Raw genomic sequence first — 144179 nt, forward strand, 5'->3', positions numbered from 1 at the left:
GGCTGAGTTCGATTGTTTTCCAGACCACGAGCTGCAGGACGGAGGGGCGAGGAAACGAGGACGCATTAATTTGAGTATTGAGAAGCACCCCTGGACTTGGAAGGACACAGTCTCGGTAGGATGCAGTCTTCCATTTGAGAAGCACCTGCATTCTGATTGGCTGCATGTACTTGAGCCATTCACAAACGTCAACACTGCGTAACCACAGACGCAAACGATCTCGCTATATTTATGTGCAGAGTTCATATTTCGTAGTTAGCTTCCTGGACTTTTTAACCTCTTATTTTGTTAAAATTATTAACATTTGACCACAGCTGTATCTATATCTCATTTCCTTCAGCTTCTTTTTTCTTTGTACCACTGCAAAATATTTTTCATTTCACATTTAAATGATTAAAATAATTTTAGTGACGTTTCATTAAGGTTAAATCTGTGACAAACTCTGTGTTCTTCAGGTGTGTCTGATGATCATGGTGAAAGAGAGTCAGTGTTTGTGAAGGATGGAGATTCAGTCACTCTAAACTCTGATCTTACTGAAATAAAGGATGATGATGTGATTTGGTGGAAGTTTGGATATGAAAACATTTTAATAGCTGAAATCAATAAACGGTTCGACAGATTCACTGTATATGATGATGTTCTTGATGGGAGATTCAAAGACAAACTGAAACTGGACAATCAAACTGGATCTCTGACCATCACAGACATCAGAACTGAACATACTGGATATTTTAAAAGAAGGCTTAACTTTGTGAGCAAGAGATTCCTTCTTTTTGTTCAAGGTGAGTTAAATACGTGTTTCCCCTGTTTTATTTAATAAGCACAAAGATTCGATTATTATTCCAAACACCAAAAATGTATATGTAATTTCAAATTCAAATTACGATCGCTGTCTCTGTTTGTTCTTTGTGTGTTTGGTGATACAGATGAAAAATCAGCGAAGGAGGGAGATTCGGTCACTCTGGACTCTGGTTTTACTGAGTTGGTGGAGGATGAATTTATTCAGTGGGTTTTTATCCCTGAAAACAAAGATGCTATAGTAGTGGCTGATTCTTTCACTGTATATAAAGATGCTGCTGGTGGGAGATTCAGAGACAGCATAAAGGTGGACCAAAAAACCGGATCTCTGACCATTACAAACATCAGACCTGAACATGCTGGTAGTTATGGACTAATTACCACAAGTGTGTTCAAGAGTTTCAGTCTTATTGTCTCTGGTGAGTTAAAAATCATTTTCACATCTTTTATTTACTTTAAATTAGATCTAAAGAAGTATCTTATTTAGATGTCGTTTTATCCTTAAAATGGTCAAATCCGGATTTATTTTTAACTCACTGCCTATCAGTTAATGGAGACATTAACGTTTATTCACTGAGCTGATCTCAGTTTGATGTTTTTATTCCTCAGGCCCTGCGAAGGTTTGATCCGATTGGTTCTCTCTGCTCTGGTGGGCGTGGCTTCTGTCATTCTGGTTTATGACATCAGAGAAGAGCTGAACAAGATCAAGCACATATTCACACATCGGAAAACTAAATGATGATGTCTTTTCTCATAACTATTTCAATCATTTATCAATTTTCGTTTATTTTTAATTGCTTTATATGTTCTTCTGCTAGTATCGATGTTCATTTGTCGGTGGCTCATTTCCAACCTAGAAGTTGATTTTGAGAACAAAAAGCAACAAATTCTCACATTAAATGCAAGTGTTTGTTTTTCAATCTCACACCGTGTTTGAGAGCAAGACAATTATATTGTATTAAAAACGCGAAGATCGCAAATAAAAAGTCTGTTTTAATTACAAAAATAAAGTAATTAATAGCAAAACTCTTTGCAGTGTGAGTACAATTTTTTCTTTTTCTTGCTTTCTTTAGGCTTTCTTGGCCATGTTCCTTTGATCCTAATATTCCTAATATAAAAATTTATAATTAGAGATCAACCAATATATCCTACTCAGTAAAGTCTTGTCCAGAAGACATCTTTTCAACGTCTTTGTCACAAAAGTCGTATGATGAAAAGATGTCCACTGAGGAGCCAGAATTAAAGTTATGACGTCTTTTTTGACGTCTTGTAAATGTCCAATATAGACATTCATGAAATCTCCATAGGTAAAAACAACAACAACAAAAAAACAACCACGGATCGATCCATACACAGCAAAATCCCCGGTTTTAAATGAACACCTCTCAGTGTACATATGTGTCCACACTACAGGGTGTTAAAAGTAACACTGATGCAGTGTTAAAGTTAAAATGAGATAGTTATTAATTAAGTGATGATTGACAATTAGTAAAAATTGGGATATCGCTAGAGAGCCTTATCAGCTTCGAGTGAACTAAAACAAGCCAATGGAATTGGCGTGCGATATTTGCATAATGCGCACCGCCTCCGACAGGTGTATATAAATAAGAAGCAGATGCAATCGCACTCTGTCTTTCGCTTCGGAGCCAACAGTTGGTGTCCAGCTTCAGACTTCACAAGAGTGAAACTAAACAGCCTTGGAGATTCAGCGTCTGTTTGTGTTGGCGTTAAAGCACAACAGCGAGGTCGCGAGCTTCCCGGGGAGGCTGAGCTGCGATTTGGGCCGGTTCCTCCCGGTGTGTTCGGGGAGTGGTGTACCTGAACACATCGCGTCACAACCCTGTGTGCTTCAGCACGAGAGAGCTGACTCTTCCCCTTCTAAAAGAGCTTCACAGACAGACACTGCGTCTTTTTCAAGACGTCATTCTGTCCGTGAGTTTCTGGAGGCGGTCGTTTCCTATCCTCAATGACAGCCACAATCACTTTCTCTCATGTCTGCTTAGCGTGCTGAGACTGTGTTTGTGGGTGGTTCATATTCTCTTATGAGAATATGCCCACGTCGGGACTCATGCACCTTTAATGAGGTTGAGTCCCCTCACTTATTCCCCGATCTAGTTATTTGTCTGAATAAGAAGAATAATACTTTGGTTAATAAGCCTGGGTGACCAGAGGATCAAAGTGGGGTTATACCCGCCGAGCCATTCTCCGTGGGCCCCCCACTCCTCTAGTGCATCGCAAACATGTTGTGACTATGTCCGTGGGTGGTTCATGTTTAGTAAAACATGGCCACGTCGGCGCCCAGTGCGCCGTGTGTCGTCCAGTTGGACGGCCACGTTCACTGTCCAACATGGCTGGTTGCTTCTGCTTGGATTGCTGGTCCTTCTCATGAGGGAATTAGCGTCTTAGTCGGAGCTCCAGCAGAGGATCAGATGTCGACTGCTACATTGGAGAGAGTATTGTTGGGCTCTGAAAATGAAGATGATGCTGAGCATCCCACAGTCGTGATGTGCTCATGCTGAATCAGATTCAGACTTGACAACCATGCTTTCCCGGGCCCCTGGGGGCGATGTGTGACGCGCACTCACCTTGCCCCGCCCCCTGTGCCCGGACGTGCATGGAAAAACTTGGCAGTTTTGTGGCCTCTTTGGTGTTAAATATGGAGCGCCAAGGGGGCCATTATCTGCATTACAAGTTTTCTCTCTCACTACCCTTTAGGGGGGTAGTTCTGAGTCAGGGTTGAGCTACGCATGATGCAGGTCATAGCGCAGGCCTCTGGCCAGACAATTTCCACCATGGTGGTCCGGAAACACCCCTGGCTAGTCTTGCTGGGATGTGTCATCGTCAAGTACACTTTCTCGATGTGCTCATCTCTCAAGCTGACCTAAAACTCAGCCCGCTCTCCCCGCAGCCAACCCAGTTGGTTAACAGGAGGCGGTCCTGGGGATATGGTGATCTGCAGCTGAAGGAAACAGTTCTTTCCCCGGAGGAGGGCCGGGTGGAGAATTCTGATCTGTTCCGCCGCTGGCTCTCCGGAGTCCAGCGGTACCCACGAATAGAACTGTTGTCTGATCCTCCAGGTCCCAAGAGGGTGTGGCTGGTAGTGTGCAAGGCCCTGCCTTGCCACTCTCAGCCCTCTCTCACTTCACCAGCAGGTTCCAGTGTGGTGGTTCAGGCAGCACCCCATGTGCCGTCTCCCATACGCACTGCTGCCTCGCAGAGTCTGACCACACTCCGGGCCGCTCCCATGCCGTCCGAGTTGGGTCCCCGTACTCTGCCTCGCTGCCCCACCCCCGGTGCGTCTGTGGTGCCTTTGGTCCCGCTGGCTCAGTGTCTGGAAGCGTGGATAGCGCTCCCCAGCCTGTCCAGCTGGCTCATTTGTACCATCAGACTCGGCTATGCGATTCAGTTCGCCCGGCGTCCCCCGGTTTTCAGGGGTGTCCACTACACTCAGGTGTCACTGGACAACGCACCTGTTCTCCGGGCGGAGATTGCTGTCCTCCTGGCGAAGGATGCAATCGAGCCGGTCCCTCCAGCCGATATGAAGTTGGGGTTTTACAGCCCCCTACTTCATTGTACCAAAAAGGGCGGTGGGCTATGGGCAATCCTGGATCTGTGCGTCTTGAACCGGTACCTTCCCAAGTTGCCGTTCAAGATGCGCAGAAGCGCATTTTCGAATGCGTCCGTCCCTGGGATTGGTTTGCAGCGATCGACCTGAAGGACGTGTACTTTCATGTCTCGATTCTGCCTCGCCACAGACCCTTCCTACGGTTTGCGTTCGAGGGTCGGGCATGTCAGTACAAAGTCCTACCCTTCGGGCTGGCCCTGTAACCCCATGTCTTTACGAAGATTGCGAAGGCGGCCATTGTTCCCCTCAAGGAACAAGGCGTTCGTATTCTCAGCTACCTCGACGACTGGTTGATCCTGGCCAGCTCGCGAGCGCAGTTGTGCGAACACAGGGATATGGTTTTAGCTCACCTCAGCCGGTTGGGGCTTCGGGTCAACTGGGACAAGAGCAAACTCTCCCCAGGGCAGAGGATCTCTTATCTCGGTATCGAGCTAGACTCGGTCGCCCATTGGTGTTGACCTGCCTGAGTACGCTCAGTCGCAGGACAGCGGCTCCACTGAAACTATTTCAGAGGCTCCTGGGGCATATGGCATCTGCAGCCGCGGTAACGCTGCTCGGATTGCTCCATATGCGACCGCTTCAACACTGGCTTCGCGGCCGGGTCCCGAGATGGGCGTGGCAGTGCGGTACGCTCCGTGTTCCCGTGACACCGAGCTGCCGACGCACTCTCATCCGGTGGTCGGACCCCTTGTTCCTGCGGGCCGGAGTGCCCCTGGAACAGGTGTCCAGGCACGCTGTGGTCTCCACAGATGCCTCCGCCACCGGATGGGGGGCCACGTACAACGGGCATGCAGTGTCGGGTCTATGGACGGGGCCTCAACTGCATTGGCATATCAATTGCCTGGAGTTGCGAAAGAAAAAAAAAACAGAAAAAAAAAAACAGTACGTCTTGCACTGGGCCGCTTCAAGGAGCTGCTGTCAGACAAGCACATACTGGTCAGCTCGGACAGCACTGCAGCCGTTGCGTACATCAACCATCAAGATGGTCTACGCTCCCGTCGCATGTCGCAACTCGCCCGCCATCTCTTGTTGTGGAGTCAGAAGCATCTGAGGTCCCTTCGGGCCACTCATGTCCCAGGTGTGCTCAACTGTGCAGCCGATGAGCTGTCACGGCAGCCTCCACTTGCGGGCGAGTGGCGGCTCCACCCCCAGGCGGTTCAGCTGATTTGGCAGCATTTCGGCGAGGCCCAGGTAGACCTGTTTGCCTCCCCAGAAACTGCCCACTGCCAGTGGTTTTATTCCCTGACCGGTGGCACGCTCGGCACAGATGCCTTGGCACACAGCTGGCCCCCGGGTCTGCGCAAATATGCGTTTCCCCCCGTGAGCCTTCTCGCATAACTATAACTAAAAAATAGAAGATTCCTCTGAGGAAGGACCTCCTGACTCAGAGACGGGGCACCCTGTGGCACCCGCGTCCCGATCTGTGGAACCTCCACGTGTGGTCCCTGGACGGGATGCGGAGGTTCTGAGTGATCTCCCGCAAGCGGTCGTAGACACCATCACTTCCGCTAGAGCTCCTTCCACTAGGAGTCTCTATGCGCTGAAGTGGAACCTGTTCGTCGAATGGTGCGCCTCTCGCCGAGAGGACCCCCGATTATGTTCGGTCGGATCCGTGCTTCCTTCCTGCACGAGTGAAGGCTGTCTCCCTCCACCCTGAAGGTGTATGTTGCCGCTATCGCCGCACATCACCACGCAGTTGAGGGTAAGTCCCTGGGGAAACACGATCTGATCATTAGGTTCCTGAGGGGGGCGAGGAGACTGAATCCTCCTCGCCCTTCCTCCGTACCCTCTTGGGATCTGACCCTGGTTCTCACAGCTCTCCGGGGTCATCCCTTTGAGCCTTTGCAATCAGTCGACCTGAAACTAATGTCTCTCAAGACGGTTCTTCTGGTTGCATTGGCTTCCCTGAAGAGGGTAGGGGATCTGCATGCATTTTCGGTCGACGAAGCGTGCCTAGAATTCGGGCCCGGTGATTCTCACGTCATCCTGAGACCCCGGCCTGGATACGTGCCCAAGGTTCCTACCACTCCCTTCAGAGATCAGGTAGTGAACCTGCAAGCGCTGCCCTCGGTGGAGGCAGACCCAGCCCTAGCTTTGCTCTGTCCCGTCCGCGCTCTGCGGAGGCCAGCAGAAGGGAAAGGCTGTCTCCAAGCAGAGGATGGCCCACTGGATAGTGGATGCCATCGCCTTGGCGTACGAATCCCAGGGCGTGCCTTGCTCGCTCGGGTTGAGAGCCCACTCCACCAGAGGGGTGGCCTCCTCCTGGGCGCTGGCTCATGGCGCCTCGCTGACAGATATCTGTAGAGCTGCGGGCTGGGCGACACCTAACACGTTCGCTAGGTTTTATAGCCTACGTGTAGAGCCGGTATCTTCACGTGTACTCGCATCCCCTAGTCGGTAGACGTGTTGTACTTTCAGTCGTGTTCCCCGCTTGGCGAACCCTGTCGAGTTCCTCCGCCTCCCCCTTCGGCTCGGACATTGCAGAGTGTCTGATGCCAGGCCTACATCCGTCGCTGACGCTGTCTGTTGGCTGGGGCCCATATGTCGTGACTCCTCTACGTGAGCGGTCCCATATGTGTAATTATCCACGGTTTAAAACTCCCTACGGCGAGTCCGTGTCTTTCCCTTAGCAGAGCCAGCTCTGCTGTCACCTGTCAGATGAGTCTCCCCCTACCCAGGTGGAGCCATCCCAGGGACTCCATATGCGTACTGCCCCCCGGGCCAGTCCATATGTGTGTTTTCCACGTAAACTCCTCCCCCATTGGGTAGGTAGTGGCCTCCGCAGCGTCCCCTACGGGTTCGCTTCCCCAGTGTAGTCTAGTTTACTTAGTGGGTATGTCGGAACAGCAGTAGACTCTCTCGGTGTAAGCTAGCCCCCTTCACCGTCCAGCCGGTGCTATGGGCGGCTGAGCTTGCGCTGGGCACTGGAAGGGGTTTCGTAACTGTGGCGCTTTAGTTGGGATCCCAATTCGTCGGTCACTACTGACGTACGTCGAACGTGACCGACTGAAAGGGAACGTCTCGGTTACGTATGTAACCCTCGTTCCCTGAAGGAGGGAACGGAGACGTACATCCCGTCGCCACAGTTTCTGTACCCTCGCTGTTGTGCGGACACCAGTTGTCTCCTCAGCGAAAAACAGAGTGCGATTGCATCTGCTTCCTATTTATATACACCTGTCGGAGGCGGTGCACATTATGCAAATATCGCACGGCAATTCCATTGGCTTGTTTTAGTTCACTCGAAGCTGATAGTGCTCTCTAGCGATATCCCAATTCGTCGGTCACTACTGACGTACGTCTCCGTTCCCTCCTTCAGGGAACGAGGGTTACATACGTAACCGAAACGTTCAGTACATGGAAATGACATACAGTGAGTTTCAAACTCCATTGTGTCCTCCTACTTATATAAATCTCATTTGTTTAAACGACCTTCGAGGAACAGGCGAATCTCAACATAACACTGACTGTTACGTAACTGTCGGGATCATTAATATGTACGCCCCCAATATTTGCATATGCCAGCCCATGTTCAATGCATTACACAAGCGCAGCCAGTAACGTCTGGATCTGTGCACAGACTAGGTAAGCAAGCAAGAACAATAGCACAAAATGGCAGATGGAGCAATTATAACTGACATGATCCATGATATCATGATATTTTTAGTGATATTTGTAAATTGTCTTTTTAAATGTTTCGTTAGCATGTTGCTAATGTACTGTTAAATGTGGTTAAAGTTACCGTCATTTCTTACTGTATTCATGGAGACAAGAGCTGTCACTATTTTCATTTTTAAACACTTGCAGTCTGTATAATTCATAAACATAACTTCAAACTCATTCAGAATTAAATGTAAACATCAAAATAAATACTATACTTATACAATTAGACATGTTGCATGATGAACACTTTGTAAAGATCCATTTTGAGGATTATATTTGCAGTGTGAACTTTGTTTATGGTGTTTAAGGCAAGCGCGAACTCTTGGGGTGTGGAACACATGATGCATTGCTGTGTCCGTTATCACATAATTCCCACTTTTGGACACTTTTGCTTTAATGGACATTATAACACTGCAAAATCAAGCTGTTATATTCATATATTTATTGTTCAACATTCCCAATTTTTCTCATGCATGTCCTTAATTCAGTTCCATATGTTGGTAATAATTCAGTGTTTATAAGCCTTTCAAAGAATTTTAACCCAAACTGACTGGGTTTCTAGAGAGCAAAGTTTTTGTGAAAAAGTGGAAGACTTTAACACAAAGTGTGTAAAATTAACTGTAAAAAGGATTTGATGATCACTAGTGATAGTATTTTATTCTGTGTTGCCATCATTCAGGTTGGATTTCAGCTTTAATGTACGTTTTTTTTTAAACAAAGCAGCTGAAATTGCCATAGAAACTAGTGGACTGCAGCTGCGTTCCATTCGACAGGGTCCCTACGCAGTGTTCACTGCTCCCTACTCCCTGAGCACGGTCAAAGTCCCTTTAATGCCTGGCTCACACTACAGGAGTTTTAAAATCCTGTCCAATTGTAAAATCTGGTTGCAGCACACACTTCAGGAGAATCTTTGCAGATTTTCTTCCCTCAAATCTTAAACATGCTCACACTACAAGATTTGAAATTCGTGGAGCATCACACACTACAAAATGTTATTAAGATTATCTGCCAGAGGAAGCACGTCACGTGATCTACGCAGCAGATCAAAAGCGGATGTAAACAAAATGGATACGGAAACACGGAGACTTGCTGTAGCAATAATAATCGTTTGTTGTGAGAAAAAAACACAAAAGCGGAAGAATAAACGAGTGTGGATGAAAAAATGGTTGAGGAGATGGGCTCAACATGGATTGTCAGTTCTTCAACGAAAAATTTACCTTTTATTACTATCGTAGTGTGCTAGAATGTTTACCGTTATAATATTGCCTGCCTACTGTAGTTCAAAAGCGCTAGTGTCACCTTTTACATTGTAGATTCCTTGATCTTGGTTTCGCGGTCGCCATTTCGAAATGTCTGTCACTTCCGTTGCGTCGTATACTTGTTTCCTATTGGCTATTGTGACAGTACTGATGTTATTACAATCTTGCTCATCCCGATAAATATCAAACATGTTTGATATGATCGGGGTGAGCCCGATTTGCGTGAGATCAGATCGGGAGGTGCAAAATTTTATCTGTGAAAGTCTCACATTACCAGATAATCTGCGCCAAACATCGGAACCGATTGAGGTCGTGGACAAGGTTTTTTCTCAGATTCTCGGGAGGGAAAAATCAGGCATAAATCGGCCTAAAACTCCTGTAGTGTGAGCCAGGCATAAGACAAGTCATTTCACTCGGCGGCCATCTTTGAAACACCTCTCGGGCATCCTGGGCATCATGCAATCTCTTTGAATGGGGAAACATCAAATTCGCCAAAACTGTTCGCAAACCTTACGATTAAATTTCATATTTGAAATCACCAATGAAATCTAACAACAACCGGCTCATAAATTTAGTTTCTAAACGCTCGAATCATGACAAAAAAAAAAATATTTTCAGGCTTGATCAAGCTAATGCGCATGCGCTCTTCGGAGGCGCGCGTCTGACTGATGACTTTACCAGTCGGCGATTGGCTCTTATTTAGAAGGAGGGACTTATTCCTCCATATTGCGCGTTATACTTTCTCCCATTCAAAACAATACGAGTGACACGTCTTGTGTTATTCTATAGTATTTGGCATGGTATATCAGTTGAAGTGGACTTCGCTGACAATAATCGTTCATTTGGAACGCCCTGCAAACGTCATCAAAGAAAGTCAACAACAGTGTCGCTTAGATTGATAACATAAATAAATAAATAGATATTTTAATTTACTTTCGAATTTAATTTGAAGCTGTAGCTGTCATGCCATATGAAAATAAATAATAAATAATTATTGGTTAACTGTATAAATGTAGTCTTAATCCATGGTCTTGTGCGCTTTCTTGCACGCGCAGCCGCATAAACACTCCTGAGGTAATGTTAAATAAAATAAATGATAGAGCCTTAGCTGCTTTTCAACACTTTTAGTTTGTCATGTCTATTCATACAATAAAATATACAAATGTAACACTCATTGCCATAACCATTCATGCTTTCATTCATATAAAATGTATGAACTCAAAACCAGAGAGCTGTTAAACTCTTTCAGTGGCTCTTTTTTATTTTATTTATTTTTATTTTATTTTTTTATTATGCAATGAAGAACAAGTACAAATATAGCTGCGAGCAGCGATGGCGGGCCCAAGCCCGGTGGCACCGCCACCCCGGTGGCTTCAGGGCAACTGTGCACAGCGGGCAATAGGCACTTAAAACGGTTAAACATCAAAGGACTATGTCAAATTCACTCCACATTTACTGCACTACAAGGTGCCGCTATAGAGCCCCTCCTCCCTGCCCATTTTCAAAGGATTACATGTGCCAAGTTTTAACATTATTCTGATGAATTTTGAAGCAAATCAGGTAAAAATAAGAGGGTGATCTCAATGTATGCTGAAAGTGACACATTTTCTGCTTCCAGTTGGTGGCGCTATGACTTTGAATCACAATAGTCAAATCCATGTGATCAGCCTTGTACAACGAAGACTAAGCCAAAGTTTCATCAAAATCAATTAATGTATGCAGAAGTTATAACACTTTGTTTCCTTTTCTTGCCATAAATTCGTTGCTTCGCCACGGCCAAACCGTTTGAGATATCCAAAATCCGTTTGCAATTAAACAACTTCAATGTGTTAGCAACAAGTTAAAAAAAGCTTGGTGTAAATTGAATAAACCCTGTAGGAGTAGTAGTATAAAATTCATAGCCTGTTTTTTTCAAAAAATTAACATTCAAACCAAAATAGCTGACTTCGTGTTGGTCGGAGCTAATGAATGTAAATTAGAAAATTGTCCGGCTTTATGAGAATAATGTTTGTACCGTGTTTGGTGACTGTAGGAAAAACTAACCCCACTTTTGTCAAAAGGTGGCGCTACTGAGCCCCTCCACCACGCCCATTTCTATGGCTTTGTCCATGTCTACTGGTTTGACAATATTGATGTGTGTGTCGAGTTTCATGCAATTTGAAGCATGTTAAGAGCCTCAAAAACACTCAAGAATATTATTACAGTTTGACCTGTTGCCATGGCAACAATATTTCAAATATCAAAAATCCTGTCATAGGTCTACATCTGCTGTGTATTGACATTACACTGATGAAGTTTGAAGCAAATCAGGTAAAAATAAGAGGGTGATCTCAAAGCATTTTAAAAGTGATACACTTCTTGCTGCCATTTGGTGGCGCTATAACTTTGACTCACAATAGTTACATCCATGTGATCAGACTACTACAACCAACACACTCCTGAAGTTTCATAAACATCAATCAATGTATGCAGAAGTTATAACACATTTCCTGTTTCCCTTTTCTCGCCATAAATTCGTTGCCTCGCCACGGCCAAACCGTTTGAGATATCCAAAATCCGTTTGCAATTAAACAACTTCAATGTGTTCGCAACAAGTTAAAAAAAGCTTGGTGTAAATTGGATAAACCCTGTAGGAGTAGTAGTATAAAATTCATAGCCTGTTTTTTCAAAAATTAACATTCAAACCAAAATAGCTGACTTCCTGTTGGTCGAGCTAATGAATGTAAATTAGAAAATTGTCCGGCTTGATGAGAATAATATGTGCACCGATTTTGGTGACTGTAGGAAAAACTAACCCCCCCACTTTTGTCAAAAGGTGGCGCTACTGAGCCCCTCCACCACGCCCATTTCTATGGCTTTGTCCATGTCTACTGGTTGACAATATTGATGTGTGTGTCGAGTTTCATGCAATTTGAAGCATGTTAAGAGCCTCAAAAACACTCAAGAATATTATTACAGTTTGACCTGTTGCCATGGCAACAATATTTCAAATATCAAAAATCCTGTCATAGGTCTACATCTGCTGTGTATTGACATTACACTGATGAAGTTTGAAGCAAATCAGGTAAAAATAAGAGGGTGATCTCAAAACATTTCAAAAAGTGATACACTTCCTGCTGCCAGTTGGTGGCGCTATAACTTTGACTCACAATAGTCACATCCATGTGATCAGACTCCTATAACGAACACACTCGTGAAGTTTCATAAAGATCAATATATGTATTAAGACGTTATAACACATTTCCTGTTTCCTTTTTCTCGCCATAAATTCGTTGCCTCGCCACGGCCAAACCGTTCGAGATATCAAAAATCCCCTGGCAATTTTTAATCATCAGTGTCTTGACTTCATGCTGACCGAGTTTGGTGGTGATCGGATTAATCGTCTAGGAGGAGTATATCAAATTCCAGAGCATGCGTTTTTCAAACAACCCTTAATAGCTGACTTCCTGTTGGCGTGGCGATTAACTTAGAGCGCGAAAGTTGTTCGGCCCGATGAGGTCTATATGTGTACCGAGTTTCATACTAATACGTGCAAGCATGTTTAATATATGGACCAAATTTTCTGACTTTTTTCAAGGGGGCGCTGTCGAGCCCCTGCCACGCCCGGGTACCAGCCTCTCCGGCGTCCTAATGGCCGCGGATTCCAATGTGTGTGCCAATTTTCAAGAGTTTTTGAGCATGTTAAGGCCCCCAAAAAGCCCCGGAAGACGGAAAAAAAAATAAAAAAAAAATAATAATAAATATAGCTGCGAGCAGCGATGGCGGGCCCAAGCCCGGTGGCACCGCCACCCCGGTGGCTTCAGGGCAACTGTGCACAGCGGGCAATAGGCACTTAAACGGTTAAACATCAAAGGACTATGTCAAATTCACTCCACATTTACTGCACTACAAGGTGCCGCTATAGAGCCCCTCCTCCCTGCCCATTTTCAAAGGATTACATGTGCCAAGTTTTAACATTATTCTGATGAATTTTGAAGCAAATCAGGTAAAAATAAGAGGGTGATCTCAATGTATGCTGAAAGTGACACATTTTCTGCTTCCAGTTGGTGGCGCTATGACTTTGAATCACAATACTCAAATCCATGTGATCAGCCTTGTACAACGAAGACTAAGCCAAAGTTTCATCAAAATCAATTAATGTATGCAGAAGTTATAACACTTTGTTTCCCTTTTCTTGCCATAAATTCGTTGCCTCGCCACGGCCAAACCGTTTGAGATATCCAAAATCCGTTTGCAATTAAACAACTTCAATGTGTTCGCAACAAGTTAAAAAAAGCTTGGTGTAAATTGGATAAACCCTGTAGGAGTAGTAGTATAAAATTCATAGCCTGTTTTTTCAAAAAATTAACATTCAAACCAAAATAGCTGACTTCCTGTTGGTCGGAGCTAATGAATGTAAATTAGAAAATTGTCCGGCTTGATGAGAATAATATGTGTACCGAGTTTGGTTACTGTAGGAAAAACTAAAACCCCAACTTTTGTAAAAAGGTGGCGCTACTGAGCCCCTCCACCACGACCATTTCTATGGCTTTGTCCATGTCTACTGGTTGACAATATTGATGTGTGTGTCGAGTTTCATGCAATTTGAAGCATGTTAAGAGCCTCAAAAACACTCAAGAATATTATTACAGTTTGACCTGTTGCCATGGCAACAATATTTCAAATATCAAAAATCCTGTCATAGGTCTACATCTGCTGTGTATTGACATTACACTGATGAAGTTTGAAGCAAATCAGGTAAAAATAAGAGGGTGATCTCAAAGCATTTTAAAAGTGATACACTTCTTGCTGCCATTTGGTGGCGCTATAACTTTGACTCACAATAGTTACATCCATGTGATCAGACTACTACAACCAACACACTCCTGAAGTTTCATAAACATCAATCAATGTATGCAGAAGTTATAACACATTTCCTGTTTCCCTTTTCTAAAAAAAAATAATAATAATCCTTAGAAGAACAAGAGGGCCCTGCGCGAATTTTCGCTTGGGCCCTAATAATCCTTAGAAGAACAAGAGGGCCCTGCGCGAATTTTCGCTTGGGCCCTAATAATCCTTAGAAGAACAAGAGGGCCCTGCGCGAATTTTCGCTTGGGCCCTAATTACAAAGAACAAAGGACAATGAGGCTTACAAACAATACTCCAAAAGCAAACTATGCTAGCTTACAAGATTTACACCATGAAAGAGTCTTACATGCAATAGAATTATTAGTGTTTTTTAACGAGTTTACATACATATCAAAATCTTTCCTGAAAATAAAAAAGTAGGGAGTTTTCTTTAAAAAAATTACATTTATGAATGTAAAATTTAGCACAATAAAGCAATAAATTAATAATGAGAAGGGTCTAAATTCAAAGAATAACCAAAAAACAAAATTTTTGGGGTTATACAAAAGTTTGGATATAAATATTTTTTAACAAAATTTGAAAAATCAATCCAGAAGACTTTACAGTAAGTACAGTCCCAAAACAAGTGATTAATCGTTTCTTCATACTGAAGGCAAAAAGAGCAATTGGGTGAAATACTGTTATTAAATTTAGCAAGTTTATGATTTATCGGATAACAATTATGATTCATTTTAATAGAGACTTCAACAACTTTATAAGATGAGGAAATTTGAGATCTATTAATAATTGAACGAATGTCTTTGTTTGACATGGTATTGAGAAGACTTTGGTCAACAAATAGGTTAGTGTTGTCAAAAAGAGGAGAGTCTAAAGAACCTTTAGTGCCAGACTTTACTAAAGGTATAATACAATCAGGAATTGCACAAAACACAATGGCATATTCTCTTGGGGGGACTGGAGAGAATTCTTGCATAAATTGTTCATAAGTAAAAAGAACGCCACGATCATCTAAAAGTTGACTGATCTTGAATGAACTTGATCTTTATTTTTTTTAAAAAAAAGCGTTGTGTCATCAGCTAGTTGGCTTATTAATACTGACCGGTTTGCCACAGAGATACCTTTCAAATTACTATTCTGAATGTGGATGGCTAAGAGTTGCATAGGAAGCAGAAAAAGATAAGGCGAGATAGGGCAGCCTTGACGAATGCCTCTCTCTATATTGAACCTATGAGTAGTATCATGTTGTAATGTAATTGAAGCATTGGCATTATTATACAAAGTTTGAATTGCATTAATAAAATTTGGGCCAAAACCAAAAATATTCAAGGACTTAAGAATAAAAGGAAATTCTATGGAATCAAAAACTGTCATCCAAGATCAAATCTGAGTAATCTAAAATATCAAGAACAAGTCTAATATTGTTTAAAATAAGTCTGTCTGTCATAAAGCCCGATTGACATTCATCTATTATATCATCTAGAACACATTTAATCTTTTTAGCAAAAATTATGGCTAAAATTTTATAGTCATTATTCAGAAGACTTATAGGTCGCCAATTTTCCAATTGAGAGTGGTCTTTTTGAGGTTTAGGGATCAAATTTTTAATACCCTGATTCATAGACGGTGGGAGAATACCCTTTTTAAGACTTTCTAAATAAACATTGAAGAGAAACGGTGAAAGATGATTTGAGATTTTTTGTGGTCAAACCATCATTTCCTGGAGATTTATTAAGTTTTGAATTGTCAATGGCCTCAGAAATATCTTGAATTTGAATAGTCACATAAATTCTTTCTAATATCATTAATTTTAGGTATAAGGTCCGTATAAAGGGAGTTAAAGAATACGTCCAAATTCTGTTGGGAGTATCTAGAACGATAAAGGTCTTTATAAAACTCTTCACAATAATTAGAAATGTCTTTATAATTGTTTATAACCACACCATTTACCTTAAGACTACTTATAGAGTTTAGATGACTTCGCTGTTTCTCTAATCTAAAAAAATAGCTGGAATTACGTTCTCCCTCCTCTAACCACCTCCTTCTTGCGCGAACAAAAGCACCCTTTGCTTTTCAAATATACAAGTTATCTAATGAGTTCTGAAGTTCAACTAATTCTGATTTCTGGTCAACAGATACAACAAAAGGAGAGCAGGAGGCTTTGACTAAAAATAATCTAATATTATATTTTAGCAGCTCCCAATTAGAACCAAAATTATCTTCGGCTTGAGCTTTGTTAAGAAAAAAAGTAATCCTAGATATGACAGATCGAAAACAATTTCCCAATCCTCTAATAAAGCAGAGTTAAGTTTCCAGTATGAAGTATACATTTTTGAGTAGAAGAAGGGCTATCGAAAGATAGAATGATAGATTTATGGTCAGACAAAGGAGAAGGCAATATTTCAACTCTATTGACAAAATTGGATAAAGAGTCCGATATTAACCAAAAATCAATTCTTGATCTAAGTTAACCAGAATTGTTAGATCAAGTAAACTGTAAAGCATGAGGATGTTTTTCTCTCCAAATGTCAATTAAGCCAAATCGAGAGATCAAGCCCCAAAGGCCTGATGAGCTATCAGACAGTCTAGATGATGATCTATCCAAATTATGATTTAAAGTTTGATTAAAGTCTCCACCCAAAAGAATAAACACATTAGGATATTTACATTTAAAATACTCTAAATGTGTTTCTATTGAATTAAATAATTTGAGGTTATTTTTTTGTGGAATTAAATCCATAAATGTTACCCAGGACAAAGAAAATGTTACGGCTGGTGGTGTAGAGATGAGGCTGATAACAGATTTCCACAAACATATAAGACTTTAATATAAACAAAGGCAGAGTACACCAAACTAGCATCTGACAACAACGAGAACGGACAAGGAGTGAATGGGAACACAGGGTATAAATACAGATGACTAACAAAGGGAGCTAAACAAGGTGATGGGATGATTAACAAGACACAGGTGGATCAAATGAACTAATCAACAGAACGGGGAAACTAGGTCACAGGGGAAGACAAACATGGGGCTCTGTAACAGAAAAGATCATTTAAACTAATCAATAAAAAAAAGAAAATGGCCTTCAGGGTCAGGTATTGTTTCTATTATCTTACCCCTAAAATTGTGCTTCAAAGTTAAAACACCTGCTGATAAATTTGAACCAAATGAAGAAAATAACTCATCACCCCACTGTGATTTCCAAAACTTAACATCACTAAAATTTGCATGCGACTCTTTGCATTGTATTTGACAATTTGTATTGCATAAAACAAAAATGCGATTTCGCATATAAAAAAATAGCTTAACATTTAACATCATTACACAACCCTCTTGCGTTAGCTGAGCAAATAGAAAAATTTTCTAAACATTGGACAATGACACCAGAACTGTATCAAAAAGTGAATCAACCCATAAGATCCTATAATAATAATAAAAAAAACCTCTTGTAAACAAAACAAGATTGGGACCTTCCAAGAAAAAAAAACTAATTACAAAATATAAATAATCACTAATAATAATAATAATAACAACAACAGATAATACAAATAAAATGAAAAAAAAAAACAAAAAAACAATAATTATAAAAATCAAAAAAGTATATATAAAATAATAATAAATAAAAAAATAAAAAAAACGACCAATGTACCTCAAAGTACAATGTACATTCTAATCTCCGACTTTTAAATTAGTATTTTGTAGGTAAAAAACTGTCATATTCTTAGGTCAAAAAATGCAAAACGCGATAAAAAAAAAAGCAGACCAAAACGGCAAACCAACTCAAGTTCAAATTCCCTCGGTGACCTCAATGTCCTGTAGAACACGTTCTTTACCATCAATGTACGCCTTTGGACCAACAAAGTAAGGGCGGCGACCTTGTTGCCGAGCTTTCTCAACCAAAGTTTGTTGCGCTGCTCTCGATCTTCGGGGGACAAATCTTCTGCGAACCGCGTCACAAAAGTGACACATTGTGAATTGTAGAATAATCCCTCGAGGTTTTTGACCGGAGGACTGCACTTTCTCGCTCCTTACTTTCCCCAAACGGTGTACCACATCGATCCTGAGCTTTGCCAGCAGAGGTTGGGATGACAGCCTCACAAATGTCCAATACTTTCTCTCTGATGTTTTCTCCTGGTTGTTCAGGCAAACCGTAAAGGCACAGATTCCACCTCCTCTGGTATCTGGAGAGATCCTGTACTTTGTTTTCCAGCTCAACGATTCTTTTATCCGCAGTTGTGACCCATTCAACTCGCTCCACTTTTCCTTTCACATCCTTTATTTCTTCTGTCAGAAATTCAACTAATATTTTCACTTCCTCGATGCCTTTATCAAGGATTTCAGCTCTTTCATTAATGTCGGACTTGAGAGACGTTATAATTACCGTGGCTAAAGGAGACTGCAGGTCATCTTCGCCATCAGCATCATCATTCCTGCCTCTTTTGTGCATTGGTTCCTTCAACAGAGTTTCAGGTAGTGGAACGAGTGCACCTGAGTTTGATTCAAAGTCCACCGTAACACAAGCACCGAGACTTAAAGATGAATCCATCGATTTAGATTTGCGTTTTTTATCTTAGATTTGCGTTCTCCTGAACGTTCAGTCACGGCACTGACAAGAAAGATTAAAATAACGATGGACAAAGAGCTGTGTTAACGGTCTCTCATTATACCAAGATGCTGTTAAGATCTTCTTTCTCCTGTAAGAAAAGAATAAAAAAGTAAAAAGAGAGAAATTAACAATGTTGTTTGCAATTACAGAAACTCAGACTTTAGAGGTCAAAATCAGACTCGATCTGTCACCCATCACTGAATTAGATTCTGTTAAAAAGTTTTATTTGTCATTTGGATGATTTTGTAGTGCAGGTAAAATCAAACACTGATCTTACGGTCTGATGTACAGTCAGTATCTTACCTGTGCTTTGTTCTCGTTTTTCTCCTTATCTGCATTGAAAAATAATCACATATGCACACAATTAAACACTTAGAGCTAATGTACATCCATAGGCTAGTGTACTAACTAGTTGCCATATCAACAATGTATAGAAAAAAATAGTGCTGAAATGTATTGATGAAACAAGACCAATAATTTATACTAGACATGTGAAATTAATATAGATATTATCTGAATTACCTGACTGACTGAGAATGCATCTATCATTAAACACATTTCTTACCACCATACTTATTTAAACTTCATATGAAATACATGAAAAAAACACAAAACACAAAAACACCATTTGGACTTCAACATAGAACACTGTTATTGATGACCTAGGAATGTCACAACTGACCAATCAGAATCAAGTATTCAGATATCTGTTTGCATAAACACATTTCCTTCCCTCTCATTACAGTATCTGTAGGGGATACTTGCCATTTTTCGATCTCCTGCGGTGATAGTAAATCACACCAACAGCTGCTGAAAACACCAGCAGAACAACAGCAACACATATTCCTGCTACAGCAGCTGAAGTCTGACCTAAATCAGGAATGATGGAGACAGTCATTAGTGTGAGTGAATCTGACAGTGTGTTTACACCATTTTAAATGAATATATTCTCTCCATAGATACTTTTATATGTCCAAATTGGAGATGTGAAAGCCTCATTTCTCTGTTATAACACAGGGACTATTCCATACTGGAACAATTCATGAAATATGAGTATATTACCAAATTATTTTTCCAAAGGAGAATAAGAAATGAACATCCCCAGTTTTATAAGCACACTGTATGGAAGATCCTGTATGAGGTTGGCCTCCAGAAATTAGAGATAGCTTTTCACTGCCTGTGACCTTATTTACATTCAATCATTTAACAGATGCTTTTATCCAAAGCAACTTACAAATGAGGAGAACAATAGAAGCAATCAAGACGGCAACAGTAAGTACTATTATAGTCTAGCATTAGAGTACAACTGTTGTATTTTGTCTCTGTCATCGTGACCTTTTAATTAGTTTGCAAAGCCGGCATGTTTCTGTTTACCTTTCCAGTACCGTATAACAATGGTTTGTTGAACGAAACCTATGGAGGGAGGATGTAATGTGCTTCCCAAGGATACAGCGTTTTACTTTATTTATCTTTTTTCTATTATAAACAGCAGGTGTTTAGGATAAAGGCAAACGTTATCTATAGATTTATAAATGTAATATTGTGTGTTCAAATTAACTACAGTCATTAGTCATGTAGTCATTTAGGTAAACCATTGTGTAAAGTAAAGTTGTAAGTTGTATGCAGTGCATTTATAAATTCAGTAGCATGGGCAGAAGCATGTTAAATGCGTAGAACTAACTTGTGACGTGAATCCGCCTTTTGGGGGACTTGTGGCCTAATGGTTAGAGTGTCGGACTTGTAACCTGAAGGTCGTGGGTTCATAAAATGTAGGTGGGGGAGAGGAAAAAACAGCGCTTGTGGTTTCCAGTCTCAGTACTGGCAGAAAATGTAGGTGGGGGAGTGAATAAACAGTGCTCTTTTCCACTCTCATTACCCACAACTGATGTGCCTTTAAGCAAGACACCTAACCCCCAATCACTCCCCGGATGCCGCAGCAAGAATAGCTGCCCACTGCTCACAGTCTGTGTTTGTTCAATACTCACTGCTGTATGTGTGTGTGTGCGTGTGCACTTGGATGGGTGAAATGCGGAACACAAATTCTGAGTATGGGACACTATACTAAGCTACATGTCACATTACTTCCACTTTCACTTTCAAATTGAAAGAAATGTTATATAATCAAGAAAAAAGGAAGGAAGAAAACATACTCAAGTCAAACTTCTGCTTCTCCATATGGGGTTCTTCATTGACTTCTTCATTGACTTCAACTTCAACAGACTGAGAAGCTGGAAAACACAAACCAATAAAGAATAAATAAATACACAGAACCACAAGAATTGATTGAGTTTGTATAGCTGCATGAAAAACTTTTAAAAACAGGGAACATTCTGCAATGCCACTGTTTAGTTGCATACAGTTCAACAGAACTTGTGATCATCTTTTCTTCCATTTTGTGATGTATAACAAGAAATAAAAGACCAGATAATAAAAGGTACACTATGTAAACTTTTTGTTCAAAATGAACACAATTAAAATAAGTCAATTCCTCATCAGTCCTTCTTCCAAAACATGTTTTTGACTTGCACTGATTTACATGGTCACTGTAATAGTTTATATTTTAGGTCTGACAGGATGGTCTTCAAGGTGAACACTCTAAAAATGCTGGGTTATTTGAACTCAAATTATCAAACCCACATGTCTGGTGTGGGTTTAGTCAAAGTCCCCTTAAGACAAGTCATTTCACTCGATGGCCATCTTTGAAACGCCTCATGGACATTCAAGTGCAGCTTCTGTCTCTTTGAATGGGGAAACATCAAATTCTCCAAAGCTGTTTGCCAAGCTTTCGATTCAATATCATATTTGAAATCACCAATGAAATCTCATAACACTTGTCTCATACATTGTGTTTCTAAACGCTCGAATCATGAAAAAAAAAAAAAAAAAAAAAAACTGTGTTTTTCAGGCTGGATCAAGCTAATGCGCACACGCAGTCCTAAATGTGCATCTCGTGCCTGACTGTTTCTATAGGAACCGGAGCTTCTAACGGCTGCTGCAGTGATGCGATGATTATATCAATCAGCGATTGGCTCTTATTTAGAAGGCGGGACTTACTTATTCCACCATATTGCACATTGTACTCCCATTCAAAACAATACGAGTGACAGTCTTTGGTTTAGTATAGGTTAGCTGTCACATCAAGCGAGAAAGGTTGACATGGAGCAGCTAAATCTCCAACCTCTGGTCTGGAGAATCACCCATTTGAAACACACGTCGAACAGAGGAGAGTCTGCAGGCAAAAAGACAACCTGACAAAGCTCGTAATAAAACAAGAATCAACATTAGCTTTTCAGAGATAAGAATTGAGGGATCTGAAATGCTGTAAAGGTTATGCAGAGTTGCTGTTTTTATTAACCCTTAAAGACTGAGACAGCTACCTGTGGCTAAAAATAACTATTGTTCTTGGTTGATAGTTTCAACCAATCTAAGACGTAAGACGTAAATAAGTCAAATAAGTTTTTCACAGTGACCTTGACAATGTTTATTTACTTCCTAAAGTTTTTTGGGACACTTCTACATTGTCAATAAATAAAAAAAACACCAATTCTTCACTGAAAATCACTTATAATAATAATAAAATAAATGGCTATAACTTGCTTAGGGATTGTTAAATGTAGACTAAATTACAGCTGGAAATCTAGAACATCCAAATGTAACTTTCTAATGGAAAAACAAAATCCAAACTTAAAGAGGTTCTGTTTGAGTTCACAGTAAATAAACGGTGAACGGACTTATGAATATGATAATTAGCCCCGCCTCCACTGCACAAGCTCAGACAGATCCACTCGGTCAACTTACTGAGGTAAACGCTGCACAATGGTTTCACTGGGGGACTTTAATTCTGGTAAATTCGTCCATTCTCACTTCTCCTGAAACTGACTGAGCAGAGCCAGGTCACACCATATCTACACCAGACACAACCTTTATCACTAAAAACTGTCTACTCTGAACTACGTCAGAAATATATGGGGGAATCCATTTACTGTCGGGAATTTAAGGTAAATAACATTGAGTGACTTACCCATGACGATCAAATTGAATGTTTTGATGGTGTCATCATTGGTGCTGCTGATTTTTTGGGTGATTTTTGTGCTGTCACACTTTCGGTTTCTGTTTAAGCTTTGCCTTTTGCCTGAACTTTCACTTCTGATGAGCTCTGCTTCATAACGTCCAGAGTGTTTAGGTCTGATGTTTGTGATGGTCAGAGATCCAGTCTCATAGTCCACCTCCAGTCTGTCTCTGAATCTCCTGCCTTCACCATCATATAAGCAGCTTGTATTGGTATGTCCATTGATTAGAGCCATGCGAGTGTTTTCAAAGTACCACAGGATCTTGTCATGTTGTCTTTTGGTAATATCAGTGTTTAGAGTGACTGAATCTCCCTCCATCACCGACACTGTCACCACATCATCACCAAACACACCTGAAGACACAAAGAAACAGTTACTAACAATATAAAACCTGAGATCAGCCACATTGTTGAGACCAGCGAATGAGGAAAACAATATAAAATAATAAACTGCCCTATCTAAATACAAGAGGTTAGGATTGGAGATGACTTATAGATGACTATATCCAGTCTCTACTAATGATCTCATGAGTTGAATCATAGATGAGGAAAACATATACAAATTGCAGGGCTGGGGGTCTTCCAGGACTGGGGAAAAAATCCCATTAGCTCTGAATAAAATTAAGAGAACAGAAAGTCCCCACACACTTGTGTGGGTTAGCAAGGACATTTTGAGAAATGGTATGGTATTTGGGGTAAAAAGCGCCCCTGATTTTGGGGCAAAAGGCACAATAATTAACATGATAATACATAGTTTGCTGACTTTTCCATTTGTTGATATGACATGTTTAGATTCAGGAAATATCATATATCAAATTGGGTATCCATCTATAATACCCATATTTATAATGAAACAATCATATTTAAAAATATTATATTAATCATATAGCCTAATAAAATATCATTTATTGTTATTACTACAAATCTATAATAAATATTATGGGATCTACTTCAGTCCTTTCAGAATCTTTATTTTTTAAAGTAATTTTGTTTCTGTATTTTTTAAATATATTTTTATATTAACATAGGCCTATATTTATTGAACAAAAATTAATTATTTTATTTAGTAAATAGTACAAACTTTGCTAAAGTGATTCTTTTGACGAGTATAAACCTAGACATTAGCTAAAATAATATGTTTTTAATAAAGTATTTGCATGAATATGTGTGCGTATCAAAAAAATATAATTATATATAAATCAAAAAGGTCTTACCATTGACGTGCAAAAGGAACAGAGTGAGCACAAGACAGCTTCCCATTGTATACTGATTCCCCCGTTGATTTATTTTAGTAATTCAGTCTCTCTTCCTATCTGACACAAAAATGCCTTCAATGCCTTGTTATTATTTAGTATAATACAAACACGTATTTATTTAAATGAAATAGTGTGTAATCGTATGTCTTAGAACATCGCATAGCTTAGCCTACTGATAATGAAAATGAAAGCGCATACTTACAATGTGTTATAGACCTTATGCAGCCCCGCCCCTCTTTAGCGCTGCGCTCGTTGTCTTTTGACTTCCGGTTTGTATTTCCACAGCGATCTTACCGTGCGTTCACACCGCCGGCGGCGAGAGCGTCAACATTGGCCTTGGCCGCCCTGCCAACAACGCTGTGCTGTTCGTTCAAACCGCCGCCGACGGGAGGGTCAAAGCAGAGCCAAAGTAATTGACAAGTCGCGTCAACCAATCGGAAGCCTCTCAAGCGAGGACCTCTACATTCTAATTGGTTGCCGCCGAACCGCGTCATAGCTCATTACCATAAAGTTAACCTGATTTCAACTCTCCTCGCCGCTCTCACAGTCCAAGACGCGCCGCGCCGCTCTCGCCGGAGCTCGCCGCCGGCTCTCATTGAAAATGAATGACTAGCGTCACTTTGACGCTCTCGCCGCCGGCGGTGTGAACACACAGTTACGTATTTATTAACTGCTCGTTTTAAAATCTTCCCGGTCTACTGAGATTTGTTAAGACATATGCTTTAAACATAACAATGCTCATGATAACTTTCATTAACTCTACAACATGTTAATCTACGTCACCAGCTAATTATTCTTCAACAGAGATGCCATAGAAATATATAGGGCTACCACAAAAACGTAAGTTCAAAGACAAATAGTTGGCGGCGCGCTTGTCTGGTCACACTCAGCACATCAGCAAGACCACGTGGTTGTAAGGAAAAAGGCTATTTTTTTTTCGAAATAGGCGATACTTTTGTTCCTTAAGGGATTTTCCATCAGCTGATGTAGCTTAAACCCCCACTTTAAGGGCGGTGTGAAGTAAATTAGCGTCTAATATATCTCAACATGTTTGTTATGAAGTAATTTTCTTATTGAATTATCGCATCTGAGTTTAACAGACGCAAAGAGCCGTAGGCTATACAGTGAAAATGAGTATATGCACATATCCGACAGATACTATTAACCTAATGTTTTAGTCTAAGTAGAACATGGGGAAGAATATTTTCCTCTGTGGTGTTTAATAAAAGAAACCAAAGGAATATTTTTCTCACAGATATAGCTTCAACTGAGTTCCATTCAGCTATCTTTACCGTTGGTGTAGCCTATACAAGACACAGCGTCTTTCAATAAAAGGCTTGGTAATGTCGCATTTAAACAGACCTGCATTCTAAGGAGTTTAAAGATCTGTCCTAACATGAATATAGCGGGTGCGCAGTCTGACTCACTCCACACAAAGCTCATTTTCCATTGAAATGAAGTGAAGCACTGATTCAGGGGGAAAGCATCAAATAAGACATTTCTTTTTGTGTGCTTTCGTGGACAATACAGTGTAGATTGACAGGCAAGCTTTTGGGTAGAGAAAGAGGAACAGAAAGAAAAGGACCCTTAAGTCGTGATTTGAATCCAGGTTACTATATGTCAGTGCTTACCACTATCAGAGATTTACTTTCACTATCATTTCAACATTTGGAAAGGAAAAAGAAACAGAAAACCCCAGTAAATTCAATGCAAACAAAATCCTCAAAAAAAAAAAAAAAACATCAAACTTTCCCACAACCTGTGAAGCAAAATAAAATGACCCCCAATCAAAATAAATAACCAAAACCACAATCCACAAACAAACAAAACAAAATACAGTAAACCCTCTCAGCAGATCAACCCTTGTTGGTTATAAGGGAATTTAAAACAGACAATTAAAGATAACAACAGCTTCACACAATTCTCAAGAACAACAAAATACCAAATTAAAGAAAATTCAATTAAATCAATGAAATAGAAAAAAAAAAAAAAACACACATTGATCTTAAAACACACACATGCATGTTCACTCACAAATACTCATCCCAAACACATACTCACACAAACACCCTCAATATGAACGATCCACCGATACTGCCTGGATCACACCTGAAATGCGTTGATGTGGTTGAACACCCTCAGGCCCACACCCAGAGTTAGAGGAGATTAAACCTTCCACAGGTTAAGGTCGTTTACTATTGGCTCAGGGCTTGACCCACATCAAATAGTTCTTGTGACACAATCAACACACAGCCTGTGTACCATGCCGGAGGAAAATGGAAGTAAAGGGACACTTCCGCCCACCCTTCCATCCACTCACACAGAACGGAAAACCCACCAAAGGGGATCACCCCATTTCGCACGTATTGTGGATATTGCGTAATATTGTGGTCACAGAGCTCTTTCAGGGAAGAGGGGTCAGATCCTGTTGGGGGAGAATTCACACACACTTCATTATCTCACTTCTGTCAGTCTGTTTTCAGACATCTCCGGCATTATAAAGTACTTGGTGAAAATGGTTCATGCTGTCGTTTTGTTCTGCTTGTGTTTGTGCAAACTAGCTGGTAAGTAATTCATGTGTTTTGTATTGCGTATTGCATGCTTTAGTTTTTATACAGAGTAATAACATTGAGATAAATTTGCTTTCAGATATAGGCCTATTGGATTTAATTTTTAAGTAGGCCTATATTAGGGTACAACAGGGCTAAAGGCGCCTTTTTACTCTAAACCACTAGATGGCACAAAAACTTGCCGCAGCACTTTCCTAAAAATCCGCTTTTTAAAATGCACGTGCAAATTTGTCTGATCCTTGGTGCGATCGCGGGCAGCAACGCAAATTTGAATCTGAGGTAGTTTTTTTTTACATGGTTTTCGACATGATTAGATTCAGATAGCAAATATCAGATATCAAACTGGGTATCCATCTTAGAGATAATACCCATATTTAATGAAACAATCATAATCATATCATAATAAAATTTAACGAGTTCGTTTGCCCATATAATCTTTAGGATATTAGGTTAGCTAATTTGGCTTGCTGTCCACTGAGGAGGGGCTCGATGAAGCATCTTCAACTCGAGCTCTGATACACCCCCCAGTGAATAAATATAGGATGTGATTACATAGGGCAAGGTACCTGAAATGAAGGTGGAGTTTGGGGAGGTGGAGGGATGCTGAAACAGCTGAGACTGAAGAGAGGTAAGCAGCTGCTTATATACTCTGGCTGTTGATTGGAAGATTAGATGGGCTCGCTCCTCCCTAAATTACGTTTAGGAACTTCACATAATTTATTGTTACTACAGTAAATCTATATTAAATATTATGGGATCTCCTTCAATGCTTTCAAAATTTCACTTTTTAAAGTAATTTTGTTTCCGTATTTTTAAAATATATTTTTATATTAACATAGGCCTATTTTAAAGGGGTGGTTCATTGCGATTTCACGTTTTTAACTTTAGTTAGTGTGTAATGTTGCTGCTTGAGCATAAACAGTATCTGCACAGTTAAAACACTTAAAGTTCAATGCAAACGGAGATTTGTCTTTTAAAGTTATGGCAGTTTAATGCCTACAAAAATGACCGATTTGGACTACAACGAGCTTCTTCCCGGGTTGGTGACATCATAAACCCTGCAAAACACGCCCCCGGGAACACGCAACAAAGTGGGAGAGGCCAACCCATTAGAATCTGTGATATTTTCTACACTGGATGCAGCGCTGAAGACAGCTTCCAGAATCTACACGAGTTCAATGCTGGATTTACACAAAGGCTTTTACTGAAAGATAAAGCAATTCCCACTTTAAAAGCAGAAGCTGCTGTTTATCGCCCCAAACTGTAAGTACGTTTTATTGTTTGCACATGTCTTTTAAACGTATACATACGTTAGTTCTGTTGCTATTTTTGGGACATAAATTAACAAGGACCAACTCATTTTTGCTAGCCAGTTAGTTGAATTCTACAAACACCAACAAACGTCCATGTTCATAGACAAACAGATGTTCATGCTATAAATTAAACGCTACCTTTACAAAAATGCGACTACTCAGTCATGTATTTGGCTACAGTAAAGCTTTAATCAGGATAAAACTGTATATTGAAAGCTAACAAACAGCAGTGACAGCATCTAAACACTGACACAAATACTAAATGAAATAGCATTCATAAACGTCCTTTAAAAGCCGTGATTGCGATTGACCCTCTTCATCTGGGTCTGATTCGGGCTCTATTTGATACATGATGCCATTATTTACATTTCCACTGAAGCACACGTAATAACGAATGGAATCGCGATACACTGGGCCAGCTAACCAATCAGAGCACATTGCGTATTTCTGAGAGAGTGGCTTCATAGAAACAAGAAGTCAAACGAGCCGTTCATATGACAGTGGAAACAGAGGTGTAGAATAAAGGTAAAATATATGAAAAATACAGCGTTTTCAAAAAAACATGTAAGACGTTAAACTGTGCCCCAAAAACACAATCAAGCCTAGAAAAAAAAAACACTGAACCACCCCTTTAATGACAGTATATTTATTGAACAAAAATAATTATTTTATTTATAAAAATAAACAGAAAATAGTATGATTCTTTCCAAGTATTAACCTAGATATTATTAGAACATGTTATTTTAGCTAAAGTATTTGTATCAATACTGTGTGGTGTAAAAGCTCCCCCTCATCACCTCATACATTTATAAGATTTTTAAATGAAATTAACCACTTTTATGATTTATTTTCACACAAAGTCCACTGCTTTATCAATGTCCAATACAAACATATATATATATTTCCTGAAGTCATACACTTTGAGAGTAGTTTCTTAAGGTTTCCTTCAACTTTTCCCATTTTTACCTTTTATGTTCGCGAGCATGTATTGTGGATATTGTATAATATTGTGGTCACAGAGCTCTTTCAGTGAAGAGGAGTCAGATCCTGTTGGGGGAGGATTCAAAGAAACTTGATTATGCCTCACTTCTGTCGTCTCAAAGCAGTCTGTTTTTTTCCGGCATTATAAAGTACTCGGTGAAAATGGTTCATGTAGTCATTTTGTTCTGCTTGTGTTTGTACAAACTAGCTGGTAAGTAAATAAATGTGTTTTGTATTGCTGATTTAGTTTTTATACAGAGTGAGACACATTTGCTTTCAGATATTCTGGAATTTTTATTATATTACTTCAAATTCTGGTGTGGATTCAGAACTGTCATCACAGATAACTTGAGAGACAATTTCAGATTCCTTCAGCTTTTCACATTTTTACTTTTTATGTTCATTTATTTGTCTTTTTTATTCAGCTTCTTTCCTGCGCTGCTGTTTTGTGTTCTTCATTTCAATTTTACATACTGTAATTACATATACAAACATCCTACTAAAGTAAACCAACATAATGTTATTTGGGACCTTAAATCTGATAGACTCTGTTTTTCAGATGTATTTGGTGAAGATGCAGTGAAGTCAGTGTCAGTGAAGGAGGGAGATTCAGTCACTCTAAACACAAATCTTACTGAAATAATGGATGATGATGTGATTCAGTGGATATATGGAACTAATAACACTTTAATAGCTGAAATCAGTGTACTGGAGGACAGCATGACTGTATATGATGATGTTCTTGATGGGAGATTCAGAGACAGACTGAAACTGGACAATCAAACTGGATCTCTGACCATCACAAACACCACATTGAAACATGATGGATATTATAAACTAAAGATCAACAGTGCGAGAAAGAGATTCAGTCTTACTGTCTACAGTGTTCTGCCTGTTCCTGTCATCAGCAGTAACTCTTCACAATGTTCTTCATCATCATCTTCATCATGTTCATTGGTGTGTTCAGCTGTGAATGTGAGTCATGTGACTCTCTCCTGGTACAAAGGAAACAGTTTATTGTCCAGCATCAGTGTGTCTGATCTCAGCATCAGTCTCTCTCTACCTCTGGAGGTGGAATATCAGGATAAAAACACCTACAGCTGTGTGCTGAACAATCCCATCAGCAACCAGACTCAACATCTGGACATCACTCACCTCTGTCACACATGTGCAGGTACGGCAGTGCTGATATTAGTTGATGAAAATGTGGTGAATTATTAAGTGCAAATTCATGGTGTTGAACAATTCTTGACCAGAACTAAATATATAGTGTAGTAGATGAGAAGACAGGCAAAGATATGGATCTAAATGCAAGGACTGAATAAAATGTATAAAACTGAGAGACAGAACAAAAACAAGGACATGGGGAACAGAAACAAAACAGTGAAAATGCAACACAAACTCCTGCCAAACATGCATAAAAACAACTTTTACAAATCCATTGCAATTTTTTATTGAAAGTATAACCTATCAACTGTAATTATCTAATCATCTAATACCATTAAATATTAAGTGTTTCTATAATATGTATTCTTTTTATCAATTTTCAGGGCTTGTTTTGTTTATATGGATGGGTCAGTTAAACAGAGACTATTAACTACTATTATTTATTTAAATTATACAAATACCTCATTAAGACGTCTACAAATGTGTAAAACTCATCAGAAATCAGGTAATAGACAGACAATTGTTCAATGATTCGCCATTGGGGGGCGATCTCAGTGACTCCGCATGATTCCTGGGTTCACAGAGATCGCCCCCAGCGGTGAACCAGCGAAGTTTCGAAACGTTTCGAAGTAGTTAAGCCTCGTTTACTGAAATCACGTGACTTTGGCAGTTTAAAACACGTTCCGAAACCACTGATTCCAAACAATATATTCGACGTTTTCGAAGCTTCATGAAGCAGTGTGTACTACCACCAAACTGCAAAGAAAAAGCTGCGGTTTTGAAAATACCAGTGTTCATGTGGACAGGGCCAGAGCCTTAAAGGGACAGTTCACCCAACAATGAAAAACGTGTCATCATTTACTCACCCTTATGTTGTTCCTACGGAGCCCCGCACATGGCATGCAAGAAATAAAATTAAATTGTGCGCACAATTTACTATTTTGTTCCCTCGATTTATAAATCATGCGCATATTTTATAAATCGAGGGAATGAATTAGTAAATCGTGCGCACGATTTAGCCTACTATTTTTTTTCCTGCATGTCATGTCCGGGACTCCGTATGCTCCAAACCTCTGAGTTTAGAAGAACATTGGTACAGTTGGTAGCAATTGACTAGTATTTTTTTCCTACTATGGAAGTCATTTGCTACTGTCAACCGTCTGGTTACCAGCATTCTTCAAAATATATTATTTTTACATCAATAGATGAGACTAATGATCATCTCTCTGTATTTTCACAGGCTCTGTATCTCTGATAGTGCTGATCTCTGCTTCTGCTGCTGCTGGATTTCTGTTGGCTGTCACTGCAGTTGGGATATTTTACATGTGCCGAAAATGTAGGACAATTGATCAAAAAGGTGAGTGCTTGGCAATTATCTTTGTCAGCACACTTTACTCATTTCATTCAAGCAAACAGATTCTGCATTTCTCAAACTGCATCAAAACAAAGACATAAATGCTAACTTATATTAATTTAATGGTAAAATACCTCAATTATACAATCGTTTAATTTTTTAAAAGAAACCCTAAACTTACCCATCATTGGGGTTTAAACAGATCTTATGAAAGAGTGAGATGGTAGAATTGCTACCAGATGGGATGTTCTCGTTTTTTAAGTTTCGTCATAAGCTGTATGACACATTCGTCACACATTGGCAGTAAAAAATATAATTACTACATGAAAATTGTTACATATAGCCTCTTCAATGCTTTAATTTTGTCAGCCCTAATAATAACATATGCCTATATGTGAAAAACTAGATCTAGTTAAGATTGAATTGTTGTTGTCTAACACATCTATTATTATTGTTGAAACAGTTCACGCTCCTGAAAAAGAGATCACTTATGCTGAGCCGATGTTCAGCACAAGAAACGCACATATAATGGTAAGACAATTTATTTTTAAGTTGTTGTTCATCTCTGTATCAGTTTAGCATCAAATGTATGTATGCTTATGCAGCATGTCGATACATAGAAACACAATAGCACATTATCAGATATAAAAGCCATGAGATCAACGTCCAATGCATGAAACTCTGACTCATATCCCATAATATATTAGCAGAATAACGGGTCAACAGGTGCATTTACAGGATATTAGTTCATATCAGCATGAGCGGCTGATGCAATGTTTTCTTCTTCCGCTGATAATATTACTGTGAAAAAATTGTATCTCTAGAGGCACAACATCTGTTCCAGCTGTACCTTATTTTCCACTAAAAGGTTGGCAGTATGCACCTTTTAGGGGTAGAAAAGGTACAAATAAGTGCTGCCCCAGTCACAAAAGCCTGCACCTCTAAATTCTTGCACATTTTTACTGTCCTGTGCTGAATTTCACAAAAGCATTATTATAGAGGCCATTTACATTAGGCCAGTGCCAAATCTGATCACTGTTACAAGAAAAAAACATGATCACTGAATCTCAAATCTATCATTGGTAACATTTTATTCTAAATATATATATTTTATGATTATTTATGTATGTTTTCTACAGATTGTTAACGAGGAAGATCAAGTAGAGTATGCCCAAATCACCATGAGAGGATAAAATATCTCCAGATCTGAACCTCCTGTTACAACCTTCCTCCAGGTTCTTTACAACTTGTGGATGAGATTTGGGATTGTTATTATCCTGTGAAAATGATCCTGACAGGTCTAAAATATGAACACTTATTTTGTACTGCTAAAGGAAGCATGTATATGTTAAATTATAGAGGACCCAAAATTGAGCCTTGAGGAACGCCAGAAGAAATTACAAAATGCTTTAATTATTTTAACAAGAAATAGTAGAGATTGGTCAGTAGTTACTGATCACAGAAGAATCAAGATTACTTTACTTTAACAATTGCAGTGACATTAATCTGCAGGTAGAATCAGAACTGGGGAACTCTACTGTATATATTGTGCACCAAGTTTTAAACTAAATCACAAACACAGAACTGGTCTAATACACGCACACTAATCACATGGGTACAGGGAAGTAAAAGTGGCTGAATATTAGTAGGGAAATTTCTAATTTCTGATTCAAAGCGAAGTGTACGATAGCTTACACCGAACCTCTGTCTAGTGAAGGGGAAGATACTTGTGTTTGCCTGTTGAACGAGAGTCTTGAGAAGTCTCTGAATCCATTCAATGGCTGAAGTTGCAAGCTCTTGTGATGTTATTCTTGTATTCTTGACTCTGTTGTGGTTGAGAGAGTCCTCTCTCCTGAGCACATGGTTGGTTGTTCATTGGGACTTCCTGGCTTCAGTGGGACTGAGGACTGCAAACCAGAGATGAAGATGCAGAGACTGCCAGGAGTGAAGAGAGAGAAATGTGTGATGGTTGGCATTTCAGTGATGGTGAATTCAGGGTTGAGTGAAGTCAAACTCCAATGTTGTTAGTATGACTCTTTATGATTGAGAGAGTCATTGCTCACATGGCTCTATGTTGAGGCCCTGGCAGACACAGGCACACCAGCAACAACCAGAAGATGCAGCAGAAGAGAGGGAGGAACTTGTGTGGATGCTTTATAAAGTCTGGGAAAGTCACACCTCTCAAGTTTGGCTTGACCAATGAGAAAGGCTGAATTTTCTAAGCGGGAGAATTCTCCGTTGGAGTAATGATTAGAATGGCTCTGATTAATATAACAAACACACACTGCCAAATTTTTTATAGTTCTAAGAATTTAGACATGCTTCTTTTGTCACATTCTGTTTTTCACCTACTATATAGTGTGGAAGTATGTGATTTTTGACGTAGCCAAAATGCTCACAAAGTGTATACTCTTCTCATGTAGCCAAATTGTAATGTAATATTGTGTCATATTTATTAAAAATACAACTGATTAAAGAAATACAGACCCAGTTTATTGGTATGTAAATAGTACAGGCATATGTTGAACTTTATTCTTTACTTCAAGCTTCTGTATAATGCATTATGAAAGTATTTTAATGGGGTAATTATGCCTTGTTATGCATCTCATAATGCATTGTATGATCGCATGAATTATTGTAACTAAATTTACAATATGCATTATCTTTAGAAAATGTAATGCATTAAAACACACTCACACACATGACCGCGTCTCTACAGGAAGCAGTTCTTGCTTCCTGTACTTTATTTTACTCTCTGTCTTTATTTCTCTGTTTCAAATCAGCAAACCTCCACAGCAGAATCTAGCCAAGGTTGAACACTCCTAATAAAACACTGAAGTAAACATATGATTTAGTAGAGGTCAGCGCTTGATATGTAGAAAATGGTCAGATTTTGTCACTGACAGCTCAGTTTGTGAGTCACATTGAGCTGCTGATGTGGTCGGAATCATTTACAGCTGAGAAAAAAAAACTGAGGTGTGACCTGTTGGGAGGAAAAACAGCTTGTTTATATGTGCTATATTTGTTGTGGTTGTTGTCTGTTTGTTAGTGCATCTCTGAGGTGTGAATAATGTGGGGGTTTCATTCCTCCTCATATGACGCTCACAGTCTACATAAAAACCGCTTCACTGCTGAACTGTGAACACATTAATAAAGTACAAAATGTGTTAAAGAAAAAGCGTGTGCTTTCTCTTAGACTGTGAATGTCAAACTGTGAAAATATCATGTGTCAATATTATATGCTTATGCATCTCTCCATGACCACATACAGATCAGCAGTTCAGTGTTATGAGAAGTCAGTTATTTATAAGAAGAGCCTCTTGAGATCACACCTTCTTTAAATAAAGCTCTTTTTTCTCTCAGTGTCTGGGAGTCATTTAAAAAATAAATAAAATGTATTATTTACTGTTGCACACAGTCATGCTGATGTTAAATTATTACTATTACTTATTTATTTGTTTGTTTTGGTATTAACTAATTAAAAAGTAGTTACTTTTTTATAAATGTAATGCATCCTTGATGAATAAAAGTATTAATTTCTCTCTTTTTTTAAATCTTACCACAAATGTTTGAATGGTCACATGGTTTCCATAAAAATGTGTGCTCTCAATTGATTAAAAAAAAAAAAGAACTTGATTAATAACAATTATTTTCTGTGATTAATTGCAATTAAAAACACTTACGTTTTTAATATATTTTATAATGTAATAATTTCACAGTTAATCTCCAAAGTAAAACAACATAAAGAAACAACATGACGACAGTATATTGTAAATGTTTAATGGCATCTTTTTATGAATGAAGGCCAGTATCACTGATACTAATAGCCTACAGCTACTGATGTCTCTATGAAATAGATTTCCCCCCAATTATATTAAACATGAATTATATTCAACATTACAGTGTAATTGAAAGCTATTTCACTTTTTAAACCTATTAGGCTTCAAAAACATAACAACTTATATTGTAAGTGAATTTAGAACAATTCACTTAAACTTAATAATAAATGTCATATTTACCTACATTTACATTTACGCTTTTTTTCCAAAAAGACTCGCAAATGAGAATAGTAGAAGCAATTAAATCAACATGATGAGTGCATCAATACACAAGTGCGGTGTCAAGTTCTAGTTTCTGTTATTAACTTTAATGACAGACGGCATTAGTGGTTGCTGTCACTTTAAGAGCTGATCTGCACTGACGCAGATCTTTCTCATAGCTCAATTACATTCGTTTCAAGACTTTATTTAACTCATTCAAGGCTGCTCTTATGAGGATACTGGACAAAACGGATATTTTTGGCATTATTGTGCGTGTTATTATTCAGAACTCGATTCTGGCACGCCGCCCATGCGCACATTGGCGCGCAACTTTCTGTGCGTGATGTGTGTGACAGGACATTCACAGACATGTTTGGTTTAAAAAAAAAAAAAAATGGTTTAAAAGCATTCGCATGACTAAGAGCGTGATCATATATTGTAATGCTAGCCAAAGGATGACAGAAAAAACATAAGCTGCATTAATTGCATTAATATTTTTAATGCGTTAAACTGGAAAGATATATATATTCCCTCGCAAAGTTACGATCGTTCCCTTACTGTGAGCTCGGACAAATACTTCCCTTTAATGTCCCGCTGGCTGGCAGTAGTGTTTCAGTTTGTAACATACGTTAATAATGCACACAAATAATGCGCAGCTCTTAGAGTTTGAACTTGTTGGACTCAAATATAAAGAAATACAGTCAGTGCTTAATGTCAAGCAGTTCAGTTGGCAATATATTCACAGATTCGAGCACAGATTCGAGATTCTATGAGCAGGCGGCGGAGATACACGTCTGAAGGGACCGTCTGAAAAGTGCAAAAGCCAAAACCCTCAAAATACTCAATAACTTCACTGTAACACACTGTACTGTCACCAAATTTAGTTCATACATCACTGCTCTTCTGCTGGTTGTACTGGAACACTTCGTTTGATTAAAAAAAAAAAAAAGCATAACTTTTATGATTATTAAATAAAATCAATAACTTCACTGTTATTAGTAAAAATAAAATTGTAAAAAATAAATTGTAATGCCATCATATCCAGTAAGCATTTATCATGCAAAAGCTGTTGTATGTAAGCTGCATATCAACATCATTTGTGTAAAGAAGGTGCTAAAGTTTATGTGCTACTTGCCAAACTAAGTGTTGTAGTACCTAACCAGCAGGAGAGCAGTGATGTATGAACTAAATTTGGTGACAGTACAGTGTGTTACTGTGAAGTTATTGAGTATTTTTCATAATATAAAATGAGAAAAGGGTTTTGGGTTTTGCACTTTTCAGACGGTCCCTTCAGATTTGTATTTAAGTCCAACAAGTTCAAACTCTAAGAGCTGCGCATTATTTGTGTGCATTATTAACGTATGTTACTAACTGAAACACTACTGCCAGCAAGCGGGACATTAAAGAGGAAGTGTTTGTCCGAGCGCACAGCAAGGGAACGATTAAAACTTTGCGAGGGAACGCAAAGTTTCTCGGGGGAACAAAAAAGTTTTGCGAGGGAAGGCAAAATTTTTGGGGAAAAAAAAAAAAAAAAAAAAAAAAATATAAAATTTTTCCCACCAGCACTTAAAATTTCCTTCCTTCCTAATTTTTTCCACCACCACATCCCTTAAGGGGCTCCGCAGATTTCAAATTAAAAGCAAGAGATGAAAAAAAAAAAAAAAAAAAAAAAAAAAACCTATCAATTAGAGAAAGGTCAGATAAAATCTGGTATAACACCCAACATTTCTGTCCTCCTCACTTCTGAAATGATGGCTACGCCCTGATTTGTGATAATATGTTTGTATTAAATTATAAAAAGAAAAATGAATTTTCTGAATAAAATACATTTCACTCAATTATTATTAAACATTTAAATAAATTATTAATGATAAAAGGTTGTTAATCTATTGAATTTAGTTGATTAGACAAGTTTTATAGAAATTTTAATGACCAAAACAAACAAATAGTTTCAAGTTTGTTATAATAACCCACAGAGAACATGTCTGGAAGACGTCTTTTCAGTGTCTTTGTCACAAAAGTCACACATTGAAAAGATGTCCACTGAGGAGAATGAAAGTTTTTGTGGACATATTTTTAACATCATTTAAGGTCTCATTTAGACAATTTATACTGTTTCTTGAACAAATAAACACTCTCAGGATGCATTCAATTAAACCTCATGTTTATTTCAATGTAATTTCCATTTGTAATTGCAAAGGAACTCACAGACAGTGTGTGTTTGTCCAAATAACATCAAAATAAAAGAAACTTCATTCATACATACCTTAAGACAATTTAGCATCTGTAATTCACACATCTTTGGATTGTGAGAGAAAGACTTTCTGTCTCAGCTGAGACTCAAACCAGAGACCTTCTTGTTGTGAGGAGACAGTGTTTCCACTGAGACACTTGTGCTGCCCTTACACTGACATAAAATACACATACTGGCAGAATAATTATTTAAAAAATAAAAATTAAATTAAGTCAAAATTCAATAAAAATACCCATTTTCAACAAATTGAATACTTAAATTTTTCTAATTAGCAGACCATGACCCTTAAATTTAATCAAATAAAACATTACATCCCACTATTAACAACAGCACCATCTAGTGTCCAAAATAAGACTCTTGAACAATAATAGCTTTATCAGGTACACTTGCTAGTAGCAGATTGAACCCCTTTTTGCCTTCAGAACTGCCTTAATTCTTCATGGCAGAGATTCATGGCTGCTGGAAACATTCCTCAGAGATTTTGCTCCATATTGTCATGAGAGCATCAAGCAGTTGCTGCAGATTTGTCGGCTGCACATCCATTACATGAATCTCCCTTTCCATCAAATCCCAAAGTTGCTCGGATTGAGATCTGGTGACTGTATAGGCCATTTGAGTATAGTGAACTCACTGTCATGTTCAAGAAACCAGTTTGAGGTGATTTGAGCATTTAAACGTGGCTCAAAGCATGGCAAGAAAACATCTCCACACCATTACACCAGCAGCAGCCTGAACCGTTGATACAAGGCAGGACGGATCCATACTTTCATGTTCTTTATGCTGTTAGAAGATTTCAGAATTCAAGTACCTATAAATGTATGTATAGTATTGTTCTAGTTAAATTTGGTACATTATTAAGGTCAAAATGATATTGTACTTAACAGCTCCTTTTATCAGTCCATTCAAATGTTTCACAATATACATTATATTTAACTTAAATTAATAAATGCGTTTTTTTAGGGGGTTAAACAGCGTACAAAATGCGCAACAAAGGGGCTTCCTTGATTGTCTCATTAAGATGACGCAGAAGTGCGTTCCAAATGACGAGGTTTTTTGACCTCTACACCCTTCATCCCTTCGAAGCTCTCACTCCAGAGGGTAAACCCATCCACCTCCAGTGGATCCATGTTACAGTTTTTCAGCATCCCTCTACCACCCTCTTTCCTCACTCGCCTGGTTACTTTCCTAACCAGAAATATGTGGGGAGTCCTCTGGGTTCAGGCCAAATACTGCGCTCAGAGCCCTGTCCTCAGACAGCACGCCAAATATGCATACTATTACGCATTCTAATTACTAAGAACTTGTGAAACTCTGTTGTTTTTGTGTTTCATAGGTCAAATATGACTGACAACTCATCACTAAACACACCATTAGATTTGGATCAGTAATCCACTCATGCAGCAGAAACTTGTTCATTTTCATGACTTCCTCTGATAAGAAAAAATATCACAGTTCAGTAATGTTTTATTGCAAGTGTTTTCAGACCTTTTATGGGTTGCTATCATGTTTTTTTTTCTTTACTTTTTTTTTCAGCGAATCAATGAAGAAAATGTTTCTCAAATCATTTTAGTTTTGTTTGTGTTTGTGTTGTCTAGGGTGTGAGTTTTAAATGTGTTTTTATGCACTTCAGTTATTTCCATTTTGCTACATTTATACATATTATACCAGACTGAATCAACACATGTTAGTCCTTCAAATGTAGGAGAAGTGCTAGAAATACAGCCCTCATCTCCAGGCGATTATATGCCATATTAGATGTGGCCTACACAGAGACTGTGAGCTGGGCAGCCATCCAAGACTGAATCCCAGCATGTGAGAGAGGCATCCGTCATGATAGTCTTGCGACAGCAACAGGCACCAAGTGTGGGACCTCTGGAAACTCAGGGTTCTTCCACAGAGAAAAAGTACGAAGCATCTCTCTATGACTCGCAGAGGTTTGCCAGAAAATGAAGCCCCTGTTCTAGAAATTTGAAATCAGTCTCATATCTGGAGTCCTGGGGCCTCATTTATAAAGCGTGCATACGCACAGATTTGATCTTAGAGTGTGCATACATTTAAATCCATATCCTGGCCTAACCTGATTCCATGCACCGCCGATTCCACACATACAAATCGTCTTGGGTTACAGATGTAACCCTGGTTCCCTGAGTAGGGAACGAGACGCTGCATGGTAAACGCATTGGGAACCTTCTGCGTGATGTCGTCACTGAAGCAGTCATGTATCTAACCAATCGCGTAGCGAGACGTCAGAGACGGGTGACGTCACAGACCAGGAAACTATAAAGCATACCCGGATACAGAGCACGCTAGCTTCTGGATAAGTCTGAAACAAGTGCTCGCAAGTATGCAGGGGGTACGGCAAGAGACGCAGCGTCTCGTTCCCTACTCAGGGACGTTCCCTTCCGTGGCAACTATCGACGCTGCGTGGTAACGCATTGGGAATGCTATCCCAACTGTGCCGTAGCGGCAAATACTTGCCAAGTTATCTTGACAGGACTGATGACCCCGGAGTGGAGCCGACATCAAGGTTATAAAACCTCACAAATGTGTGCTGGCATGACCAACCAGCTGCATCACAGATGTCACTGATGGAGACACCCGACATCAAAGCTTTTGATGCCGCCATACCCCTGGTAGAATGGGCGCGAACATTTAAAGGAGAAGGCTGTCCGTCCACTTCATATGCAAGTGTGATGGCCTCGACCACCCACTTGCTCATCCTCTGCTTGGATGCCGGGCCCCCCTTCTTAGGGGACCCCAGAGGTGCTGGATGGGTAAGGGAGTACCAGAGCGGGTACTGGGTTGATTCTCCCGAAGCAAAGAGGTCGACTTCTGCACGACCGAAATTTTTCCACAGGAGATCCACCACTTCTGGGTGGAGTCTCCACTCCCCGGGCCTCGGGCCCTGCCTCGACAGGGCTTCCGCTCCCATATTTTGGCGCCCCGGGATGTAAGCTGTTCTCAGCAAGGATCTGACGGGTCAAGTAATAAAGTTGGCGAGACCGCAAACCCCCCTGATGGTTTATATAGGCGACCACTGCAGTGTTGTCCGTACGGACCAGCACGTGATGACCTCTCAGGTCTGGGAGAAAGTGTTTTAATGCCAAGAACACCGCCATCATCTCCAGCTGATTTATGTGCCAGGAGAGCTGATGGACCTCCCATAAGCCCTGAGCTGGGCGACCACTCATGATCGCCCCCCAGCCCGTGAGAGAAGCATCTGTCGTAAGCATTATGCGACGACCAGAGGTCCCCAGCACGGGTCCCTGGGACAGAAACCAGGGATCTTTCCACATGACCAGAGCACGAAGGCATCGTCGTGAGACTTTGATCATGTGAAAAGGATTTCCCCTCGGGGAGAATCCCCTGGTTCTGAGCCACCATTGTAAGGTTCTCATGTGCAGGAGGCCAAAAGGTATCACGTTGGACGCAGCTGCCATCAGACCCAACAGCCTCTGGAACTGTTTTACAGTGAGTGACTGGCCTAACTTCACCCCTTTCACGGCCGTTAGAATGGCACTCACCCAGTACACCCAGATAAGTGATAGTCTGAGCCGGAACTAGCACACTCTTTTTGGCGTTGAGCCTCAACCCAAGCCTTTCCATGTGAAGCAGAACAACATCTCGATGCTAGACTGCCAGTTGCTCTGACTGAGCTATAATCAACCAATCGTCGATGTAATTCAGTACGCGGATGCCCTGAAGCCTCAGCGGGGCCAGTGCCGCATCCACACACTTCGTGAATGTGCGGGGTGATAATGATAGGCCAAACGGAAGAACCCTGTATTGGTAAGCTTCGCCCCCGAAAGCAAACCTGAGGAACTTCCTGTGAGAAGGATGGATGGACACATGAAAGTATGCATCTTTCAGGTCTATCGCCATAAACCAGTCCTCGGACCTGATCTGTGGGGCAATCTGTTTGAGTGTAAGCATCTTGAACTTGAGCTTCTGGATTGAGCGATTTAACATGCGTAAATCTATTATAGGACGCAGTCCTCCATCCTTCTTTGGAACAATGAAGTAGCGGCTGTAGAAGCCTGACAGCTTGCTGGGAGGAGGGACCCTTTCTATAGCTCCTTTTTTTGAGTGTCATAACCTCTTGTTCCATAACCAGAGACTGCTCGGGGGTCACCACTGTGGGAAGGACCCTGTTGAATCTGGGCGGGCGAGACCTGAACTGTATTCTGTAACCCTTTTCTATCATGAGCAGTACCCATTTCGATATATTTGGAAGGAGTTTCCATTCTGCCAAAAAATCTACTAAGGGAACCAGTCTCTCGAGACCGGCCTCTGGTGTTTTTTGAGCACTTGACTCGATGCACTGATGCGACGCGCCGGCAGATGACAACCGAATCAAGTGACCGGCCCTCCTCGAAGGGTCGGCGGGGACCACCGTGCCCTGACGCAAACTGGGTGGCAGGGTTGACGGACTGATCCCCTGAGGGTGCCGAAGGGGAGCGGGGTTTAGATGTAATTTTCCCCGGCTTCCTTCGGAGGGGGCCACCCTCATTGGAAGGGGCCACCCACCCTTGGAAGGCTTCTTCTGAGCGGACCGGCCCGATCCCCAAGCCTTTTGCGGGGGAGCGTGGGCGGCCACGCTCACTTTTTGTTGCGCATAACCGTGCCGTCTCAGCCCTATTATATTGCTATATACAGATGTTTGTGGGCTGTATACAAGGTGTTGCATGGGCCTCCTCCACGACCTCGACACCTCAGTGTGGAGGTCCGTGAAGAAAGGCAAACCCCGACGCTGGGGTAGCGACCGAGTGGGCAGAAAGCGCTCATCCAACTTGCTCTTAGGTCTAGACTCTGCCCGCTCTGCTGGCCAGTCGATTTTTAATTTGGCAACAGCCCTGGTCACTACCTCCAGGAGCTCCTCATATGCTGGGGAAGAGGATGGCGGGTCCTCTTCCCCAGTCTCGACGCTCACCACATCAACCTCCTCGGAGGAAGAGAGATGAAGCGCCGGTGCCTCTCTCTGGGGGGAAGAAACCACTACGCGTGCTTCAGACGCCCGAGAAGAGGCACTGGGGCTGGCGGGTAAAGGGCGAGATAAGGCTGGGCCCGTCTCAATCCCCTCCGCCAGCTCCATTTGCGAACCCCACGACAAAATCCGGCGCTGCACCTCAGCAGCAGCAGGACCCGACCCGTGAGGAACGCTCGCCGAGGCACCCTCCTCGAAGAGTGCCTGGCGAGATCTCAACACTCTGAGGGTGAACACTCTCAACACCCTCAAGAGCTGCCTGGGCATGCTCGGCCCCCAGACAAACGACACACGTCATGTGTGTCCCCGTCCGGGATGTATCTAGGACAGGGTTGCACACATTTCCTGTATCGTTTCTCTTCCGCCATTATTAGTGTCTTAATGATGTTTTATTAACAAAATTCGGGAGGAGCAACGTTCAAATAATCTGACTAATCATCACGTCATCTCGGCCAGCTGTCAGCAATCAGTAATCAACATATCTACCCAATCAGCACGAGTGAAAGCATATATATAAGACATGGTCGACTCACCTATATTCCTCGACAGTTTGACAGCATCTGACCCGCCCTAAGTTCCCACCATGTCCGAAATTAATCTCTTTGTGTCCGATGAAGAATCTTTCGTCCTCTAGGAATCTTTGTCACAATCCTCTGGCCTTACTAGGAGCAATTAAGTTACACCGCCGCCGAACAAACGGGTCCCCGCATGCCAAGACGCCGAGGCCGACTCTCATCACTGCGGTTGAAACATCCGCGATCTCCTTCCGTTTATTCCTAGTCCTGCCCATTCTATCATTCCTGCCATAAAGAAATGGACAACAAGGCAGTCGAGCACCAAGCTCGAGTCTCGGGCAATGCCGCCTCTTCCCGCGAAGGAACGGGCCTTGTTCCAGCATCAGGCCGCCGCAGCAGGCCTTCAGCAAGTGAGCCGCGCCGCAGCGCAGATTCAATCCCAGCCAGCTCGGACTTTCCTCCCCATCGACTCAACCCCGTAAAAGCACAGTTAAAATCCTTCTCGTTTTCCGTCCCTGAATTAATTTCCACATTATGACATCTGTATAAATGCTGATCGGGGAAATTCACGTTTTAAACTGTTTCTGTAAAGTTTGCCGTTCTAATTAATGTGCCGCTTGTGGTTTAAACACTCAATCAGTTGTATATGCTCGTAGCCTATGACGTTAAGATTGCACGCACGGTCGCATAGATTCATTGAAACACAGAACTTATTGTTAGAATATGTATTTCTGTTTCGAAGTATAACTACAGCTTCACTATTGGAGACGCAGAGACTGGTAGGACAAATTCTTTTCAAATCGTTATTTTGATGCATTTAAATAAATCTTACCGTTCCCTTTTCGTCTGTATCCGTTTTATAGCGAGCAGAAATCTGTAAGTAACTTAACAAACCATAGACAGATAACCAATGAATAAACTAATTACATTACAGTTTGGAAAGTATGGAATTGAGTAATTTCCAGGTCTGGATGGAAAATATAATAAATATAAATAAACAATATTAAACAAGCAGCATGTCCATGGTTAAATGTCAGTGATTGTTGAAAACAATTAAATAAATTCAAGGTGCACGTTATTATGCAAAGCTCTGTCTTTTAACTGTTGCTGGTTTGAGTCACATTTGTAAAAGAACAAGGATCATCCAAATCATATTGTACTTCGTTTGATGTTGAATGATCATCAAACAGCAATGATAGTACAACAAGTGTCATTTACAGTATCAAACCATTGTGTCAGAGGTGAATATGCAGGTTTAAAGGATTTCAGGCTGCTTCTGAGAAAATAAGAATATGTAAAATGTTTAATAATCTATCTCTCGGCCCTGCACTTTCGCTGAGCTCAGGTTTCCAATCGCCCCGGATAAACGATGGGTCCAGCCACGTCCATTGAATTTCTGGGATTTAACTTGAATACAGTTCATTTCCAGGCATAAGGAATCAATAGGACATTTATGTTCGCTTCCACCTTCCTAAACAGTCCAAACTGTTCTAAACAGGAATTACTATCTTCGCTCAGCTAATTAAACTTCATGATGCCGGTAATTCCACAAGGCCAGTCTTTCATCTTACATCCTCACTCTTGTATCTTCAATTCATGTGCTAGAAACAAGCGTCAGGCCACAGCAGCAGCAAGCCTGGGTCGTGCCCCAGATTCCCCACTTTCCTCCTCCATCCGCTTGGCCACACACCGCGGCTTTCACCGGCGCCGCACACCATCCAACAATGCCTGCCCCTCTTGGCGAATGCCTTCCCTCCTAACGTGAGGATGCCTCTACTAGCGGAGCAAGCTCAGCCGTCTCAGCCATTTCATCCCAACATCTCTCATCCTACCTCTCTTTTGTCTTTGGTCTACAGTGTCAGCTACGGACCTTAGCGTGAGGCTGCCTCCGCTATCACCGCAGGCCTAGACGTCCTATTTTCCCCAGCTTCCCTCTTTTTCTAACCACCCTGTTCCTTCCCAGGCTCCAGCGGCCAACCCGAGCAAGAGGCTGCCTCTGCTAACGGTGCAGGCCCGGACAGCCCAATTTCCCTTTCTCAGTTTCCCTCTTTTCTAATCTCCTCAACCCTCCCCTGGCTCCACGGGCCGACCCGAGCGTGAGGCTGCCTCCGCTATCGGCACAGGCCTAGACGTCCTACTTTCCCTTCCTTCCTTTTCTAACCACCCTGTTCCTTCCCAGGCTCTAGGGGCAAACCCGAGCGTGAAGCTGCCTCCGCTAACGGTGTAGGCCTAGATGCCGCAATTTCCCTTTCTCAGTTTCCCTCTTTTCTAACCTCCTCATCCCTCCCCTGGCTCCAGGGGCCGACCGAGCGTGAGGCTGCCTCCGCTAACGGCTTCGGTCCCGGCCTTTCTTCCTCCTTGCTCTGTCCCACAAGCAAACGCAGTTCACCCTGTCTACTACACTGATGCCCATCCCACCAAATGCTACAGCCCTGGAACCAAACCATGTTGCCAACAACATCAGATCCTCTTAGAAATTCAAGCTGTTGTCACCAGAGGTGGACCCATTCTCAACCCCGGTACCTTATTCTGAGCTGATATTTCCATAAACCACCCGCAAAAAAACTCTCCTTGACACCTCTCTCAACTTCATTCTTCAAGCTGCCTCCCCTAGAACCCTACAATCCATTCTGCATAGGAGCAGCAACTACAGCCACCCAAAAAGGCCACTCCCAGCATCAGATTCAAACATTTGGTCACTGGAGGCTTAAGAACTACATCCGATCTAATCGCTTCCATATTAAAGAAGCCCAACGAACACCTATCGGTTAGTTTCAGCTCCAGCTCGTTCTCTCACACATACCTGCAAGCCGCCATATCCAACTCAACTAATACCATCATTCCAATACAACGGAAAATTTCTATCATTGCCGCAGCAGTGATGTCGCCTCGGCTCCCGCAGGAGCTCAGTTCTGGCTAATTCCTCCACTGCCGCAGCAGTGTTGTCACCTCGGCTCCCGCAGGAGCTCAGTTCTTCAGGCCAACTTCTCCACTGCCGCAGCAGTGATGTCGCCTTGGCTCCCGCAGGAGCTCAGTCCTGGCTAATTCCGCCACTGCCGCAGCAGTGTTGTCACCTCAGCTCCCGCAGGAGCTCAGTTCTACAGGCCAACTTCTCCACTGCCGCAGCAGTGTTGTCACCTCGGCTCCCGCAGGAGCTCAGTTATTCTGGCTTTTCTCTCCACTGCCGCTGCAGTGATGTCGCCTCGGCTCCCGCAGGAGCTCAGCGCTGTCTAATGTCTTCATCCATATGACAAGAAATCTACCGGTCCTTTACTAACCCTCCTAGCAGCACATTCAGCCTAAGCAAGGTAATTTTGGGGGTCATCAATGATGTTCCGGCTGCTGTCCTGCATTGGTTTGCAATTTTTGGGGGAGTACATGGGTTCGGGCCAAAATACCGAGCTCAGAGCCCTCTCCTCGGACAGCACGCCAAATACGCATACTATGCATACTATTTACTATCTGATTATTTATAAGTGTGAACTCGTGAATTGATATAAGTGTGGTGTACTACAGCTCTTGTCCTCGGACGAAGAGTTTTTGTCTTTCTTTGATAATAAGGAGACAAACAACACCAAATAAGACAGACAAGATAACATAGAGTGCTTTGTTGAAGACACAGAAGCTAGTGTGCTCTGCATCCGGGTATGCTTTATAGTTTCATGGTCCGTGACGTCACCCGTCTCTGACGTCTCGCTACGCGATTGGTTAGATACATGAGTGCTTCAGTGATGACATCACGCAGAAGGTTCCCAATGCGTTACCACACAGCGTCGATAGTTCCCACGAAAGGGAAAGCAGAAGTTCCCATTATTCTGAAATCATTGATCTAGGCTTCTACACTTCAAGTCAAGTCATGTCACCTTTATTAATATAGCACTTTTATACAAGATTGTTTCAAAGCAGCTTTTAATTAGGAAAATAATGATTCAATAATGCAAACATAATTCAATTCTGTTTTAAAGCAGCTCAAAAAAACACAAAAATTAAGCGTCAGCATCATTTCAGGCAGGTCACGTAGTCAAACGCCGCTATCAGCTGATTTTAAAATTCTAACCCAGCTTTATCAGCTGATCCAATTCCTAGGCACACAATTGGTGACTTTCAAACAGGGTGCCTTATTTAAATGCATTCACAGTCTGCTTGCTTGGCTGCTTCCACTGCACACTGCTTGCAACCCACCTCCTCCCCAGCTCCTCCCTTAAACTTGTGTTTAACTTAATCAGAGTCATTCTGTTGTCATTGATGCATGCTCTGTTCTCAATAGGGGGATTTTGTGCTGCTTTCCCAGTTAAATAGGAAGTTGCTGCTGTTCCCTGACTTGGCTTTCATGGAGCTCATGAAAAGGATGGGGAATTTAGAACAGAGCCATACCGCCAAATGTAACTTTAACAAACATGCAAATAAAAATGTTAAAAATTTGACAAGGAATTGTCTATGGTATTTTTGACTCAAGTGGTCCTGACTGAAGTGTTATTGTTCAGCTGAAGTCAGTCCAGTGTTGATACAGTTTGGTTAATTTCATTAATTGTGAAATGAGTTAAATTCAGCTATAAATCAAAATAGTGATGTCATCATCCAGGTCAGTTCAGTTCACTTCCAATAGTGTCAGTGCATTCTAGTCAATAATGTTGCTGAATATTGAGTGTCCCCAAATAAGTATCCAGAGGCGACAGTGGAAAGGAACCCAAACACCATCAGGTGACAGAGAAAAGAAGAAAACCTTGGGACACACCAGGTTTAGTCGCTGGTCAAAGGGTCTGTGCAGACAACTTGTCTGGTTCTCATGGTCTTTGCTGAGGATCTGTGCCGATAGCTGTGTAGTTGACGAGGTCTTCATAGGTGGTCTGTCTCTAAGGCTTGTCTAGTTGTCATGGCCTCTGCTGGTATTCAGGCCTGTTGTGGTCGTCCTTATGTGCAGATCTGGACACAGACCAGATCCATCTGACTACGGTAACCTCAATCGGGATAAGAATGAGACTAATATTAGTCTAGATGCCATTCCTCTTCTGATGTAAGAAGAACATTAGATGTTATGGGAAGTTCCTGGATCTAGTAAGAACTCTAGTTTCTAGAGTTTGTTTATTATGTCTGCGGGGCAACCGCCCAGTAAAGCATTATAATAATCTAACCTCTAGGTCATGAACACATGAACAGTGCTTACCACACATATACTTTACTTGGGCGGGCCGCCCACGTATAATAACGGCCGCCCAAGTATATTTGGAGACACATTTTTGCTTTTATTATTTTTATCCTCTTATACTTTTATATCCGCACAAGATAATGAAACCATCCGCTATCGATAAATTAGCTATTTCATACCTGCTCGTTACGTGTACGTCAGAACGGTTTACTCCCGTTTTGCAAAGTCACAAGGGGGCGCTGTTGTTCTACAAGCTTGCGCAACAGCGCTTCAGTCTGCTTCAAAGTGATTTTCAATCAATGAAAAGCGCAGATTTATGCCAAGCGATTGCTAATGAACTAAAGTTGATGAATTATTACAAAGTCTACTTATGGACTTTATATAAAATGTTTTAGACGATTGTAAGAATCTGAAGGATCAGCCTGCAATAGTACAGATATTTCAAAATAAGAGTACCTGTGTATTTCGGACTTGTTTATAATTAAAAGTCACACGCTAAGTTTTTTCTTTTGGGCATTATTGGTATTTTGGTTACACAATAAATTGTATTTAATTTGATTTCCATTTAATTCATAGTACATTATTGTAATCTCCCCCACAGGAAGAAAAGACTAAGAACATTATTTGACACATATATTATTAATTTTATAAATTTTACTAGTAAAATCTGTGTCCCATTCACTGAGAGAGACACTATATGACAGCAAGAAGAACATAAGAAAAGGAGAACCATTTAAATGCTGTAATTTTGCATAATTTACAATGCATAATAATGCATAATATTAGTATGTAATTAAATGTAATATGCTATGTAATGAAAATTAATTTCAATTAAATATAAATACTGTTAAAAATCACACATTATTTGTTTGTCACATGTAGTAGACCATTTTTGTGCCGTGGGTAATAGGAGGATTTTCCGGCTACCACCGCATGTACATTTCAAACCTTTGGGAAGCACCGCATGAATGAACTTTTCTACATCTGACACGGGAGAATTTGTTGTAATTTAGAGACATTTTTAAGATGGAAAAAAGTGGTTTTACAAATTGCAGAAATGTGGCTTTCAAAATAAAGATTGCTATCAAAGATCACTTCTGCACTTTGGTAGCAAATCTACACTAACTACCAAGGCAAACTCACATGTGTTTCAACTAGAGTTTTAAAATCGATATTTTGCTCAGTTTTGCCAAAATACCAAAGTCTGCAATCAAAAGCAAAACATCTGCTTATGAACTCAAGCATTTCACATCAAATTTGCCCAAGACCAAAACTTTTCTGGTAACCAAATGATATTGCTCTAAATTAACGATAACATTTACAGGTTACTGTTTGTTTTCATTAATGATTGCTCATGAATTTTGTTGTAAAAACACAGGCAAACATTATAAATGTGATTTACTGGTCAAATGGACCCTGCAATGTTTTTCTTCTCATTTATTTTATCTGTACAAACATCTGTATGTCTGGTTTGATCTGTTGGTGGATAAACAGCTTCTACAGGATATTTGTCATATCTGTGTGTGTCAGCATTTTGTGACTGAAGCATTTCTTCATTTTCTCTCCAAGCCAAGTCATGTAAAGCCTCGCCTTTTTTTTCAGACTTTTTTGAATTTTGTTCACATTTATGTTAAATAAATACTGCACTTGGTTTCTCACTACACTCGCCTTCAGTGGACATCTTTACACTAATAATAAGCTCACAGTCTACACCTTCCCTATTCGACTTACGTAATAAACTCAGCACCAGTTCTATTTTTTCCGTAAGTAGAATAGGGAAGGCATAGGACATACAGCATAAGCTTTTTGAAGAATACAAAAGTGTGGTTTTGGCGGAACCACTTGGAATGCATATATAAAGCATATACATTTACATACGATGGTTTCTCTAGATAAGACTCTTATTCCTCATCTGGTATCGTTTAAAGCTCTTTGAAGCTGCACTGAAACTGTAATTTTGACCTTCAACCGTTTTGAGTCCAGTGAAGTCCACTATAAGGAGAATAATCCTGGAATGTTTTCATCAAAAACCTTAATTTCTTTTCGACTGAAGAAAGAAAGACATGAACATCTTGGATGACATGGGGGTGAGTAAATTATCAGGAAATTTTATTTGAAAGTGAACTAATCCTTTATCAAACGTGTGGGGAACAAAGACTTCAGGGCTGGAAATTCATTAGAAAATGTAAGACCAGCAAAAGCTTGTTGATTATCGTGATGTTAACGTAGACGGATATGTGAGCGGAAACTAACTGAGGGTGGGGGAAGATTCACACCCAACCAGATAAACATCACAGTTCAGTCATTTTTAAGGTTAATCTAAAAATTTTAAGACATTTAAGAGTTACTATCGTGGGCTTTTTAGTGAATCAATGAAGACAATGTTTCTCAAATTACTTTTGCTCAGTTTGTGGCATCTGGTTGGTGAGTTTTAAATGTATTTTTATAGTTTCAGTTGTTTCTGTTCTGTACCATGTGATAATTGCTGGTTAATTTACTTAGAGAAGATTAACTTTAACGGTTAGTGTCAGCGATGGTGGCTGTAGTGAAGCGCACGACTCAGGAAATAACTCAAAGGACAGTCTTTAATCTAATGATCCATACAATACACAGGAGAATCATGAGGAGAAACACAAACACATAACATATATGAACTGAACAAAATTCAGGGTTTAATTAACAGGGAGATGATTGGAAGAACAGAAACAGGTCTGGGATTAATTAACTAATGTCGCATTCTAGGCAACCCGTAACCCGTGTTTTTCCAACCTTCTACCCGTGAAAGTGCACTGGAACAGCAGTCAAAGCCGTGACTTCCCACCTGTGAACTTGTACTAGATCGATATACTCCCAGTTACGGGTTCTGACGTCACATAGCCCACGAAACAACAATGGCATTCCGCCATGCTGGTTTGTTTACACTTTCTTCGAACGCTATAAAGTCGTGAGTCGTGATTTGAAGTCGTGACTTGCGGGCTCAAAAACTTTCCTGGAACGTAGCATAATGATAGAAAACACAGGCAAATGGAAACAGAGCAAACAGAGAGAAAACTAAACCTAAACAGAACAAATATGTTACAGATAAAAGTGTATTTTTTAGTTATTGTTCCATATATAAATCCATTTCTCTTTTCATTCATCATCTTTTGTCTTTGTTCTGCTGCAGAATATTATTCACTTCACATTAAAATGATTAAAAGTATTTTACTGAAGCTTAATCAAACCAACATCAAGTGATTTTAATCTGTGAAAAACTGTTCTTCAGGTGCGTTTGGTGATTATGATGAAATGAAGTATGTGAAGAAGGGAGATTCAGTCACTCTAAACTCTGATCTTACTGAAATGAAGGATGATGATGTGATTCAGTGGAGGTTTGGAAACACTTTAATAGCTGAAATCAATAAACAGGACGACAGATTCACTGTATATGATGATGTTCTTGATGGGAGATTCAGAGACAGACTGAAACTGAACAAACAAACTGGATCTCTGACCATCACAAACACCAGAACTGAACATGAAGGAAATTATGAACTAGAGACCAACAGTATGAGAAAGAGTTTCACTCTCACTGTCATTGGTGAGTTAAATATCAGTTTCACCTGTTTTATAGTTGTTTAATGATGATATTCATTTCAAATTTTTCAAACTATTTACTTTTGTAAATGACTGTTTCAATCTGCGTTGAACCTGTTTCTGTTTGTTCTCCATGTGTGTGTTTGATGATACAGTTAAAATATCAGTGAAGGAGGGAGATTCAGTCACTCTAAACTCTGATCTTACTGAAATGAAGGATGATGATCTGATTCAGTGGAGGTTTGGAAACACTTTAATAGCTGAAATCAATAAACAGGACGACAGATTCACTGTATATGATGATGTTCTTGATGGGAGATTCAGAGACAGACTGAAACTGGACAATCAAACTGGATCTCTGACCATCACAAACATCACAATGAAACATGCTGGAGATTATGAACTACTGATCAACAATGTGAGGATTTATTTCCGTCTCACTGTCATTGGTGAGTTAAAAAATGTTTACACCTGTTTTTTAAGGACAAAAGTAAAATAAATTTGTACACCATTTTTATGATATTGTTTATTTCAAATTCAAATTATAAACTATTTAATTTAATAAGATATAATCTGTTTATCTGTTTGTTCTGTGTGTTTGGTGATTCAGTGTCAGTGACGGAGGGAGATTCAGTCACTCTAAACTCTGATCTTACTGAAATGAAGAATGATGATCAGATTCAGTGGATGTTTAATAAAACTTTAATAGCTGAAATCAATAAACAGAAGAACAGATTCACTGTATATGATGATGTTCTTGATGGGAGATTCAGAGACAGACTGAAGATGCACAATCAAACTGGATCTCTGACCATCACAAACACCAGAACTGAACATGCTGGAGTTTATAAATTACAGATCAACAATGTAAGGAAGAGATTCAATCTCACTGTCTATGGTGAGTTAAATATTTTTGATCATCTTGGTTCCTCTCTGTGTTTTTTCCTCGTCTGCTTGAATATCTTCATTCATCCTCATTTCTCTTTATTATCTCATGTTTTTCAGCTCGTCTGCCTGTTCCTGTCATCAGCAGAAACTCTTCACAATGTTCTTCATCATCATCATCAAATTGTTCATTGGTGTGTTCAGCTGTGAATGTGGGTCATGTGACTCTCTCCTGGTACAAAGGAAACAGTTTATTGTCCAGCATCAGTGTGTCTGATCTCAGCATCAGTCTCTCTCTACCTCTGGAGGTGGAATATCAGGATAAAAACACCTACAGCTGTGTGCTGAACAATCCCTTCAGCAACCAGACTCAACATCTGGACATCACTCACCTCTGTCACACATGTGCAGGTACGGCAGTGCTGATATTAGTGTTAATTTACTTCTTTTGTTTTTACATAAACATATGGATATGGATTATTTATGTACATGTTGTTTTCATGTCCCATCAGTTCAGATTCGAGTCTTTGTGATTTGATTGACTAAAGATTTAAAAAGGATTTGGTTTTGCACTAGTCTGATGAGATCCTCCAGTCGTCATTGTAATTGTATCTCACTGGAGATCTTCTTCTGGACCTTTTACCCTCAATCTTCCCAGTCATGATATCATTTTCACTGATCTTTCCTTTCAAACCATATGACCAAAGTACAACAAATGCAGTTTCATTATTTGTGCTTTGGATTCCTCTTTGATTGACTTGTTGGTCCGTCTTGTTGTTCATGGCACACGCAGGATTCTTCTCCATGTTTCGAATGAGTCAATCTTCCTTTGGTCTTGTTTCTGGATCATCCAGAACATAGAAGAATATGAAGTTCTAAGCTAGTCTCATCTTCGTCAGCAATCTGATGTCTTTGCTTTTGAATATTTGTCTAAAGACTTCATAGCATGTCTTGCCCACCCCCAAATAACATAATATTTCTTGAGTGATAGTTGAACCAACGGTCACAAGGGCACCTAAAAGGTTCATACTCTCAATTTCTTCTCCATTGAGCTTGAATGTCATCAGTTGACATGATTTTGTTTTTCTTTTACTGAAAAACAATTAAATAAATTAGGTTCTCTGAAATTAATTTAACTGTAAAGCAGCAAAATGATGTTCACTATCACACTAATGACCGTCTCTCTCTACAGTGTCTATGACAGGCCTGATCTCTGCTGCCGCCGCTGGATCTCTGTTGATTGTTGCTGCAGTCGGGATCTTCTGCATCTGCAAGAAATGTAGAAAAACTGATCAAGAAGGCAAGTGCCAAATTATAAATGGCTATTGAATTAGCAAAAGTAATAAGTGTTATAACAAATAATAATATGCTTTAATAGTTTAGTTCCTTTTAACCCTCATGTTGTGTTGGATTTTCTTTTTCCTAAAAATGCTATTTAATGTTATCATATTGTACTTAAACTCACTGACTTTGCTCTAACAGGGTATAACAACTTCCACCCAAAATATAGTTTTTGTACTTGTTACACTTACGGTGTTCCTGCTCAAAAATGATGGCCTCCAAAAATGTGCTTATAATTTTCTCTTTATGCTATATTATTATCAAATATGGGATTCAAACTTGTTTTCTTTCAGCACAGGTTGTTTGTAGGCCTCATTGATCTGTTGATCTTTGAGTGAAGGTCAAAGCGAATTTATCTTTTAATGTAATGTAGCAATGAATGCATTAACACGTAAACTTTGACAGCCTTAACATATATGTTGTAATGAATCAGATCTAGTTATCAACAATGAGTTTTGCTGTTTTAATCCATCTATTTATTATATCTTCACAGTTGAGACTCGTGAAGAAGAAATCACTTACGTCGAGGCGATTTTCCACAAAAGAAAAGCACAGAAATTGGTAAGATTCATGTTGTGTGTCTGTGTGTCATTTCAGCAGTGAGTGCACTTGTGCGAATGATCATTATACAGACAAAAACACAAAACAGAAGCATATTAGTTATGTATAAAAGCCATAAGATTAGAAACATATGCCATAATAATCACGAGACTCATTCTACCATGTATAACTAAAGAGTAACAGATCAACATTAGTTAGTATTTTCAGTGTTCACAATGAGCCACTGATGAAGTACTTCCTGTCAGTTGATGACATCACAGTCCAAATCTTCAGAGTTTTTGCAATTCGTACAATGCTTTTGGGAAATCAACACAATTCTGTCTATGTGCCATCTGTACTGGAATACATTTTTATAGTAACTATTATTTTGCAAGCATTAAAAAAAGCATCAGGAAACAAACATCAAGGACATGCATTTATTGTGTTTTTGACAGGATCATAAAGAGGAGGATCATGTGGAGTATGCATCTGTCGCCAACAGAAGATGATCGCACTTCAAGTACCAAGTACCATGCGCATGTTTTAGCAAATCGAGGGAATGAATTATTAAATTGTGCGCCTGATTTAGCCAACTATATGTTTCCTGCATGTCATGTCTGGGGCTCCAGACCATGACCCTTAAATTTCATCAAATAAAATATAACATCCCACTATTAACTACAGTGCCATCTAGTGTCCAAAATAAGAACTAACACTTATAAGAATGTTCTATAAATATTCTATAACAAAATTCTGTTAGCTGGGATTACACCACCAGCAGCAGCCTGAACTGTTGAGACAATACAGGACAGATCCATGCTTTCATGTTATTTTATGTTGTTAGATTGGATGGAATCCTCACATCAGAAATATCAAATCCAGCCCTGAACACCAGATTTTGTCAAAATATATCCATTTTGTCTGGTGTGCAAACCACATTTGGAGGGTAAGGACACATGTGAGAATGCTATCTATTTTTGCTCGGCATTCAACACAGTCATACCACAGAGGCAATCCCAAAAGATCCTCACCTGGAATTGATACCTTCCCTCTGTAACTGTGCTGAACTTCCTGATGGACAGATCTCAGTCAGTCAGAGCAGAAAACCCGACAACAGGCATCCGATCTGAACGTCTTGATAAAGATATACTCACTTTGATACTGCTATTTGCCATATGTATTTACTTGCCTTTATCAATAAAGTGTTTTCACTCAGAGGTTCAAGAGTCTCTCCATGTTTTATTTCTAGTACATTTATTATGTTGAGCGCTCCCTGGAGGAAAATAAAACATTATGCAGTTAATAAGGTACTCGAGCTGTGCTGTATTGTGAATAAGTCACGACTGAAGGGTATTGATAGACATGACTGTATTCACAATACAGCACGCCTCAAGTTAATTAACGGTTACCACAACATACAAATATTAAAGCCAAAAATACCTTTTAACACTATATATAATATTTCCTATAATATGCTCAATTATCTCTCATCAGAAGAAAACGTTCAATCTCCCGCATGGGAAGACTTTTCTTGAAGGGGAGAATGGTGTGGACTTAAGATTGAAAAAGTTAAATTGTCTTGGAGATGTTCACTAAAATTGTAAAGAGGCAGGACTCAAGGTAAGATCCATCTGCAGGCTTTTATTAAACATAGTTCGTAGTAAGACAGGCAATGGTCAAACAATGGCAAACAGGTATGGCAGAGAGCATGCAGAATCGTAGTCGAGGAACAGGCAATGAATTAGGGCAGGCAGATATCATTCACAAAACCAGGAAACAATAAACAGTCCAAAAGTTCCAAAGGGCAGGCGGCAGAGATTCGTACAAGGGGAGCAGACAGGATCAGAAACAGGCAGACAGACAGGGTAAATAACACTCAGAAATACTACAGAGTAAACAAGACCTCACAATGATGTGTAGTGAATGAGTCTTATATAGTACGGTTAATGTGCTGCAGCTGTGTGTGGTGACAGGTGACTGGCAGGGAGGATTATGGGAATTGGAGTCCGGGAAGTGACAGGAAAATGACAAAAATGTTGTTGATTCTTTTCAATATATTTTTAAACCCTTGCAACTGTTACATATGTAGTAAAGAGTTAAAATATGAGGATTTTTTTTTTTTTTCAAGAGTAATTTTTTTTCTCAGAGTCACAAAGATACTAATGTCAAGATACCAAAAGCCAGAGACATATTATGAACTCAAATATTTCTCTACGAGACCAACACAGGCAGCCAAATGCAAATGCTATCTCTTTTGTTGATTTTGTTGTTGTGATTCAGAGGTCAAATATGACTGACAACTCAACACTAAAGACACCATTAGATCTGCTAACATCTGATGACATGCTTCATACCAGATTACAAAACTCATTCATGGCTTCCCAGCATGCATTGCTGTGTGAATAATATGCAGCTGGATTTGTTTACTATTTATATTTGAATATGTTTTGATTGTCACCATTGTTGAGTTTTGCATGATGAGTGTTGATGAGAAAGAGAATAAATTAATTAATAAAATTATAAATAAATTAATAAAAGTCAAGGACCAAGAGCCAAATAAAAGCGAACCCTGATCATCATAACAGTAACTTCAAACAAAACATTTTCATTAAAATATCAACATTTAAACTTCTGTTAATTCACAAGAACTTCTGTAGATGTATGACAGAAATAAGTGAAGCTGGTAATGCTGTTTGTGGAGTTGTTTAATCCTCCTCTGCTGAGATCTTGAAAGATTAAATGTATTCATTTATCCTCAGTTGATTTCATCTAAGGCTGTGGCAAATCAGTTCTAGTTTGTGTTTTTGTTGTTTCTCTTTCCTTCAGTGATTCTGCTTGTTAACTCTCAGGGGTCAGCGGTCACATCTGCGATACCACCTCAGTTTTTTTCTGAAAAGTATAAAGAAACTCAAAATACTCTGTCAATTTTGGACAAACAAATAAGAGTTATACATTATTCAAAACTGTGACATGTCTTCTTTTATTTTATTCTTTTATTTTTTTATTCTTATTTTACACTCAAAATGTTGTGCTTTTTGCAAAATAAAGAAAACTATGCATGATCTGTCGTCTCTCTTTGAATGAAGTCCATTCTGATCTTCCTCAGAAAATTAATTGTAAATTGGTGAATACTAATCACACAAACATGAGACATATATTATTATATTCACCTTGTCTCTACAACATCTGAACATCTGATCGTGACAGAAGAACGGACCGAACCGCTGGATATCCACAAAAAGATGGATTTATTCTTATTCCCTGAGTCTCCCTTGTCTCCCCAACAAGCCTTAGCGGAGGACCGCCTGTGTGGGTTTCGGCAGGATGGTTGCCCGCTGGAGAGTTATGTGGAGGAGTTTACTGATCTTACTGGCCAGATGCCCAATTAAATGCTTGTTTTCTTGCGGGGCTGGACGAGGACACGATTCGTTTTAGTAAACTTGCATGTTTTTTTTTTCCCTAGTCAAGACTTAATCTGATTCTTTTCCTGAATTGTTCTGATTATGAGATTGAAGAGGTTCAGAATGAATCGTGTTCTCCTCATCCAGTCCCCGCAGAAATACGGGCAGCCTGGCCAATTCGCCAACTGCCAGTTTCCACCACATGCACCTCCAGTGGGTGCTCCCCTGGTGTCCTGTCTAACCCAAATTCCCAAACGCCCAAAAGGAGGCCCAGAAGGAGGGCTGCTGCCTCACCGGAGCCCCTAATTGATTCTGCCGCCGAGCAGCCAGAGCCTCCTGTAAAGCCTGCCACCCAGTTTGAGCCCTCGCAAAGGGACGTTGACTGGTTAATAGACTTTTGGACTGAACCTGCTCCTAGCCTTCTTGAACCTGCTCCTATACTCCCCGAACCTGCCCCAAGTCTTCTCGATCTCACTCCAATTTTCGCAGAGCCCGCTACAGCCCTCGCTGAGCTCGCTCCAACCCTTGCCTCACCGGACCCCCCAATTGATTCTGCTGCCAAGCAGCCAGAGCCTCCTGTAAAGCCTGCCGCCCAGTCTGAGCCCTTGCAAAGGGAGGTTGACTGGTTAACAGACTTTTGGACTGAACCTGCTTCTAGCCTTCTTGAATCTGCTCCTAGTCTCCTCAAACCTGCCCCAAGTCTTCTCGATCTCGCTCCAATTTTCCCCGAGCCCGCTCCAGCCCTCCCCGAGCCCGCTACAGCCCTCACTGAGCTTGCGCCAACCCTCGCCGACCCGCTCTTATTCCGAGCCCACTCAAGCCCACAAACCCACTCTTTACTACAAGCCCTTCCAGCCCTCCCTAAGTCTCACAACATTTTTTTGGGGGGGGCTATATACCCGTGGGTGGGGAACATGTGGGCGTCACACATGTAGGTCACGGCTGCCCGAGACTCCTGAATCGCCATGGCCACACACGGCCCCTGACCCGCCATGGCCTCCCACGGCTCCTGACCCGCCAAGGCCGTCCGAGGCTCCTGACCCATCACGGCCGCCCGAGACTCCTGACCCGCCATGGCTGCCCACGGCCCCTAACCCATCATGGCTACCCGAGACCCGCCGTGACGGCCCGAGGTCATAGACCCGCCCTGGACACCTCCGCACCCATCTGAACCTCCCCCCGCACCTGCGTGTAGGTCTCCAGGGCACCCACCCCCCCTCCCCCATTGTTCCATCGGAGGCACGTGGACATTACGGGGAGGTAATGTCACAGTCACGCCTTCCCGGACTCCAGTTCCCACAATCGTCTTTGTCTGCACACCTGAACTCACTTCCCTCATCAGCCTTCCCGCTTCTCCTGGATTCCCTGCACCTGTTTATTGTCATTAGCACTCCCTTTAAGTTGGACTCACTCCTAGCACTCCCTGTCTGTTCTTAATGTTGTGTTAAGCGTGTATGATTGTGTCTGCTCCTTCGTTGTTCAATAAAATACTCATTTATTGTGGATGTCCGTATTCACCTCGTCTCTACAACATCTACATGTGAGCATGACTGGTTTCAATTCCATTTCGAGGATCAACTTGATCAAGCCGAGGATTGTGAATGGTAAATTTTTTATTCCTAAATTCTTTATTCTAATCGAGATATAGACTAGTGTCTGTCAATATTGAGCCACAAAAAGACTTTTTAAATATGAATTCTGCATGTTCTGTGTCTCTGTTTTGTGTGGAACTATATTTGTTGTGAAACAGAGCAAAAAGTTTAAAACGTAACTCAATGTTAACTTCTTGTTTGTTGAACTGTTGCATAAAATCAATATCACATTTGCAATCATGCTGATGTTCAGGGAAAACAGCACTCTTGATAGTGTGTTATTGCTTAACTCGGTCACATGACATTCATACAAAAAGATATGAATGTCATCCAGATTTGATCATCATATCTTGATGTTTGGGGGAATTCCAACTGCATTATAACAGACTACATCATGCAGAGAAAGCATGTACTCTTAAAGTGCACGTGCAAGAGTTTATCGTACTTGGATAAAAGACACTTCATCCACAAACTTCCCAACTAACAGAATTTTTTTATAAGAATGTTCTCCAAACATTCACAGTTGGTTCTGGGAATGAAAAAAATGTCCAGTTTTCTTGACGTTAGAAAAGCGTTTTTTTTAATAAGGTATGACGTTTCATACCTTACATTCCAGGAACACTGATTTGTAACAGTCCAAGAACAAAAAAATGTACAATATTCTTAATGTTAGTAGAATGTCATTTAAAGGTTAGTACACAGCCAATTTCCCAGTTTTAAATTAACACTGCTCAGGGCTCATATGAGTCCACACTAAGAGTGTTATAGGTAACACTGAAGCAGTGTTGAAGTTAATTAGGTAATTAAGTGATTCAGTGTTACCTTTTAACACTGAGTGTGCATTAATATAAACACCAGCAGTGTTAATTTAACACTGAGGATTTTGATGCACATGCACAAACCTTACGCGCTATATACAAACTTTAGTTAAGCTTAATAATAAAGCTTTACTTTAGTAAAGCTAATAGGCTCAGTAGCTTCTGCGGCACAAACACAAGCATGTAGTCCACTATTGTTGTTGCTGTTACGTGACGTAGTGGTGTCTGACTAGGTTCGAGACATGGGATGATGATATCGTCATTTCAAAAAAATATACGGATTGGCTGTACACATGAAAATGCAAGCGTGTTGTTTTCCAAATGGAGATGGGCGTTCAGAACAGCGGACCCTGCACCGACGCAGGAAAATTGATTGGAAGAAGATCAAATATGTCTGACAGCTCACAACACTAAATAACACCAGTAGATAGAGATATCTAATCCAATATTTCACTCTTCTGATATTAGTTTTCATACAGGCCCAGCATTCGTTTGAAAATGTAAGATCAGCAAAAGCTTGTTGATTCTCATGATGTTAAAGTAGACAGACAGACGTAGACAGACATGTGAACGGAAACAAACTGAGGCGGGGGGAGGATTCACACACAAAACCAGATAAATATCACAGTTCATTCATGGTTCAGATCAATCTGAGTGTTTACAGACATTTTAAGAGTCACTATCGTGAGCTTTTCAGTGAACCGATGAAGAAAATGTTTCTCAAATTAGTTTTCCTCTATTTGTGTTTGTGGCGTCTGGATGGTGAGTTTTAAATATGTTTTTATGACTTCAGTTGTTTCTGTTCTGGTACCATGTGATACATTACTGGTTAAATTATTCAGAGAGGATCAACATTCACTGTTATTCTCATATAGAAATAAACCATGATATTGATGTGAGAGCAAGTTTGAATTTAAGTTATTCCTAGGTATTCAGTTATTAGTGATTTATTAAATATGAAGCTCAAACAACCAACAGCAATAATGCTTTCTATTAAGCTATTTTTGCATATAAAAATCAATTTCTCTTTTCATTTATCATCTTTATCATCATACCTTACCACCAACATTAAAAACAACATTTAGGATTTTATCTTGACAGTAGTCTTAAACTAAACAAACAATTTGGCATAGTTAGCACCGTTTTTTTATCATCTACGTCGGCTAGCCAAAGTCAAATAATTTTTAAGTAGGAATAGCTTTGAAACTTTTATTTATGCTTTTATTTCCACACGACTTGACTACTGTAATTCACTATATGTCGGGCTTCTTCTCTCTTCAATTTCTCATCTTTAAATGGTCCAAAATGCAGCTGCCCGTGAACGTGATCTTATTACTCCAATTCTGCGTTCTCCGATATTGAATCGATTTTAAAATTTTAATTTAAGCTCGCTGAAATCAAGCCCCCAAATACTCTCTGACTTAATTGTCTCTCACAACCCATCCAGATCACTTAGATCAAGAGATCAACATCTCTTGTTTGTCTCACGATCTGCTTACAACACAGGGGTGATCAAGCTTTTGCAGTGGCTGGCCCTAAGTTGTGGAACAAACTAACACATGTTAGAACTGCTTCTACATTAACAGAATTTAAATTCATGCTCAAAACTCATCTTTTCTCTTGTGCTTTTAATGTCTTGTAATTCTATTGTGTTTCCTGTTATTATTTTTTTACTTTCATATACAGCACTTTCGGCAACCAAGGTTGATTTTATATGTGCTTTATAAATAAAATTTTATTTAATTTGTTCTGCTTCAGAATATTATTCACTTCACATTTAAATGATAAAAGTATTTTAGTGAAGCTTCATCAAACCAACATCAAGTGATTTTAAAGCTTTAATCTGTGGAAAACTCTGATCTTCAGCTGTGTTTGGTGCTGATGAAGAGAAGATATGGATTGAGGGATTTTCAATCACTCTAAACTCTGATCTTACTGAAATGAAGGATGGTGATGTGATTCAGTGGAGGTTTGGAAACACTTTAATAGCTGAAATCAATAAACAGAACAACAGATTCACTGTATATGATGATGTTCTTGATGGGAGATTCAGAGATAAACTGAAGCTGGACAATCAAACTGGATCTCTGACCATCACAGAGACCAGAACTGAACATGCTGGAGTTTATCAACTAGAGATCAACAGTGTGAGAAAGAGATTCAATCTCACAGTTGCTGGTGAGCTTATTTGTTTCCTTTGTTTTATATATCATATTAGAACAAAGATATTTTTTTAAAGGTCCCGTTTTTCGTGTTTTTTTGAAGCTTTGATTGTGTTTATAGTGTGCAATATAACATGTGTTCATGTTTCGCGTGTAAAAAAACACAGTATTTTTCACATAATTCACTTATCTGTATACCACTGTTTCCACTGTCATAAAAACGGGCTGATGACTTCCTTGTTCTATGAAGTCCCTCCTTCAGAAATACGTAACGAGTTCTGATTGTGCCAGCGGTTCCTGTGTTGTGATTCAACAGCAGCTTAAAGGTCACGCCTCTTACCATAACGTGGAGATGCACGCGCTCAGTGTTACTGTAAACATGTCTTTAATTTTACTCTATCAATTTGAGCCGGAATCAGACCCGGTGATTGGACTGCGGGATGAAAATAACAGCGTTTCGACGACATGGCGACAAACACACTCTACAAACGCAACTCTTGTGTATTCCTGTGGGCGGAGGTTAGTCAAAAAACGGTTTTAGTGACGTCATTAAAGAAGGAAGTAGAGGGGTGTAGTCCAAACTGGCCGTTCGATGTAGGCGACTTCTGTTAAATAAAATATCTCGCTTGGCATTGAACTTTGAGCTTTAAAATTTTACAGATTTTATTTATACTCTAACAACAACATTACACACTAACTAAAGTTTGAAACATGGGATCACGAAGAACGGGACCTTTAATCATAATCCAAACTCCATTTTGCTTCTGCTATTTAATACAGAAATTAAGGAAGTGTCTGTGAAAATGGGAGATTCAGTCACTCTAAACTCTGGTCTTACTGAAATGAAGGATGGCGATCAGATTCAGTGGAAGTTTGAAAAGGGACCTGTTATAGCTGAAATCAATGTAACGGCCGACAGATTCACTGTATATGATGATGTTCTTGATGGGAGATTCAGAGACAGACTGAAACTGGACAATCAAACTGGATCTCTGACCATCACAAACATCACAACTGAACATGTTGGAAGTTATCAACGACTGATCCTCTATACATGGATTGATTACTTTCTCAGAATCTATGGTGAGTTAAATATTGGTTTCACCGAATGACAAAACTGAAATAAATGTAACGTGTTGTTTCTTTTTGTTGTTTTATAATATTGTCTAAACCAGGGGTTCCCAAACTCATTCCTGGAGCCTCCCCAGAACTGCACATTTTGCACGTCTCCTTTTCTTACACACCCATTTCAGGTCTTAGGCTACGTTTACACATGGGCGGCTATTTTCATAAACAGACATTTCAACCTCTCCGTTTTAAAAAATAACATCGTGCACACATGTCAGTTTTCAGAAAAGTTTTCATTTACACGTACCCGTGTATGTATGACGTCAAGAGTGTAACGAGCAGTTCAGGCCCACGTAAGCCAATCAGAATCCCGAAAAAAAATCCAGAATTCCTCTTGAAGTGATTCGAAGTTGTTGCAAAATTGCTGATCTCAGAGCACTCATTCGTCTCTGCTCCTCAACGTAATGGAGTAGCTGTATTTGCAAATGCAAACACACGAGAAGAGTTTGCACCAACATAAATGCGACTGCTACTCTAAACGCTTCCATGATCGCATGTAAACATAGGTCACACTTTTGACATAGGTGCGAGCTCTGGCGCATACTGTGACGTTGGGCATACCGCAAACAAAGGGAAATGTCTCCGTTTTTCAAAATAAACGGGGCCTTAGAGTCTCGACTAATGAGCTGATGATCTGAATCTGGTGTGTTTGATTAACTAGACATGGAAAACTTGCAGTGTTGTCAAGTCAGGTCAAATTTATTTATATAGCGCTTTTACAATTGATAATTGTTCAAAGCAGCTTTACATATTAGAAGCACAGAAAAAGGGAAGTGGTTAAAAATAAACTGTACAAACAAGCGTGGTAATATGTAACATATACAAGATGGTGCTACATTAAGCCAATGTCGGCTGACTCCCAGGGGTGGAAAAAACCCCCTAGGAGAAAAACCCAGCGTGCTAGCACTGGGAAAAAAGTCCTAGGAGGGAAAAAAACCCCTTGGAAGATATATATATGTAAATGTATATGGAGATCAAAATCTGAATTATACATTTTTATTATAGAGATTAAAAATAGATTATATATAAATATATGTAAGCGGATACAGGGATTAAAAAATATGAATTATAGATGCAGCCAGAGCTGGGTCTGTAGGCCCATTGTCTCCTGGGCTATGTGTCTCTGGGTTGTGGAGGCTCCAGGAATGTGTTTGGGAACCCCTGGTCTAAACTATTTAAAGCTGCAGTCTGTAACGTTTGACTCTTTGTCGGCATCTCTGTTTGAAACCTGAAACTGCAGTTATTTACGGCTTTTAATTCTTTACATGGGTTGTGCATCGGCACGACTCCTCATTGCAGATGAATCTAATGTGTTGTGTCTAATGTGTGGGTTGTCATATCAATGCACCAGTGTGGATTTTCACCATACTTTGGAATTACAGATATGTCTTGGAAGTATGTCCAAAATAAGAACTTTCCAGGGAGTTGGAAAACAAGATTTTATGGAGAGAGGATGTGTAGATGTTCTTGTTTATTGTAAAGAATAGTTAAATTTGTCAGAAGTGTTGCCATCCAAAGATTTGAGGATTACTGTATGTGTGTGTGTGCAACTAATTTGTAACGTCTGTCAGAGGGATTGAAGTCTGCCCAGATGAAAAATAGAAAACAGGAGGTTAGAAGAAAAAGCAGAGACAAACAAACTGGCAGTCCCACGAGTCATTATAGATGGTTCGCACATCATCTCTGATTCTCCTCTTTGAATCCTCACCCAATAATTTAAATAATATAATTTATTACTCAACCTCATGCCATTCCACACCTGTAAGACCTTTGTTTATCTTCGGAACGCAAATGAAGATATTTTTGTTGAAATCCGATGTCTCCGTGAGGCCTCCATTACCAGCAATGACATTACCTCTCTCAAGATCCATTAATGTACTAAAAATTAGTACATTATATATATAAAATTACTTAACAGTATTAATCTGTGACAAACCCTGTTTCTGTTTGTTCTCCGTGTCTATGTTTGATGATGTAGATGAAGTGACGTCGGTGATGGAGGGAAATTCAGTATCTCTAAACTCTGGTCTTGCTGGAATGAAGAAAGATGATGCGATTTATTGGTGGTTTTATAAGACTTTAATAGCTAAGATCAATAAAGAGGATGACAGCATCACTTTATATGGTGTTCTTGATGGGAGATTCAGAGACAGACTGAAACTGGACAAACAAACTGGATCTCTGACCATCACAAACATCACAACTGAACATGCTGGATATTATAAACTACAGACAATTGGAGCAAAACCGTCATTAAAGACATTCAGTGTTTCTGTCTATGGTGAGAAGAGATCATTTTTCCTCACCTTCAAACATTCTTACTTTATAAATCATTTCCATTTTGAAATGTTGAATCATATAGTTTGAGACACTGGACCAAAAACAAGATTGTTGATTAGATTTATTCATATTTCTCTTTATTCTCTTGTGTTTTTCAGCTCGTCTGCCTGTTCCTGTCATCAGCAGTAACTCTTCACAATGTTCTTCATCATCATCATCATCATCATCATGTTCATTGGTGTGTTCAGCTGTGAATGTGAGTCATGTGACTCTCTCCTGGTACAAAGGAAACAGTTTATTGTCCAGCATCAGTGTGTCTGATCTCAGCATCAGTCTCTCTCTACCTCTGGAGGTGGAATATCAGGATAAAAACACCTACAGCTGTGTGCTGAACAATCCCATCAGCAACCAGACTCAACATCTGGACATCACTCACCTCTGTCACACATGTTCAGGTACGGCAGTGCTGATATTAGTTGATGTCAGCGCTGATATTAGTGTTTATTGACTGATCTGATCTCAGTTTGATGTTTTTATTCCTCAGACTCTGTCCACTGTTGTGGTCCTACTGAAGCTGTTATCCGATTGGTCCTCTCTGCTCTGGTGGGCGTGGCTACGGTCATTTTTCTGGTTTATGACATCAGATCCAGAAGAGCTGAACGAGATCAAGCTCAGATTCACACATCAGGTACATGATTGATGATGACATTTCTCACAAACTGATTTTGCATATATTAATATTTGTGAGATTTAATAATTATTGGCTTTATATGTTCATTTTTTCAGGAAGTATTGAAATCTAAAGCAGAACGCTGAACTTTAAAGATTCATCAAGTGTGTATTTTGATCTTCTAGTGTTTTTGTTGTAATAAATACTGATGATTATTTGAGCTTCTCTCTCTTTCAGTGTCAGATTTTTTTTTTTAAATCTTATTTGTAAGGCTTTATTGTTTATATTTCTCTCTGATACAAACACATTAATAAAGAGACACAGATCTCACTTTACTAATACTGCTGTTCATCTGTCATATGTATTTGCTTGTCTTTATCAATAAAGTTTTCTCACTCTGAGCTTCAAAAGTCTCTCCATGTTTTAATACATTATGTTGAGCGCCCTCTGGAGGAATACTAACTTTGTATATGCAGTGTGCCACATGTAAAGCTTTACATTATTAAAGCATTATTTGGAAATGTTTAAATTAATATTAAGAACATTAATTTTATTTTTCTATACATAATAATAAACAAACAACTTCCCCCACAGCTTAGCAAACACTGATTCGGGACACATTATAATATACTTTGAAACAGTGAAACACATGAACAACATATCAGTGCTCCATTTCCTCCATCAGGCAACAATAAAGTCTTTAAATGTGATTTGTCTCTGTGTCTCATCTGAGGATCAACACCTCCATCTAGTGTCTCACCCACGTTATTTACTCGATAAAGCCTCTAGATGACACTGTGTTCAGTATTATGTGACAAATACTATGTAACAAGTAATGCTGGGTACACACAACAAGATAATCGGGCTGATTTTGGGCTGATTTCTCCCCTTTTGACAATCCTAGGTAATGTCCTGATTATCTTGATGGTTCTGCAGATTATTTTATCAGATTTTCCTGTGGCATGAGGTGTGTTTCTGGACTGACACCTTCCCTCTGTAACTGGGTGCTGAACTTCCTGACAGACAGATCTCAGTCAGTCAGAGCAGGAAACCCGACAACAGGCATCTGATTCGAAAATCTTGATAAAGGCATACTCACTTTACTACTGCTGCTGTCTATGTCTTGGAGAAATTGTCTTGGAGATGTTGGTTCACTAAAATGTCTTTTCAGTATATTTTTCTAATCCTTCTTACTGTTATATATGTAGTAAAGAGTTACAATATGAGGATTATTGTGTGAGTTCATCGTATCTTAACCTGAATAGCAGGAAATTGATCGAGGCCTCTACACTTCACAGTTTCTCAAGAAGAACAAACCGAGGTAAACTCACATGTGTTTCAACTAGAGTTTGTAAAGTTCCACCCACTAGCCCAACGACGGCGTCTAGTGGTCTGGTCGAAGGTACTTTGCGTGTAAGTCCTCTGGCACTGAAAAAATCATCTTAATTTAATACAATTTTGTGTCTAATTAAAAATCTGACTCCATGAATAGTTTTAATCTGACTCCAATTATAAGTGACTCTTAGTTTCAAAATGTGTCCGATGCAACAGCTGATCGTGATTAGTTGTATTTAAATTTGGATCTTAGATTTTTCTGATTATCTTATAATTACAAATATTTGGTTCACTGCAGTCCCGGTATCGCTTTAGAAGAGTCATTTCGGCCGAATTAAATGCTCTTCCCGATCACAAACTCGTCAGTTCTGATCTTAAACATTGGATGCAGGGTAAATATCTACCTTTAAGTCGGTCGCGCTCTGCTTACTCGTAACAAAAAGCATAGTTTTGATATATTTACGAAAACTGCAACTTATTTAAGACAGTGATTGTCAGAAATCAGAATGGACTCAATTGACGTGCTCTATGCTCCATCCATCAAACCTTCCGTATGAACAATCCTGAACACAGATTTGAGGTAATACCTTCGCTTTTATCTACTAGAAATAATGAATTTAAGATTAATACAGAATAAATCAAGAATAACATTTATTAATTTGCCAGGCAGGATAAAACATCAATAAGAATAATCAAAACAGAATACATCACCCAACCGATCAGCATAAAATACAAAATACAATTCAAACCAAAATGTTAAAAAGAATTTCAAAGAGTCAGCATACCTGGCAAATAGAGAGATACACACAGCAGTTGTGCGGGAAGCTCTGATTACAGATTTCTTCCTTGAGTGGTTTGCCAAGTCCCTTTAAATACCCAAATCTTAACAAAAGAGCAGTAAACATTTAGCACCCAAATATTCATGCAACTTTTGTCGGACCTTTCTCGTGCTCCAAATGGTCACACGCCTGGTTTTTGGGGATCAAACAAATGGTTGATTGGGGCATTTCCCACACCAGGAGAACAGGCTCTGTTATCTTTATTCTTGCTCTTTGATGTGGGAGTGAAACCATCTTACCAGCCGCACCAGACGCATTTACATTGAAGTGACTTAAAACACCTAAGATCATAAATTTGTGAGGTCTACATGGCCTGAGAGGAAGAAGAAGGTGTGAGGAGTCAGGAACTCAGCATGGGGGGAAGAGAGGAGGCTGAGCTGGGTATTTGTCACATGCTCTTTCTCACAGATCCTCGCTTCAGATTAGAGAGTTTTTATTGTTTTATTACAGGATAGAAATCTTGAATTCAGTCTTGGTGAAATCCATCCTTACAAGTTTCAAAAGAGTGAGACTGAGACAAGATCAGAGTTTCAAAAGAGTGAGACTGAGACAAATCAGACACAATTATTTGTTATAGTTAACCAATAATTGTTTAAAGCACTCTGGGGCCTGTCCCCCATCCCTCGAGAAGTTTTATTGCACTAAAGAATGTGGTTGCCACATTGAGAGCAGAGAACAGACACACTTAAACGTGCATCTTTCCTGCATTATCCCCACATAACACAGACTCTCTTGCATTAATGTATAGGCAGACTGTTCTATAAATGAACATGCACATCCCCAAGAAATGGTATCAATTATTACCGTTGCTGTATTACAATCATTGTATTCACATGTTTTATGATACATTTAAGGTAAGTTCAATTATGCCATGTTTAGTGTCTATGGGTTCGTATCGAGAAGATTTAAATGCTTGTGTATGCGGTATGTCCATACCTGTGCGACACATCAGTATTACAAGAATCTTTAATAGTTCTTCTTCAAAAACTCAGCCAGTTGATCTTGCTCGGTCGTAAAAGCCCTGACAGGAGGCGTGTTGTCACCAGGAAATACAACATCTTCATTGGTCAACAACTAGGAGGTGTGATTTTGACCAGAGGTTAAAAGCCAGTGAACAATGGCACTCCCTCTCTCCTTTCTTGCTTCTTGGATGACAGAAGAGACCCCCTTCTTGCTGCAGGCCTTTTCAGGCCAAGGCCTACAACCCAGCCATGTGCTCATAGTACGTCATCCAACACAGAAGATACTGGAAACAACTTCAGACCGAATCATCAAGATTTCTCCTCAGCCTGCAGATCCGATGCTCCTCGGCCTAAAGGCATCTTGCAAGTATCGCACATTTGAACACTAAACAGCGATTTAGTATTGATTTGTAAACTTTACCTTTGTCAGCAAAGGTGTTTTATTGCTGAGGAAACTGATGATTCTTTTCCAGATTGCCTTTGACTTTTTCCTATAGCTCCATTCCCGGTTCCACTTCCGGTTCAACTCTATCATGGCTCATTCTTACCTACGTATGTGTGTGACCTGCGTGTATGTTATGTGTGTTTGTGAGTTAGTTAATAAAGATTGTGCACAATACATGTTTGGTTCTGACTCCGTCTGCTAATAAATTGCCTCTTAAGTGATTTAGATCCTGACTACATGCTCTGAGTAGTATGGTACAATAAGAACATTGTTTTTCCATAACCTGGAAATTAACATTTATTATAATTAATAAACAATCAACACTGATTGTCACTGGATAAACAGGTTAATTGATTGTAACATTAATCTTAATGTAGCTACATCCAGTTAATCTGATTAACTGATTTACATTTTCATAATTAATAATCATAATGATTTATGAATAATTATTATTATTTCCCCTTTGAGTTAATTCACTACAAGAGTTATTTTGCTCAGAATCACAAAGATACTAATTTTGATCTCATTATGAACTCAAAGACCATCACAGGCAGCCAAATACAAATTTGTACTCTTTTTTTGTTGTTGTTGTGTTTCAGAGGTCAAATATGACTGACAACTCAACACTAACACGCCGTAAGATCTGGATCTCTAATCCAACACTTATGCAGGACCAGAATTGACTCTAAAGAGCAGCGGAAGCGTGTTCATTTTCATGACTTCCTCTGATAAGAAGAAAAAAAAAAACTTGTGATGTAGGTTGATTCCAGTTTAGTGAGGATTCAACCAGATAAATATCACAGTTCAGATGTGTTTCATAGCAAGTGTTTTCAAATGTTGCTAACATGGGTTTTTCAGTGAACCAATCAAATAATTTTAGTTCTGTTTGTGGTAGTTGGTGAGTTTTTAATGTGTTTTTATGGCTTCAATTGTTTCCATTTTGCTACATTTATACATATTATACCAGTCTGGATCAACACATGTTAGCCCTTCAAATGTAGGAAAAGTATTTTCATGCTAGAAATACAGCCCTCATGCCATATTAGATGAGTCAAGTCACCTTTATTCGCTATCACTTTTTACAATGCAGATTGTGTCAAAGCAGCTTTACAGTGATAACTGACAAATAATTTTGGCTGCACAGCAGCTCTAAAAGAAAATGGTGTCACTGCCCAGCTTAAGTAAATTCAGTATTGATTCATTCCTTTGTAAAAATCAATAGTTATTAATTTAGTTAATTCATCTATACATTGGCTCTGGAGAAAACATGCCATCATCCAGCTCAGTTGACATACAATGGTGTCAATGCAGACAGATCAAAAACATTGTTGAATATCAAGTGTCCCCAACTAAGCAAGCCAAAAGACGACAGCGGAAAGGAACTTAAACTCCAACAGGTGACAGAATGGAGAAAAAAACCTTGGGAGAAACCAGGCTCAGTCAGGGGGCCAGTTCTCCTTTGGCCAACAATGAACAGTGCATGATTATGATTCAGGCAGCGTTACAGGTCATAAGTCAGATTGAGATCGCAACAGTCAAAATATTTAATCCAGTTCCATCTAGTTGAAGATCGGATTCATCACGCTGGTATGGAAATGGTTTGTTGGGGATCTGTGCCACTGGGTGTCGTGTCGATGAGGCCTTCACAGGGGATGGTCTAGTTGACACAATCTCTGTTGACACTTCAGAGATGCGTTGTGGTCATGTCTAGGCACAGATCTTCCATTTGATCTGAATACAGCCCGGATCCGACTGAATACACAAAGACTGTGAGCTGGGTGGCCATCCAAGACCGGCATCCATCATGATAGTCTTGTGAGAGAGCAACATGCACCAAGTGTGGGACCTCAGGAAACTGAAAATGAAACCAGAAAGTGAAGCCCCTGCTATAGAGCCACATTTAAAATCAGTCTCATATCTGGAGTCCAGGGGACTATTCCCAAGTTTTCAGCCAGACCATCACATGATTGACTCAGATGTGGGACCTTCCCTGCAGCCTTGAGCTAGACGGCTATTTAAAACAGCACCCCAACCCATGATGGTGGTGTCTGTTGAGGTAGTCTTTAGACGCAGAACACCCTAAGTGTGGGACCATAGGTGATACCAGTGTTTCTCCACAGAGAAAGGGTACAAATCATCTGTGCGTAACCCTTATGTCTTACAGATAACTGCTCAGAAAGAAGTCTCTGCTTCCGAGTAACCAAAAATGGCTGCAGTATGCCCTTGCCTAACCTGGGTCAGGCCCTGGGCGACTCAATACCAGAAAGCTTTACCCCAAAGCAAGTTTGATAGTACATGTCTATGGACTCATCCCCCTTACTACTTTAAGTCTTTAGTGAGGGGAACTTGCGCAAAGGCTCCTACTCACAAAAATGGCTCCATACTTACCTGGCGAGTACACCATAAAATGAGGTGGACTAGTGCCGAACTAAGTCCTATAACCTCATTCCATGCCCCGTCGATTTCACATATACCTTCTACACTTCAAGTCAAGTCATGTCACCTTTATTATTATAACACTTTATACAATATTGTTTCAAAGTAGCTTTTAATTAAGAAAATAAAGATTCAATAATGCAAACAGAATTCAGTTATGTAAAGCAGAACAAAAGTGCTATTGTTCAGCTGAAGTCAGTCCAGTATTGATTCAGTTCGGTTAATTTTATTAATTGTGAAATGAGTTCAGTTCAGCTATAAAGCAAAACAGAGATGTCATCATCCAGCTCAGTGCATTCTAGTCAATAATATTAAGTGCCCCCAACTAAGAATTCAGAGGTGACAGCAGCAAAGATCCCAAATATCATCAGGTGACAGAGAAAAGAAACAAAAACCTTGGTAGAAACCAGGTTTAGTCGGGTCTCCTCTGGCCAGATGAATGAACATGATGTGATTATGATATTTTATCTAGCTCCTTCTGCTTGAAGATTGGGATACATTGTGCCGGCATATGGAGGGAGGAGATGAAGCTGGTCAAAGGGTCTGTGCAGAGGACTTGTCTGGTTCTCGTGGTCTTTGCTGAGGATCTGTGCCGACGGCTGTCTAGTCGACGAGGTCTTCACAGGCGGTCTGTCTCTAAGGCTTGTCTAGTTGTCATGGTCTCTGCTGGCATTCAGGGCTGTTGTGGTCATCCTTATGTGCAGATCTGGACACAGACCAGATCCGTCTGACTACGGTAACCTCGGGATAAGAACAAGACACAGACTAATATTAGGTTAAATACCATTCCTCTTCCGATGTAACAAGAACATTGGACGTTATGTGAAGTTCCCGGATCTAGTAAGAACTCTAGTTTCTGGAGTTTGTTTATTAGGTCTGCGGGACAACCGCCCAGTAAAGCGTTACAATAATCTAGCCTTGAGGTCATGAACACATTAATTCACTTTTCTGCATCTGACATTGGGAGCATTTGTTGTAATTTAGAAACATTTTTAAGATGGAAAAAAGTGGTTTTACAAACACTAGAAATGTGGTTTTCAAAAGAAAGATTGCTATCAAAAATGACTTCTACACTTTGGTATCAAATCTACACTTCTCAGTTTCTTCAGATGAAATGACAAAGGTAAACTCAACTAGAGTTTTAAAAGAGTTATTTTTCTCAGATTCACCAAAATACCAAAGTCTGCCATCAAAAGCATTTCACATCAAATTTTCCCAAGACCCAAACTTTCTGGTAACCAAATGATATTTCTCTAAATGAATGATTTCATGTTATATTGAATTTTGTTGTAACAACAGATGAAAACATTATAAATGTGATTTACTGGCTATTGAGTCAAATATACGCACTGTTTTTTTTCTCTTTATTTTATCTGTACAAACATCAGTGTGTCTGGTTTGATCTGTCAAGTGGGTAAATGGCTTCTGCTGGATGTTTGTGGTTTATTCGCGTGTCAGCAGTTTGTGGCTGAAGTGTTTCTTCATTTTCTCTCCTGCAAATAAAAAGCTCACAATCTTCCACTCCACACAAAACATCTTTACACTGAAATAAAGTCCACAGAAATAAATATAAAGTACACAGAAATAAAAACCATCAACAGTCAAATAAGAGCCATAGGTCAGAGGTCACATATGATTGAGAGCTCACAGCACTAAATAACACAGTAGATACAGCACAGCAAAAACGCCAGTGTTAAATTAAAGGGTTAGTTCACCCAAAAATGAAAATTACCCCATGATTTACTCACCCTCAAGCCATCCTAGGTGTATATGACATTCTTCCCTCAGACAGATATATTCTGAGTTATATTAAATAATGTCCAGGGTAATCCATGCTTTATAATGGGAGTGGATGGTGCCCCAAAAATTGAAGTCTAAATAATTGCACCCATCCATTACAAAAGAAGTCCACACGGCTCCAGGGGGTAAATAAAGGCCTTCTGAAGTGAAGCAATGTGTTTGTATAAGAAAAATATCCATATTTAAAACTTTATAACCTGTAATCTCTAGCTTCCGCTAACCGTCATATGTGCATTCACAAGAGAGTGGCGTCCGAGGTTATGACGTAGGATGCAGGTGCAGTGTGAGCTCCGGTGACGAACACTCTTATTTTACCACTTTACTCTTGAGTGTGGTTTCACATATACTCCCAGGAGAGTTCATTTAAAGCTCGAGTTTCTGCTGTGAGATATCTAATCCAATATTTCACACTTCTGCTATTAGTTTTTGTTCAGGGCCAGAATTCATTAGAAAATGTAAGATCAGAAAAAGCTTGTTGATTTTCATGATGTTAACGTAGACGAATGTGTGAGCGGAAACTGAGGGTGGGGGAGGATTCACACCCAACTAGATAAATATCACAGTTCAGTCATGTGTTTCAGGTCAATCTAAATGTTTTCAGACATTTTAAAAAGTTACTATTGTGGATTTTTCAGTGAACCGATGAAGAAAATGTTTCTCAAATTACTTTTGCTCAGTTTGTGGCGTCTGGATGGTGAGTTTTAAAGTGTTTTTATGGTTTCAGTTGTTTCTGTTCTAGTACCATGTGATAAATTGCTGGTTAATTTACTTAGAGAAGATTAACTTTAACTGTTAATGTCAGCGATGGTGGCTGTAGTGAAGCGCACGACTCAGGAAATAACTCAAAGAACAGTCTTTAATCTAATGATGCACACAATACACAGGAGAATCATGGGGAGAAACACAACCACATAACATGCACGATAATGGATGACAGGGAGATAGTTCCAAGAACAGAATCAGGTCTGGCATTAATTAACACTCCAGCAAACATTGGTCCGATGGCAACATTGTGTACCTGGCCAAAAATAGTCACAGTAGGACGGCATTAATCGGTAAAATTATGTAACACAGAACATTTCCTAAAAATGCGTTCAGATACGTTTACATGTCTTTAATTCTGGGGTTGCATGTATAATTGTTACTTTGACTTTAAGCGATGTGTAGTTCAATATCTAATAATTAATTAATTATTTAATTAAAAAGGTAAAGTCATAGACGTCCGTTCAAATTTCATTTTGAAACTATTTTTCAACCATGACGGGATGTGTCGGTGGGACGTCTTTTCAATGGTCATTAAACGTCCAGATGTTTGCTGGGTAATGATTGAGAACACAGGCAAATGGAAACAGAGCAAACAGAGAGAAAACTAAACCTAAACAGAACAAATATGTTACAGATAAAAGTGTCTTTGTTAGTTAATGTTCAATACATAAATCTATTTCTTTTTTCATTCAACATCTTTTGTCTTTGTACTGCTGCAGAATATTATTCACTTTACATTTGAATGACTAAAAGTGTTTTAGTGAAGCTTCATCAAACCAACATCAAGTGATTTTAATCTGTGAAAAACTCTGTTCTTCAGGTGTGTTTGGTGATTATGATGAGAAGTATGTGTTTGTGAATAAAAGAGATTTAGTCACTCTAAACTCTGATCTTACTGAAATGAAGGATGATGAAGTGATTCAGTGGAGGTTTGAAAACACTTTAATAGCTGAAATCAATAAACAGAACGACAGCTTCACTGTATATGATGATGTTATTGATGGGAGATTCAGAGACAAACTGAAACTGAACAATCAAACTGGATCTCTGACCATCACTAACACCACAACTGAACATGATGGACATTATCAACTACAGCTCAACTATGTGAGAAGGAGTTTCATTCTCGTTGTCTCTGGTGAGTTAAATACACTGTAAAAAAAAAAAAAAATAAAAAAAAAACATTCACTCAACTTAACTTTTTGCACTGACTCAGTTAAGTTGTCTTTACGTAGAATATTAAGTATGTTCAACTTGCCAAAATTAATGTTGTTTGAACATATAAAGTTAAGGTGGATTAACTAGTAAGGTGAACTTACTTTTTTAAGTTTTCAGTACAAATGTTCCCTGTAAAATGTTTTTTTTTTTTGTTCACTCAACTTAGTTATTTAAGTTTAACTTACTTAGAATTTTAAGTACTTTCAGCTTGACAAATGTAGTTATTTGAACTTACATTCAATAGTTTTCAATACCAAAGTTATTGTTCATGTAACCTAATGTGGCTTATTTTATTAATTCAACCAAATAAATAATTATTTTATTTAAACAGTTCTTTTATGTCAATTGTAAGTAATTATTTTATTTCAAAAGTTTCAGCTATGTTTCAGCTGAGAACTTTATTCCCATTTAAATTCATTGTCAGCCACTGAAACATCAACTGCAATTCAAATGCGTTGCAATTCAATGACATGTATCAAGATCTGAGCGGATAAAAAAAAAAAAAATTTAGAAAGCTCAAGGATCAAGAGCACAACTAAATGAAACGCTATTTACCAAAATGGTGACTTTAAAAATATATAATTTTCAATCATAAATAAATAAGTAAACATGTGTTTTTGTTTGTTAAAATGACTAATTTTCCTAATTTGTTTTACATTGAAGGTGCCCTAGAACCCCTTTTTCACAAGATGTAATATAAGTCTAAGGTGTCCCCTGAATGTATCTGTGAAGTTTCAGCTCAAAATACCCCATAGATTTTTTATTATTCAAATTTTTAACTGCCTATTTTGGGGCATTATTAAAAATGCGCCGATTCTGTGCGTGTCCCCTTTAAATGCTCGCGCTCCCCGCCCCCGAGCTCGCAGCTCTATAATACATTGCATAAACAAAGTTCACACAGCTAATATAACCCTCAAAATGGATCTTTACAAAGTGTTCGTCATCCGATCATGTAAGTATAGTATTTATTTGGATGTTTACATGTGATTCTGAATGAGTTTGATGGTGCTCCGTGGCTAAAGCTAACATTACACACTGTTGGAGAGATTTATAAAGAATGAAGATGTGTTTATGAATTATACAGACTGCAAGTGTTTAAAAATGAAAATAGCGACGACTCTTGTCTCCATGAATACAATAATAAACAATGGTAACTTTAAGCACATTTAACAGTACATTAGCAACATGCTAACGAAACATTTAGAAAGACAATTTACAAAAATCTCTAAAAATATCATGATATCATGGATCATGTCAGTTATTATTGCTCCATCTGCCATTTTTCACTATTGTTCTTGCTTGCTTACCTGCATAAAGTCTGATGATTCGGCTGTGCTGCTCCAGACTTTAATACTGGCTCAATTTTCAATTCTAGGGCGCCTTTAATAGGAGGTTTATATTTAACATTCTCTGTAAGATTGTGTTTAAATGCTCTACTTGATCATCTTGGTTCCTATCTTCATTCTTTCTCATTTATCTTTATTCTCTCATGTTTTTCAGCTCGTCTGTCTGTTCCTGTCATCAGCAGAAACTCTTCACAATGTTCTTCATCATCATCATCATGTTCATTGGTGTGTTCAGCTGTGAATGTGAGTCATGTGACTCTCTCCTGGTACAAAGGAAACAGTTTATTGTCCAGCATCAATGGGTCTGATCTCAGCATCAGTCTCTCTCTACCTCTGGAGGTGGAATATCAGGATAAAAACACCTACAGCTGTGTGCTGAACAATCCCATCAGCAACCAGACTCAACATCTGGACATCACTCACCTCTGTCACACATGTTCAGGTACGGCAGTGCTGATATTAGTTGATGTCAGTGCTGATATTACTGTTTATTTACTTCTTTTGTTTTTACATAAACATATGGATATGGATTATTTATGTACATGTTGTTTTCATGTCCCATATCAGTTCAGATTTGAGTCTTTGTGATTTGATTGACTAAAGAATTAAAAAGGATTTGGTTTTGCACTAGTCTGATGAGATCCTCCAGTCGTCATTGTAATTGTATCTCACTGGAGATCTTCTTCTGGACCTTTTACCCTCAATCTTCCCAGTCATGATATCCTTTTCCAGGGATCTTTCCTTTCAAACTTTTCAAATTTTTCAGTGTCATCAGTTGACATGATCTTGTTCTTCCTCATGTTCAGTTCTAGTCCCATCATTTGACTTTTTTCTCTTGCGTTTCCTCAGCAGATGTTCAGTATCTTCCTTTGTTTTCAGAGTTGTGTCGTCAGCATACCTCAGATTGTTTATCATATTAATATACATACACCATCACCTCCTCTGCTGCCTTTCAGCCTGAGAAAAACAAAAAAACAACTTGATTTTTACTGAAAAACAATGAAATAAATTAGGTTCTCTGAAATTAATTTAACTGTAAAGCAGCAAAATGATGTTCACTATCACACTAATGACCGTCTCTCTCTACAGTGTCTATGACAGGCCTGATCTCTGCTGCCGCCGCTGGATCTCTGTTGATTGTTGCTGCAGTCGGGATCTTCTGCATCTGCAAGAAATGTAGAAAAACTGATCAAGAAGGCAAGTGCCAAATTATAAATGGCTGTTGAATTAGCAAAAGTAATAAGTGATATAACAAATAATAATATGCTTTAATAGTGTAGTTCCTTTAAACCCTCATGTTGTGTTGGATTTTCTTTTTCCTAAAAATGCTATTTAATGTTATCATATTGTACTTAAACTCACTGACTTTGCTCTAACAGGGTATAACAACTTTCACCCAAAATATAGTTTTTGTACTTGTTACACTTACGGTGTTCCTGCTCAAAAATGATGGCCTCCAAAAATGTGCTTATAATTTTCTCTTTATGCTATATTATTATCAAATATGGGATTCAAACTTGTTTTCTGTCAGCACAGGTTGTGTGTAGGCCTCATTGATCTGTTGATCTTTGAGTGAAGGTCAAAGCGAATTTATCTTTTAATGTAATGTAGCAATGAATGCATTAACACGTAAACTTTGACAGCCTTAACATATATGTTGTAAAGAATCAGATCTAGTTATCAACAATGAGTTTTGCTGTTTTAATTAATCTATTTATTATATCTTCACAGTTGAGACTCGTGAAGAAGAAATCACTTACGCCGAGGCGATTTTCCACAAAAGAAAAGCACAGAAATTGGTAAGATTCATGTTGTGTGTCTGTGTGTCATTTCAGCAGTGAGTGCACTTGTGCGAATGATCATTATACAGACAAAAACACAAAACAGAAGCATATTAGTTATGTATAAAAGCCATAAGATTAGAAACATATGCCATAATAATCACGAGACTCATTCTACCATGTATAACTAAAGAGTAACAGATCAACATTAGTTAGTATTTTCAGTGTTCACAATGAGCCACTGATGAAGTACTTCCTGTGTCAGTTGATGACATCACAGTCCAAATCTTCAGAGTTTTTGCAATTCGTACAATGCTTTTGGGAAATCAACACAATTCTGTCTATGTGCCATCTGTACTGGAATACATTTTTATAGTAACTATTATTTTGCAAGCATTAAAAAAAGCATCAGGAAACAAACATCAAGGACATGCATTTATTGTGTTTTTGACAGGATCATAAAGAGGAGGATCATGTGGAGTATGCGCCTATCGCCAACAGAAGATGATCGCACTTCAAGTACCATGCGCATGTTTTAGCAAATCAAGGGAATGAATTATTAAATTGTGCGCATGATTTAGCCAACTATTTTTTTTTTTTTCCTGCATGTCATGTCTGGGGCTCCAGACCATGACCCTTAAATTTCATCAAATAAAATATAACATCCCACTATTAACTACAGTGCCATCTAGTGTCCAAAATAAGAACTAACACTTATAAGAATGTTCTATAAATATTCTATAACAAAATTCTGTTAGCTGGGATTACACCACCAGCAGCAGCCTGAACTGTTGAGACAATACAGGACAGATCCATGCTTTCATGTTATTTTATGTTGTTAGATTGGATGGAATCCTCACATCAGAAATATCAAATCCAGCCCTGAACACCAGATTTTGTCAAAAGATATCCATTTTGTCTGGTGTGCAAACCACATTTGGAGGGTAAGGACACATGTGAGAATGCTATTTATTGATTATTGCTCGGCATTCAACACAGTCATACCACAGAGGCAATCCCAAAAGATCCTCACCTGGAATTGATACCTTCCCTCTGTAACTGTGCTGAACTTCCTGATGGACAGATCTCAGTCAGAGCAGAAAACCCGACAACAGGCATCCGATCTGAACGTCTTGATAAAGATATACTCACTTTGATACTGCTATTTGCCATATGTATTTACTTGCCTTTATCAATAAAGTGTTTTCACTCAGAGGTTCAAGAGTCTCTCCATGTTTTATTTCTAGTACATTTATTATGTTGAGCGCTACCTGGAGGAAAATAAAACATTATGCAGTTAATAAGGTACTGGAGCTGTGCTGTATTGTGAATAAGTCACGACTGAAGGGTATTGATAGACATGACTGTATTCACAATACAGCACGCCTCAAGTTAATTAACGGTTACCACAACATACAAATATTAAAGCCAAAATACCTTTTAACACTATATATAATGTTTCTTCACACACATATGCTCAATTATCTCTCATCAGAAGAAAACGTTCAATATCCTGCATGGGAAGACTTTCCTTGAAGGGGAGAATGGTGTGGGCTTAAGATTGAAAAAGTTAAATTGTCTTGGAGATGTTGGTTCACTAAAATTGTAATGAGGTGGGACTCAAGGTAAGATCCATCTGCAGGCTTTTATTAAACATAGTTCGTAGTAAGACAGGCAATGGTCAAACAATGGCAAACAGGTATGGCAGAGAGCATGCAGAATCGTAGTCGAGGAACAGGCAATGAATTAGGGCAGGCAGATATCATTCACAAAACCAGGAAACAATAAACAGTCCAAAAGTTCCAAAGGGTAGGCGGCAGAGATTCGTACAAGGGGAGCAGACAGGATCAGAAACAGGCAGGGGGGGTGCCCTGGAGACCTGCTGACAGGTGATGCTGGATACGCAGACAGGTATGGAGGTCTCCAGGGCAGGTCCAGGAACTCTAGGCTCCATGGTGGGTCAGGAGCCAGGCAGCCACTGGAGCTGACTCGGGCTCTGGTGCGGCTTTGGTGCGGAGTCTGGAGCTGACTCGGGCTCTGGTGCGGAGTCTGGAGCTGACTCGGGCTCTGGTGCGGAGTCTGGAGCTGACTCGGGCTCTGGTGCGGAGTCTGGAGCTGACTCGGGCTCTGGTGCGGAGTCTGGAGCTGACTCGGGCTCTGGTGCGGAGTCTGGAGCTGACTCGGGCTCTGGTGCGGAGTCTGGAGCTGACTCGGGCTCTGGTGCGGAGTCTGGAGCTGACTCGGGCTCTGGTGCGGAGTCTGGAGCTGACTCGGGCTCTGGTGCGGAGTCTGGAGCTGACTCGGGCTCTGGTGCGGAGTCTGGAGCTGACTCGGGCTCTGGTGCGGAGTCTGGAGCTGACTCGGGCTCTGGTGCGGAGTCTGGAGCTGACTCGGGCTCTGGTGCGGAGTCTGGAGCTGACTCGGGCTCTGGTGCGGAGTCTGGAGCTGACTCGGGCTCTGGTGCGGAGTCTGGAGCTGACTCGGGCTCTGGTGCGGAGTCTGGAGCTGACTCGGGCTCTGGTGCGGAGTCTGGAGCTGACTCGGGCTCTGGTGCGGAGTCTGGAGCTGACTCGGGCTCTGGTGCGGAGTCTGGAGCTGACTCGGGCTCTGGTGCGGAGTCTGGAGCTGACTCGGGCTCTGGTGCGGAGTCTGGAGCTGACTCGGGCTCTGGTGCGGAGTCTGGAGCTGACTCGGGCTCTGGTGCGGAGTCTGGAGCTGACTCGGGCTCTGGTGCGGAGTTTGACGTGACGTGGCTCTGGGCGATCAGCGGAGACGTGACGTGGCTCTGGGCGATCAGCGGAGACGTGACGTGGCTCAGGGAGATCAAATGTGGCTTGACTTGGCTCACGAAGATCAACTGTGACTTGACTTGGCTCAGGGAGATCAAATGTGGCTTGGCTTGGCTCACAAAGATCAACTGTGACTTGACTCAGGAAGATCAGCGGAGACGTGACGTGGCTCTGGAAGATCAGTGGAGACGTGACTTGGCTCAAGAAGATCAACTGTGACTTGACTCAGGAAGATCAGCGGAGACGTGACTTGGCTCAGGAAGATCAACTGTGACTTGACTTGGCTCACGAAGATCACCTGTGACATGACTTGGTGTTGTTGTGGCTGCCATTTCGTGAGTGCTTTCTGGTGCGGCAGCCATTACATGAATAGATTAAGTGTCACATTCCTCCGCGACACCCACAGTAAATGGAGAGCCAACAGTCAATAATGCATATTCCAAAAAGCAATTGAGTAATGAACGCGGCCCCTCTTGTCTAAGTTTAGTCTGAAGAAGTTGGTTAACGCCATCACAAAAAAAGTCTATCAGCACACAGTCCGGTAGATCTGAACAGTACTCAATGACCAAATATTTTTTAATATAATCCATGATCATTGTGAGAGATCGTGTGCCCTGTTCAGCCATAACAACAATTGTGCAATGTTCCTACCGGGCCAGGCTTCTCCAGAAAAGCTGCTGGATCCTTGTTTTGGGCAAGGTCTTCTGTAACAAGGCAGAACTCAAGGTAACCTCACAATGATGTGTAGTGAATGAGAGCCTTATATAGTCCGGTTAATGTGCTGCAGCTGGGTGTGGTGATTAGTGTCACTGGTGTCAAAAGTATTCACATTCAATACTCAAGTAGAAGTATAGATACTAGGGTTTAAAAATACTTCTGTAGAAGTTGAAGTATCAACTCAAGCTTTTTACTCAAGTAAAAGTGTAAAAGTACTGGTTTCAAAACTACTTAAAGAGTATAAAAGTAAAAGTAATGTAAGGAAAAAAATGCCATTAAGGACAAAAGCTTAGGCCGCGCCACAGGGGTCTATTGTGCACTCCACCTCCTCAAAATGTTTTCAATAACCTTTATTGGAACGTAAATGTACATCCAAGCTTAACTGCAGGAATCTGTGAGGGCAACAGACAAGAAAAATGCGGATTGTTTTGGTGTACCCAGGGCAGGCTTAGTAACAATCAGGGCTTGACATTAACACCCGCCAACCCGCCAAATGCGGGTAGTTTTCAGCTGTTTCAGTTCACACCGCACCGACAAACATTAACAAACTTGTCTGTTGGAGTTTGTTGGATAACCCTGTTGGCATTGGTTGGAGTCTGTTTTTACCAGACTGAACATGTTTAATCGGCGTTTGTTTGGTCAGACTAAACTAACGTTAAACAAAGGGCGCAGCTTGCACAATCTATCCTCCTTGACTGTCTCGTTAAGATGACACAGAAGTGTGTTCTAAAAAAGGAGTATTTTTGACCCCTACACCCTTCATCCCTCTGAAGCTCTTACTCCGGAGGGTAAACCCTTTGAAGGGATTAGGGCATAGGGATGAACCATAGACTGTAAAAATGGAATACAGGGCCTGACGTAATCTGACCTGGCCACGAACCGTTGCCATGACGATGAGGCAAGTCCCCTGCAAAGACAGCTGTTTGATCGCACCTCACTCACACACAACAAAGCACTGGAAACGTGACATCGCAGCTTGTTCATTATAAAAAATAAAATACAGTTTAAAAAACAAACAAACATATAAACTGTACAGTAGTCCGTAGTGCAATCCGTGCCATTCAGCAAGAGCACTGCTCCACTTCACCGAAAGAGAGAGGTGTAACACCATGAGAGCAACGCAGGTTTACCTTCAGTTTCGTTTTAAATTAATTCGTTTTGGCTTGTTTAGCTACATGGTTGTATATGACTATGGGTCACATAAATAAAAAGGGTTGCGCTAAAAAAACCCAGGTGTATACGGTAATTTATTCAAACGTCTCTCTACCGAACTACCTAGCTTAATTTGCAGAGGACGAAGAAAAACCACCCGTTTGGTAGCCTAAATGAGCCTGTAGTGGAGAAATAATAACTTTTAATAAATAATCTTTTTTGAGTAACGACCCCCAACACTGTCGTCCTTGCTGGAGTGTGATGTGATTTGTGATTTGACGTGATTTGTCACATGTGCAGGTGCGCTGGATTGTGTACAACCCAATAGGGTGTCAGAATTGTATATGTTTATTCTCATCCAACCACAATCACATTCACTCTATCCAGATGGCGCGATTTATCTGGATAGTTGTTTTTTGTTTTGTTTTTTCAAGCCGGAATGAAAACAAGCCGAAATGAAATAGGAGTAACGAGGCTATTTTTAAAATGTAAGGAGTAGAAAGTACAGATAATTGCGTGAAAATGTAAGGAGTAGAAGTAAAAAGTGGTCTGAAAAATAATTACTCCAATAAAGTATAGATACCCGAAATTACTACTTAAGTAAGGTAACGAAGTATTTGTACTTCGTTACTTGACACCTCTGATTAGTGATTAGTGTGGAGTGTGTGCAGGTTACTGGCAGGGAGGAATATGGGAATTGGAGTCCGGGAAGTGACATGAACATGACAAAAATGTTGTTGATTCTTTTCAATATATTTTTTTAACCCTTGCAACTGTTACAAATGTAGTAAAGAGTTAAAATATGAGGATTTTTTTTTCAAGAGGTTTTTTTTTTTTTTTTTTTTTTTTTTTTTAGTATAACAAAGATACTAATGTCAAGATACCAAAAGCCAGAGACATATTATGAACTCAAATATTTCTCATCAAAACCAACCCAGGCAGCCAAATGCAAATGCTATCTCTTTTGTTGCTTTTGTTGTTGTGATTCAGAGGTCAAATATGACTGACAACTCAACACTAAAGACACCATTAGATCTGCTAACATCTGATGACATGCTTCATACCAGATTACAAAACTCATTCATGGCTTCCCAGCATGCATTGCTGTGTGAATAATATGCAGCTGGATTTGTTTACTATTTATACTTGAATATGTTTTGATTGTCACCATTGTTGAGTTTTGCATGATGAGTGTTGATGAGAAAGAGAATAAATTAATTAATAGAATTATAAATAAATAAAAGTCAAGAACCATGAGCCAAATAAAAGCAAACACTGATCATCATAACAGTAACTTCAAACAAAACATTTTCATTAAAATATCAACATTTAAACATCTGTTAATTCACAAGAACTTCTGTAGATGTATGACAGAAATAAGTGAAGCTGGTAATGCTGTTTGTGGAGTTGTTTAATCCTCCTCTGCTGAGATCTTGAAAGATTAAATGTATTCATTTATCTGCAGTTGATTTCATCTAAGGCTGTGGCAAATCAGTTCCAGTTTGTTGTCACGATCACAGTCTGTTCCTGTTCACTCCGGACTCCATTTCCCATAATCCTCCCTGTCAATCACATGCACTCACTCCACCAATCACCTGTTGCCACATACAGCCATGCACACTCCACACTAATCACCACACCCAGCTGATACTCATTACCAGGACTATAAAAGACTCACACACACACACCACCTCACCGCGAAGTCTTGATTACCATTGTGTCATTTCCGAGCGTTTCTATCCTGTCTGCCTGCTTGTTATCGTTCCTGCCTGTTTCTTGTTTTTGACCCGTTGCTGCCTTTCCTGATCATTGCCTGTCCCTTGACTACGACTCTGCCTGTTCCTCACTGTTCCAGTTTGTTCCTGTTTTGACCCTGCCTGTACGACCACTCTTACTTCTAATAAATGCTGCATTTGGATCCCCTGCCTGTGAGTCCCATTCGTTACAGAAGACTTCGCCACACCAAGATCCAGCAGCTTTTCTGACTGTTTCTGTCACATCCAGTATCAACATGGACCTAGCTATACGTCTCATCCGCCTTCCTCAAGGTAATAGTACCCTGGAGGACCACATTCATTCTCAAGTTCGTCGGTTGCAACGCTCTCAAGTTCGTCGGTTGCAACGCTCTCAAGTTCGTCGGTTGCAACGCTCTCAAGTTCGTCGGTTGCAACGCTCTCAAGCGCCCTGGATGCGATGGACAAGATGGCTGCTTTGCCTACTCCGCCCAGGTGTCTCGCTCTGCCGGCGCCACCTGAGCTCCTTGCCCTACCAGCGCCACCTGAACTCCTTGCCCTGTCAGCGCCGTCCAGGCGTCTCGCCCTACCGGCACAACCCGAGCTCCTCGCCCTGCCGGCGCTGCCCAAACGCTTTGCTCTGCCAGCGCCATTCAAGCTCCTTGCCCATCAACCCGCTACGTACTCCGTTGATTTGCCCAAGAACTTTTTTTGGGGGGGCAGTATACCTAGGGGTGGGGAGCTTGTGGGTGGGGACTCTGCCCGTTCACTGCCGTCAACGGTCTCAGAACTATTATGGCCACCTATGGACTATTATCCTCCATGGCCGTTTATGGACCCTAACCTGCCGTGGCTGCCCAAGCCACCTGACCTGCCGTGGTTGCCCGAGCCACCTGACCTGCCGTGGTTGCCCGAGCAATAGTACGCACTGGGTGCACAGTGTAATTGCAACAGTGATAATATATATATATACATATATATTATATATATATATATATAAGTTTAGTTCTGGACCAATGAGTTCTATGCACTACCTTAAATTGGATCAGTGTGTGCCTAGCATTAATTGATGAGGAATGTATTCGGTCAAGAATCAAGCTCCAAACATGATCCTCAAATACTAGGTTTAGTTCCTCTTCCCAGAGCTTCCTCAATGGACCTGTTGAAGGGGACTGTTTTGTGTTAATTATCTTATAAATCTTAGAGATTGCCCCTTTTGTGGATTTGTATTGCTCTAATATGTCTTCAAGAATATTTTGAGACATGCGCAAGGGGAAGCTAGGGAACTGCTTATGAATAAAGCTACGTATCTGAAAATATCTAAATAAGTGAGAAGAGGGTAAATTAAATTTCTCTTGAAGTTGGGTAAAGGAAGCAAAAGTGTTGTTTATATATAACTGACCAATTGTAATTAAACCATGGTCTCTCCAAATATTAAAGGCCCCATCCAGTAAGGAAGGTGGAAAAGATATATTGCAGAGAATAGGAACAGTAAGACTAGGATCTTTAAGGCCTAAAGAGAACTGAGACCAAATTTTAAATGAATGTTTAACAACAGGATTTTTAACTACAGTAGTATGTTTGGAGGGGATGGATGTACCCAAAATTGATGTTAAAGTTGCTGGGCAGCAAGAGAAAGCTTCCAGTTGTACCCACTGAAATTTCTGAAAATGCAAGTCATGTTGAACCCAAAATAGCATATTTCTTATGTTAGCTGACCAGTAATATGTTTGAAAATTAGGCAAAGCCAGGCCCCCCAAGCATTTTGGTTTCATAAGATGATTTTGACTAATCCGTTTAGACTTATTGTTCCATATAAAAGACAAGATATTACGCTGCAGCATCATGAAGAAGGATTTAGGAATAAAAATCGGAAGGCACTGGAATAAATACAAAAATTTAGGGAGAACACTCATCTTAATGGCATTAACCCTTCCTATGAGAGAGAGGGGACGACAATTCCAGGACAGGAACAGAGATTTGACATAATTGTGGAGAGGGCTAAAATTGGCTTTAAACAAATCTGAATGCTTGCGTGTGACCAGGACTCCCAGGTATTTAAAACGATTTCTAACAACTTTGAAAGGAAAGTCTGAGTATGAAATCTGAAGAGACACATCATTCAATGGGAACAGCTCACTTTTAGAAAAATTTAACTTATATCCTGAGAAGTTACTAAAAGATTCTAGAATAGAGAGAGTATGAGTAATTGAGGTAAGAGGGTTGGATAGAAATAAAAGAAGATCATCCGCATAAAGGGAAACCTTTTGTACAATACCTGCACAAACAATACCACAGACCTGAGGGCTTGACCGTAGGGCAACAGCAAGAGGCTCAATAGCAACAGCAAATAAAAGTGGCGAGAGGGGACAACCCTGTCTTGTGCCCCTCTGTAAATTGAAACAGTCTGATGTAACATTATTAGTGCGTACAGAGGCTTTAGGAGCAGCATATAAAATTTTAATCCAAGAAATAAATATAGGGCCAAATCCACATTTTTCTAAAACTCTAAATAAATAAATCCATTCAACACGGTCAAACGCTTTTTCGGCGTCAAGTGAGAGTACCACCTCGGGACTGTTAGAATGTGGAGAGTACAGAATATTAAAAAGGCGCCTAATGTTAATAAATGAATATCTATCGCGAATGAAACCAGTTTGATCGGGCAAAATTATTTGGCACATAGAGCTCTCCAAATGGGTAGACAGCAGTTTGGCTAAAATCTTATAATCACAGTTCAACAGTGATATGGGTCGGTATGAACCACATTCTAGTGGATTCTTATCCTTCTTTAAAATTAAAGAAATAATTGCCTGATACATGCTTAATGGTAAAGAATGATTCTGGAGACTCTCTGAAAATACTAAGAGCAGAATTGGACAGAGAGAATTAGAAAAAGCCTTGTAAAATTCATCTGAAAAGCCATCTGGCCCCGGGGCCTTGCCAGATTTTAGAGAGGCAATGGATTCCCCAATATCTTCAATTTGAATGCCCCTCTCTAGCGCTTCGCGTGACATTTCACTAATGGTAGGAAACTCAATATAATTTAAAAAAGTTTCCAATTGGGATGTGTCCGATGACGATTCTGAAGTGTATAAATCAGTATAAAACTGCTTAAATTGGGAATTTATTTCTTTATGGTTGACCGTAATGGTTCCTGTTTGTAACCTAATCTGAGGTATCATGCGGGATGCCTCAGCTTGACGAATTTGGTGAGCAAGTAATCTCCCCATCTTATCACTTTGCTCATAGACCCGGTGCTGTGCGCGTATAATCATTTTTTTCTGCCTCTTCCGTTGATAGTATATCATATTCAGTTTGTAGCAGTTGACGGTCTTCATAAAGTTTAGGAGAGGGGTCGGAAGCATATTGGGTGTCAATATTTGCAATAAAATCAGACAATTTTTCAAGGTGTCTTTTCCTCTTTCGATTTTTATAAGAAGAATAAGAAATTATTAGACCACGTAAGTAGCACTTCAGGGTTTCCCAAATAGTAGAATATGACATGCCTGGTGTTGAATTAATTTCCATAAAGCTAGAAATGCTAGAAGAAATCAAGTTAATAAAATCTTGGTCACTAAGCAAAGATGGATTAAAACGCCACTGACAGTATTTGGGTGGTTGTTGTGGAATCTGAAGTTCGAGCACAACTGGTGCATGATCAGAGATTACAATGCCTTTATAAGAACAGTCATGTAAGTATGGAAGAAGTTTATGATCCAAAAAGAAATAGTCAATTTGAGAGTATGTCTGATGTACGTGGGAGAAGAAAGAGTATTTCCGTTCTGAGGGTTTCAAATATCTAAATGCATCGCATAGACCATATTTTTGCATAAGTGTATGAATGACTGAAGCGCATTTTGATAGTGCAATAATCTTTTTGGAAGATCTATCAAGATGGGGAGACATGACCTAATTAAAATCTCCACCCAATATGAGTGGGTGTGAGTGAATATTGGGGATACAAGTGAAAAAAGAGGAGATAAATGATGGGTCATCATAATTAGGAGCATAAACATTTGCAAGAGTAAGGGGGGCTGAGAATAGCGTTCCCGTTACAATAATGTATCTCCCTTTATGATCCACAATAGTGTCAGAAGCAACAAATGGAACAGATTTATGCACTAAGATTGCGCAGCCTCTAGATTTAGAATGAAAAATAGAATGAAAAACTTGTCCGACCCAGCCCTTTTTTAATCTAAAGTGGTCAGTGGAGCGAAGATGCGTTTCCTGTAAGAAGGCGAAATCTGCCTTTAAACTCTTCAAATGGTTCAACACTCGATTACGCTTAACTGGATTATTAACAGCCTTACAGTTCCAACTAATACATCTCAAAGGAGGGGCCCCATCACTGTTTGTCAAACTACTCATAAGAATAAATATTCAACAAATGGGACAATCTTCTGGAAGAAAAGAAGGTGGAGGAAAATAACAAAACAAAATAGAAAATAGAGAAAAAAAGAATAAAGGAAGGAAAAAACAACAAAAAAAAAACGACGACACCCTGAAGGATATATAACTAAACCTGGAAACAAACACCGCATCAAAGTAACAACCCCTCCCTCCCATCCCACCCCATCACTTACCCTCTTGACCACTCCACACTTACGAACCGAGCTAACACTTCCATCGAAGGAGTGTACGCTACACTGGGTTAACACCCAACAGCACAAACAAGTCACTTTTAAACAGAACTCGATAGTGACTCTGCAAATAATATACTCAAATCAAGAAGTTACAGCCAAAAAAAATATAGCCTGTATTATATGTTAGCCGAAAAAGGGCATAATTTCAGAGCACTTTGATATAGACTGTACAAAACGTTTACAGTTATGCGTGGTTCAATAAGATTTCCGAAAAAGTCGTTGACAATAATAAAAAATGTTAGATCTACAGTCTATAGTTAGATCAGACAGGTGACTATAACAATAACAAATGATCATACTGTTAAAGAAGAAAACGGCAACAAACTATCAGACAGCATCCAAGTTAACTCAACTGGGCAGCCAAAACTATAGAAGTTAACAGTTGAGGCAGTTCACAGTTCAAATGTCATACCTTTCAGGAAGACATTATGTGTTGTTTAACAAAGCTCATCGCTTCAGCTGGCGTATCAAATTTATGTTCAATGTCTTGGTAGGTAATCCGAAAGCCGGTTAAGCCCCGCAGTCCGTATCTTACATCAGGATGCGACCTCAGCACCCGTTTCACATCGTAGTATGCAGCTCGTTTTTTGGCGATCTCGGCAGGAAAGTCCGGAAAAATGTGGACATCCTTGCCCTTGAATTTAAGCTGCTTAGCTTGGATGGCTTTCTGCAGAAGAGCTTCTTTAACGTCGAATCCGTGAAAACAGATCACGAACGCACGCGGTCTCTGACCCTCAGCCGGTTTCGCCGCCAGTGTGCGGTGGGCGCGGGCAAGGAACGGCAGTTCGTCGAGACCAAAAATTTCTTTCAACGTCTCCGCCACAAATTTTGTAGGCTGTGGGCCTTCCATGCCCTCGGGAATTCCCAAGAGGCGCAGGTTGCTGCGTCGGGAGCGACATTCCAGATCCGTACATTTGGCACGAAGAGTAGCGATTTCCTTCTGCAAGGATGCTACCGTTGGCTCAAGTGCCTGCAAGCTTGTCGTCCATTCTGAAGTTGCACTTTCAAGGCTGGTCAGTCTCTCCTCGTGTGCTCTCACATCCGAAGTCACCGATACTAGCGAGTTTTGCATTTCCTCACGCAGAGATGATATTTCTCTTCTGAATTCAGCAGCATGTAAGTCAAACTTTTGATGTATTCCGTTTCCAATGACTTAATTGCTGACATAATTGCTGACATAATTGCTGCACCATCAATTGTGCTAGCATCGTCCCTAACTAGCTCTGAAGTAGATCCGTTGGAGCTCGCTGAATTGGCCTTTTTCTGTCTTTGAGCTTTGGTCGACATTATCACGAAAGGCAAAAAATGTCTAGCTATATAGTCTAGTAAGTGCTAGACATGTTTAAAATTGCGCTGTATTAAGTATATAAAGTAATTATAGATTTATTTGCAGAGCTCCAGAACTTGCGACCTTACATGATGAACGCCAGACCGGAAGTCCCTGTTTCTTGTTTTTGACCCGTTGCTGCCTGTCCTGATCATTGCCTGTCCCTTGACTACGACTCTGCCTGTTCCTCACTGTTCCAGTTTGTTCCTGTTTTGACCCTGCCTGTACGACCACTCTTACTTCTAATAAATGCTGCATTTGGATCCCCTGCCTGTGAGTCCCATTCGTTACATTTGTGTTGTTGTTTCTCTTTCCTTCAGTGATTCTGCTTGTTAACACTCAGGGGTCGGCAGTTACCGCCTCAATTTTTTTCTTACCAGTATAAAGAAACTCAAAATACTCTGTAAATTTTGGACATACAAATAAGAGTTATACATTATTCAAAACTTTGAAATGTCTTCTTTTATTTGTGTACACTCAGAGTATTTTTTGCAAAATAAAGAAAACTAACATGATGCGTGATCTGTTGTCTCTCTCTGAATGAAGTCCAATCTGATATTCCTCAGAAAATAAACTGTAACTTAGTGAATACTAATCACACAAAAATGAGACATATGTCTAAAGAAATGTTGAAATGTCTTTTAAAAGGTTTTTAATTATGTAAAACGAAAACAAATACTCTGTTTATGTAATCTGTTTAAAAAGAGAGAGATGTCAGTCATTCGCGAGTCATCGAGATGTGGTGAGGGATAATTCTAAAAGGATTTACCTCAAAGGAAGAGCATGACTGGTTTCAATTCCATTTTGAGGATCAACTTGATCAAGCCGAGGATTGTGAATGGTACATTTTTTAGTATTAATTCTTTAGTCTAATCGAGATATAGACTAGTGTCTGTCAATATTAAGACGCAAAAAGACTGTATATATCCAAAAACTATATTTGTTGTGAAACGGAGCAAAAAATCTAAAACATAACTCAATGTTAACTTCTTGTTTGTTGAACTGTTGCATAAAATCAATATCACATTTGCAATCATGCTGATGTTCAAGGAAAACAGCACTCTTGCTAGTGTGTTATTGCTTAACTCGGTCACATGACATTCATATAAAAAGATATGAAAGTCATCCAGATTTTATCCTCATATCTTGATGTTTCTAAAGAAAAGCGTTTACCACCGCTCCCCTCCTGGTGCATCCTGACCCAGAGAAGCCATTCATTGTGGAGGTCGACGCCTCGACCACCGGAGTGGTAGCGGTCCTATCTCAGCAGCAGGGGACTCCAAGTAGACTCCACCCATGCGCCTTCTTCTCCTGCAAACTCAACCCGGCGGACGTAAATTACGACATTGGGAATAGGGAGCTTCTGGCCATCAAGCTAGCCCTCCAGGAGTGGAGGCATTGGCTCGAAGGAGCCAAACACCCGTTTGTTGTATTAACTGACCACAAGAACCTAGAATATCTTTGAGACGCAAAACGCCTTAACCCGCGCCAAGCAAGATGGGCTCTATTCTTTACCCATTTAAATTTCTCCATCTCGTATCATCCAGGATCCAAAAACATAAAAGCTGACACACTCTCCCGCATCCATGGTCCTGATGAAAGCCCAGAGATCCCAGAGTCTATTCTACTGGAGAAACTCTTCGTAAATCCCATCGCCTGGTCCGAAGAAACCCTTCCCAAGTCCAATGTCTCCACCAACGCCCCGCCGGGTTGCCCCCCAGGTTTGCTCTACATCATCCGGACACGGCGCACTCCCCTCATCCACGCATCTCTCACGTCACTGGGCACTGGCCACCCTGGGGTCAATGAAACCCTCTTGTAGCTTAGACAACAATTCTGGTGGCCGTACATGGCAGCCGACGTCAGGAGGTACATGCAAGGATGCAAAGAATGCGCCATATTGAAGTCCACGTCATCTTCCCTCCGGGAAACTCCAACCTCTGGCCGTTCCCAATTGTCCTTGGTCACACCTAGGAGTTGATTTCATCACCGATCTTCCCGCATCTGATAACTGTACCTGCATACTAGTGGTTATGGACAGGTCAAGTCATGTTGTCTTATTCCTCTAAGAGGACTGCCTACAGCAATGGAAACTGTATTTTCAGATATTATGGAATTCCAGAGGACATAGTATCAGACCGTTGACCAGAGTTTATCTCCTGGGTCTGGAAGGTTCGGAAGATTCAAGAGATCGGCCGCTTCCTTCGTACCTTCTGTCACGGCCACCAGGACTCTTGGAACCAGTTCCTGGGCTGGGCCGGGTACGCCCAGAACTCCTTGCAACAGCCTACCACCGGTCTCACACTCAAAAAAATGATTCTAGCTGCTTGTTCAGTTTATTTAAATAAAATAAGCTGAACCAACACAAATCTTTAGTTTTTTACTTAATTGGCATTTGCACTCAATTGTATTATGTTAAATGAAATTAAATTTGCAAAATGTTAGGTCAACCTAAACCATTTGTGTTGGGACTACATGAATCATTTATGTTGCATTGATTGAACCTGGGCAGTGGATTTCTAGTTCCCAGCATGCTTTGCATAGGGAAAGATTGGGACAGTAAATGTTGAACTTAAGTGCTGTTTAATGTGTTTTTTAGTAAAGGGAAATACCTTTTAAAGTTTGAAGTTCAGTTATATTTGACATTTAAAAGAGTTTATGTTATGTCGATTTTTTGAGGTTACCATTATTCTGAAGTGTAGACCTTGTGGTTAGGCTCTAGGTGGCTATGTAAAACAAATTTATATTGTTTTCCACGAGCATTAACTGTGCTCAAGCCAGTAATGAGAAGTTCTTTATCTGATCATTACTTGCATGCTATAAATGTTACTTAGCATATGAATAAGTGTTATTTTAGTTTAGTTTTTATAGAAATATAAATAAATTACTTGGAGGGCCAGCACAAATTTTACACAGTCTACATATGGTCATCAGCTTTTCCCCTCTCAATGGTAATGAAACATGTATGTCTGTGTACAACAGCTATTCACAACCTAAGCACAAGCGCACATCTTCACCATGATGGTAACAAAAAAAAAAAAAAAAAAGCACTGGTTGGATCAACAAGAATGAATTATGTTCAGGAAACATACACAGAATACGTCAAATGAAACTGGTGTGATCTCATTCAATTAGGATGAATTTCACTCATTAGTACAATTAACCTAGCTTAAGTTCAAATAAATCAGTTCAACTGTGTGGAAATAGGTGTCATAATTGAATTAAGTTAGACCAACAAGTTATTTTTTTGAGTGCACCCCGTTTCCATGCGTACTCGGTTACCAACCCCCACTGTATACCAGCAGTTGACTACTGGTTCCGAGAGAGCCAGAGGGTCTGGGACTCCGCACACCACCAGCTCCAACGTGCCCTACGCAGGCGCAGAATGACAGCCGACCTTCATCGCTCCAACACTCCGAACTACCAGCCGGGACAGAAGGTCTGGCTGTCAACGAGGGACATCCGGACGCGCCTGCCCTGTAGGAAGCGGAGTCCCAGATTCATTGGCCTCTTCACCATCGTCTGGCAGATCAATCCCTTCACCTATCAACTTCAGCTGCCACCTGAGTATAAAATTCACCCCACTTTCCACGTGTCACTGCTTAAGCCTCTCCATCCATCTGTTTCTCTTCCCACAGGGCCTGGCAAAACCGAGGAATCCCCCCCTTCCTATCATCGTGGATGACGGAGCTGCTTACCTGGTATGTGACATCTTGGTGGTCGCCTGGAGTACCTTGTGGATTGAGAGGGCTGCGGTCCCGAGGAACGCTCATGGATCCCCAGGAATGACATACTCGTCCCCAGCCTGCTTGATACCTTCCATGCCACTCACCCAGAGAGACCAGCACCCTGTGGCAGAGGTCGACCACCATGATGTCAGGGTCCGCGGCCCTCAGGAGTGGGCCGTGGAGGGGGGGTAATATCACAGACACGCCAGGCTCTACCCACACACAGACACAGTGCACGTCTTCACCGAATTACTAATTGTACACACCTGCATTCCATCAGCACCCTCATCAGCAGCACTATAAAAGACTCACGCTCTCAAGTCAAGTCAAGTCAAGTCAAATTTATTTATATAGCGCTTTTACAATTGGTAATTGTTCAAAGCAGCTTTACATATTAGAAGCACAGAAAAAGGGAAGTGGTTAAAAATAAGCTGTACAACCAAGCGTGGTAATATGTAACATATACAAGATGGTGCTACATTAAGCCGGCTGACTCCCAGGGGTGGAAAAAACCCCTAGGAGAAAAACCCAGCGTGCTAGCACTGGGAAAAAAGTCCTAGGAGGGAAAAAAACCCTTGGAAGATATATATAATATATGTAAATGGATATGGAGATCAAAATCTGAATTATACATTTTTATTATAGAGATTAAAAATAGATTATATATAAATATATGTAAGCGGATACAGGGATTAAAAATCTGAATTATAGATGCAGCCAGAACTGGGTCTGTAGGCCCATTGTCTCCTGGGCTACGTTGTAGTCAGGTCCAGACACAGGTTCTCCATCTGATCTGGATACGGCCTGAATCCAGCACCCGGCAAACCTCAGGATAAGCAGAGAGACAGATATTAGCGGAGATGCCATTCTTATTCTGATGTACAGGTATATCTAGTGTTATAGGAAATGTTCTCGGTTCCGGCCGACCTAAATATTGCTCTCACTCAGTCAAGACTCAAGGACTCCCACGAAGATACTTGCCTGTCTCCAGCGTGTTCCCTCGTCTCCCTGTTGTCTCCTCGTCTGTCGTGAGTTCATCTGTGTCAGCTCAAGCTTCAAGTGTGTCATCTGTCAGCCAATCCTGCTAAACAAGACAAGTATCAGTCATACATCTCAGTCTGCCAACATATCTGCTTGTATTCACTCACCTGCACTCTGCCCACGTATCCTGGTTGTTCAATAAACATTATTACCTGCATTCCAGTGTTTCTGTCCCCTTCTGTATTGTAACAGGAAGAAGCTTATTGTAGTCCAAACCGGTCATTTCTGTAGGCATTAAACTGCCATAACTTTAAAAGACAATATCTTCGTTTGCATTGAACTTTCAGCGCTGTAACTTTGCAAATACTGTTTATGCTCAAGCAGCAACATTACACACTAACTAAAGATTAAAAAGTGAAATCGCAATGAACTCTCCTTCAAAGCTGCAGTCTGTAACTTTTGACTCTTTGTCGCCATCTCTGTTTGAAACCTGAAATTGCAGTTATTTATGGCTTTTAATTCTTTACATGGGTTGTGCATCGACACGACTCCTCAGTGCAGATGAATCTAATGTTTTTTGCTTTGTGCCTAATGTGTGGGTTGTCATATCAATGCACCAGTGTGGATCTTCACTGTATTTTGGAATTACAGATAGGCTATGTCTTGGAAGTATGTCCAAAATAAGAAGCTTCAGCAGAAAATGTCATCTGTATGGAGCCCCGCACATGACATGCAAGAAAAAAAAATTTAATTGTGCGCACGATTTACTAATTCATTCCCTCAATTTACTAAAACGTGCGCACGATTTACTATTTCGTTCCCTCGATTTATAGTCATGTGCATTTATAGTCCTCGATTTATAAGTCATGTGCATGTAATGTTTGCACTTTATATTATCGCCTAAATTTCCCATGATCCTTCCATGTTATTTATCTGTACAGCACTTAATGTTAGATCTGCATTATATAGTTAATTAAAATGTATTTCAGGGAACATGTACAGGCATGTTTATCAAGTTAGACGCATGCGCTGTTAGCATGTGCTGGGCATGCAGTGCAGTAGCATTCTAATTTGAATAGAGTTTGTGTGTGTGTGTGTGTGTGTGTATATATATATATATATATATATATATATATCTACATCATCAAACATGTCTATGTTTGATGATGTAGATGAAGTGACATCGGTGATGGAGGGAAACTCAGTTACTCTAAACTCTGGTCTTGCTGGAATGAAGAAACATGATGCGATTTATTGGTGGTTTTATAAGACTTTAATAGCTAAGATCAATAAAGAGGACGACAGCATCACTTTATATCGTGTTCTTGATGGGAGATTCAGAGACAGACTGAAACTGGACAAACAAACTGGATCTCTGACCATCACAAACACCACAATGAAACAGACTAGTGTTTATAAACTACAGACAATTGGAGCAAAACCCTCATTAAAGACATTCAGTGTTTCTGTCTATGGTGAGAAGAGATCATTTTTTCTGACCTTCAAACATTCTTACTTTATAAACCATTTCCAATTTGAAATGTTGAATCATTATATAGTTTGAGATATAAACATTCACTCGACACACTGGACCAAAAACAAGATTGTTAATTAAATTTATTCATATTTCTGTTTATTCTGTCATGTTTTCCAGCTCATCTGCCTGTTCCTGTCATCAGCAGAAACTCTTCACAATGTTCTTCATCATCATCATCATGTTCATTGGTGTGTTCAGCTGTGAATGTGGGTCATGTGACTCTCTCGTGGTACAAAGGAAACAGTTTATTGTCCAGCATCAGTGTGTCTGATCTCAGCATCAGTCTCTCTCTACCTCTGGAGGTGGAATATCAGGATAAAAACACCTACAGCTGTGTGCTGAACAATCCCATCAGAAACCAGACTCAACATCTGGACATCACTCACCTCTGTCACACATGTTCAGGTACGGCAGTGCTGATATTAGTTGATGTCAGCGCTGATATTAGTGATTATTGACTGATCTGATCTCAGTTTGATGTTTTTATTCCTCAGACTCTGTCCACTGTTGTGGTCCTACTGAAGCTGTGATCCGATTGGTCCTCTCTGCTCTGGTGGGCGTGGCTACTGTCATTATACTGGTTTATGACATCAGATCCAGAAGAGCTGAACGAGATCAAGCTCAGATTCACACATCAGGTAACTAATTGATGGTCATTTCTCACACACTAATTTTGCATATATATTTGTGAGATTTACTCATTAATGTCTTTATATGTTCATCTTTTTCAGGATGTATTGAAATCTAAAGCAGAACGCTGAACTTTAAAGATTCTTCAAGTGTGTTTTTTGTTCTTATAGTGTTTTTGTTTTTAATAATAAATACTGATGATTATTTGAGCTTCTCTCTGTCAGTGTCAGATTTTTAAGGCTTTGTTGTTTATACTTCTCTCAGATACAAAATTAATAAAGAGACACACAGATCTCACTTTACTAATACTGCTGTTCATCTGTCATATGTAATTGCTTGCTTTTATCAATAAAGTTTTCACACTGAGGTTCAAGAGTCTCTCTATGTTTTAATACATTGTTGAGCGCCCCCTGGAGGAATACAAACTTTGTATATGCAGTGTGCCACATTTAAAGCTTTACATTATTAAAGCATTACTTGGAAATGTTTAAATTAATATTAAGAACATTTTATTTTTCTATACATAATAATAAACAAACAACTTCCCCCACAGCTTTTCTTTTAACCTGAGCAAACACTGATTTGGGACACAATGTAATATACTTTGAGAACACAATGAACCACATAAACAACATATCAGTGCTCCATTTCCTCCATCAGGCAACAATAAAGTCTTTAAATGAGATTTGTCTCTGTGTCTCATCTGAGGATCAACACCTCCATCTAGTGTCTCACCCTGAATTTACACGTTATTTACTCGATAAAGCCTCTAGATGTCACTGTGTTCAGTATTATGTGACAAATACTATGTAAGGAGTAATGCTGGGTACACACAACAAGATAATCGGTCTGATTTTGGGCCGATTTCTCCCCTTTTGACAATCCTAGGTAATATCCCGAATATCTTGATGGTTGTGCAGAATGTCAGATTTTCCTGTGGTGTGAGGTGTGTTTAGAGTGACCGAATCTGCTCAGAAGAACATTGGAGGCGCCCCGATCGTGAATCGTAAATATTCAACATGTTCAGAAATAGATCAGAATATATCAGAAATCCTGATGTAGGGACAAATGTGTGCACGCTCTGGATATTATCATGTGAAACGAAACAATATCCAATCAGAAAGCGAGCTGACAGAAGACGGAAGCATAACAAACATGGCACAGCACAAAGTTAAATGGATTTGGACAGCAGAGATGGAGGATCAGCTTGTCGATTTGCGCAATAGAACGAATATTTATACAACATGTCCTGTGACTTACCAAAATCATTCCAAACACTATCATCGCAAGACAAGTATCCTGCCTATCGTCCGCAATGGGAAGTTCCCGGATCTAGTAAGAACTCTAGTTTCTGGAGTTTGTTTATTAGGTCTGCGGGACAACCGCCCAGTAAAGCATTACAATAATCTAGCCTTGAGGTCATGAACACATGAATGAACTTTTCTGCTTCTGACATTGGGAGCATTTGTTGTAATTTAGAAACATTTTTAAGATGGAAAAAAGTGGTTTTCAAAAGAAAGATTGCTATCAAAAATGACTTCTACACTTTGGTATCAAATCTACACTTCTCAGTTTCTTCAGATGAAATGACAAAGGTAAACTCAACTAGAGTTTTAAAAGAGTTATTTTTCTCAGATTCGGCAAAATACCAAAGTCTGCCATCAAAAGCATTTCACATCAAATTTTCCCAAGACCAAACTTTCTGGTAACCAAACGATATATCTCTAAATGAATGATTAAATGTTATATTGAATTTTGTTGTAACAGATGAAAACATTATAAATGTGATTTACTGGTTTTTGAGTCAAATGGGCCCTGCAATGTTTTTTTTTTTCTCTTTATTTTATCTGTATAAACATCTGTGTGTCTGGTTTGATCTGTTGGGTGGATAAACAGCTTCTGCTGGATGTTTGTGGTTGATGTGTGTGTCAGCAGTTTGTGGCTGAAGTGTTTCTTCATTTTCTCTCCTGCTAATAAGAAGCTCACAATCTTCCACTCTGCACAAAACATCTTTACACTGAAATAAAGTCCACAGAAATAAAACCCATCAACAGTCACAGGTCAGAGGTATATAATCATATATGATTGACAGCTCACAGCACTAAATAACACACCAATAGATACAGCACAGCAAAACTTCCAGTGTTAAATTAGCTCTCCTGTGAGTATATGTGAGAACAGACTCAAGAGTGTTAAAGTGTTACACTAAGAGTGTTAAATGAACACTGAAAATTGAAGCAGTGTAAAGTTAATGAGATAATTAAGTGATTAATTGAGTGATGATCGACCGTTATTGAAGACATCTGATGATAACAAGCAGAATCATCAAAAGTTTTGAGTCACCATCATGGAGATCAGGGTTGGCTTTAGTTGAGCTCTTGTCCCTTGACATTTTGATATTAGATTTTCTTTTTTCTGCTGTAGCTGACTTGTATTAGTATTGGTTATGTTTTCACATAATCATTATTTGACTTGAATCACCAAACTCATTTAGGCCCCATTTACACTGCATGGTTCAAGTGAGCCAAATCTGATTTTTTCCTCTTATGTGGCACAGATCAGATATGAGCCACGGCTGTGTAAGCAGGAAAAAAGTGCACTGATTCCGATATTCACAGATCGGTTTCAGGCCTCATTCATATGTGGAAATAGATCAGATATGAATTGGAAACGTGCGTTTTCGCCTGCTGTGTAAGCTGACAGATCAGATATTTCCCTGTAAATGCGACTTCTGCGTCATTGAAAAGTAAGTTTTTTTTCACAGTACAGACACACCTATAACAAACAGAACTTCATTAGGCGACTGGCAGTGTATTAATTTAATTTGTTTGTGGTAAATAAAAGGCGATCTGATGTTGAAATGTGTTACTCTTGAAATCACACTGTGATGACGGCTTGTGCACAGATGCGCGCATCACTCGTTCACAGACGCTCGCTTTACTCGTTCACCCATAGTGGAGACTCTACCCATTTGTTCCACTGAAACCACAAATATAAAAAGCACATGTGATTACAGCAGCACTGTGATTCTACAGCACAAGATCAGCTTTATCAATATAAACCAAAGTTGTTCTGATTCAATCAATCTTTCTTTTAGGCACACACAGACATCAAGAATCAGCATATGAATAAAGAACAACTTTTACGAAATAAATATTGATTATATTGGATTATTTTGATAAAGCTGATCTTGTGCTGCAGAATCACAGTGCTGCTGTAATCAATAATGTAAATCTAATCTATCAAAGATTGGGCTCTAAATGAGTTAATTGATTCAGATCAAATAATGATTATGAGAAAACATAACCAACACCACCTGATCATCTTTTAACTTTGCTTGCATGACTGTTACAACAGCCCAAACAAAATATGATATTAAAAATTCAAGGGTCAAGAGCTCAACTAAAGCAAACACTCATATCCATGATGGTGACTTAAATTGTGATTTTCACCTTGGTGATTCTGCTTGTTATCATCAGGTGTCTTCAATAATGCTCAATCATCACTCAATTTATCACTTGATTATCTCATCTTTAACACTGCTTCAGTGTTCACACTCTTATTTTAACACTTTAACACTCTTGAGTGTGGTCTCACATATACTCCCAGGAGAGTTAAGTTAACGCTCAAGTTTCTGCTGTGAGATATCTAATCCAATATTTCACTCTTCTGCTATTAGTTTTCATTCAGGGCCAGAATTCATTAGAAAATGTAAGATCAGCAAAAGCGTGTTGATTATCATGATGTTAACGTAGACGGATATGTGAGCGGAAACTAACTGAGGGTGGGGGAGGATTCACACCCAACCAGATAAACATCACAGTTCAGTCATTTTTAAGGCTTTTAATCTAAAAGTTTTCAGACATTTTGAGAGTTACTATCGTGGGCTTTTCAGTGAACAGATGAAGAAAATGTTTCTCAAATTACTTTTGCTCAGTTTGTGGAATCTGGTTGGTGAGTTTTAAATGTATTTTTATATATGTTTATACCATGTAATAATTGCTGGTTAATTTACTTAGAGAAGATTAACTTTAACGGTTAGTGTCAGTGATGGTGGCTGTAGTGAAGCACACAACTCAGGAAATAACTCAAAGGACAGTCTTTAATCTAATGATCCACACGATACACAGGAGAATCATGAGGAGAAGCACCACCACATAACATAGACGATAATGGACGATGAACTGAACAGAATTCAGGGTTTAAATTATGGGATCAAATTCCCGCCAATAGTATTGCAGTCACGGATCAAAAAATAATAAGCATGAATCGAAAAATCAAAAGCGTATTTAAAAAATAAGCATTAAAAAAATCTTTAGACACATTAAAAATGATATTGCACAAATCTTAAACTTTTGTTTGTGTTCTTAAAAGTTGTTTTCTTGCTTTTATTACTATGTACTTTGCGCTCTCTTACATTTTCTGCTCATATTTTACTCTTTTTTACGCTTGTGCTGTTTTTCTCTTTTCTCTTCTTTCCATGTTCCGCTATTGCGTTTCCAAACGTTGCAGTTCGAGTTTAATGTAAATTAGGGAGGGGTTAAGCATCACCATTGGTCCACTAGTTCTAGATTGACAGCTCCTCCTGTAGCCAATCAATCAAAGAGAGGGAGATGACATCACTTCAATGCGAATCATGGCTACTGATGCTCACACTCATACAGGGGAAGGTAACTATTTAATTTGAAACTTTACAAGGACTTTCAGGCTGTAAAGTTATCTGAACTATGGACAAATAACTACTCTCTTTGAGATACTCTTTTAATTGTGCAGTCTGCTTAATTGTTAATCTTTATGTTCATAATGGTATACAATAAACCAGATGGATTTGATATGCAGTGATTTTTTCACATACTTATTGTGTTTATTTACATAAATACATAATTGCATAATACTATACGATTAATGTTTTAAATATAGCTTTAAAAACAAAATTATAGATCAGGGTTTAACATCAGCTCTGGAGTGCTGCTGTCCTGCAGACTTTTGCTCCAATAAAAAAAAAAAAAAACATTCACCTGTCTATAGTATTAATAATCCTGAAGACACTGATTAGCTGATTAAGGTGCGTTTGATTAGGGCTGAAGCTAAACTCTGCACTCCAGAATTGACATTGCCCATCCATGTTATAGAAATATGAAGTTAAATGGCCAGTTGGTGGCAGAAAGTTACTGTCTTGTACATATTAATGATCCCAACTGTTACGTAACAGTCGGTGTTATGTTGAGATTCGCCTGTTCTTCGGAGGTCTTTTAAACAAATTAGATTTACATAAAAAAGAGGAAACAATGGAGTTTGAGAATCACTGTATTTCATTTGCATGTACTGAACTCTTGTTATTCAACTATGCCTAGATAAATTAAATTTTCAATTCTTTGGCACCCTTAACCCTCTACCGCACACATTATGATAAATTTATAAATAAAAAAATATATATATATTTGACTCTTTTTCTTTCCTTAGAATGGCTTAACTTGAAGTGCTGTAAAAAAAAAAAAAAAAAAAAAAATTGGAAAAAAATATTATTTTAAGGTACTTTATGATATGTTGCAATATGGCAACAACGTACAATAGTGGAAATAACTTAGAATAAGTGTATAAAGTTAATATTTTTCCTCAGAAATGTTGTTTGTATTGAATCAATTGGTGCTATTATAAGCTTTAGCAGTAAATATAAACAACACCTTATACTTATTTTCCAACATCTTGTGCTTTTATTTATGGAATTATATTCTTTGCTTTATATTCTTTGAATTTCATTACATTTCGTGAATATTATTTAAATTGCAAATGTAGACGGTTAAAAACAAATCTAATACTGTTCATCATGTATCATAAAACATTGACATAAAACCAAAAATATTGTAGTTCATGAAAATTCAACATTACGCAATCTTATGAGAGGAAGGTTATGAACATGAACCCCCATAATCCTTGAAACTTCACCTTTTTTCTGTATGAAACTTCAAAAAGCATTTTTTTTTTTTTTTTCAGAGGTGAGACACATGTACACATCACATTTGGTGCTCTTCACACTTACATCCACTTTCACCTGCCTTTTTGAGACACCATGTTAGGCCAGTGGTTGGTCTGGGCCAGTATACATGGCTGTGATGGCAGATCTCTGATGTTGATTTAATCCATAATACAAATGCCACGGCAGTCCTTAACATACGACTAATCAACATTATATCACTAGCATTAATGTTTTTATTGTTACAGCTTAACCAGACTGCAGCTGGCCTTTGCTAGCTATCTAACCTATTATAATAATGTCATGCCATTATTGCGCAGTGTTGCCATATGGACAACACAGACATTTTCTTGATTTACCAAAAACTAATTTCATAATTTTTTTTTTTTTGAGTGGTGAATATGTTATCATAACGTACCTGAGATGATGTTAACAATTTTGACATGGGCAGGTCCTTGTTTGTTACTGACGTTTTAGTTTGCTTTCAGCAACTACATACAAGAGACGGCAGTCTGTCAGAAAATCGTGCCACAGAAAAAAATTGCATGTCATGTGACTTAACCAAAGCACATCATTGGCTAAACTAAGGTCTTCTCTTACCAACAAAAAAACGAGAATGTTCTGTTAAAGACACGGTGGCAAGGAAATGAACACAAAGTGTATTGGAGCAACACTATGCGGTAGAGGGTTACAGGACAATATTTGCCCCCTAAATTGACTTTCCAGTGCATTTTTAGTCATTAGTAATACCTATTATAAGAACTGAATGAATGGCAAAACTCAGCATTTTGTTTGTGTACCCCCGCCGTCACCTCATGTACCCCAGTTTGGGAACCCCTGATCTAAACAATTGCGATAGCATATCTTACTCTAACTGTAATTCACGAGCATGTAGCGATGTTACCTTAAAGGGGAAATATTAATAATTATTCATAACTCACTATGATTATTAATTATGAATATTTGAATCAGTTGATCAGATTAACTTGAAGTAGCTACATTAAAATTACAATCAATAACTCAGTTCATCCTGTGAACCCTCTGTATTGATTATTAATTCATTCTAAGAGAATGGTATTTTTTATGGCCACAGGAAAATAATTCTTTCTTAGGGTTTACAGTGCTTTGTAATAAGCATTTACAGAGCTGGTGATCAGATCTGATCATTTCAGAGGCAATCCATAGCAGACAGAGCATCAGAACCAAATATGTATTGTGCACAAGTTTTATAAACTAAATCACGAACACATAGCTAACTAACAAACACAAACATACATACACACAAGTCACATATAAATGGGTAAAATAATAAATGATGGGAAATAGTAGGAGCTATGAAGAAACCAAAATCCAGGGAAAGAATCATCAGTTTTCATCATAAAATCTCCCTTGTAACAAAGGAGGTTCACAATTTTAACTAACTAGCAGCACTTTAACATATCGTGCGATACTTGCATTAGGCCTCTGCCTTTTTGAAGACCATCTCTATACAGTGCTGCCGTAGGAAGTCCTGAGAATTCAGTCTGATGGTACTAAGGTTGCAATCGATGTTTTCTGCATTGAATGAAGAAGCGATAACAAACGTGCATGGTTTGAATCTTGTGGTAGGTAAGAGTTCTTTCACCCTCTCATAGATGAGCACATGGCTGGGGTTGCAGGCCCACAGGCCTTGGCCTGGGAAGAGCCACACCTCTTCGGGTGGACCTGACCAATGAGCAAAGTGGAATGTATGTAGCAGGAACTTCCTTTTTAGGGGAGTTTATAGCTCTTGACTGTGAGCGTGATTAAACTGGCTGAGCTGTTTTGAAGAAACCATTAAAGATTCTTGTAATACTGATATGTGGCACAGGAATCGATATATCATATACACAATCATTTAAATCTTCAAACTACAACCTCGTATATGTAAACCAACCTATACCAAGTTTGGTTTCTATAGACACCAAACTTGGTATAGGTTGGTTTACGTTAACCATTGGCTCTTATCATTAAATATGCATAAAACAGATATCATGCACACAACAGTTTATATAATAATGTCATGGGATTCATAGATCAGTTAATCTATAAATTAATGCAGGAAAGTCTGTTTTGAGGACTATGTGTCTCTTTGTCTCTGCTCTTCCATGTGGCAACCCACATACTCCAAAGTGAGTTTTAAACAATTATTTGTTAAAGATAAGATTTAAGATAAGATAAGAAAGATTTTACCCCAGCTCAGAAATTGGCAGCTCTAACAATTATCTTCTCCTGTATGAGTGTGAGCATCAGTAGCCACCAGTTGCAATGAAGTGATGTCATCTCCCTCTCTTCATTGATTGGCTAGAGGAGGAGCTGTCAATCTAGAACAAGTGGACCAATGGTGATGCTTAACCCCTCCCTAATTTACATTAAACTCAGACTGCAACATTTGGAAACACAAGAGCAGAACATGGAAACAAGAGAAAAGAGAAAAAACAGCACAAGTGTACAAAAGAGTAAAATATGAGCAAAAATGTAAGAGAGCACAAAGTACAGAGTGATAAAAGCAAGGAAACAACTTTTAAGAACACAAACACAAGTTTAAGATTTGTGCAATATCATTTTTAATGTGTTTAAAGTTTATGCTTGTTATTTTTTTAAATGCACTTTTAATTTTTAGATTCACGCTTATTATATTTTGGTCTGTGACCACGTTCTTTGATATTCTGATCATTTTACATTATTTGTTTTAGTTTGTGCTATATATTTTTATATGTGTTTTTACATTTTTGATTCATGCTTATTATTTTTTGATCCGGGACCGCAATACTATTGAATTTAATCCCATATTAAATAACAGGGAGATAACTGGAAGGACAGAAACAGCTCTGGGATTAATTAACACTCCAGCAAACATTGGTCCAACAGCAACATTGTGTACCTGGCCGAAAATAGTCACAGTAGGACGGCATTAATCGGTAAAATTATGTAACACAGAACATTTCCTAAAAATGCATTCAGATACGTTTACATGTCTTTAATTCTGGGGTTGCATGTATAATTTGTATAATAACTTCGACTTTTAGCGATGTGTAGTTCAATAATTAATTAGATAACGTCAAAGACGTCCATTCAAATTTCATTTTGAAACTATTTTTCAACCATGTCGGGACATGAGGGACGTCTTTTCAACGGTCATGAAACGTCCAGATGTTTGCAGGGAACACAGGCAAATGGAAACAGAGCAAACAGAGAGAAAACTAAACCTAAACAGAACAAATATGTTACAGATAAAAGTGTCTTTGTTAGTTAATGTTCAATATATAAATCTATTTCTCTTTTCATTCAACATCTTTTGTCTTTGTACTGCTGCAGAATATTATTCACTGTACATTTTAATGACTAAAAGTGTTTTATTGAAGCTTCATCAAACCAACATCAAGTGATTTTAAAGCTTTAATCTATGAAATCTATGTTCTTCAGGTGTGTTTGGTGGTTATGATGAAATGAAGAGAGTGTCAGTAAAGGAGGGAGATTCAGTCACTCTAAACTCTCGTCTTACTGAAATGAAGGATAATGATGTGATTCACTGGAGGTTTGAATACACTTTAATAGCTGAAATCAATGTAACGGCCGACAGATTCACTGTATATGATGATGTTCTTGATGGGAGATTCAGAAACAGACTGAAACTGAACAATCAAACTGGATCTCTGACCATCACTAACTTCACAACTGAACATGAAGGAGATTATGAACTAGAGACCAACAGTATGAGAAAGAGATTCAGTCTCACTGTCATTGGTGAGTTAAATATCAGTTTCACCTGTTTTATATTTTAATCAGCACAAAGATTCAATTATTAATCCAAACTCCATTTTGCTTCAGTTGTTTAATGATGATATTCATTTCAAAATTAAATTTCAAACAATTTACTTTTGTAAATTACTATTTTAATCTGTGTTGAACCTGTTTCTGTTTGTTCTGTCTGTGATTCAGTGTCAGTGACGGAGGGAGATTCAGTCACTCTAAACTCTCGACTTACTGAAATGAAGGATGATGATCAGATTCAGTGGAGGTTTATGAATGAAAACATTTCAATAGCTAAAATCAATAAACGAAACAACAGATTCACTGTAAATGATGATGTTCTTAATGGGAGATTCAGAGACAGACTGAAGCTGGACAATCAAACTGGATCTCTGACCATCACAAACACCACAATGAAACATGCTGGATATTATAAATTACAGATCAACAATGTAAGGAAGAGATTCAATCTCACTGTCTATGGTGAGTTAAATACTTTTGGTCATCTTGGTTCCTCTCTGTGTTTCTTGAATATCTTCATTCATCCTCATTTCTCTTTATTCTCTCATGTTTTTCAGCTCGTCTGCCTGTTCCTGTCATCAGCAGTAACTCTTCACAATGTTCTTCATCATCATCATCATCATCATCATCATGTTTATTGGTGTGTTCAGCTGTGAATGTGAGTCATGTGACTCTCTCCTGGTACAAAGGAAACAGTTTATTGTCCAGCATCAGTGTGTCTGATCTCAGCATCAGTCTCTCTCTACCTCTGGAGGTGGAATATCAGGATAAAAACACCTACAGCTGTGTGCTGAACAATCCCATCAGCAACCAGACTCAACATCTGGACATCACTCACCTCTGTCACACATGTGCAGGTACGGCAGTGCTGATATTAGTTGATGTCAGCGCTGATATTAGTGTTTATTGACTGAATTAATTATAAAGACTAAAGCTGGTTTCAATGATGTCGTTGTTGTTCAGTATCTTCCTTTGTTTTCAGAGTTGTGTCGTCAGCATACCTCAGATTGTTTATCATATTAATATACATACAACATCACCTCCTCTGCTGCCTTTCTGCCTGAGAAAAAAACAAAAAAAAAAAACAAAAACATACAATTTGAATTTTACTGAAAAACAATGAAATAAATTAGGTTCTCTGAAATTAATTTAACTGTAAAGCAGCAAAATGATGTTCACTATCACACTAATGACCGTCTCTCTCTACAGTGTCTATGACAGGCCTGATCTCTGCTGCTGCCGCTGGATCTCTGTTGATTGTTGCTGCAGTCGGGATCTTCTGCATCTGCAAGAAATGTAGAAAAACTGATCAAGAAGGCAAGTGCCAAATTATAAATGGCTATTGAATTAGCAAAAGTAATAAGTGTTATAACAAAAAATAATATGCTTTAATAGTGTAGTTCCTTTTAACCCTCATGTTGTGTTGGAATTTCTTTTTCCTGAAAATGCTATTTAATGTTATCATATTGTACTTAAAGGATTAGTTCACTTTTAAATAAACTTTTCCTGATAATTTACTCACCCCCATGTCATCCAAGATGTTCATGTCTTTCTTTCTTCAGTCGGAAAGAAATGAAGGTTTTTGATGAAAACATTCCAGGATTTTTCTCCTTATAGTGGACTTCAATGGATTCCAAACGGTTGAAGGTCAAAATCACAGTTTCAGTGCAGCTTCAAAGAGCTTTATACGATACCAGACGAGGAATAACAGTCTTATCTAGCGAAACGATCGGTCATTTTAGAAAAAAATACAACTGTATATGCTTTATAAACAAACGTTCGCCTTCTAAGTGGTTCCGCCAAAACTGCATTTCCGTACACCTTCCCTCTTCTACTTATGGAAAAAATTTAATTTGCGCTGCATTCGTTCCATAAGTAGAATAGGGAAGGTGTAAGACATACAGCTTTTTGAAGAATACGGAAAGCAGAACCACGTACAAGGCGATCATTTGTGTTTATAAAGCATATACAGTTGTATTTTTTTCAAAAATGACCGATGGTTTCTCTAGATAAGACTCTTATTCCTCGTCTGGTATCGTTTAAAGCTCTTTGAAGCTGCACTGAAACTGTAATTTTGACATTCAACCATTTGGAGGCCATTGAAGTCCACTATAAGGAGAAAAATCCTGGAATGTATAAATCAAAAACCTTCATTTCTTTTCGACTGAAGAAAGAAAGACATGAACATCTTGGATGCCATAGGGGTGAGTAAATTATCAGGAAAAGTTTATTTAAAAGTGAACTAATCCTTTTAACTCACTGACTTTGCTCTAACAGGGTATAACAACTTCACCCCAAAATAAAAAAAAAGAAGAATCTCTTGTAAAAGAGATTCTTAATCTCAATGTGCTTCTTTTCCTGGTAAAATAAAGGTTATAATAATATAGTTTTTGTACTTGTTACACTTACGGTGTTCCTGCTCAAAAATTATGGCCTCCAAAAAATGTGCTTCTAGTTTTCTCTTTATGCTATATTATTATCAAATATGGGATTCAAACTTTTTTTCTTTCAGCACAGGTTGTTTGTAGGCCTCATTGATCTGTTGATCTTTGAGTGAAGGTCAAAGCGAATTTATCTCTTAATGTAATGTAGCAATGAATGCATTAACACGTAAACTTTGACAGCCTTAACATATATGTTGTAAAGAATCAGATCTAGTTATCAACAATGAGTTTTGCTGTTTTAATTCATCTATTTATTATATCTTCACAGTTGAGACTCGTGAAGAAGAAATCACTTACGCCGAGGCGATTTTCCACAAAAGAAAAGCACAGAAATTGGTAAGATTCATGTTGTGTGTCTGTGTGTCATTTCAGCAGTGAGTGCACTTGTGCGAATGATCATTATACAGACAAAAACACAAAACAGAAGCATATTAGTTATGTATAAAAGCCATAAGATTAGAAACATATGCCATAATAATCACAAGACTCATTGTACCGTAACTAAAGAGTAACAGATCAACATTAGTTAGTATTTTCATTTGATGACATTACCAGAAATTGCAAGCATTAAAAAAACATCAGGAAACAAACATCAAGGACATGCATTTATTATTATATATTGTGTTTTTGACAGGATCATAAAGAGGAGGATCGTGTGGTGTATGCGCCTATCGCCAACAGAAGATGATCGCACTTCAAGTACAACACCAGCGGTGCGATCGCTTTCACAGTGTAGTTTCCTCTGAGCTCTTTAGTTTTGAGTTTTGGGATTGTTGAAGCATGATAGTCAGTGATGGACTCACGAATCTCTCTCTCTTAAAGAATGTGCTCGTAATACAAGGACTTTTAACAAATGATCAAAATTTTGTGGCCTACTGGATTTTTTTTATGTTTGATTTTAAAAGCCTGTTTCTATCTTTCTTCTTTCTTTTTTAACAAATCCGCAAAACAACAACAAATAACAAACCTTTTGCCTCCTCATTTTAACAAATATATAAATATATTTGCCTGCTAAATAAATATTTGCCATGGTCTGCTTCCTTTGGAGACAGTTTGAACTAGCTTGATTTACATCTGCATGGAAAAAGTGTTTGATTTGTTGGTGGACAAAAAGGTTCAGCATGATCATCTACTGCTGGATGTTTGTGGTTGATGTTCGACAGACACACTGCTGATGAGTCTTTAATGTGTTTTTAAAGGGCTTTTTTTCTATTTCTGCTCAAATAGTCTGACTTTAGCTTTAACAACAGACTTTACTGTGAGATAAAATACAATATCATATAATCAGTTCAAGTCAAATTTATTGTTTATCGCTTTTTACAGTACACATTGTTTCAATGCAGCTTTACAGAAAATAATGAAGTTAATGTTTCTAATATCTTTACGCCTTATAGTCACATTTATCAGATTAGATCTGGGCGATAATATAGTTTAATTTTTGTGACCATACAAGCAATCTAGCATTTAAGAATGCATATGTATGATTTACTGTTGTAATATTAGTGGCATTTATGTTTTTAAATTGATGATGGTTGTCAATAATTTCTTTTATTTCAGTTTCTGGGAAAACCAACTAGCAACACTGCTAACAAATGAATGGTTCTATGTTATACTTAAGTGTAAGAAATATGCTCATATTCAGAACAAAAAAAAATTGTGAAAATTTAATTACAAAATTCAATAAAAAAATCGTTTTGCCTTCAGAACTGCCTTAATTCTTGATGGCAGAGATTCAACAAGCTGCTGGAAACATTCCTCAGAGATTTTGCTCCATATTGACATGAGAGCATCAAGCAGTTGCCAAAGTCACGCCCCCCCAGTGGTGAACCATTGAAATTTCAAAACACTTATGACTTAACAAAACCACATTTACATGATTTTGGCAGTTTGATACACACTCTGAACCACTGATTCAAAACAAAAAGATCCGTAAAATCGCCCATCACTAGATATTGTTGAATAAAGTCGTTATTTAGTTTTTTGGTGCACAAAAAGCATTCTCGTCGCTTCATAACATTAAAGGTGCCAAAGAATGCTATTTCACAAGATGTAATATAATATATAATATAAGTCTAAGGTGTCTCCTGAATGTGTCTGTGAAGTTTCAGCTCAAAATACCCCATAGATTTTTTTTTTATTAATTTTTTTAACTGCCTATTTTAGGGCATCATTAACTATGCACTTATTTTCTTCAGCACGCCGCCCCTTTAATTTGCGTGCTCCCTGCCACACGAGCTCTCGATTATATTACAGCACATTTACAAAGTTCACACAGCTAACATAACCCTCAAATGGATCTTTACAAGATGTTCGTCATGCATGCTGTATGCATGCTTCGAATTATGTGAGTAAAGTATTTATTTGGATGTTTATATTTGATTCTCTATGAGTTTGAGGCTGTGATCCGTGGCTAACGGCTAATGCTACACTGTTGGATAGATTTATAAAGAATGAAGTTGTGTTTATGAATTATACAGACTGCAAGTGTTTAAAAATGAAAATAGCGACGGCTCTCGTCTCCGTGAATACAGTAAGAAACGATGGTAACTTTAACCACATTTAGCAGTACATTAGCAACATGCTAACGAAACATTTTGAAAGACAATTTACAAATATCACTAAAAATATCATGATATCATGGATTATGTCAGTTATTATTGCTCCATCTGCCATTTTTCACTATTGCCTTGCTTACTTACCTAGTCTGATGATTCACCTGTGCAGATCCAGACGTTACTGGCTGCCCTTGTGTAATGCCTTTCATAATGTTGGGAACATGGGCTGGCATATGCAAATATTGGGTCGTACACCCCGACTGTTATGTAACAGTCGGTGTTATGTAGAGATCCGCATGTTTTCTGGAAGTCTTTTAAACAAATGAGATTTACGTAAGAAAGAGAAAGCAATGGAATTTGAAACTCAATGTATGTCTTTTCCATATACTGAACTCTTGTTATTTAACTATGCTGAGGTAAATTCAAATTTTGAATCTAGGGCACCTTTAAGTTGACCCATTGTACGCACATGAACTGTTTTAAATATGTCTTTAGTAGCTTTCTGGGACTTGAAAGTGTTAATTATCTTGCTGTCAATGCAGGCCTCACTGAGCCATCGGATTTCATCAAAAATGTCATAATTTGTGTTCTGAAGATGAATGAAGGTCTTACAGGTGTGGAACGACATGAGGGTGAGTAATCAATATCTAATGACTGATTAGAAGTCTGTTTTGTTTTTTATTCATTGGAATATTGTGCTACTGTTCATGTGATTCTCCTGACAATCAGATATACTGAAAAATATGAAACCATATAGTGAGCATTAAGTTATTAACTGCAGTGTCATCTAAACTCACAGACATTTTTCTGGAAGAGAAATAAATTAATAAAAGTCATGAGCTCAATAAAGGCAAACACTGATCTCTAATAGTAACTTAACTTAAAACATCAACATCTGTTAATTCACAAGAACTTCTATAGACATGTGACAGAAATAAAGTCAGTCTGGTTGAGTGTTTCAGGAACATCATACTAATCTTTAAATGATGTTTTATTAATGTGGCCGGGGATTTAAATTCACCACCAGGAACACATTGAGGGGTTCTACTTATTTTGTTGTTTATTCATTTAGTGTTTTCGAGACAATTATTAACTATCAAAAGCAGCTTCTCAATTTAATGGAAAAGAAAATTCACAAAAAGATCTCGAAAAGTGAAACAAAATTTAGAAACAGAATTAGCGCTTTCACAGAGCTGATGACACAAATTAAACCTTCACAGCTCTACAGTGTCATTTTCAAAATGCAAGAGAATAGAAAAATTACAAAAATCTCTGTGCAAAATAATTGACAATATAACCCTTTTGAGTAATGCAACACAAATCAAAATGTTACAATACAATACGGCAGTGGGAATACTGTACAAAAAGAACAAAATGACATTAGTACATTTTTATATTACCCACTTACACCATTTGAGTGAAATGAGAAAATAACACTCACATAACGATGAGCTCCTACATAACATCACATTCACCTTTTACAAAGGCTGAAATCCCCAACATATGTTGTTCACTGTGTAAGGAATCACATTAAATACACATCACATGAAAAACACAACAACATATAAAAATTAAAGTGCATAACATTTTATTAAAGTTAAATGAAACGGGCTAAACCACATGGTATGACGTCATATCATTACGGACATTATACACGACATATCGTTTCAAATACGACAGTTCTCCAAATCAACATAAAATACACACCTAAAATGGGTATTTAACTAAAATATAAATCACAAATCAGTGTATTTACCCGTGGATGATTACAATTTCCAGAGAACACGCGTTGCTTGCACTGCTCGCAATCTCAAAGGGGTATTTCAGACTGAGAGCACATGCGCACTCTCATAAGCAACACACACACAGTGCCACCTGCTGACCGCGCCAGGAACATACATGTAACTACTGTTTATCTTAACTTAATACACTGAAAATAATGAGAATCAGAAAATAACAGATTTTTAACATGCAAGGAGAGAAAGAACTTTAAGGTTATTTACCACCCGGTTACATTTGGTATACATTTTTATCTTTGGTGAAATGTGCAAAAATGAGTCACAATGAACATGAGAGTATTACATCAGATCTGATTCTCATAATGGCTTGTGTCAGGATTTAATTGATCATTGAGTATCTATGTACATTATGAATTTGATTTTGACACTGATGCACCAAAGTTTCACCTTCTTGCAGAAGCTCAAACGTGATGTGTAACACGAGAATGAACCTCATTGGTTCTTGCAGAAGCTCAAATGTGATGTGTAACACGAGAATGAACCTCATTGGTTCTTGCGAAAGCTCAAGCGTGATGCGTAACACGAGAATGAACCTCATTGGTTCTTGCGAAAGCTCAAGCGTGATGCGTAACATGAGAATGAACCTCATTGGTTCTTGCTTAAGCTCAAACGTGATGCGTAACACAAGAGAATGAACCTCATTGGTTTTCATGTCATGCAAATGTAACCGGTGACTCGGGATGCCCAGACTGACGCCTGTTATTAAAAACTGGGTTGTGTTGTGTAGCGTTGTGGAGACAGACACGGCAAATTATTTTTACTCTGATGTATAAAAACGAAAAACTAGGCTCTATGAGTGACTCGTCCTTATTGTGCTTTGTAAAACATTTGAACATTTTTTGCCATGTGATCACCATGTGCTGATTTCCATATATTAGACAAAAAAAGTGCAAAATGACAAAAAGAATCAAACAGACCCACAAAACTCAATTTTACAGTGAACTACTGTCAACAGTGTTATATAATTATATAAAACAGCATATAACTGTTTTTTTTTTTTTAACTTACAGTTTGTAACTGTTAAAATACATTTTGTGGGTGTGCCTTTTTATCTTACACCTTTAACCCTTTCAACCCCACAGGAACATCCTCTAGTGTCCACACTACAGAGTGAAAATAACATTGATGATGTGTTGCAGTGAGATAATTAAGTTAATATTTAAGTGATGATTGAGCATTAATGATGAACACCTGCTGTTAACGAGCAGAACCACTGAAAAGAGGAACAAGAATGGAATAAATATGTCTTCCAGCCATTAAACATTATTACACTTATTACTGACCAGATTAACTTTATTTTTTACAAAAGATCTTATTGAGAATTAACAGAAGTTTAGATGTTTATGTTTTGTTGAAAATGTTTGGTTTGATGTCATCATTGAGGAGAAGAGTGTTTGCTTTAGTTGAGCTCTTGACCCTTGACCTTTTGAATATGTCAATTTTTTTCTCTGACTGCTTAAACTGTTTTTGCAAGTCATATTTCTTGTGGCAGATACAAATGTAGAGAAGAAATCATTGAGTGCTGATTGTTATGTGTTGGTGAAAACATAACCATCACATAATCTCTTGATTCACGGAATTCATACTGTGTTTTATCCCTTGTTACATTATTAACAGACTAATATTTTTCTTTATCACCACTGTAAAACTACAGCAAGAGTTCCAACAACAATCAGCTAAAATGAGTTTATTTTTAAACACAATGAACAAAAAACAGCTGCAGCATTATTTAGACACACACAGATATCAAAAATCACCACGTCAATCTCAAAAATAATGGCAATAAAGCTGCATAATTTATTCATGCTGCAGTACATGCTGGGAGTTTTGCACTATGCTGGCACCCAGCATGCATTGCAACATTAAACTTTTGGATGTCACCATTGTTGAGATTCAAATTCTGATTGTTGATGTCTCTGCTGTGCAAGTTATGCAGGAACTCAAAATATTTTATGAATATATTCTCCTAAATAACTGATTACTGAGATGTTGCTGGTTCTTATGCTGTAGAATCACATATATAGTATAATAAAGATAAAATAACCATTAAATCAAAAACTAAACACAGAAAGCGATCAGTGAATTAGACAAGTCCAAGATGATTACAGCATCATCACAACAGCTAAAACACCTGATCAACTTCATGTTGGCTTTTTCCTGCCATAACAAATGTGTTTTATAAACATTCAGTTACAGCAGCCAGAGAAAGCTAATGTTAAAGAGTCAAGAACCCGACTAAAGCAGACACTGGTCACCACGATGGTGACTGCCAGGGGCGTAGTTTGTGGGGGGGATGGGGGGGAGGTCACCCCCCCCAATATTCAAATGCTTCAGTTACAACCCCCCCAATATTTCAACATGAAAATCACAGCAGATCAAATGAAAAATATGTAGAATTCATTTATTTTGTAACAATAATTTTGTTTGTATTCAAATATGAGTTTGTCATAATAAATTAGACAAAAATATTCTCCCCCTCCATTGAACCGATTGGTAACGCCCAACCAACGCGCCTCGCTCTTTCACCAAAACAACGCGAGTGGAGCTGTACTGTTTGAATGAGACAGCGCGGGTAGCACCAAAAATGAAGAGAACCGCTGCCCAGCCAACTATATTAAACCGCTGGTCCGTTAAAAAGAATAAAGCATGTACTGAGAAGGAGGTATGAGAATGTTTTGTAATACACTCATATTTTAGCTAGCTAATCCATTACAATGTAGCCATAACTATCAGTGTAACTGTAACCAGTTACCAAAACAGCCGTCTGTTTTGTTTGTTCATTTTTCAATAGTGTCTGTAATGATCAATGACAAAAATATTCACATCGGTGTTTGTTTTCTTCCTAAATTAATCTGACTTTTGAACGAATTGGCTGAATGAACGATTTAAGTGACTCACTCACTCAATAAAAAAGCGAATCGCTGCCGCCTACTGGCGGTTTCAATATTTAACATAATTTCTTTCTTTTTAGAATCACCGTTATGTTAGAATTTGATGAATGATTATACATACATTTCATAAAGTTCTGATAGATAGATAGATAGATAGATAGATAGATAGATAGATAGATAGATAGATAGATAGATAGATAGATAGATAGATTATCCAATAACACTACACATAAAACAGGTTATTATTTTTTAATATAAAAAACAAAACAAAAAAACAAACAGGCAGCATACGTTCAACCCCCCCAATGTTGAAACCAAATCTACGCCCTTGGTGACTGCAAACTTCAATAACATCCATATCTGTTAATTCTCAAAAAGAACTTCTGTACATGTATGAAAGAAATAATGTCAAACTGGTTTGTGAACTGGTTTCACACTCAGTGTGTCTGAAGTCAGTTGTAGTTCTTGTGTTTCTGCTCGTCTCTTCTCTTTTTTTCTGCTCTTGTTTCTCTGTTCTTCAGTGATTCTGCTAATCAGGTGTTCATCAGTGTCTGAATTCACTCACTTCTTTTCATTCACTCTGTCAAGTGGACTATATTAGTGAACTAATGTAGGGAATAGTGAATGAAGGTATAGGGTGTGATTTGAACACAGCCTCTGAGTGTCGACTTGTTACTGTCAGAATTTGGTCGTTTTTCTACAGCAAGGTCTAACAGTGTGGTTAATGGATAGGTTAGCCTCAGCCCTGTTGGTGGCTCGGGATTTGGCGGTCCGACTATTTAAAAGTTGATTTTCAATAAAGCGTTGTTGATTTGAATTTTTCGCTTCTGAGTCCTCTCTGTTGCAGAACCTGGCAGTGCTTTACTGTAAGCCGTGGGCGTTTGAGGTTTGTAGCCTTGTGTAATTAAAATTGATTAAAGCTCAAATCCTACAAAAATAAAACATATACGCTGACTTCTCCTGGGCGCACTGGCTTAATAATGAATTAATGTAGCCTACATCTTTGGTTTGTTTCTAGTCAAACCCAGTATACCTTAAGATCATATGGAATATATGGCACAATTTGCATGGGAGTATTTTATGACATTTGAATCCTTTTTAATAAATTAATAAATAAACTAAGCGATGAAGGCCTATGCAGTGGCTTTTAAACCAACCGACTTCACTAATTTATGAGATCTCTATTTTCACCTTAATTGAGTTTCAATTTTTTTTTTTTCAGAATCGTAAGGCAAGAGCTGACTTTTTGTTATTTTTATTTATCCATATAGCTGCCTGTTGCCATGCCAGGATATTTCCAAATATGTGATTATTTGTATTTATTTATTTCAGGTTTTTAAATCCGTTCGTGCTGTTGGTTAATGTTCAGTCTTGTTCTTATCTCGTTCTAGATTTACTTGAATTATTGTTATATTAAATAACATAATTTCAACTTGCCATACCTTGACTTTTAGTGAATTGGCGCCACTGAGAGAAGGTCCATCATTTTTTTCCCTCCCAAATTAAGCCAGCTGAACAACATGGGATACGAATTATTCTGGCCCACCTACACTTTTAGAGGCCCACCCACCATCCACTTGATGCCTCCGCCACTGTTTGCTGGTATCTTTTAATCCCCTCACACGAGCGCTCTTCAACACAGTCGGCTGTTGTGTTTGTTGTTGCTCTTGTTCTGTCTTCTCCGTGTCATGTTTAGACTGAAACAACAGCTCGTTTCAGTGCTGACACCTTGTGGACAAACTAAATTAGTACAAAAACTATTCAATGTGCACGTGCCAAGAGCCTTCAGTCTATATTGTTCTTTGCGGTTAGAAAAACTGTGCTTCGCGTATACACTATACGCGTTCTCTGCTGATGATTACAGTATCATGCGCACTGTACGCCTACCATAGTGTACGTGTAAAAAGCCGAAGTAATATTCACACTCATTTTGAACGCAAACTATAATAAAAATACATTTATGATGCGGGCCACACATTTAATGCTGACGGGCCGGATGCTGATGAGTACCCCTGCAGTACAAGATTCATTTTCATGATGTCCTGTTTTACAGGAAGTGGTCGTGTGAAAAAACTGACAGGTTCAGTCTATATAGAGGATCACAATCACACACAGCGTGAGTTCAGTTGAGTTTCAGATCAATCTGAGTTTTCAGTGAACCGATGAAGAAAATGTTTCTCAGATTAATTTTGCTCTGTTTGTGTTTGTGGCGTCTGGATGGTGAGTTTTAAACATGTTTTTATGGTTGTTTCTGTTCTGGTATGTAATGAATTATTGATTATATCAGTTAGAGACGATTAACATTCACTGTTATTCTTATATAGAAATAACTGAACTGTGAGAACAAGTTTGAATTCAGCTCTATATTCACTGTCGTCTACTAGAGAAAGGTTCATTCAGACTGATTTGATCGATTTGAAACTCAAACACTTGCAACATTAATTTTAGTTGTCCAGCGTAAAAGTATTTGTGTTCCCTTTTGATACTTCACTCGTACTGCGTATGGGGAAAGGTCTCCTTTTTCCCCATTACTGAAGCCTTTTTCAAGCCATCCGGTGCGCCTAAAAGAGCGATTTTCCCGCGGTTTATTGCCGCTCTAAAAGAGCTTTCCAACAGCGGTTTTCACTGCTCTAGCGGCCCTCGCCGCTCTAAAAGAGCACCTCAAACGTTGTTTTCACGGCGGCGGCGTTGTTTCAAATGCCGCACCACTCGCGTGGCACATGCAGAGCCCCTCTGCATGATGACGACGGTCACGGTGAGTGCGTCGGCTGCCTGGGCAGACCCCATGCAGAGGCCGCGCTCACCGGGACCTCGTGTTCTCACTGTGAGAACATGAGTCTCGCCTCTCTGCGCTCGCGGATCGCCTTCTTCAGTGAAGGCGATCTTGCCGCTCGCGCCCTCCTGTCATCTTCCTCCCGCTTCCTCTTCGCCGGCTAGGAAGAGATGGCGGGGCAGAGCGGCCCAGCGCACGGAGTTGGATGACGTCATGCCGGCTTCCCCGCGTGCCTCACCCTCTCCCTGAGCTGCGTCCCTCGGCAGATGCGAGGACCTCATCTCTTTTGGCGGTTCTGAGGACGAGCCGCTTGATGACGTCATGTCTCTCGCGGCCTCTGAATCCGAAGGTTGGGCCGGTGATTCTGACCCCGCCCGCCCTCCCTCGCTGGAGCCCATTTACTGCAAGCCGAGTATGGATGCCGAGCTCTTCCGCATCCTTTCGAAAGCAGTAGAGGTTTTGGACCTCGAATGGGCTCCGCCAGAGGAGCCATCACGGAGCAGGCTCGATGAGTGGTTCCTGCCGGGTTCCCGCCAGGCCCCTCGTCAACGCGCCGCGCCGTTTTTCCCAGAGGTTCACAACGAGCCGTGGTGCGCCCCGTATTCTGCCTGCCTATGTACTACGAATTATTCAGCTCTCACCTCTGTGGCTCTGAAGGAAATGGTTACGAGCATCTACCGCCCCTGGACGAAGCGGTGGCGGCTCACCTCTGTCCCCCCACGGCTGTGGGTTGGATAACTAAGAGGGCCCTTCCATCCAAGCCCTGCGGGACCACTTCTGCCCTGGCTGGCAGAGCATATACGTCCGTGGGCCAGGCTGCCTCAGCGCTGCACACCATGGCTATTCTCCAGGGAAGCTCCTCCGTTCTCTGGATGAGTCCGGCGAGGGGCAAGGCAGCCTTTTTGGATGCCCCGGTCTCTCCTTCTGGTCTCTTCGGGCCAGCAGTAGAGGGCTTTACGGAGCGTTTTACTGCAGCACAAGAGTCGTCTCAGGCTATGCGACACTTCCTGCCTAAACGCCCTAGCTCCACGTCTGCTTCCAGCCGCCCCAAGTCTGCACCGGCTCAGCAGAACAAACCTGCCCCCTCTACCTCTCAGGCAGCACCACCCAAGGAACAGCGCCATCGTAAGCGCTCCTCCTTCCTGAGGCAACGTCAGGGACCCCGGCCTAAGATTACTCTGGACCCGACGCCACCTGATATTTCAGGAAGGAAGAGGATGGGGCAAAGTCTCGCCACAGCCGGACCACCCCAAAAGCTCTTTCGTTCCACCCCCCCTCCGCCTCGTTCAGCTCCGGGCGTAGGAGATATGTTCAGTGTTGTGCTAACTGGGCCCAGTGCTGCGTCCATGCAAAACGCTATTCTTATGGAGAACACTATGAATATTCTACCTTCTCTAAGAAAGAGCGAAGTTCCTCTTCCACTCTCTCTCCGGTGCACCCGAAACCATTCAGCCCCTTGTCACGCGGGCCGAGGCCTGGCGGGCCATCCTCGGAGTGTCAAGCTGGGTTCTGGGAACCATAAGTCGAGGCTACTCGCTTCAGTTCGCCCGAAGGCCCCCGCGCTTCAGCGGGGTGCTTCAGACTTCAGTCAACACAGACGACGTTCATGTCCTCCGAGCCGAAGTCATGTCTCTTCTGAGGAAAGGAGCTATAGAAATAGTCTCCCCCTCAGAGAGCAATTCGGGGTTCTACAGCCGTTATTTTCTAGTTCCCAAAAAAGATGGTGGTCTCAGACCCATCTTAGATCTCAGGCTCTTGAACCTCTCCCTCATGAGACAGAAGTTCAAGATGCTAACGCTGAAGCAGATCCTCGCGCAGGTTTGCCCCGGGGACTGTTTCTGCTCGCTGGACCTGAAAGATGCATACTTTCACATCCAGATAGCCACCCATCACAGGCGATTCTTGAGATTCAAGTTCGAGGGTGTGGCTTACCAATATACGGTCCTTCCATTCGGACTGTCCCTAGCTCCCTTCGCACTTTTACCAAGTGCATGAACGCGGCGCTTTCCCCACTGAGACAGATGGGAATCCGGGTTCTCAATTACCTCGACGACTGGCTCATCCTAGCCCAGTCACGAGCCGAGCTGGAGCATCACAGATCCGTGTTACTCAGCCACTTGGAGTGCCTGGGTCTCAGGGTCAACTTTGCCAAGAGGTCACTGCTCCCCAGCCAGCGTATAACATTCCTGGGTGCAGTTTTCGACTCAGTCCGTATGACGGCTGTAGTTTCTCCAGAGCATGCTCTGGCCTTTCAGCAGCTCGCGGCATCGGTCAGGAACAGAGCCTATTTCCCTCTGAAGTTTTTCCAGAGGATGCTAGGGCTGATGGCTTCCGCCTCCCCAGTTCTGCAGCTCGGCATTCTTCGGATGCGGCCTCTGCAGTACTGGTTGAAGTTCCGGGTCCCTCCTCACACCTGGCGGCACGGCCGCCTGCGTCTCAGGGTCAATCAGGCCTGTTTGGCAGCTCTGAAACCCTGGATGAACCCTGTATGGTTCAGCCAAGGGGTACCCCTACAGGCGGTGTCCAGAAGGACGGTGCTCTCAACGGATGTGTCCAACACAGGTTGGGGTGCTCTTTGCGAGGGCAGACCGGCCTTCGGCTCGTGGTCTCACGAGGAATGCCATCTGCACATTAACTGCCTCGAGATGTTGGCAGTGATTCGAGCCCTTCATGCGTTCCAGGCACACTTGACAGGGCGCCACGTCTTAGTCCAGTCGGACAGCATGACAGTGGTGTCATACATAAATCACCAGGGCGGTCTTTCGTCCAGCCGCTTATGCGCTCTGGCGAAGCGTCTTCTGGAATGGGCATCACCGAGGTTTCAGTCGCTCAGGGCGACTCACATACCCGGGAGAGCAAACTTGGGAGCAGACATGCTATCTCGGAGCAATGTCCCCTCAGACGAGTGGATGCTCCACCCCCAGACGGTTCTCATGATCTGGGAGTTCTTCGGAAAGGCAGAGGTAGACCTTTTCGCTTCAGAACTCTCACTGCCCAATTTATTTCTCGAAGGAGGAGGATGCGCTGGCCCAGCACCCTCCTTTACGCTTTTCCCCTGATCGCTCTGATCCCACAGGTCATCAGACGAATCAGGGAAGACGAGCACAGAGTCCTCCTGGTGGCCCCGCTCTGGAGAAGCCAAGTTTGGTCCTCAGAGCTGTTCAGACTTTCCACAAAAGCTCCGTGGCCGATCCCCCTGAGACGGGACCTCCTCTCTCAGGCGAACAGGATGATTTGGCATCCCCAGCCAGAACTCTGGGCTCTGCACCTCTGGTCCCTCGACGGGAGCCTGCCAACCTCCCCGGGGACATGCTGAATACCATTTCTCAGGCGAGAGCTCCATCCACAAGACGCCTCTATGCCCAGAAATGGTCGGTCTTTGTTGACTGGTGTTCTATTCGCAACATAGACCCAGTGGAGTGTGACATATCCCCGATACTGTCTTTTCTCCAGGAGCGTTGGAATCTGGGTCGCACCCCTTCAACGCTCAAAGTTAGCGTAGCAGCCATTGCAGCGTTTCACGCTCCTATCGCTGGCCAGTCAGTGGGACGAAACAACCTTGTAGTGCGCTTCTTGAGAGGTTCTAGGCGATTAAATCCTCCTCGTCCTCACATTGTTCCCACCTGGGACCTCTCTTTGGTCCGCAGAGCTCTTAAAGGGCCTCCCTTTGAGCCACTGCGTTCAGCTGACCTCAGGCCCCTGACGCTCAAAACCACTCTGCTACTTGCATTAGCATCAGTTAAGCAAGTTGGTGACTTGCAGGCCCTCTCCGTGAGCCCTGCATGCCTTGAGTTCGGGCCCAACGACTCCAAAGTCGTTTTGAAACCTAGGCATGGCTACGTCCCTAAGGTGCTCTCGACTCCATTCAGAGCACAGGTTATTTCCCTCTCAGCGCTTCCTCCCTCGTCGTACGAGCAAGAGTTGGAACTACTCTGCCCTGTCAGGGCATTAAGGACCTACGTTGATCGATCACAGCCTTTTCGGCAATCTGATCAGCTCTTTATCTGCTTTGGTGGCCGCACCAAGGGGTCTTCGGTCTCAAAGCAACGTCTTTCGCGTTGGATAGTCGACGCTATTGCTCTTTGTTACTCCTCTATGGGCCTCGACTGCCCCATAGGAGTTAGAGCTCACTCTAATAGAGGAATGGCTTCCTCTTGGGCCTGGTCTAGTGGAGTTTCGATTAAAGACATCTGTGAGGCAGCCGCCTGGTCCTCGCCATCTACTTTTGTCAGATTTTGGACATTTTGGACGTTCCAACCTTACAAGCTCGGGTTCTCTCAGCATGATCCAGTGGCCTCTATCGAGCTCCGCTTCATGCCACTCTGGGAGTTAACTCTCTTTTTGTAGTGTAACAAGGGTTCGACGGCTCCGGCCTTCTCACTTGTCCTCTGGTTCCCTCACGGTGCCCAAGACAAGTCCAGTCGTTCCCTGCCGTGGCACGGCGCGGTTGAATTCGTTCCCCATACGCAGAAGTATCGAAAGGGAACGTACTCGGTTACTAACGTAACCTCAGTTCCCTGAGATACGGAACGAGTACTGCGTTGCTGTTGCTGTGTCGTCGCTTCAGTCGAATGACCTGAAATCCTATGGCGAAACGCCCGCTTATATAGCCCTAAACCCCGCCCATTTCGGCGGGAATATTCGCGCGCTCTGTCGCCATAGGTCGCGCAGCTATGCCGCGCCGTCATTGGTTCAACAACTTGTCTATGAGTGAACCAATGACGATGCAGTTACACTGCGTTATTGAAAAAGGCTTCAGTAACGGGGAAAAAGGAGACCTTTCCCCATACGCAGTACTCGTTCCATATCTCAGGGAACCGAGGTTACGTTAGTAACCGAGTACGTTCTCTGTATAATAGATATACTACGGTGTCCATTTTAGGACATTCTCACACCTCAGTCATACAATGAAATGGCGTCATGCCTCAGACTAAAAGGCTTCAGTCATTGGATAAAACAGCATTACGCCTCAGACTAAAAGGCTTCACGTCTCAGGAAAAAACGACATCAGGTCTCGTACAATTACGCATCGGACAAAACGGCCTCAGAAAAAAAAAGGCATCAGACATGAAAGCATCAGACAAAAGTGACGTCACATGTACGCAGTTTTCTAACTGTTAAATGTTACACCAAATTGTATAAAACATACAGATTTTTTTTTAATTATACTGAATTTATTTGTATATATAAAAAGTTAGATAAATATTGTTTGCATTGCAAACTATCGAGAAGACTTATGAATATTAAAGTACACATGAAATCAAAATTGACCTTATTTATATTGTTAGCTCACATTGCTAGTTTTGTGGTGAACAATTCATCCATGCAAGTCAATCCTGGATCCCAGCTTACTCCAGACTTTCCACGACAGTCACCCTGATAAACCGGCACTGCGGGGAAGAGGACGACGACGGGGGGGGGGGGGGGGTATTGTCACAGACACGTCAGGTTCCAACATCACCCAATCACAACGCACGCCATCTCCAGAGTACTGATCATCGCCACCTGCACCTCATCACCTCACTCATCAACAGCACCATAAAGAGCACACACACAGCACTCCATGTCTGGTCTCGTTTGCATATACTTCCAGTTATGCTTACCTCAAGGACTCCTCTTCGTATACTCACCTGTCTCCAGCGTGTCTCCTTCCCTCTGTGTGTCTCGTCTGCTGTGTGGGTGTGTTCCAGTTAGCTCCAAGTAACTCCAGCGATCTCCAAGCTCCAACGTATCTCTACCTGCAACAGAAAGGACAGTAACTATTCCTCATACTACCAGTCTAACATCATCTGCATCCAGTTTACTCACCTGTCTGATATCTCATGCTCTACTGTGGTCAATAAACTACCAATACCTGTTTACATCTGTGTCTGCTTCCTGTGTACCGTAACAGTTTCAAATACAATCTGATTTGTTTTCTCATTTATATTTCCACAAAGTGATCTTTAATGAGTTTATTGTGATCCTGTATGATAAATACTGTAGATTATCAAAGAATGCTTTGAATATTTAGTATAACGTTTTTTTTTGTTTTGTTTTTTTTTTCTCTGTATGTATCTGCCTGCCCTAATCAATAAAGTTTTCTCCCTGTTTTATTACATTTATTATGTCGAGCGCCCCCTGGAGGAATTGGCCTCCTAACTTTGTGACTATTTTAATGTTCAGCAGAACACAACATACAGCACTTTACATGATTAAAGGTGCCCTAGAATCAAAAATTGAATTTTCCTCGGCATAGTTAAATAGCAAGAGTTCAGTACATGGAAAAGACATACATTGAGTTTCAAACTCCATTGCTTCCTCCTTCTTATATAAATCTCATTTGTTTAAAAGACTTCCTGAAAACACGCGGATCTCAAACATAACACAGAATGTTACGTAACAGTCGGGTCATTAATATGTACGCCCCCAATATTTGCATATGCCAGCCCATATTCAAGGCATTAGACAAGGGCAGCCAGTATTAACGTCTGGATCTGTGCACAGACAAGGTTAGCCAGCAAGAACAATAGTGCAAAATGGCAGATGGAGCAATAATAACTGACATGATCCATGATATCATGATATTTTTAGTGATATTTGTAAATTGTCTTTCTAAATGTTTCGTTAACATGTTGCTAATGTACTGTTAAATGTGGTTAAAGTTACCATCGTTTCTTTCTGTATTCACGGAGACAAGACTGTCGTTATTTTCATTTTTAAACACTTGCAGTCTGTATAATTCATAAACACATCTTCATTCTTCATAAATCTCTCAGTGTATCATTAGCCGTTAGCCACGGAGCACAGCCTCAAACTCATTCAGAATCAAATATAAACATCTAAATAAATACTTTACTCACATAATTCGAAGCATGCATACAGCATGCATGACGAACATCTTGTAAAGATCCATTTGAGGGTTATATTAGCTGTGTGAACTTTGTAAATGCACTGTCATATAGTCGAGAGCTCGTGTGGCAGGGAGCTCGCGATTTAAAGGGGCGGCGCTGCCAAAATCAGTGTATAGTTAATGATGCCCCAAAATAGGCAGTTAAAAAATTAATTAAAAAAAATCTATGGGGTATTTTGAGCTGAAACTTCACAGACACATTCAGGAGACACCTTAGACTTATATTACATCTTGTGAAAAAGCATTCTAGGGCACCTTTAATCAAACGGTATCTTTTGGACAGAGCAGGCATCATCTTTGAGAGTTTGTGGTCTTTTTAACAGTGTTTACCAAAACACGTCATTTGTTGCAAAGAAATCAGAAACAATGCTGATAGTTTTCACCATCATAAAGCAGAGTAGTTTACTAATCTTGTTCTTGACCAAAAGTGGTTATTTGTTATTGAAATATAATATTCACCATCACCAACAATACTTTCTTGTCAAAGAATCATACTCTGACATCTCTAATGTATTTAAAAAAAAAAAATCAATTTTGACACAAGACATGAAGAATCAGCATATGAATATCATCAATGGTGACATCCTTCATGCCGCAATGTGATATTGATTCAATGCAGTTAACGTTGACACATTAACATTGCTTGCTCTCTGTGTCCCGCAGCTCTATTTTTATCATCCTGACTAACAAAGGTAGCCAATCTCGTCATAGTATATTTTGCAGAACAAAATTACCATCCAATCACAATTCGTTATCGTTAACTTGCAGTTAGTGAAGGCAGGATATTAGAGACCACAGAGGAGATCACAGACGCCAAAATGACATAAAAGACTGTGTGTACATTTAACGAGGGTCTTCAAAAAGTTTATCAAGCAATTATGTGCAGTAAGTTGTGAAAAAATAACTCAAATTAGTATCTGGCTGAATGACACAAACCAGTTAGCGCTCTCTCTCAGACAGCATCCCGAAATCAGTTGCGCCTGAATGGTCAAATACAGACACCGTTCTCAAAATGGCCATCATGTGGATTATCTTACATAAATACAATTGGTTATGGCTTAAGAGAACGTAAACAGCTTGACGAACTGTTAAGACACTATAGTTACAGATTCTTGAAAGGGACACATGTCAGTATATTATATTCAAGCATTCAGTCTTAAAGTGACAGTAGCCTAAAATACCGGTCTTTGTCATTAATGTTAATTTAAACAACAAAAGACGTTAAATAAATCCAGCGTTAGCGTCAGTTCTGGCAGGTCACGTCAGTCAAGCTCTCAAACTCTATGCAATTATTAATAATATTTGACGATAGTGGTCCTGACAGATATGTATACATGTTAAAAAAAACACTGAGAGACGTTTTTTAATTTGTATCTCTATTGTATTTGTCTTATTGTTTGTAATTTGCTTATTTGTTCTTTTTTATGAAACAAACAAAAAAGAACTTATGATATAGATGGGGGTGGCATGACAAATCTGGTCACGATATTTTTAACATGGTTGGTTCATTATGCAATTGGTCTACTGGAAGTGGAGGCCTACTGGAGTATAGACATTGTGAAATCATCAACAGAAAAAAAGGCTAAAATAAGCTGGTGACGAAATAAGTGATGTGTAGTCATTTTAAGTGACAGTAAAGTTTCAATGACTTCAGTACAGAGCAGCTTCACTTCAGCTCATCTATCAGTCTTTTCATATTCGTGGACTGAAAACATTGAAGAAAATGTTTCTGAAATTTGCAGCTTTACAGAAAATCATGAAGTTATAGTAGAAGTAGAAGTCATTTCAATAAGTACTTACTTAACGAGTGCTTATAGAGAGTAGGTACTGCCCACAAAGGAAGGGACGTTCTCGTGACCTTGCACAACGTTCCCTAAATATTAATATTAATATTTATATTATTATTATAATATAAAAACAGTGAAATGCAATTTTGTTTTATATTAAATTACACAAATATACTTTGTTTATGAACATGTCTTTGCTGCTGACCTTCAATGATCTAATTCAATCATACTAATAAGCAAAAATTTCTTTAGCTTAGATTTAGAAATAAGAGTGTTAACTTACTTCTCCATATTCTTCTTTAATCCAGAATGGCAGCACAGCTGAAAGGTTTGTTTGAGCGGTGCCCTCTACTGTACAGCCGTAAATATGCATTTCCTTCAGCCTGAGTCTTATTCATTTCTCATTTGGTGTGAAAGGGCCTTAACATTGTCAAAAATATTACTTTTTTGTTGCAATCAAGCTTAGCCCATGTAGGAAAAAGTAACGCAATATTGTAACGCATTACTTTTAGAAGTAACTTTCCCTAACACTGTTTGGGGTGTTAACTGAGCGTTCCTATGTTAGTTAGTTGGGGATGTTTCATTCAGGACAGCACTGCATCTTCCTGACCCATTTAAAATGTTTTTTGGGGTGGGAGGCAATTAAAACAATAATAGTAATTAATCTAATCAATCACAATTTTTTTGTACATCAAATTTGCCTGAAAACGTATCCCCAAAAGATAATTTGAAGTAATTTTTACGTAAAGAATCAAATAGACATTACAAAAAGTAGATTAAGAAAGAAATATTTTATTTGATTCAACAGAATTTACTACACAAACTTTTGGACCATGAGGTTGAGTAAATGATGACTGAATTTTAATTTTGGGGTGAACTAAATGTTGATTTGTTGACTATATTACATGATCAACTGATGTTTTATGAATTATTTTCTTAGAGAAGTTAATTTACTGAAAGCTACCAAGCAAGCTAGGTTACTAAGTTAATTAATTTCATTCACAATATGAGCACATTTATTATTAATGATAAATGTGATAAATGTGATGAATCAATTTAATCTTTAAATTGATTCATCCGACCAATTTAAAGAAGAGTCTTCCAATTAGTCAGTTTAAGAGGATTCGTAGGATTTGTACGTATAATGAAAGGTATGAGATACAATGTAAAGATTTATGTCAGAGGTTTTGCGAGAGTGGTTATAAAAATACTTGGATTAAAGAGGCTGTGGTACGTTTTGAAAATACTGATCAGCAAGAGTGCCTTGCTCGAACAGTGTCTAAACCGACCAAAAATAGATTGTCTTGTATTATCCAATATTCCGCTTTAACCAATGAGTTTGCAAACATCGTATGCAAACACTAGTAAATTTTTAAGCTCAGACCCTGCATTGAGTCAGTTTTATAAAGATCCTCCACGAATTGTCTATAAACGAGCCCCTAATATACAGCAAATGTTGGTCAGAGCTGACCAAGGATCAGAACGATCCACGAATCCCTTTTCAGTCCCTGATGGCAATTATAGATGTGCACAATGCAATTTTACTTCGAAATGTCACACTTTTAGTCATCCACACTCAGGTAAACAGTTTAAGATTAAGGGAATAATTTCGTGCAATACTAAAAATGTAATTTATATGATCAAATGTCCCTGTGGTATGGCCTATATAGGCAAAACAAAATGGCGTTTAAAAACACGTATAGCCGAACACAGAAGTAATATACGATTGAAGGACCAAAAAAATCCCATTGCTGTTCATTTTGATTCTTTTAAACATAATTTATCGACTCTTCGTTACTTAGGCATTGAACAAATTAAAGTACCTAGAACGGGTGGTGATATTGATAAAATCTTACTACAGAGGGAAGCTTTTTATATTTATACATTGAATACTCTTTCTCCAAAAGGTTTAAATTTGGATTTTGATTTGAAACCTTTTTTGTGAATTTGGGAATGTTTTTTTTTTTTTTTTTCCCCTTCCATTAATTTGATTGTATATGTTTTTATTTGTTACTAGTGTTGATTTAATTATTGGGTGATGAATATGATGATTTGTAACAGGTGTGATTGATCATGTTGATGAAATTAATTGTATCAGTTGTCATTGACTATGTTGAGAAAATGCAAAGTAATTGCCATTTTGTCACTATCTACTGTTTGCCTGACCTGACGAAGACCTCTTTGGTCGAAACGTTGTCCTTTTATTAAATTCTGAGAGCAGCAATGGCAGTGTGCAGTTCTTTTTTGGTTTATTCGGGGGTGATGGGTCACACAGGCACAACAGTGCTGTATGACAAATGTATCACTTTTATTTTGTTTTTAATTTTTTTAATTCAAAATATTCACAAACTTGTTAACTTCAGTCTATCATGAACTATAGTCTATATAGGCACTATATCACTATAATGATGACTTCAAACAATTTAAAAAAATCTAAAAAAAAATCTAAATTAATTAGAGCTAAACCTCAGTTAATTCACAGAAAGAACTTGAAACATGAAAGAAATAAAGTTAAACTGGTATGTAATAAGTTAAGCTGGTAAAGCTGTTTTTGGAGATGTTTAATAAATCTTTGCTCAGGTCTTGAGAAATGTCATTGATTTGATTTGCAGTTGATGTTGCAGACATGAATTTAAATGGGAATAAAGTTTTCAACCAAAACATGGCTGAAACTTTTGAAAAAAAAAAAAAAAAAAAAAATCATATTATTTACAATTTACATAAAAAAAACATTTAAATAAAATAAGTATTTATTTGGTTGAATTAATAAAATAAGCCACATTAGGCTGGACTGAAAATTTAAAAAAAGTAAGTAACTTTCAACTTAACTTTATGATTTCAAACAACATTAAATGTGTCAAGTTGAACATACTTAATATTCTAACTAATTGAGTGAATGTTTTATGTTTTTTTTTTTTTTCTTTCTTTCTTCCCCACCATGTACTAATAAACAGCCAATACAATAAGCAACTAGTTAAAAGTGAGAGTTGGACACTATAAAATATAGTGTTAGCAATCTTATTTCCCACATTATTTACACTGTAATCACATTCATTATTTTAAAATACATCTTTTTATTTGATAACATGAACTGTGAAAGAAGTGAGGATAATGCATTCACAAAACAACATTTGTAAAAGCAGTGTAATCTTACACTTTTGCATGTCAAATATATACATTTTCGTTAATGAAAAATCCCTCCAGATCTCAAATGACAGATGTCCTGTTTAATTCTAACTTCTGATAACGATCATGATTTAATTAAAAAAGATGTTGGTCACTATTCAGTTGGATTGAGTAACAGCTTGCATTTTGTCAGGTTGTAAATTGAATCCTAATAAATGACTATTTTGTCTTTTGTTTTTTCAAGTTTATCAATGATGTTCTGTAGCTGATGAATCAAATTCCTCATTTCAACAATGAATTTCCCAACCTTTGATGTCATCTCACTTTCATCTATTAGTTCAGTTATGGCTGTTTCTGCGAGTTTGTTTATATCATCGGCTTCCCTGGTATTTTTACAAACTGAGAACATGTCAAACACAAGGCTAAATCTCCCAACATCTGTTGTTACTGCAGTCAAACATATAATTTCAGACATCTGCGCAGTCAATTCAGCAATGTCTTCCATCCGTATGACATCTTGCTCTTTCAATATTTTCTTAGTACGATCAGTAATGTCTTTCATCTTGTCAGACATGGGGGTGATTTTATCCTGAAATTCCTCAATTCCAGCTTTAACTTCTTGTCTTAATTGTGTAATTTGCTGCTTTTTTTTAGAGCTGCTGGTTACACTTATAAATCCAGAGGCTATGAAATTCCCTGCTCCTACGACAACAAAAAGAGTAGCAACAGCAGCAACAAGAAGATAAGACCCCAGAGTATACAGAGCAACTAATCCTGCAACCACAGCAGCACCTCCAAGTATTCCCGCCACTCCTGCAAGTCTGGATCCTTCAGTAGAAATTTCGTAACCTTTTTCAAATGTCTTGATAGTACCACGCAATCTCTCTGTGCACTGCTGGAGTTGAGGGTAATCTCTCTCATAGAGATCAATAAATTCCTCTCTGACACGAATGACTCCGGCTCTAGAGAAAACAAATATGAAGAGTTTATAATAGTGAATCTGGTACAATTAAACATACAGATGACTGTTGATAATTTATGGTGCTTTAGCATGTTAAATAATTCCAGTAGATATTTTAATATTGCTTCATCTCATTTTTGTTTAAACACCCAATCATTGCTATTTTCTGCATAACGTTTTCTCACATTATTTCAGGAGGCTCATCCAAGCTTTTGCGCCGGTGGTGATGGGTGGACGATGCGATTGTAGCTGCAAGTAAATAACGCAAATTAATACATTATCTCTTTGCATGAGAGTATCCCAAAATGTTACCATAAACTAAACACAGAATTAACAAGGTTATTTTCCAAATAACAATGTGTGCTTTTTACACAGAATCACATTATCAATCACAAATCAATCACATTATGAAAAGTCTAATTTCTGCATATGTAAACAATATATAGTTGCCTATAAAAGTTATAATTTGTCAGTTTAAGTGTAATGCATTCTTATGATTGCTAAAGTGGATTCCTCATTATACCAAATTCATTTTTCAGTGTTCAGTGATATTATAATGGTAAGTTTATTCATGTTTACCAGCTGTACTGTTGTCAGATGGCTTCAGTTTTTTCCCAGTGTAATCCATCACATGACGTAAAGCCCCCTTATTTTTCTTCTCTTCTCCAGCTTTCCTCAGATCCTCCAGGTTCTTCATCCATTCATCTTTTCCCTCCTCCTTCAGTATGGGGATCAAGAAATCCAGATGCTGAAGAGTGAAAGCGCTGTCTGATTTAAGTGCAATCTCAGACAGATTCATGATGGTCATATAAGCTTCATGCACCAGCTTAGACTTTTCATTTTTAATCTTCTCCAGATCGCTGTTCAGTTTTTCTTCCATTTTTGTTTTATTCTCCAATTCATTCATGTTTTTTTCATGTTCCATTGTAATGTTTTCAAACATTTTTTTATCAAAGTTGATTTTAGGCTTTTTAACAATTAATTCATACCCCTGTTCGAGGTCAGCAAATGTCATAGTTAATGTTTTTGGCTTTGTCACATATTTCTTGTTCTCTCTGACATGTTTGCTGTAATGACACTTTCCTGTACACACAGTGCATTGATTGTTTTTCATGACTGAGCACTTTAAAGGATCTTCATCCTCCATCCAGCAGCTCTCATGACAGTTTTCCTCACAATCGGAGCAGCAGTTTACACTTCTCTTCCACCACCATTCATTTATAGTAGAAACTTTTTCTTTGACAGCTGTTTTGACTGTAAACTGAAAGTTTTCACATGTTTGAATCTTCTCTCTGTAATCTTTGATAGCTTCCTGAATCTGAGTCAGTTCTCGATTTTTTGATTCCTTCTCAGAAATTTGTTCCTTCAGATTGCAGACACAGGCCTCGAGTCGCTTTCTCTCTTTAAGAACATCTAATGTCATCACAACACTTTTTCTGTTATTTTCTTCCAGGAATGTGAAGAACTCTTTCATGCTTTCGTCTCCCATTTCCCATGATGATCTGAGTATTTGATCATATTGTTTGTTTCTTTTTTCTTTCTGTTGGTTGTTAAATAACAAGTGAACAGGTTGTTTTTTTCCATCTCTTCTGCAGGGAATCTGTGCTTTCTTGATGACTTTGAGTGTATGGTTTGGACATTGTCCATCTGAATGTGTGAGTAGAAACATTATGTTGTTCTCTATATCTCTACCAAACAGAGACAGAATTGAGTGAAATATGTAAAGCTCTTTTCCAGAGAGTCGATTCTGAGACGCTGTCATCACAAAACACACTGCATCAATATAATGAATCCCATCCTTATCTGAAAATAATCTGATCAGACATTCAGAAATCTCTTCATCTTTATCATATCCTTCAGTGTTTCCATAACCTGGAGTGTCAATGATGGTCAGAGATGTTGGTTTCTCTTCAACAAACACCTCATAAACAGTAATCTCAGATGTCTGGGATTGTGTTTCATCTACATCTTCTTCTTCTTCATCTGTGATTTCATACCATTCTTGATTGTCGAACTTCACTCCCAAGAAGTAGTTGATCATGGTGTTGATGATGGTTGTTTTCCCAGAACCGGTTTCTCCTACCATCAGTATGACTTTGCCGTGCTTGATTCTGTCTTTTTGTCCATATGTCCATCTTCTGACCTTTCTGTTAGTCCCCTGAATATATTTTCTTTCAGTTTTTAGTTGGTAAAGCACTGGAGGACCTGGATTCAGTAGTGTCGCTTCATGACATGATCTGTAATAAAGAGAATTAACAGCATCAACGTGATGATTTCAATTTGTTATTTATTAGTCTACAGCACCTGCTGACCCAGATAGAAAGCAATGATTGGAATAATGTTAAATCAATGTTAATGTGTCAACGTTAACTGCATTGAATCAGTATCACTTTTGCTCCCGCAATTAATGTTGAAAAAATGTTGAAATTTCAACAAAAACTCAATTGTAATGGCACTGAATCAATGTTACAATGTGATGTTGGTTCAGAAACAAGATTAGTAAACTACTTTGCTTTGTGAGGCTGAAAACTATATCACCTGATCATCTTTGATTGTTTCTTTGCAACAAAGTATGTGTTTTGGTAAAGATCACAAACTCAAACTGAGACTCAAACTGCCCAACTAAAGGAAACACTGATCACCAAAATGGTGACCAAACATTTTCAATAAAACATCAACATCTAAACTCAACCCCAGGGTCTCGAGTCCTTCAGGTTTGACTCAAAACTCAGTCTGTGCTCAACAATTGTATGTGCTGTTACACAGCCTTGTAGGCCAGGCTTCAGACACTGGCTCCCACAGAAGTGTTCCCACAGCGTCAACACCATGACGCAGCATCATCTTGTTCCCCTCTTTGGGAACAGGGTTACATAAATAGCCTGAGACTATGTTACTCTTGTTGTTTTCTCCACCAATCAAAGACTAATGACTCAACACAAACATAGTGAAAAATCACACTTTTATTAGGTGAGTAAATTAATAAAAACAATTGCTTACGCCATAGTGAGAGGTTCATCCATGCTGCCTCGCCGATGGGGGTGAATAAATGATGACATTGTTGCTGTGATTAATAAAATACAAGTGAATACATTATCTGTTTACCCATTTATCACATAACACAACTATTGGCAAAATCTTTGAATTCTGAATTTTGTGAAGTTAATATTTATACCACAGGGGTGTTGAGTTCTTGATTGACTGACAAACATACTAAAGTTGTGGAATTACAGTACATGACATTTCTCTGTATTAAGGTAACGACACTGTTCTTGAAGCAAATTAAACTTAAAGCTTTGCCATTAGTAGAGATGGTGCTGCCAAACACCAATGAAAGCACTGACAGACTGAGGTCATTTACACATGCCTGAACAGTCTTTTGTTTTTTCTCTCTTTTTCTCTTGCTTTCTGAGAGCTTTGAGTGTCTTTCTTTTCCGTGAACGTTTGCAAAATGAAATGAATTGATTTGGACCGCTTTTTCACAGAAGTGATTTCTCAGTCAGTTAAATAAACACACAGTTACCAGAAAACAAACAATCCTGTTTTTCAGTTGTTTTCCTATGTGAACATGTGCTAGATGGATGTCTTTATCAAACGAAACATTTTCAGTAAGACATCAACATCTAAACCTCTGTTAATTCTCAGTAAGATCTTCTGTAGACGTGTGACAGAAATAAAGTCAGTCTGGTTAGTAATAAGTGAAGCTGGTAATGCTGTTTGTGGAGATGTTTAATCAGATCTTCAGAGATTTCATGTCTTTATCTTCAGTTCATCTAAGGCTGTGGCTGAAGAAAGTTGTAGTTTGTGTTTTTATTTCTCTTTCTTTCAGTGTTTGTTCACAGCAGGTGTTTGAATGATTGAAAGAATGTTTCAGGAACATCAAACTAACCTTTAAATAACATTCTACTAACATTAAAGAAACTGGACATTTGTATGTTCTTGTAATGTTACAAATCAACATTCCTACAATGTTGAATTTTAAATCAAAATTTAGTTGAAAGAACATTTGAGGAACATTATAGCTTATAAAAACATTCCTGGAACGTCAAGAAAACTGGACATTTTTTACATTCACAGAACCAACACTGAATATTTGGAGAACGTTCTTATAACAAAATTCTGTTAGGTGGGAATGAGTTGTTGAAGAAAACAAGAACTAAATTCTTACTTATAAGAGCAGACTAGATTGATTTCTTCTGCACATGTTCATTAAAAATCATGAACTTAGATTCATTAGAGACAAAAATCTTTGAGAGCCGCTGTCCTGATAAAAAGTGCTTGTTGGTGGAATAAAATAACAAAATACTAATATTTCACTGATAAAAGGGGAAAACATTAACTATAGAAATATTTATCCTGAAATGACTGGAAAGAGATTAGTACAACTCAACAAAAAAAAAAGTAATCGGTTTGCCATTATTTTTTATTCTGCCATTATCCGGTTAGCATGATTAGCCCCTGCTGTTACACACTGCAACACCATTCTGTGTTATAATAATGCTGGTTTTCTTTCATTCTTTTATTAATGATTTTATTAGTTTTAATAATTATGGCCTTACCTGGAAAGCATGAAGTACATGACCTGAACTTAGCAGTGGAGTGTCATTGTGTCTCAAATTTGACATCAGTCTTCTTTTAGCTTCTTTTATTCTATTTGCTGGTGGGGAAAAAAGTTTGAGATGTTTATTTTAAATGCAAAAATTGTCTTTGTAACAGTGTTTACCAAAACACATAATTTGTTGCAAAAAACAAAAAAACAAAACAATAATTATCAGGTGATGTAATTTTTATCATCATAAAGCAGAGTAGTTTACTAATCTTGTTCCTGACCAAAAGTGGTTATTTGTTATTAAAATATTATATTCACCAATAATACTTTCTTGCCACAGATCATATTCTGATATTTTTTTTAAAATACATTATGAGAAATATATTTTGACACACACAGACATGAAGAATCAGCATATGAATCTCAACAATGTTGACATCCTTCGTGCCACAATGCATGCTGGGAGCCACCATAGAATACATGACTCCCAGCATGCATTGCAGCATGAAGGATTTCACCACTTTTAGCACTTTAAATGTCAGAGTGTCTGATCTGTCACAAAAGTATTTTTTGGTAACCTATTAAAAACAAATATACACTTTTGATCAGAATTATGATTATCAAATGATTTTGTTTTATGATGATGAAAACTTTATTGTCTGATCATCATTGTTTCTGGTTTCTTTGCAACAAAGTACGTGTTTTAGCAAAGATCACAAACGCACACAAAAAGCCAAGAGTCAAACTGCCCAATGAAATGAAACACCGATCACCATAATGGTGACCAAACATTTTCAATAAAACATTAACATCTAAACCTCTGTTAGTTCTCAAAAAGAGCTTCTGCTGAGATCTTCTTTTATCTTCAGTTGATTTCAGGCTGTGTGGCTTTAAGTCATTTGTACTTGTGTTTCATCTTCTGAGAGTTCAAGCATGATGTTGAACCAACTTCACATTGTAACATTGATTCAATGCCATTACCATTGATTTTTTGTTGAAATTTCAACATTTTTTCAACATTAATTGTGGGTGTAAAAGTGATATTGATTCCGTGCAGTTGACACATTAACATTGATTTAACATTATTTCGATCATTGCTTGCTCTCTGGGTTGTGATTAATTCTATAATGTAGTTAGTGATTTTTGTGGACAAATAACACATTAAAAATATAAACAGTTGCATACAGGCTACACATTTGAGCAGATTGTGCATTCTCTAGAAACACTGATTTTCTTTAAAAATGCATTTTTAAAAAAGGGTGAAAATCTGTCAGGACTAACAGTAACACACAGATATTAGTTATTAAATATTCACTTGGTTATGAAGCTATTTCATAATGTAATTAACAAAACTTTTCAGTTCCATTTGTTCTCATTCTTAATATCTAGCTTAATATGTAGCAGTTTAAAATAATACTGTACTCCCCTCCCAAAAAAATGTGAAATTTCAACAAAAAATCAATGATAATGTCATTGAATCAGTGTTACAATGTGATGTTGGTTCAACATCATGTTTGAACTCTCAGAAAATGAAACACAACTACATCTGACTTAAAGCCACACAGCCTGAAATCAACTGAAGATAAAAGAAGACAATAAATCTCGCAAGATCTCAGCAGAAGCTCTTTTTGAGAACTACCAGAGGTTTAGATGTTGATGTTTTATTGAAAATGTTTGGTCACCAACCATTCTGGTGATGAGTGTTTAGTTGAGCAGTTTGACTCTTGTTTTTCAATGATCATTGAAATATCATTGTTTGCTATCTGGGCTGCCATTTCATCATGATATAATTCAACAGAAAAGGCAGAGAACTGAAACAACATTGTACAGTATCATGCAAGTATCATGCATATGAAGCATTTAAAATTATTTCCAATTAAGAACTTTGCATTCTCACTCTGAGGTCTTCATTTATAGGGTTGTCTTTTGTTAATCCTCTAATGCAAGTTTTTATATATGTCAATATATTGAATATATTGGGTTAACAGGGTACTTCACAGGTGAAGTGAGGTAAAGTGATAAGAGATTTAAAAAATTCAAGTAGATACAAGTTGTACTTGACTGCGTCCCTTGACACGCCCCCTGACTGCGTGGCACACTCCAGTTACAACTTACTCTAAACTGTACATCATAGTGCACACAACCAAGCACACACATTCTCAACATTAACACAAGACCAACCTTGCAGTTCTGATCCAAGCTCTTGCGTGTTTGCGATTTAAACTGGAGAAGCTGGATACACGAGCTCGACCTCCACAGGTCCTGCTTGAACAGAGAAACTCTGTAATTTAGTCTTTCTTCTTATGTCAGGTTCTGTGCACGTACATTTAATGTGCACAGAACCATCTATCCAAAAAAGTTGTGTTTCGATTAAAGTGAGATAAAACAACATCAGAAAAACTCACATTTTCAGTGCTTCTCTATTTTTTTCTCTTCACTTCCTCTTCCTCTCTCTCTCTCTCTCTCTCAGTCCTGCCCAAAACCGGCGTGAACAGGTAAACCTATAAATAACAGCAGAATATACTGAATATAAAAATGTGATTTCAGAATGTATATATATAAACATTTTCTTCATAAAGTGTTTGCAAATATATAGAAGCAAAAGTGCAGAATGAGAATTAAAATGAGAAACAGCTGAAGCTTTGATAGGCTAATATTTAACTGTAATATTATCAGCAGAAATATTAAAAGGCTACAGAGCTCATAAAAGGACATGTTGATGGAATTAATTATTAAATTAGAGGTAAAATATATTTAATGCTTTTGCTTTCTTTCGCAAATGTTTTCAGATCCCCAAGAATGTTTGTTCTCGCTTGCAAAGAGCCCAAAAGTTTTGGATATAAACAAAACGTTTTTCGGTGGATCACTCTTTGCAAGAGAACACAAAAATATTGAAAATACGTTTTATCCTCCCATCACACATAGGCGTATGCATGCTCTATGAAAGGCAGATCAAATAAATGTGATTCAGTAGAAAATGGAGTCTTCTTTTTGCTTCATTCATAATTTTCACCACTAGATGGCATCAATGTGTACAGTGTCCTTTGTAAAACCCATTAACTAATGAACCGTTTTACAATACGAAACACATATCCCATAAAGAAATGATTTTTTTTTTAGTTTTTCTAGTTTTTACATGTGTTTTCTAATGTTTGTGTGTGTGTGTTTTTTTTTTTTATCTTCATTTAGAACATTTTAAGCAATGGTAAAGTGATTTTCTTCTGATGTTTGATACATTAAGATTTGTTTAATATATTAAAGCCTTTTCAATAATAACTGTCTAATGTGCAATCACCTCAATAATTATGGCCACAAAACTTAATATGTCACTGTTTTAGTTTAGACACCTGATAATAACACGCAGAATCACCAAAGGAGAAAATCACAATTGTAAGTCACCATAATGGAGATCAGTGTTTGCTTTAGTTGGGTTCATAAACCTTGACTTTTTAATATTATATTTTTTGGGCTGTTGTAACTGGTCAAATAATGATGGAATAAACACCACCTGATCATCTCTCTTTGCTGTTACAACTCAGTTACAACAACCAAACAAAATCTAAATACAACACTGATCTCAATTATGGTGACTTTGAAATTTGTTGATTCTGCTTTTTATCATTGGGTGTCTTCAATAATGGCCAATCATCACTCAATTATTCATTAACTTTAACAATGCTTCAGTGGGTGGATTAAAAAATATGTCAGGACTGTGGTAACCTTGGTTCCTTGAGAGGGAATGAGACATTGTCTTCATGCTTTGTACGCAAGGCAATGCTGTTAAACGACTGTGTTCCCAGGAGAAAGTAGTGGAAGTGCATCATCTCAGCCTGTGATTGTTTCTCCTCTCAACGGTTCATCCAGCAGGAGGTGCTCTGCACTTCACAGGCTTTATCTCTCGTTGGGGGTTTTGGTGCACTAAAATGTGCTTTTTTTCTAAGCCTTGCTACTGTTATATACATAGTAAACAGTTAAAACATGAGGATAACGTGTGTAAGCTTATCATTCTTAAATTTCAGGAAACACTGATCCAGGCCTCTCCCACTAGGCAAAGTTATACCTAGAAGACGTTTTTTCAACGTCTTGGCACACGTTGAAAAGACGTCCACTGAGGAGCCAGAATGAAAGTGTTCTACATGTCCGATATAGACATTCCTGGAACCTCCGTACAAGGTTAAAAAAGACAGCCAGGGATCCATCCATAGGCAGTAAAACACATGTTCACACCTTTAGACAACTTAGTATCTGTAATTCAATCTTTGGATTGTGAGAGACACCAGATCTGAACCAGAACCCTTCCTGTTGTGAGGAGACAGTGTTTCCCGCTGAGACACTTGTGCTGCCCTTACACACTGACATAAAATACTTGTAGAAGAAGCATTTATTTATTTATTTAAAAAAACAAAAACTATTTCAGACTTTTTTCATGTTTGTATGTAAAATAAAATAAAATAAAATAAAAACATTTTACATGTACAAAACTGTTTGGATAGATGGTGAAATATGTGTTTATATGAGTCCAATCTACACAATGTTATTTGCATCAAACTAACTGATGATTGAGCATTTGTGTAAAATCAACTGAAGATAAAAGACATGAAATCTCTGAAGATCTGATTAAACATCTCCACAAACAGCATTACCAGCTTCACTTATTACTAACCAGACTGACTTTATTTCTGTCACACGTCTACAGAAGATCTTACTGAGAATTAACAGATTTAGATTTAGATGCTGATGTCTGTTTCATTTGAAGTCACCATTGTGGTGTTCAGTGTTTGCTTTAGTTTGGATCTTGGTCCTCATAATTTTTGTGTTTGCTTTTCTTTGGCTGTTTTCAAATTCATATTAAAAGTGAAAATGGCTTGCCATATGAATACACCTATTGAGTAGATAAGCAGCACTGTGATTGCCCAATGAGATCTTTAGAATCTGCTGCAGGGCGGAGTTTGATTTATGGCATGGGATTCATTTTATAGAATCATGTGGACTAGAGGGCGTGATTCTTTTTGTAATCCAATCACTTATCAACAACTGTCTGAACAAAACACTTGGAGAATGAATTGAGTTTTCACAAGCTGGGAGAGAGCGGTCTATTTAGGACAAAAAGGAAAACAAAAACGAAAGTTAGCAAAGCCAGTGACAGAGAGAATCAGTCACTTTATACACAGGTGTAATCGCAAATAATGATGACGTGATCTTAATTATATTCTCATTGCTGATATCAGAGTCAGATCTGTACCTCATAAAGAAATTAACTGTTACTGGCACTGGTAAGTATCATTTAGTCATTCAGTGCAGTTTACTTTGCAGGTTTTGCATAATAGAATGCATAATAGTAATAATTTTGCCATAAACACTGATATTTCCTGTTTCCCATTTATCAGTCAATCTCTATAATAATGTCCGCCTGTTATTACAGCTCCGGGTCTGTCTTCAGACACTATGCAAGGATTATTACTCGGTATTATTGTTCATTATGTTGTTGTTGGTGTTGTCACTATGCTGGTGACTGGAGGTGTAACGGCTTGTGTGATTTACTGTTGCCATGTCAGATGTGCACAAAGACGACAGAATGGCAAGTATTACATACAGATGACTTAGCAAAAAATATGAGATTTGATATACAATTTAAT

The 144179-nt window shown here is 39.2% G+C and overlaps 7 protein-coding genes and 1 long non-coding RNA gene across 14 annotated transcripts in view; 5 read left to right on the plus strand and 3 right to left on the minus strand.

Annotated features, from left to right (window-relative positions):
• Window positions 1-1827, plus strand: part of LOC137028043 (uncharacterized) — an 8923-nt gene extending 7096 nt beyond the window's left edge. Inside the window, exons 5-7 of the mRNA XM_067396754.1 lie at window positions 456-782; window positions 927-1217; window positions 1408-1827. Of these exons, the coding sequence (XP_067252855.1) occupies window positions 456-782; window positions 927-1217; window positions 1408-1424 (635 nt within the window). The 3' untranslated portion in view covers window positions 1425-1827. The remainder of the gene's footprint in view (window positions 1-455; window positions 783-926; window positions 1218-1407) is intronic.
• A 15053-nt stretch (window positions 1828-16880) lies between these two features.
• On the minus strand, window positions 16881-26374 carry LOC137028057 (uncharacterized). Of its 3 annotated transcripts, XM_067396773.1 has the most exons (7): window positions 24322-24416; window positions 24078-24172; window positions 22816-23217; window positions 20945-21022; window positions 19560-19664; window positions 19098-19126; window positions 16881-18882 (listed from the first exon to the last, which is right to left on the minus strand). In XM_067396773.1, exons 2-7 carry the CDS (start codon window positions 24121-24123, stop codon window positions 18850-18852), a joined length of 693 nt encoding a protein of 230 aa, XP_067252874.1. In that variant the 5' UTR covers window positions 24124-24172; window positions 24322-24416; the 3' UTR covers window positions 16881-18849. The 3 variants fall into 3 exon arrangements, with proteins under 3 accessions (XP_067252874.1, XP_067252875.1, XP_067252873.1); XM_067396774.1 differs by lacking the exons at window positions 24078-24172; window positions 24322-24416 and adding an exon at window positions 26181-26374; XM_067396772.1 differs by having other exon boundaries at window positions 24078-24434.
• A 209-nt stretch (window positions 26375-26583) lies between these two features.
• LOC137028052 (CD48 antigen-like) lies at window positions 26584-34871 on the plus strand. 4 transcript variants are annotated; one of them, XM_067396764.1, is made up of 5 exons: window positions 26584-26683; window positions 29543-30157; window positions 31391-31507; window positions 31968-32035; window positions 32644-34871. In XM_067396764.1, the coding sequence occupies exons 1-5, from the start codon at window positions 26635-26637 to the stop codon at window positions 32695-32697; spliced, it is 903 nt and encodes a 300-aa protein (XP_067252865.1). In that variant the 5' UTR covers window positions 26584-26634; the 3' UTR covers window positions 32698-34871. The 4 variants fall into 4 exon arrangements, with proteins under 4 accessions (XP_067252865.1, XP_067252866.1, XP_067252864.1 ...); XM_067396765.1 differs by lacking the exon at window positions 26584-26683 and adding an exon at window positions 26694-27952; XM_067396763.1 differs by lacking the exon at window positions 26584-26683 and adding an exon at window positions 29132-29194.
• Window positions 34872-50785: 15914 nt separating this feature from the next.
• Window positions 50786-55919, plus strand: LOC137028046 (T-lymphocyte surface antigen Ly-9-like). The gene is made up of 8 exons (XM_067396756.1): window positions 50786-50867; window positions 51709-52023; window positions 52175-52468; window positions 52630-52917; window positions 53025-53315; window positions 54097-54204; window positions 54739-54806; window positions 55241-55919. The coding sequence occupies exons 1-8, from the start codon at window positions 50816-50818 to the stop codon at window positions 55292-55294; spliced, it is 1470 nt and encodes a 489-aa protein (XP_067252857.1). The 5' UTR covers window positions 50786-50815; the 3' UTR covers window positions 55295-55919.
• A 2108-nt stretch (window positions 55920-58027) lies between these two features.
• On the plus strand, window positions 58028-99287 carry LOC137028216 (uncharacterized). The gene is made up of 13 exons (XM_067396987.1): window positions 58028-58157; window positions 58334-58885; window positions 62463-62774; window positions 63539-63841; window positions 65865-66167; window positions 66325-66341; window positions 66519-66621; window positions 66711-66854; window positions 76239-76556; window positions 98009-98311; window positions 98491-98778; window positions 98868-99011; window positions 99105-99287. The coding sequence occupies exons 1-13, from the start codon at window positions 58028-58030 to the stop codon at window positions 99119-99121; spliced, it is 2934 nt and encodes a 977-aa protein (XP_067253088.1). The 3' UTR covers window positions 99122-99287.
• Window positions 99288-102863: 3576 nt separating this feature from the next.
• Window positions 102864-113167, plus strand: LOC137028047 (carcinoembryonic antigen-related cell adhesion molecule 1-like). Its single transcript, XM_067396757.1, has 7 exons — window positions 102864-102957; window positions 108422-108742; window positions 108938-109231; window positions 109327-109626; window positions 109979-110086; window positions 111482-111549; window positions 111848-113167. Exons 1-7 carry the CDS (start codon window positions 102906-102908, stop codon window positions 111899-111901), a joined length of 1197 nt encoding a protein of 398 aa, XP_067252858.1. The 5' UTR covers window positions 102864-102905; the 3' UTR covers window positions 111902-113167.
• Window positions 109681-115583, minus strand: LOC137028061 (uncharacterized). 2 transcript variants are annotated; one of them, XR_010896149.1, is made up of 5 exons: window positions 115525-115583; window positions 115210-115281; window positions 113913-114079; window positions 109964-110054; window positions 109681-109829 (listed from the first exon to the last, which is right to left on the minus strand). It is a non-coding gene; the product is annotated as an uncharacterized lncRNA (long non-coding RNA). The 2 variants fall into 2 exon arrangements; XR_010896148.1 differs by having other exon boundaries at window positions 109681-110054.
• An 11019-nt stretch (window positions 115584-126602) lies between these two features.
• Window positions 126603-140777, minus strand: LOC137028217 (uncharacterized). The gene is made up of 8 exons (XM_067396989.1): window positions 140725-140777; window positions 138554-138651; window positions 136995-137058; window positions 134577-136234; window positions 134183-134246; window positions 133829-133998; window positions 126862-126969; window positions 126603-126736 (listed from the first exon to the last, which is right to left on the minus strand). Exons 3-8 carry the CDS (start codon window positions 137051-137053, stop codon window positions 126603-126605), a joined length of 2193 nt encoding a protein of 730 aa, XP_067253090.1. The 5' UTR covers window positions 137054-137058; window positions 138554-138651; window positions 140725-140777.
• Between the last annotated feature and the right edge of the window lie 3402 nt (window positions 140778-144179).

This window comes from Chanodichthys erythropterus, chromosome 10 (assembly GCF_024489055.1).
Source record: "Chanodichthys erythropterus isolate Z2021 chromosome 10, ASM2448905v1, whole genome shotgun sequence".
NCBI classification, from domain to species: domain Eukaryota; kingdom Metazoa; phylum Chordata; class Actinopteri; order Cypriniformes; family Xenocyprididae; genus Chanodichthys; species Chanodichthys erythropterus.

What these genes read in the sequence shown, in the direction of transcription:
- LOC137028057 (XM_067396772.1), bottom strand. Translation starts at nt 24,123, where the DNA reads ATGGGAAGCTGTCTTGTGCTCACTCTGTTCCTTTTGCACGTCAATG. An exon ending in ATTCAATTTGATCGTCATGG is followed by an intron (nt 21,023 to 22,815) that starts GTAAGTCACTCA and finishes TGTGTTTTCCAG; the next exon opens with CTTCTCAGTCTGTTGAAGTT. An exon ending in AAAACGAGAACAAAGCACAG is followed by an intron (nt 18,883 to 19,097) that starts GTAAGATACTGA and finishes CTTTTCTTACAG; the next exon opens with GAGAAAGAAGATCTTAACAG.
- LOC137028052 (XM_067396762.1), top strand. Translation starts at nt 29,380, where the DNA reads ATGTTCATTTATTTGTCTTTTTTATTCAGCTTCTTTCCTGCGCTGCTG. An exon ending in TCATTTCAATTTTACATACT is followed by an intron (nt 29,459 to 29,542) that starts GTAATTACATAT and finishes TCTGTTTTTCAG; the next exon opens with ATGTATTTGGTGAAGATGCA. An exon ending in TAGGACAATTGATCAAAAAG is followed by an intron (nt 31,508 to 31,967) that starts GTGAGTGCTTGG and finishes TTGTTGAAACAG; the next exon opens with TTCACGCTCCTGAAAAAGAG.
- LOC137028046 (XM_067396756.1), top strand. Translation starts at nt 50,816, where the DNA reads ATGAAGACAATGTTTCTCAAATTACTTTTGCTCAGTTTGTGGCATCTG. An exon ending in TTTCACTCTCACTGTCATTG is followed by an intron (nt 52,024 to 52,174) that starts GTGAGTTAAATA and finishes TTGATGATACAG; the next exon opens with TTAAAATATCAGTGAAGGAG. An exon ending in CCTCTGTCACACATGTGCAG is followed by an intron (nt 53,316 to 54,096) that starts GTACGGCAGTGC and finishes CTCTCTCTACAG; the next exon opens with TGTCTATGACAGGCCTGATC.
- LOC137028216 (XM_067396987.1), top strand. Translation starts at nt 58,028, where the DNA reads ATGGATTTATTCTTATTCCCTGAGTCTCCCTTGTCTCCCCAACAAGCC. An exon ending in TCTCCTCAAACCTGCCCCAA is followed by an intron (nt 58,886 to 62,462) that starts GTCTTCTCGATC and finishes TCTGATCTTCAG; the next exon opens with CTGTGTTTGGTGCTGATGAA. An exon ending in ATTCAATCTCACAGTTGCTG is followed by an intron (nt 62,775 to 63,538) that starts GTGAGCTTATTT and finishes TATTTAATACAG; the next exon opens with AAATTAAGGAAGTGTCTGTG.
- LOC137028047 (XM_067396757.1), top strand. Translation starts at nt 102,906, where the DNA reads ATGAAGAAAATGTTTCTCAAATTACTTTTGCTCAGTTTGTGGAATCTG. An exon ending in CAGTTTGTGGAATCTGGTTG is followed by an intron (nt 102,958 to 108,421) that starts GTGAGTTTTAAA and finishes TATGTTCTTCAG; the next exon opens with GTGTGTTTGGTGGTTATGAT. An exon ending in ATTCAATCTCACTGTCTATG is followed by an intron (nt 109,232 to 109,326) that starts GTGAGTTAAATA and finishes CATGTTTTTCAG; the next exon opens with CTCGTCTGCCTGTTCCTGTC.
- LOC137028217 (XM_067396989.1), bottom strand. Translation starts at nt 137,053, where the DNA reads ATGTCATCATTTATTCACCCCCATCGGCGAGGCAGCATGGATGAACCT. An exon ending in GATGAGCCTCCTGAAATAAT is followed by an intron (nt 133,999 to 134,182) that starts GTGAGAAAACGT and finishes TGTTTTCTCTAG; the next exon opens with AGCCGGAGTCATTCGTGTCA. An exon ending in AGTGGCGGGAATACTTGGAG is followed by an intron (nt 126,970 to 133,828) that starts GTGCTGCTGTGG and finishes TTTCTGTTGCAG; the next exon opens with GTAGAGATACGTTGGAGCTT.